This window comes from Schistocerca americana, chromosome 4, assembly GCF_021461395.2.
Source record: "Schistocerca americana isolate TAMUIC-IGC-003095 chromosome 4, iqSchAmer2.1, whole genome shotgun sequence".
NCBI lineage: Eukaryota > Metazoa > Arthropoda > Insecta > Orthoptera > Acrididae > Schistocerca > Schistocerca americana.
Window position 1 is genome coordinate 203,461,796 of NC_060122.1, and position 121,896 is coordinate 203,583,691.

Here is a 121,896-nt window from a genome sequence, read left to right on the forward strand (position 1 = left end):
GATTAATTAATTATAGATGATGTTGTATGATATGACAATGATACGTAGTACCACTTGTATCTTCGTTCCTTTCATGGAATTTATTAAAGAAATCGTTTTTGTTGATGTTATGCAGTGATCATAAAATACAAATACTCTTTTAATGAAAAAATAGTGCTGTTGAGTCTGTTGTGGGTATTCAGTAGTTAAATTAGGTGCGGTGTTAGTAACTATGAAAGGCTGACAGAGAATTTAATCAGTAGTCATTATACGACTGCTGTGCCTTAAGGAGCTTTATGGGGACCTGGCAGTGAACAAAACCTTGGTGAGTCTTTGGGTCAGGCGTCTGTCATCGTCTCAACACGGTCGCTCAGATCTGTTCGATTTACCATGTGCCAACCGGCTTCACACAACTGTGACTCCTGCAATGTTGAAACGTGTAGACTGTCTCCTTCGAGGTGCTTGACGGATCACAATCCAACACCTCGCAGCGCATTTGGACGTCTCTGATGCTAGGGCTGCCACACTCGTGTCAAAGCCGCGTGGCCACTGGGTTTCTCGCTGCTTAGTGGATGTCCATAAAGAGTAACGAAGGATCATCTATGCGGAATTGCTTGCGTGTTACGAGGCTGACCGTGACAATATTTTGATGAACGTCGTCACAGGCGATGAAACATGGGTTGATCACATCGAACTGAAAACAAAGCGACAACCCATGGAGTGGTGTCACACCACCAGTCGTCCGAAGAAAAAGTTCAAAGTCGCACCTTCAACCGGTAAAGTTATGGTGACGGTCTTCTGAGACAATGAGTGGGCTATTTTGTTTGATGTCATCCGTCGTGGTGCAACGATCAGCTCGGAAGCGAATTGTGCTACCCTCAGGAAATAGAAGAAACGACTTCAGCGTGTTCGTCATCATAATGCTGCAACAGTCCTTCTCCTTCTCCCGGACAACGCAAAGCCTCATCCAAATCTGTGCAACCGAGAGGAGCTTACAAAACTTCACTGGACTATTCTTCCTCACCCACTCAACAGCCCATATCTCGCACCTTCTGATTTCCACTTGTCAGGCCCAATGAAGGATGCACTGCGCCAGAAACAGTATGTGGATCCTGGAGAGGTTATTGACGCAGTAAGACGTTGGCTCCGACGTCGATTATTAGAGTGGTAATGGTACCATGTGGACATACTGGCTCTCCTAGTAAGATAGCATAAAGCGTCGCATTGACTCTACTGAAAAATGGGATTATGAAGCCAGAAGAGTGGGGAATCGTAAGGTATATTGGAATCCTGAATAAAACCAACCTACTTTCCGAAAAGAAATGTTCCATCATTTACTAAATGCCCTTCGTACCTAATACATAATATTCGGATCGAGAGCGCAAAGCTTGCAGCCAGAAACAATCATTGTAGTCGATCAGCATTGGCTTGGTAGAAAGTCGAGTGCATCACCCTTCAGTCAAATTTTCAGAATTGGCTGACATATTTATTTATAAGCTCATGTTGTAGGATGCAGACGAAAACGCATTCAGTGTTAAGCCAGGGCCAGGTTCTACCATTTACTCTTTACTTTTCCGCCGTGTAGCAGGTACACCATTGTCTTCCTCTCCTCATCGAGTTACGTTTACCGGGCCTTTACCTTCCGCCTAAAGGTGTATCCGATTTGTCTCTTCTCGTATCCGTTCTTTTTGAATATGTCCACGAGGTAAGAGCTCTGTTGCAATTTCTTCGTCAAATACTGCTCGGGCCTTATAGGACAGTGTACATAGCAAACCGTCAGCCTGTGAGGAATTATGGCAGCCAGAAGTATGCAGACATAAATCAGTGAGGCTGAATTTCCTGTACATACGTGTCCCATACGAACGTGCTCTTTGTGTTTGGGCTGAACGTCCAAAAAAGAGTGAGCCGTTCTCTCCTTCTGCCTGGTAAATTTCATGCTAGGATGCAAGAGAGTTCAGATGTTGCAGAAACTACTGAACGGTGTTATACCTACCTGGGTGGCCACGAAACAAAAGTGAACTTAACTGACGCATACGGGATTCAGTGCACCTTTTTCCAGACCTTTCTCTTCAAAAGCCTTCCAGAATAAGTCAGCAGACGTATCACAGTGTACCTCATTGCGACGCCTTTCGTTTACCATAGGAGACGGTAGAATCGAAGAGAGATTCAAAGAGGTTCGTAATTATGGCGGTGAACTTCTCCCTGATAGCTTGAGGAAATCTGAAAGTAGCGCCATGTTAAAGTACACAATAAAGCCCCAGTCGTTGCTGAGGTGCGTATTTATCTCTTGCCAACTCATCTGTAAGGTATATACATTTCTGACGTTATACAAATATTCCAAAAGTGACACTAGATCTTTATGTCTTTCCTTCAGTCGCCAATTGTAAAATTTACTGTTTTCCGTTGCTTAAGACTCGTATGCTGCTTGCAGTAACGGAGCTGGTAAATGATAGATTTAAATGCTGTTACAGACATTACAACTTGCCTTCTACGTTTGTTTATTTTACAATATCCCTTACTTTCTTTAAGATATTCGGTACTTATAAACTAACGGCGCACTGTAGAAGCAAAAAAGGTCAAATACAGAAATCCGATGAGCATAATTATACAGTCGTATTAGAGAACAGCATCAAGCTACAAAATTCCATCACAGTTTTCAAATTGTTTTTCTATATTTTTATGTAATGCTGCATACTAGTATAGTTTTTCTTTTGTTTCCGACGTTCTAGAACTGCGAAACATATCCTACTTTTCGGGAAGGCTTCGCGGTACAGCGCATTTCGCGGAATTTTGGAACTAGAAGGCATTAAAGGTGCAACACCCTGTCAACTGTAAAATCTGAAAGGACGAAACTAGACTGCTAGACTCCCAGTATTTCAGAATATTTCCACTTTCGGTGGTAAGAGAACGTTGAATAGCAGAAGTAACAATGGTCTGAAAATAAGCTTTCAACCGTCGTCGGCTTACAGGCACAGTAAACGAAACGTGAGATAACGGCCTAATGCTATCTCGGTATCAGTAATTTATGGTCCCCTGGCTTGCTTATGTGCGGGATTCTTTAAACGTACCAGCTAGTTTCTGTTTACCGAAACTGAAAAGTGCTCGTAAAGCACGCGGTGAAACAATAGAAGCGGTGCTGATGGCGACGACGTACATTAGTTACGAAAACGCCTTCTCCGCCTAAATGAAGGGCAAACCTGACTTCATTTTTCATTGCACGGACACAGCATCTCATTTGAAAGTTTCTGTACAGTCGAGCATAGTATACAGGTTTAGACCTTTTATACACACATCAAGAAAAGTTTTGCATCATCTCGGTTCCGGAACCTGTACAGAAAATCGGAATTGAGATCAACATAAACATCTTTTCCACCCATTTTATTGCTCATGAAAACCACACATTACATGATGTACCAACATACAGCAAGACCTTCAGAGGTGGTGGTCTAGACTGCTGTACACATCGGTACCTCTAAAACTCAGTAGCACGTCCTCTTGCATTGATGCATGCCTGGCCGGCCGGAGTGACCGAGCGGTTAAAGGCGCTACAGTCTGGAACCGCACGACCGCTACGATCGCTGGTTCGAATCCTGCCTCGGGCATGGATGTGTGTGATGTCCTTAGGTTAGTTAGGTTTAAGTAGTTCTAAGTTCTAGGGGACTTATGACCACAGCAGTTGAGTCCCATAGTGCTCAGAGCCATTTGAACCATTTTTTGATGCATGCCTGTATTTGTCGTGGCATACCGTTCACAAGTTCATCATGGCACTGTTGGTCCACATTGTCCCACTCCGCAACGGCGATTCGGCGTAGATCACTCAGAGTAGTTGGTTTGTCACGTCGTCCATAAACAGCCCTTTTCGATCTATTCCAGGCTTGTTCGATAGGGTTCATGTCTGCAGAACATTCTAGCCACTCTAGTCGAGCGATGTCGTTATCCTGAAGGAAGTCATTCACAAGATGTGCGCGATGTGGGCGCGAATTGGCGTCCATGAAGACGAATGCCTCGCCAATACGCTGCCGATATGGTTGCACTATCGGTCGGAGGATGGCATTCACGTATCGTACAGCCCTTTACGGTGCCTTCCATGACCACCAGCGGCGTACGTCAGCCCCACATAATGCCACCCCAAAACAGCTGGGAACCTCCACCTTGCTGCACTCGCTGACAGTGTGTCTAAGGCGTTCAGCCTGCAGGGTTGCCTCCAAACACGTCTCCGACGGTGTTCTGGTTGAAGCATTTGCGACACTCATCGGTGAAGAGAAGGTGATGCCAATCCTGAGCGGTCCATTCGGCATATTGTTGAGCCCATCTGTACCTCGCTGCGTGGTGTCGTGGTTGCAAAGATGGACCTCGCTATGGACGTCGGGAGTGAAGTTACTCATTATGCAGCGTATTTCGCACAGTTTGAGTCGTAGCACGACGTCCTGTTGTTGAACGAAAAGCATTATTCAAAATGGTGGCGTTGCTGTCAGGGTTCCTCCTAGCAATAATCCGTACGTAGCGGTCATCCACTGCAGTAGTTGCCCTTGGGCGGCCTGAGGCATGTCATCGACACCTCCTGTCTCTCTGTATCTCCTCCATGTCCGAACAACATCGCTTTGGTTCACTCCGAGACGCCTGGACACTTCCCTTATTGGGAAACCTTCCTGACACAAAGTAACAATGCCGACGCGATTGAACCGCGGTATTGACCGTCTAGACATGATTGAACTACAGACAACACGAGCCTTGTACCTCCTTCCTGGTGGAATGACTGGAACTGATCGGCTGTCGAACCCCCTCCGTTAATAGGCGCTGCTCATGCATGGTTGTTTACATCTTTGGGCGGGTTTAGTAACGTCTCTGAACAGTCAAATGGACACAATATCGACGGTCAACGTCTGTCCTCGGGAGTTCTGAAACCGGGCTGACGCTAAACTTTTTTTGATGTGTGTATTATAGTTAGTAGCAAAAAAGTAGGCCAGTTTGGTACTGTTCCGAGGGTGATAGATCGATTGCGATCCTCTCTGCACATCACTGGCCCAACAGGCGCTACAGTGCCCGCCTAGAAGCCGTGGCGGTAGCGCAGCGAAGACGTCATGATTCCGTGCCGCCGCCGGCTACGCGGCTCTTCGCAGTCTCCGCCGGCAGTCAGTGACTTAAGACTGATATTCTGAGTGTCAACGTCTGCTTAATGGTGGTGTGTTAAAATGTCATGTCTGAGAGTTGCGCAGTGACGATTTTGACTTGTGTCGGTCCAAACCTGTGAGATGTGATGGTCAACTTCTGTAGACCTCTACTCTCAGAGCATTAATCTGTTGTAACTGCAGATTATTTGACGATTTACGTAATGCGACTGAAGTCTAGCGGAGGGAATCGAGTTCCAGTCGGCGCAGGGTGTATCCGGCTCTCTATGCAGCGATTTGAGGGAAGTTGCAATATGCAGTACACTGGCCGTTGATGACTTGGCCAGAGTTTGGAACTAATTTAAGCCTGTTGGAAAACTGACTCGGATGCACTCAGAAAGTTGAGTATCACATGCGTTAAATGCACCGTTGCATTAACCGTATAACTAACAATTAATTTCTTAGGTGAACCGGATTCTACAAGATACAATTGTCTTATGTTTTTTTAATGTTTTTTTTTTCTTTTTTTCCTTGTCATCAGTAACATAATCATGATTTCTGTTGCAAGTGGTAATAAGCAATTAGGATTTAATATATACACTGTATTTCAGATTCACATTTCATATTCCTTCTACAGAATTATAATAGTTTTAACGGTTAAATGTTTTAAGTTATTGGGTTTAAAAGGCTTACAGTTAGTCACATACTGATTGCAGCAGATATATTACAATGAAATCAATGTTCTGCTTAGATAATTATATCGTTTTCAACTGACTATAGAGTATAAGATTTTCCTTGTTGTAGTTGTTTTAGTGAACTGTATCTAATCATTTGAACATTTACGCCCATGAGAGTAGTTGAAGACTAAACTTGTAACCGATCCGCTATGGTGAAAGTACAATTTTTAAGTTCAAATTTGTGCGAGAATTTAAATTAACGTGTACCTGTAGTGCTTATAGAGTTCACGTTTTCTAGAGAACTTAGTCAGTATGGTTATACGTGAGTTTGATGAAAGATAACAATTTTTACTATTACGATTGAAGTTTGTTAAATTAAGAATTGAAATATAAGTTTGTGATTTTTTAAAATTAGTTTTCTGTTACCTGGTATCTTCCGGTCACCGAAATTCTGGCTAGCATATTCAAAAACTTAGAGGTGAAAGTAATCGTTAGTAGAAACATTTGGAGTAGGTGTTGTTGTACAGCTTTAATGCAGGTTAAAAACTGAATACAGAAATACACAGCTGTAACAGCATTTTTTAAATTAAAGACGATCGATTTCAGTCTAGGCTCGGACCATCATCGAGTCTGCTGCACCAAAGGAGAAAAAGTTCAAAAATAAGAAGTGGTTCTTTACAATACTTAACTATGATGTCAATAGACATCATATGTATCTAAGCACATGTTAAAATAAAGCAGCAATTAATTACACAACTGGAACAACAGTAATAAGTTGTAGACTCCTCCATTACAAAAATTAACTGTATGTACCTCACATATATTTTATGACAACAACAGAGACAATTGTGTGTGCTTGCTTATCATACATTGAACTGAACAGGTTGAAGACATTCAACGCCATTTGAACCCAGATCTTAAGTCCGAATACTGAAATGGTTCAAAAGGCTCTGAGCACTATGGGACTTAATATCTGAGGTCATCAGCCCCCTACTACGTATAAATACTTAAATCTAACTAACCTAAGGACATCACACACATCCAAGCCCGAGGCAGGCTGTTCCAACCACTACAAGTCTCTTTATCTGCCTCAGTACTGCTGCCAACATTCTCTTGAATCAGTGTAATGTATTTTTTCGTGTCCCTGTGTAATTATTACCCTCCACAGTTCCTTCTAGTACCAAACTAACGATCAGTCAATACCTCTGGATATTGTACTGTCAAACGTTTACTTAGTCGGTAACTCAAGTTGTGCGATAAATTGCTAATTTTACCGAGTGAGATTCAGCACCTCCAAATTCATTATTTCAGTTTTAATCGGTAGTTCACAAACAAGAAATCAGAATCAACGTCTGCCACTGGGAATGTTTTGCAGTTTAAAATCTTATTTCAAAAACTCTGTCTTACTATTATGCAATGTATTTAAAACAAGTCGGTGTTTCCAGGCCTCTTCCGCGTATACAGCGTCCCTTCATGGCTCTAGAAGTGACTGAGTTATGCTATGTGCAAAATTCTACCAGGCATCTTTCCTCTTCATTGCTGTGCCTGATTTCATGTTTTCACACAATTTTTTCCCTTTTCTGTTCTTCCATCCGTAGAATTCTAATCCCTCACATTAAACATTCGTCTCCGTTGTCCTTCTGAATAGTTTATTTTATCTGACCTCACATTCTTTCTGTATTTTCATCATATACGCGCTAGTGAGTATATAGGGTGTATAGAAACAGTGTGAAAAGCTCGTAATGGTGTTGCAGTGCAGGATGCGCTGAGAAATAATTGTGAGGAAAAATATTCGGTACGTTGCGCCGATTCCAAGTTAGCATTGACGTTAGCCAATCAGGCCGTTTCAGGCGAAGATTCTAGCTACCGGCCACAGCCAGTATTGCCAAACGTGTTTTTCGGTTGGTTTCCTAAAACAGAACAACAGAGCGATGCAAAAGTGGACATGGGACAGTAGTAAATATCTAACCCGAGCCAAAGGCTGAGCTGTCTCGTACGCTGTCATCTACGTCATGAGCACAATTGACACTATTTGTAGCTGGAGGGCCGCACGAACTTAGGAGTGCAACATCCGGATTAGCTAACTTCAATGCTAGTTAGTCCAAATACTGCGAAGTGTACTACTGTCCTACTGTGGTGGGTGGCCGTTTTGTATCCGTCTTGCCTAAGGTAATGTTTTAACTATGCTCTTTATTTTATCTCACCCGCATACCTACTTTCTTACGCATTGCTCTCGCTACTCCTGCATTACCCCTACTTGAATTTGTATGTATAACTCTCTACTCAGCTGATCAGACGTGCTATTTCTCCTACATCGCACTACTGTAATTTCCCCTCTATCCAACTACAACGTGTTCATTTCTCTACTGATTAAGGGGCTTAATTTTCCTTGTTCCGATCCGCAACACGTCGATTTCGATTTACCTAATGAGGACATCATCCAGAGTAGTCTACTCCCAGAGACCCGAATGGTGGACTATTTTACTTCTGTAATACCTTACCTAAGATGTTGCCATCGTCGTTTCACCATATGGTGGAGCTGCGCGCCCTGAGAAAAATAACTATTGCAGTTTCCTCTTGCTTTCAGCCATTGGCAGTACCAACATAGCAACACCATGTTGGCTGCATGTTGCCCTTCTTCAGGAAACACAAGTTAATCTGGCCTCTCCACAGATGCCCCTTCGTTGAGGTTGCACCTTCGGTAGGACTACATGTATAGTTGAGGAACGCACTAACACTATCTCGGCAATATTCAGGGATACGAGGCAGAGAAGGACTAAGGTCACGAACATTCTTTTCAAAAAGTATTTGATAAGAAAGCGTTTATTGTCTTAGTTTGTATAATATTCGTTGGCACCTCTAATTAATGAGGCTTGGCACCAACTTGTAAGTAAACAAATGAAACCGCATAGGAGACCACAGACACGTTCCTGATCAAGTGACACATGTATTTACAGACGAGCATTAAAAACAATTACGATCATTTTCCGGTACTATTTAGTTTAGACTGCACTCCCACAAGCCAACGGCCTTGCCTAAGTTGTAACACCGGTTCCTGTCAGATCACCGAAGTTAAGCGGTGTCGGGCTTCAATAGAACTTGGATGGGTCACCGTCCAGGTCTGTCGAGTACTGTTGGCAAGCGGTGTGCACTCAGCCTTGTGAAGCCAATTTTGGAGCTATTTCATTGAGAAGCGGCGACACCAGTCACAAAAGCTGACAACGACCGGGAGAGCGGTGTGCTGACCACATGCCCCTCCGTATCCGCATCCGGTGACGTCCAGTGACAGGATGACACGGCGGCCGGTCGGTACCATTGGGCCTTCAAGGCCAGTTGGGAAGGCGTTTGTTAGCACTCCCTCGAGGCAAAAACTTAGCCTGCAAAATGCTCGTTCTATTGTATTTCCTCTACATATTCGCAGTGAGAAGTCATCGATACTGTTCAACGGTGATACCTTACAGTATTCTTGGAATGGACAGTTTCCACATTCCGACCTTACTTCACACTACATCTGTCCTACGAGCCTACTTCAAGTGCACATCGATTCAAAGATTTTTGCAAGGAACACGTGAAGTGTCGGATCATTGCATCACTAGCAAGAGGACGCTTTTCTATTAGTGGCGGCTCTAAATCTTCACTGCGGGGAATTGATGAAAGACTTAAAAAATAGAAAAGAGAGAGAGAAGACAGATGTTTAATATGTCCAGTACGTTATTGCTGCTACTGTCATTTCTTCAAAAATGAATACACCATAAATTTTAAGTGGGAATATGGCGGTAACAAATGAATCTTTAGAAACATGGTCGAAAGCTTTGAGTCATAGGAGATACACTGTTGTACTCCCTATACAAATCACGACACACAGTTGAACTATGCTTGTTGAAAAGGAGAGGGTAAAACTTCTTTGTCGTTCTCTTCTCACCATCTCGACACGACGCCCATCGCACAACAGACGAGCCAGAGAGTTAAGAAAACCAATTCGACTCCTACGGCACTGATAGCAACTAGCAATTTACAACTGGTGCAAAGGTAAATTCTGCAAAGTTTTAGTTTCGATGCGTAAGTCTTCTGTCAGCACCATTACTCCAACCCAAAAATAGTTTGTCAGTTTCCCTCTGTTAAACGCTGAGGCAAATGCTCCACTTTGTTCCCAATGACACTTTTAATTTCTCAGTGAATCGCACCAATTTCTTTTCTTCGTCTCTGTTACGTACGTTTTTTTTCGCATTCCTCTTGCAGTGTTCATGTCATATTACTTTATAAATGTTGTATTCTACACAGAGGAGACAGACGTCATGGTGATGATGATTATGATGATGATGTTTGGTTTGTGGGGCGCTCAGCTGCGCGGTCATCAGCGCCTGTACAAAGTCCCAGGTTTTTTTTCCCACACAGTCCACTTTTTTGCACAGTCCAATCTAGCCACTGTCACGATTGATGATGATGAAACGATGAGGACAACACAAACACCCAGTCCCCGGGCAGATAAAATCCCCAACCCGACAGGGAATCGAACCTGGGACCCCATTATTATCCAGAGGCAGCAACGCTGTGGATCAGATGTCATGAAAAAGATATATGCACATATACACATGGCGGTAGTATAACGTACACAAGGTACAAACGGGCAGTGTATTAGTGGAGCTGTCATTTCAACTTAGATGATTCACGCGGAAATGTTTCCGACTTTATTATGGCCGTACGACAAGAATCAATAGACTCTGAACGCGGAATGGTAGTTGGTGCTATATGAATGCGACGTTCCATTTCCAAATCATTGCGGAATTTAATACGTCTGCAATGACAGTCTCAAGAGTGTGCAGAGAATACCAAATTTCAGGCATGACTTCTCACTACGGACAATGCAGTGTCCGACAGCCTTCACTTAACGACCGGGAGCAGCGTCATTTGCGTAGAGCTGCCAGAGATAATAGACTAGCGACACTGCATGAAATAACCACAGAAATCGATGTAGGATGTCGACGAAGTGTCCGTTAGAACTGTGCGGCGAAATTTGACGTTAATGGGCTGTGGCAGCAGACGGCAGACGCGAGTGCCTTTGCGCCATATCGCCTGCAATGCTTCTCCTGGGCTCGTGAACATATCGGTTGGACGCAACATAACTGGAAAATCGTGGCCTGGTCTGATGACTTCTGATTTCAGTTGACAAAAGCTGTCGGTTGCGTTCTAGCCACAAAGCCCTGGACACAAGTTGTCAACAAAGCGCTGTGCAAGCTGGTCGTGGCTCAATAATGGTGAGTATTGTTTTTAAGTGGAATTTACTGGGTCCTCTAGTCCAGCTGAACCGATTATTGACGGAAATGGTTGTGTTCGGCTACTTGCTCCCAAACAACGATGGAATTTTTATGGATGACAGTGCGCCTTGTCACTGAACCAGAATTGTCCAGAATTAGGTTGAAAAACATGCCGGACAATCTGAGCGAATGATTTGGCCACCCGCATCTCCCGACATGAATCACATCGAACACACTTGGTGCATAATCGAGAGGTCAGTTTCTGCACAAAAACCAAAACCGGCAAAACTTTCGCAGCTATGGACGGCAAAAGAGGCAGCAAGCCTCTGTGTTTCTGAGGAGAACTTGTGTCCATGCCAGGTCGAGTAGTTACACCACCGGGCAAAAGGATGTCCGACGGGGTATTAAGAGGAGTCCCATCACTGTTGTCATCTCAGTGTAATTTCTAAACGTTGTACCCTACATTGCGTGTGATTTACAATACCCCTGTCCTAATGAATGCCAGGTTAATTTTGAGTGAGTGCCTGACGTCTCACATGTGGCAAGATTCTACTGATCTCATGTTTCTATCTTCACTGATGTAGAAGTTGCAGTATTGTAAAATCAGATGAATTGTTATGCAGCATCCTGTAGAGTTATTCCTAGTAAACTCACTTCAGCACTACCACCTTATAGCTCTCAAAGGAAACTGGAAACGTAAGACAATAACAGCACATGAAAAAGGATTTATTTCTGAGTATTTAGTCTGTACCGTTCAGTAAGTACATAATACATTTCAAAGACATTCCAAATACGGAATTTAGTTTAAGGCTCATCGGTGGAGTGCAGTCCGTGGTTCAGGTACGGTACGGCTCCGCAGAGCACGTTTCGTGAAAGTGGCTGCCGCAGCGCGGGCAGGAACTCCGGCCCACAGGGTCAGCCGGCGCCGGAGCCGCGGCGGCCGCCGCTGTGCTTTTTGCCTGCTGCGGGGGCGGTGGGCGGCGCCAGCAGCTCCACAGCCGCCGCGGCGTCGCCGCCGGTGTAGTGCCGGGGCGGCCGGCAGAGGAAGCGCACGGGCGGCGACAGCAGCGCCGGGTCCACGTCTGAGGGGCGGCGCGCGCCCGTGCAGAAGCTGACCGCCAGACCCACCGCGATGGCGGCGATCGCGCCCAACAGCGTGTAGTACATGTACGAGATCTGGAACAGCAGCGGCGCCTCCGCCGGCGCCGCCTCTGGCCTGCAACAGGTGTGTGGCTGTCAGCGGCGCAGTTACGGGAGGATATCGTGGGGCAATACGGGAATATGCACAACTAAGTTGGCCCCCAACTGCGCTGACGGCGCGGTGGGGGAGGGGACAATGGCAGTACGGGCAGAGGTCCTTTGTGAGCAGCCACCGCGTCCTACGGGGTGCAGTTCGAAGCCTCTGCACAAATGTATATCTCGCTTACATCTCCATGACTTCTCCGCAAGTGTTTGACAGAGGGTTGACCTCATTCAGACTATCTATTGAATATCTTGAATTCTGATTTTACTTATTATATTACGATCGTCTGTTCTCCCTATGTAGATGGGAGTCAACGAAATGTCTGAGCATTTGGAGGAGTAATTTGGTGACCAAAAAACCTCTTGCCACAACGATAAACGCCGTTTTTTCAATGGTTGCCACCCTAACTCGCTAACACATTCATGATCTCTCTCATTAGGCACTAGGCTGGCCTTCTTCGAACGTTTTCGATATCCTAAATCAATCCTGTGTGGTAAGGATCCTGTACAGCATCCTGCACAGTTATACCTAATAATCTCACTTCAGTACTACCTCTTTATAGCTGTCAATGGGAAAAGTAGACGTAAGAAAATAACAGCACATGAAAAAGGATATGTTTCTGAGTATTCACGGGGACAGTGAGCGCAGTCTCTTTAGTAGACTTGTAGCACCTTTAAGAGATCAGTCAATTAACTGCTCACATTAGACACATACACTGCATACGTATCCTCCTGTACCCCCATGCCTCGTGATGACTGGGTGTTGTGTGATGTCCATAGGTTAGTTAGGTTTAAGTAGTTCTAAGTTCTAGGGGACTGATGACCATAGATGTTAAGTCCCATAGTGCTCAGAGCCATTTGAACCATTTTGAACTGTACCCCCATCTCTGACTGCCAATCTCCTTCTCCCACCCTCTCTCTGTCCAGCCTCTCCTCCGTAGCCTCTGTCACTGCCCCCCCCCCCTACCTTACCTCTCTGTCCATCCCCTTCTCAACTCTCTCTGTCAATCACCTCTCCTCTTTCTTTCTGTCTACTCCAGCCTCGACCCATTTTGTTCACTTCTTCCCTCTTTCTCTGTCAATATATTTCTGCCACCTTCTCTCCATCCATCTCCTCCTGACACCCCCCCCCCCTATCTGTCCATTTCCTCTTGCTCCCTGTCATCTACTCCTCCCTAATTTTCACGATTCATTCCCTGCCCCTTTTCCCTGTCCATCTTCTCCTGACCCCTCTCAGCAACCACCTCTACATCTCCATCCTTTCTGCTCATCTACTTCTCATTCCACCTCTTTCTTCTTCTCTACCTCTCAGCCTATCTACTCCTCCACCTCAATCTATCTGCTCCTCCCCCTCTCTGTCCATCTCCTGTTCCCCATATCGATTTCGCCCTGCCAATCTTTTTGCCTACCTCCTCCTTCCCCTTTCGCTGTTCATCTCCTGCTCCCCACCTCTCTGTGCCAAACTGATCCGGCATCCTCTGTCCAAATTCATTCCATCCTACCCCTCTCTCTGTTTATCCTCTCCTATGGTCATGTCAACCTACCCCAGCCATGAAAAAATGGTTCAAATGGCTCTGAGCACTATGGGACTCAACTGCTGTGGTCATAAGTCCCCTAGAACTTAGAACTACTTAAACTTAACTAACCTAAGGACATCACACACATCCATGCCCGAGGCAGGATTCGAACCTGCGACCGTAGCGGTCGTGCGGTTCCAGACTGAAGCGCCTTTAACCGCGCGGCCACTCCGGCCGGCCCCAGCCATGACCATCCACATTTGTGGCCCCTGAAAAACAAGTTGATAAACCAGGCCAATATTATTTCCACAACACACTTGTTGCACAGGGCATCGTACACACTGTTCTTTGTGCATATCTCAACTTGTAGGACAGGAAGGACTTTCAAATTTATTCCGTGCTGCTACTCGGGATGCGTGCAGTTTCGGTGAAAAATTTGTTTGAATTCGATCCATAAGTTTGGGAGGAGATGCTGGACTCACATGCGCGAGCGCGCGCACACACAAACATACAGAGTGTTCAAAAAAGCATCGAATACTTTGATAGGTGGTAGTACCTATTGAAACAAGAAAAATAAGTTCGCCGGCCGTTTGACCGTGCGATTAAAGGCGCTGCAGTCTGGAACCGCAAGACCGCTACGGTCGCAGGTTCGAATCCAGCCTCGGGCATGGATGTTTGTGATGTCCTCACGTTAGTTAGGTTTAACTAGTTCTAAGTTCTAGGGGACTAATGACCTCAGCAGTTGAGTCCCATAGTGCTCAGAGCCATTTGAACCATAGCCAAAAATAAGTTCGGTAAACATGGGTCCAGAAAGGCATACCCTCCGTGACAAACACGTGTTTAGAGGAGGTGTTCAACGTGGCGTCCATTCATGACAGTCCACCCCTCAGCCCTTCGGCGTACGGAATGACGCTCCCTTTGAAGTATACCCGGTTGTTGTACCTCCTGGCATCCATTGAAGACACGACACTGTAGTGTCCGTACATCGTTGATTGGCGTGTGTAGACCAGTTATTTCAAATGTCTAGGTGACTGAGGTCTGGAGAACGAGCAGGGCAAGGTGTGGGCCCCCTCTGATCAACCCAGCGGTCCTCAAATGTCTGCATGAGATGTCCGTGTACACTTGCACGAAAGTGTGCTGGTGTGCCATCATGCGTGAACAACATTTGTATTCGTTGTTGCAATGGCACAGCCTACAACAAGGTAGGCAATACATTAATGAAGAAGACCAAATAATGCGCCCCAGTTAATCTTTGTAGGAGCACATATCGCTATATTAATATATCGCCAAGTACGTGTTGATTCCTTCTTTCCCGAACTGCTAGAGGATTTACATCGGCCCATACATGCTGATTATGGAAATTCACGACACCATCTCGTGTGGACCCTGCCTCAACGGTAAATCAAGTCTTGGATGTGAACAGTGGACCTGCGGTACACTTCTGCAACAGCCACAGAACGGGTGCCTACCATGATGATCCTGCTGCCATAGGGCCTGAAAGCGCTGTAGATGATAAGGGTACAGGAATTTTTTATGAAGTATCCCCCAGATAACAGTGTGAGACGCGCCTTCTCCTGCTGCTAATCGCTTCAAGGGTCTCAAGGGTTTCTTCCACTGACGTAGCACGCGCTCCTCTATGGCAGGCGTGTGGCCTGCGTGGGGCCTTTCAGTGTCAATCTTCCGATGTGCAAAGGTACCTGTGTCCCTCACACGTTGGAAAAACCCACCGAACAGCTTATCAGAGGGCACTCTGCACTGTCGACATTTTTTCAGCGTAGGAGTCTCGGGCTCACAACGTACGTCAATTTTCTAAACCATAGCAGAATATCATATCCGGCGTGCCATTTCTAACAAACGGTGATAGAGAAAATGCAAATTACTGCACCATTTGTACGTACAAATAGTGCACTAACAGTAAACACTTAACTGAATCCGCGTTTGGAAGAAGGTAGAACACCATCATACATGCCAAGGGTGGACGGCCTGTACAATAGAGCACACAAATACAATGAAAACTAGCGTAGAAAATGGTTCAAATGGCTTTGAGCACTATGGGGCTTAACATCTGAGCTCATCAGTCCCCTAGAACTTAGAACTACTTAAACGTAACCAACCTAAGGGCATCACACACATCCACGCCCGAGGCAGGATTCGAACCTGCGACCGTAGCGGTCGTGCTGTTCCAGACTGAAGCTCCTCTGCCGAAAACTAACGTAGACTGAAACACGACTTGAACTGCACAACTGACTGCAGACCTTCTAATGGCAGATAGTGTGCTGTGAAAAAGACCCTGCCGACACATTTGTCAGAGCACCAATGCAATGACTGTGCTAATGTACTAATGTCCGCAACCAAATGTCGCGCAACCCTTCCTATAAACACTTGCTTATCTCGATAAGCGTCTCCGGATCCATATTGGACTTATTTTTCTGGTTTTCCTCAGTACTACCACCTTTCAAAGCACTCGACGATTATTTTTGAACGCCTGGGACAGCTGATTATTGCTAAAATGAACCTCAATAAATTGAATTACTCGATAGAGAGAAATAGTGGCCAGATCTCTTCAAGGAACCTAAATGAAGTGAAGAAGAGACGAGTCTCCTACTTTTCTTCAAAACACAAATGGGGTTCACATTTGTTTGGCGGCTAGGTGTAGGCCAAAACCTTCATGTTGTGAAAAACTGAATGGAAAGACAATACCTAAATATCTCCTCCCATCAGGACATGAGACCAGACCATAGTCACCAAAACACGTAATTCATGTTACTGTATCAAAAGTCTCTGTGCAGACCACTCATCTTATGACTTGGTTATAAAGCGAAGTATATAGCAGCACTGAACGCTGTAATGTGGGATGTTTACCTTGGGGTTGTGCTGGTGAACACACCAGCTGTGACGTTGGCCGCACAGCCGTCTGTAGTGGTGGGCAGCCATGGGTAGACTATGGTGCCAGTGGCCATAGCGTTCTGCGCTCCCACCAGGATCACCGACACCAGCACCATGCTAGCCAGGCCTCCGGCGATAGCGCCCTGTACACCCATGTCGTACTTAGAATGTGAAAGGCACGTTTGGTGCGTAGTAGAGTAACAGTGTAACACGTAGACGGCTTAACATAGTACTAACATTATTTTGTCGATTGAAACACTTTTCAATTTCAATAGTTGTTCCTAACTACCTACATGACCATGTTGTAGCATGAAACATGTTTCCACATTTGGAAAAACTGTAATTTGCGGGATCGGTTTCTGTAAATTCAAAAAAAAGACAGCAACAAATGGAGAGTGAATGTCATCTCTTAAAAATAAAATTAAATGATTTGTTAAACTCTTATTACAGAACTGCATAGAGGTGAAAGTTTGGATACAATAATCTCTCCTACTCCACTAGAACTGTCAAGTTACAGATATTTGGAGGGACGTATAAATCTATACATAACAAAAAGAAATAACGTTTGGTTCGGTTTACGAAAAACGCTTCGCTGTTTGCCCTGTTCGTATAATTAGTCTCAATTGTTATGAAGAATAATGACTACAGCCATAAAACTTTGGATCTAATGGTAGCACATGCATTCTTTCTGGTGACAACGAAAACACTACGTCAAGTATCAGAACAATCCGCAAAAGTGCGTTGTCTCGGGTACTGCAATGGCCACTCAAGGAGTTTCTATCCAAAATGCATGACCGGCAGCTATAAAATACACTCCTGGAAATTGAAATAAGAACACCGTGAATTCATTGTCCCAGGAAGGGGAAACTTTATTGACACATTCCTGGGGTCAGATACATCACATGATCACACTGACCGAACCACAGGCACATAGACACAGGCAACAGAGCATGCACAATGTCGGAACTAGTACAGTGTATATCCACCTTTCGCAGCAATGCAGGCTGCTATTCTCCCATGGAGACGATCGTAGAGATGCTGGATGTAGTCCTGTGGAACGGCTTGCCATGCCATCTCCACCTGGCGCCTCAGTTGGACCAGCGTTCGTGCTGGACGTGCAGACCGCGTGAGACGACGCTTCATCCAGTCCCAAACATGCTCAATGGGGGACAGATCCGGAGATCTTGCTGGCCAGGGTAGTTGACTTACACCTTCTAGAGCACGTTGGGTGGCACGGGATACATGCGGACGTGCATTGTCCTGTTGGAACAGCAAGTTCCCTTGCCGGTCTAGGAATGGTAGAACGATGGGTTCGATGACGGTTTGGATGTACCGTGCACTATTCAGTGTCCCCTCGACGATCGCCAGTGGTGTACGGCCAGTGTAGGAGATCGCTCCCCACACCATGATGCCGGGTGTTGGCCCTGTGTGCCTCGGTTGTATGCAGTCCTGATTGTGGCGCTCACCTGCACGGCGCCAAACACGCATACGACCATCATTGGCACCAAGGCAGAAACGACTCTCATCGCTGAAGACGACACGTCTCCATTCGTCCCTCCATTCACGCCTGTCGCGACACCACTGGAGGCGGGCTGCACGATGTTGGGGCGTGAGCGGAAGACGGCCTAACGGTGTGCGGGACCGTAGCCCAGCTTCATGGAGACGGTTGCGAATGGTCCTCGCCGATACCCCAGGAGCAACAGTGTCCCTAATTTGCTGGGAAGTGGCGGTGCGGTCCCCTACGGCACTGCGTAGGATCCTACGGTCTTGGCGTGCATCCGTGCGTCGCTGCGGTCCGGTCCCAGGTCGACGGGCACATGCACCTTCCGCCGACCACTGGCGACAACATCGATGTACTGTGGAGACCTCACGCCCCACGTGTTGAGCAATTCGGCGGTACGTCCACCCGGCCTCCCGCATGCCCACTATACGCCCTCGCTCAAAGTCCGTCAACTGCACATACGGTTCACGTCCACGCTGTCGCAGCATGCTACCAGTGTTAAAGACTGCGATGGAGCTCCGTATGCCACGGCAAACTGGCTGACACTGACGGCGGCGGTGCACAAATGCTGCGCAGCTAGCGCCATTCGACGGCCAACACCGCGGTTCCTGGTGTGTCCGCTGTGCCGTGCGTGTGATCATTGCTTGTGCAGCCCTCTCGCAGTGTCCGGAGCAAGTATGGTGGGTCTGACACACCGGTGTCAATGTGTTCTTTTTTCCATTTCCAGGAGTGTATAAATGAGGCTAGTGTGTTCTAGTATTAATGACCGGAGTGAAACATAACCAGCAAATCACTTATTTGAAACGTATCTTCAGCTATTATGTCCGCCCCGATAGCTGAGTGGTCAGCGTGACTGATTGCCGTCCTACTGGCCCGGGTTCCATTCCCAGTTGGGTAGGGTATTTTCTCCGCTGAGGACTGGGTGTTGTGTTTTCTTGTCTTCATCATCATTTCATCCCCATCGGGCGCGCAGGTCGCCCAATGTGGCGTCGAATGTAATGAGACCTGCACCGAGGCAGCCGCACCTGCCCCGCAAGGGGCCTCCCGGCCATTGACGCCAAAACCTCGTTTCCATTTCCGTCAGCTATTACCAATTACTACATTTATAATAATTATAGAATATATTTAATACGAAAAATTCGTGACCTCAGTAGGTGTATGACAGTGAACGTTTTTCTTACGTCAAAATATATGCGCCACTGGTTTGCGTTCTTCTGTCGACACAGGAATATTGCAGAAGTTAAACATAGTCTGAAAGACCCTGTAAAACATCAACGTACAGCAGCTACACGTTAGGCCCTCAAGGTACTGTGGAACAGAGTGCTAATAAGAGATCATGGATAAAAATATGTAAATGTATTATGCTGTAACAAGTCAAGACAAAAGCTCGGTAGTGCAGGTTCTTAGTCTAGGTTATGAAGGCATGCCAACGAATAAATTAGAGCTAGCTTGTCTTGTTTAACACGAAACTTGGAAAGAACAGAGCAGCAGTAGAAACAGAAGACTTCTCCTGTCTAGGGAAGAACATTGTACAGATGGTGCCGAAGGAATGGAGGTATCAACTGTAGACTGACGCTAGCGAAGACGTCTTTCCTCAATAAAATCGCTCTACTGCTACCAGATTAAAAGTTATGTGTGGAGCATCATAAATGGAGATTCAATGAAAGTTCAAATGGTTCAAATGGCTCTGAGCACTATGCGACTTAACTTCTGAGGTCATCAGTCGCCTAGAACTTAGAACTAATTAAACCTAACTAACCTAAGGACATCACACACATCCATGCCCGAGGCAGGATTCGAACCTGCGACCGCAGCGGTCACGCGGTTCCAGATTGAAGCGCCTTTAACCGCACGGTCACACCGGCCGGCTTCAATGAAAGCATCTGAAATTTAGTGCTATCGTACATTCTCTAAAACAGATCTATTGGTGTATAGTAGCAAGCACCACGCTAGCTTACGAGACAGGGATGTGGGCTACACCTGGACCATTGAATCCGTACAGCGTATTATTGACCGTGGGATAGTGCACTGGCTAGCTTGAGTGTGGTTTTTAGACGATTTACAACGCTCGTTTAGCCACACGCCGTGTTAGTCCCAAAGTTCTACCTTTAGGGAATACGATACACAGACGGTTAAAATACGATAACACAAGACAATTTTTCCACGGTTCACGCGGCTTAACTGTCTTAGATACACTATGTGATCAAAAGTATCCGGACACCACCCAAAACATACGTTCTTCATATCAGGTGCATTGTGCTGCCACCTGCAGTCAGGTACTCTATATCAGCGACCTCAGTAGTCATTAGACATCATGAGAGAGCAGAATGGGGCGCTCCGCCGAACTCACGGGTCGGGTGATTGGGTGTCACTGTTGTCATACGCCTGTACGCGAGATTTCCACGCTCCTAAAGATCCCTAGGTCCTCTGTTTTCGATATGATAGTGAAGTGGAAACGCGAAGGGACACGTACAGCATAAAAGCGTACAGGCCGACCTCGTCTGTTGACTGACAGAGACCGCCGGCACTTGAAGAGGGTCATAATGTGTAATAGGCAGACATCTATCCAGACCATCACACAGGAATTCCAAACTGCATCAGGATCCACTGCAAGTACTATGACAGTTAGGTGGGAGGTGAGAAAACTTGGATTTCATGGTCGAGCAGCTGCTCATAAGCCACAAATCTCTCCGGTAAATGCCACACGACGCCTCGCTTGGTATAAGGAGTGTAAACATGGGACGATGGAAGGTGAACGTCATCTGCTAGCGTGTGTAGTGTCAACAGTAAAATTCTGAGGCGGTGGTGTTATGATGTGGTCATGTTTTTCATGGATGAGGCTTGCGTCCCTTGTTGTTTTGCGTGGCACTATCACAGCACAGGCTCACATTGATGTTTTAAGCACCTTCTTGCTTCCCACTGTTGAAGAGAAAATCGGGGATGGCGATTGCATCTTTCAACACGATCGAGCACCGGTTCATAATGCAAGGTCTTTGGCGAAGTGGTTACACGACAATAACATCCCTGTATTAGACTGGTCTTTGCAGAATCATGACCTGAATCGTATAGAACACTGTTGAGATATTTTGGAACGCCGATTTCGTGCCAGGCCTCAGCGACCGACATCGGACCTCTCCTCAGTGAACCACTTCGTGAAGAATGGGCTGCCATTCCCCAGGAAACCTTCCAGCACCTGATTGAACGTATGCTTGCGAGAGTAGAAGCAGTCATCGATGTTAAGTGTGAACCATCACCACATTGAACTCCAGCTTTACCGATGGAGGGCGACACGAAATTGTAAGTCATTTTCAGCCAGGCGTCCATATACTTTTGATCACATTATATATTTGGACGACAGTGACATGAGAAAAGGGACGGGGCAAAATGTTAATAAAACAAAATTTGTCAAATTCAGAAAGTAGATTGCACATTAGCCGGAATAGACTGTGGGGTAAAGGAAAATCAACGAAAGAAGATTGTTAAAAATTAAGAGAAGAGGTAAGGTGCAAACTGAGGAACTAGAAAGAGTAAGTGGAGGATGAATTCAATGAGAGACCCCTACAGCCAAAAGTGACAGTTAGGTAGGACATCTGCTGTCTGCTACGACACCCAGGAGCAAATAACTTTGTGGCATAAGACGTAGGACATCGGCAGCGTCAAAGGGCAAGTCAGAGTGTTGAACACGCAAAATATATTATAGAGAATTTCGTGCATATTCGTGGTAATTAAGAAGAGATGAAAATATGAACCCAAGGTAGGAAAAAAATGGTGGCTTAGGGTTGAGTTAGAAGTAGTAAAGAGCCACCGAGAATTATTATTCCGTCCTCCAGCTACGAACACTGCAGCTATCGGTAGCATTTTCATAGAGCTCTCGCACCTACGAAACCATTCTGTGACCAAACATATCGCTCGTATTTGAATTTCCTCTATCTCTTAACTCTACTGAGGATCCCGAGCTAAAGTGCAATACTGAACAATCGTTCGAATAGGGGAAAAAAAACTTCTTTCGGGGATGAACTACATTTCCTTAAGATTCTCACAGTGGACCTTGTTGTGGTGTCAGCATTCGCTAATATTTGTTTTAAGTGGTCGTTCTACCTTAGGTAGCTCCTGATGATTATTTTAAACTATTTAAGGTAGCTACTGTTAGTTTCGTGCTCCAAGGATCACTTGGACGATAAATCCTAGCGATGTTAAACGAGTCACTTTGTATTTATATCAAAATTTACTTTGTGAATAAGATCACACATGTTACAGTGATAGAAATACTTCTACGGAACAGAATCGGTCTTTGAGGAGAAGGTTTTTCATTGTTCTCAGATTTTACATTTTACGTTATGTAACACTGGTTAAGTGATCAAAATTTTGGTGGCAGCATTGTGGATCCCATTTTGTGCTTAAGAGAACGATATGTGTCATGATAAATGTCATTTATTCATCTGGTATTGTAACTATGTATATCATATTCATTTTGAACTGTATTGAATTATTTACAACCAACGTCGTGAGGGAATAACTATACTGTGGAGTAGTAGTCAAAACCCCTAACTCCTTAAACACATGTCTGCTATGTCGTTGTGGGTGAGTACCAAATATTAATCTCACAGAACGTTTCTGGATAATGAATACTTTCTTTCATCATCGTGAGCTACCCCAAAATATTATTCGATATGACACTGTTGAACATTAAAAATATGTTACCTTACTGATTCGTCTCTTTCCAAGATTTGCTGTGACTTTAAGTGCAAATGTGGCTGAACTAAATTTTCTTTAGGCGTTTCAAAATGTACTTTTTCCAGTTTAATTTCTCATCAACATGGATACTAAAAATTTTTAAAGTTTCCAACCGATTTATTAAATTTTAAAATTAAGGTTGAGACCGTTATTCTTTATCATTTCTTCTGTTGCAGTGTGTATGCGTGGATTGATTCCAATACTAAGGAAAGATACTATGCTTGCTGTATTAAATGGAAGATTGTAACATATATGAGGAACAATAGTTCACCTATGACTGAGCCTTGGGGAACCCCATATGTGATTTCTCCCCAGACATAATAATGTCCTCTAAACACATTAGTTCAGCTACTAAGTATATCTTCCTCTGTTCTTTTGGTTAGACATACCGTTATCCATTGGTTAGCTTTACCGTCAATCCCACAAACCATCTATTTCTCTAGTAGAATACTGTGATTCACACAGTCAAAAGCCTTAGATAATGCGCAGAAAATACCAACCGTCTCTATTTTTATTATTTAGTGCTTGTAATATTTGGTAAATGAGCATGTAAGTGACATTCTCACTAGATAAGATACTTTACTAGAATATGTCCTCTCAAAAAATTTTAAAAACATCAGTAGTGAAACATGTTAGTAGTTACAGACATCTGTCCTATCCCCTTTCTTACTATGTAGCTTAACAACGGCACATAGTCATCTCTCTAAATAAAATAATAATGCCTAATGTTGCAGGTTTTCAAACAATATGAAATGAGGTGATGGGGTGGCCCCAACTACGAACTCACAAACTCAGAGTTGAAATATTGAATGCTTTGTCTAGGGGCTGGAATGCGTAGTTGCCGCATTACAAGTCAAATTCTGCTCAGTCTCCAGTAAGCAATATTAATATACTCATGAATCAAATGTTCGAAGGTTTCTATCACTCGGAAATTCCGAATTATGAATGTAACATATAAATTTATAAATGAAAGATAGAAATTAAGTAAAATCTGCAGGTACTATCTTAACGACTTTAAATGATGAGTACGATAGTAGAAGTACTTTTGAGAAAGCAGTATATTTTTCCAAAACACTTATTGGTGTCGATGGTCCAGCCATTACATAAAATATAAGTTGAATAACAGCGAAACAACAGATTCCTACTGCACGTAATTAGTTATGAACGACAACATAGCTCGCGAGATGTTCACTTCTAAACGCATACTACGTGTTCACTGTAGAAACCACGGAAATCTCACAAGTTCGCACTCCGAAGTATTTCTATCTCTCGCGACCACGCGCAAACCGCTCCACACTCCAAGTCTCTCTCGCGACCGTGCGTCCCTCGCACCGTACTGTTCCCCGACTCTCCCGTGTCCTCTCCCGAACTCCCTTGTCCTCTCTCGAAACAATGCTCTTTTCCCATTTCCAATCCAGTCTCCCCGTTCACGAGCGCTGTGATTGGCTGGAATACCCCCTCCATGTCTCAAAGCCGACGCGTACTCACAAACGTATTCAAACACATTCGAAATACTGGATTTACATTAAATGAGTTGAAATTAAATAAATATTCCTACGGATGTACCATAAACAAGCTCTAACACACATTATTAAATACATAAACAAATTAAATAAAATTATTTCAAGGGAATAGCAACAAAAGGTAGGCCAGTAGCTTAATGTCTCTGTGCTTCCTAAAAAACAATAAATATTTAACCAATTTCTTCATGAACAGTATAGACTACTGAATCACAATACAGAATCACAAAAATATGGTAGTGAAAGTAATTAATTTGTCTTTTGCGTAAAAATTTTGGAAGCAGCAATAGTATTATGTCAAGGATGTTCGAGCTGTTTGTTGTGTTGTGGATTTCGTATTGTTTAGATGTTATCAGGTAATAAACTTACAAACAGTACGTAGAAAACTGTAAAAGTGCCTTTTCTTAAATGTGCAGAGATGTATAGCCAACCCTGAAATCGAATTTGCCCGAAACGAGACAATATTAACTTGAGGACAAACAGAATAACGTAAAACAACATTTACAAGACGTTTAACTTAAATTCATGACCAATGTAGCCTTTTTCTTTTATTTATTATCAAGGAAATGATAAAATATGACACAAACTAAATAACAGAATGTTGCTGTGGGGATTGTGAACCGAAAATAACAATCCTAATTTTTATCAAAGTAAAATAGGAGAAAAGTAAGAATCGTTTCGGTGATGCTCAAACTGCACCCGTTGAAACGCTGCAAGAGAAACGTTTTGCATCAGAGATAGGTTTACTGTTTTAATTCAGATCACAGATTATCCAAAAGCAGTCGCGCAATATTATACTTACCCCAACACGTATCCTGCTATATCAGATAAGCAGGAAGTCATTCGTTGGTTACTTGACAGGCCAGACCAGTAATAAACATCTGAGTTACTGTACGTCTCCTAAAAGTGACATTTTTTATAAGTTTTTCATTCTGCAACTCGATTTGTTCCTTATATAAAGTTATGAAATATTTTGGGAACATGGTGCATCAAAGTTGCAGTATTTTTTGTGGAAGACATAGCTACCATCATTTGCTCTCAAAGACTTCATAATCTTGCTACTAGTGCGGTCTATACATAAACCATCTTCTGTTACTGGTCAGAAAATCCGTTATTGCAGTTTACTTTCTGGCGCATTACGTATAGTTGCCTTAATACTAAATAGCCGAACAGCAATGTCGTTATTACACGTCTCTTTTGCGAGCGTTAAATGGGCAAGTCACAAAAAATCACAGGTTAATAAATAAATATACTGCAGCTATTCGCAATTGTTTCACGTTCCTTCAAAATGCTATACTTACCACTATTGCGAATTTAAATACGTGAATAAGTTCGTAACGTAGACACTGCTAAGTATTTTCGTTACTTGTGTCCTTGCGTCCGATACCATTACAATAGTAAATAAAGATATCACCTTGTGGAATGGCATGTTATCTAGAGCAGCAGCAACTAGGTTGCGATTCAACGACAGGGAGCATGTAGTTACACTGGGGAAAGCAGGAGGGAGTGTTCTAAACGATGTGTGCCAGAGACTCACCTTTCCGTTGGCCCAGGGGAACAGCATACCCAGCGTGAAGACCCCGAGGAGTGCACCGGAAGTCACGCCTGCGATGCTATAGCCCAGCTGCAACACAGAGTAGAGTCGTGAAGTACCCGTATCGGACAAGTAGACTGGCTGGTGGCCATGGAAGCTTACTGTAATTCTGGGTGGATAATAAATTATATAGCTGGTTCTACACTGGCTATATAGCAGATGAAATGTCGTGTGGCTAAGGCCTCCCGTCGGGTAGACCGTTCGCCTGGTGCAGGTCTTTCGATTTGACGCCACTTCGGCGACCTGCGCGTCGATGGGGATGAAATGATGATGATGATTAGGACAACACAACACCCAGTCCCTGAGCGGAGAAAATCTCCGACCCAGCCAGGAATCGAACCCGGGACCTTAGGATTGACATTCCGTCACGCTGACCACTCAGTTACCGGGGCCGGACTGTATAGCAGATGAGCTTAGAGGATCAAAAATAATGGTCTATAGTATCAAGTGCGGCTGTTCACAGCAGGCCGTCCTCATCTTGAGTCAGCCGTTAGTGTACTTACAGATCATTTTGCTAAATTAGTTTCCGTCGTATGTAGAGTGAGGCAGCTATGACAGGTCATCCAAAATATATGTGCAACGATTAAATATATCGTAGTATGTATTGTTAAGTTACTGCAGACAATGCGGCGACTTTTCTGTCGTATGTAAGAAATTTTTATCGTTTATAGCTGACGAATTACTGCAATAGCTATATATTTATTTGTGTAGTTTTAAAATGAGTTTTCTAACAACGTAACTTGTGTGGAAGTTCAATAGTAGCAGATTAACAGTGACACTCTGTCACTATTACGGAAAGAGTTTCCAGAACCATCTTTCCTACAATACGAAATGTAAGAACAGGAACTACGGTAGTACTGTTTTCCCCTATTACCGTGACTTCTCGAAAACTGTTTACGTTTCATGGAATTCTGTAACCCGGTAATGGTTTCCTTTTCCGTGTATATATGTTTAAATATTTGGACAAAAACTGTAAAATATTTTGAAAAATTATTTTTCCTAAAGTAAGAAATTAAATAGATTAGAAAACATTAATGCCCGTTTAAATGATACTCGAAATTATTTACAGCAGCTCAGACGCTACTGCGTGATATTCCACCAGACAACTATGCTCTAGTACTCTTGAAAAGATTCTAAGTCAAGTACAGAAGTTTAAATTTTCAGTCGACGCCTCATTTGTTGTGCATGATACAGTTCGTTTTTATTTCCAAGATTTGTTCACAAAGCATCAAATACAACATATAGAGTGATTAACCTGCCCCTGCAACCCCCAACGCTTATAAATACAAGGTTTTCACATATTTCCCCACAAAGTATTAGTCGTACAGAAGAAATAAAAGGATATTTAACATTGTTAAATGTTTTGTTGGCATGCGTTTTAGCTAGATGCTGTTGTTTTCGAATTATTAAAGCAAAAGATACAGAAGTGACCTTCAAACGCGTTTTTTTTTTTCACTTTGGCTGTATATGACTGCTGTTCGCCACTAAGAAAGCATCCCGTCTGAAGTCTATTTCTTGCCACACTTAATTCGGAATATCTAGCGTCACTTCTGGAATTTCATATTGTATGGCTTCAAGTGTAATCATTTCCGTAATGCTCTCCAAACAGTTGACTGAAGAACTCCAAGCTCTTGCGAGACACAATATGTTGATTTCCTGGAGACTGTGAATAAAACTCTCTCGATGACTGGTGAGCGACCTGCAGATTTGATACTACGCATTCTACAACTAGTTTGAAAGAAATTCTGGTGCCCGAAGTAAATTGTAGGCCACTGGGTGTTTCCTTAAGGAACCCTGTACGAAACTGTTACTAACTTGTTTCAAAAACAGACGCAGCCAGCACTTCCAGGTCTTGTGAAGTCTACCATTTTGATTTACAACTTTCTGTCGCTTGTAGTGGCGTCTGAGAGCTCTAATGTAAGGAACGTTTACTTGCCTTATGATAGACGGATGTTGTTGATGTAAAATAAAAATGTAAATGTCGTGTGACTAGGTCCTCCCGTCGGGAAGACCGTTCGCCGTGTGCGTGTCCTTCGATTTGACGCCACTTGGGCGATTTGCGCGTCGATGGGAACGAAATGATGATGATTAGGACAACACAACACCCAGTCCCTGAGCGGAGAAAATCTCCAACCCAGCCGGGAATCGAACGTGGGCCATTAGGATTGACATTCTGTCGCGCTGACCATTTTTTTTTCTTTTTTTTCTTTTTTTTTTTTTTTTTTGATCATTGTGTTTGGTCGATGCAGACGTCACATGACATCCGTTAAAGTTCGTTTCTTGATCCTTCCACTCAGTTTTATATTACAGAGGCCTACCAGCTCTCTGACTGAACACGCTGAGGTACCGTGCGGCAATACTCAGCTACCGGGGGCGGACGATTGTTGATGTATTAGGCATGGCTATTGTTCGTTTTGTTGTATACTACGTTTCGTAACACGGAATAGATAACTATTACAGAACTGTTAACTATCACGCAAAAAATGCGTTGCTAAAGAAACAACCTTAGCACAACACTAACACTCAATACAGGAACTGGCTTGTTGTATCTACCGCTGTAAAATCCTATACACAGTTACACAATACTATCCCTTCCAAAGGGATACGAAATATGCTACACTGCCTACTGGTAACGAAGATGGATACAACAGAGCATCTTCCCTGATACTCGGTTCGAGGAGTTTTCAGCTAAAACTGTACTAGCATTGTGTGTGCTTCAAAGAATTGGACTAGGTCGCTAATTTTGTCAGTGATTCATCAGTAGAACTATTAGAATATTTGCACAGCAGTCAATAGGAATGTACATACGGGAAAGAAATGATGAACACTTATTTTGTCCATCCACCGTAACTCTATTTATGTGGTAAATTTGTGGTAAGGTCTTATGGGACCAAACTGCTGAGGTCATCGGTCCCTAAGCTTACACACTACTAAATCTAGCTTAAACTAACGTAAGCTAAGGACGGCACACATACCCATGCCCGAGGGAGGATTCGAACCTCCGACTGGGGATCTATTTATGTGTACGGTAGTCCAAGGCAGTCGTTCCAAACTAAAGAATCGAATGGACACTATCAGCTTACAACACTAGATGAAAAAGTTTGAATCCTGTCACATCGTTTATCTGCCCGCATCCACAGTCCACTCACATTAATGGGACCAGCGCCTATGTTCGACGTCACCATGCACTTATCAGTCACAGAAAGCAGGTGGCAGGACTAGCAGTGAAGGAATACAAAGTGTGTCGATGGGAGGGGTATGCGGAAAACAGTGCAGTCTTTGTCACATTGCGGAAACGGATCAATTTATCTGACTTCCAAAAGGCTACGATCATTGGCTTCCAGGCCAAGGGTGGTAGCATCTACGTAATGGCTAAGTATGTAAGGTCTTCGTGTGCCGCCGTGGTTCAAGTATACCGTGCATGGCAGAAGGGCGCTATCCAAAAGCAAGTCAACTGTGGTGCACCACAGGCCACGGATGACAAGGCTGAATGGCGGCTGCGGAGATATGCACGGGCGAGTACAAGTGCAACAGCTGAGTGACTGACAGCTCAGATGAACCTAGGAGCTATCAGCGGCGTCTCCTCAACGACTGTTCAGTGAACGCTGGTGCATATGGACCTCTGCAGCAGGCTTCTGGTTCATGCACCCATGTTGACTGCAGTTCGTCGGCGACGAAGCCTGGAATTTGCACGACACCAGAGGAATTATACGTTCACTGGGTGCCTACAAGATCATTTTCGGGCGATCACATGTACGACATGAAACGTTTGAAATCAAACATCCTGCATCAATCGAGAGATAGTTTTGGTTTGAGGAATGTTTTCGTGGCATTCGCTGTGTGATCTCGTTGTTATGAAAGGCACAATGGATCAACACAAGTATGTATCTATTCTTGGGGGCCACGTCCATTCCTGTATGCAGTTGGTCTCCTCGGCACAACGGCATCTAACAGCAGAAAAATGCAACCCGTAACACAGCTCGGAGTGTACGTGCGTGGTTCTAAAAACACTAGCATGAGTTTAAAGTACTCATCTGCCCACAAGACTCCCCTATTTAACCCCAATCGAGAATGTAGGACCATCGGGCTGTTCGCTCCGTGGATCCTCAACCGAGAAACCTAGGGCAGACAGTCACAGCACTGGAATCGACGTGGCCTGTTGGTATCTTGCAGAATCTCATTCGCTCTCTTTTTGAACCTCTTGCATCGATCTGCGCTGCAGAAGTTGGTTATCCTGGATTTTTGCAGGTGGGCACATTAATGTGACTGGACAGTCTATAATACTGAAGTAAAGTGAAACGTAACGCACGTGTGAAATCAGTAATTCTATCAGAGAATTGAAAACATATTTGTTGGGAGACTCTTGAGGAAATCGAATGTCATACTCCACTGGTCGTTATACAATCAGCATGATGGATAAGATTGGATCGTAACAGATCGGTGTGTAAGAGAGGTGTTAAGGGCACTGAAACAGAAATCTTCAGAAGACTAACAAAACAGTTCTCACTGCTTAGTAAATTAGAAACGTGATATTTGAGACAAGGTACGCAACAAACATTGCCACCCACCACAGTGTAATACTCGCAACGATCAAGGGAATAAACTCGTGTTGCGTAAGGAGAAATACTGACAGACACTTCATCTTCGATTTCTATTTTAATGTGTTAGCTAGGGGCTCATACTCGTGAGAACTACCCTTAACCATGCACTTAAGAGTGGTCCGCGAAGTACATCGTGTGATTTTACTACGAGCCGTTAGCGGCATATTCTCTAATGTTTTTGCTGATCTTTGCCATTACCAGTTTTAAATATTCATATGTAGTAGTCAGACCAAGCAAGATCAGCCCATCAAGTGTTGCATTAACGCTTACTCGTAAACGTGAAAAGTATTTTGACTGGAATTATGTACTCTCATTTGGTAGGAACGTCCCGTAATAGTCTCGAATGATATTCCGCGTAACAATAGGTAATAAGTAAGGCAGCTAAATGTGTAGAATAACTAGTAAACCAGCAGCTTCTGAGGAGGGCTGCTGTGATGCGGCAGTTTGCAGACCACGCGCGCGGGCCAGAAAGACCAAGTCAGGCCCTTAACGATGCATTAGAGACTGATCAATAGTGAGGCATGTAGGAAGAGTTCTAATACAGCGCGCGACACACTGACTTTCCAGACATTTTCGCGTAACAGTGGCGTGTTTCAGTTTCTTATCACTAACACGATAATACGCGTTGCATTTTACTATCTTTTCCAATTTTTAGTGATTTCTAGTAAATATACAAGTACCATTTCGCTTCATGTGCTGGTGTCTTCGTTTTGTTTACTACCCCCATGCAGCAGTGATACAAAGCAAGTGTTCACCCAATGAGTCACCAGATTTGCTCATCTCGAACGATTATAGTACATATTTAACTGTAACGAATACTATTCAAGTACGAGAGTAACAATAACAACAGCGATAATAAAATAAACATTAATGGTACAAGACGTGGTTGTATAATGCAACACGCAACACGCTCGCTTGAAAGGCAGTGAATTGAACCAGGCCGGTATCGAACGCTCGTGACGGTTTACCGACCATGGGCTGGTACACCAGCTTGCCTGAATGTGGTTTCTAGATGGTTTACCAAGCCCATTTGGACAAATGCTGGGCTGATCCCCAAATACTGCCTCAGAGATGTCTCTACCCTATGCAACATCTCGTCATCATAATCGCGCCGCATCCTGTGTAAACAGATAGCGGAGCATTTTGACCCGTGACCATCTGTTTACAATGGCACAAATGCTTGGTCAGTGAGCAACACCATTGCTGAAACTCGGCTTGCTTCGGCAAAATCATGGCAAATGGAATATGCGGCATCTGGGATGTCTGCTCATCAACAAGCTCACCATGACGCGTATAAATGCTGACTGTCCATCCGACGAGTGACGAAGTGGCATCGAATCAGTAACTAATGCGGAGCCGGTTACATGAGGCATGACGCTCATCCTATCCCCTACACCAATTTGCTGGAGCAATTACATCAGCTCGTCCGTCACCCTACTGGAGAGGTTACCCGAGAATCAAGGTGCTGCGCCAATGGGCAGACTGTCGAACTGAGGCCCTACCAACGCCGATTCACTCAGCATCCACCGACGCCAGACGAAACCAGTCAGATGAGAGATCCGTTCATAATGGGCTACTCCCAATCTCAACGCATGTCACGGAGACTGCCAGTACTGCTTTCTAGCGGGCCGCTACGCCAGAAGTTTCAGCAGGGAGGAGGAGTATGCGAAATGGAATGACATCTGGATCCCGACGCTGAAGAAGTCTTCCACATGGGGTGACAGGAAGAGCGGACAATGTCAATCGACAACGGCCAATTGCGCTAGGGTATTCGAAGCATGAGACGTCACTGCACAGGAGCACGCTGAAGCGTAATTTTGCTGCCGCAGACAGTGGCAGGCTAGGGTGTGAATCGAATACTCGAAGAAGCTACGATCCCCCTTGAAGATGTGCACCGCAGATGGGAACGAAACGTTGGGCTTCCATTCGACACAGGGTAATAGGCTGGAACTTTTGATTGATTGCGACATTTCTGGCTATGAAAGTTTATATTTTACGAGTATTGACTGGATTTGCCTACAGTGAATACAATACACGTACAGTTACAATAGGATAAAACACAGAAACTTTACACGATTCTTAGGCAGATAGCGCATACGAAGTTTTTCCCTCAAGTTACCTCGACGACTGTACCTTTACGACGAACATCCGGCCATGAATACACCCACCACGAGTAACATAAAATCTGCCACATCCTAAAAACGGAACCCTATACTATAACGGATAAACGCTAGGGAAAGACAGATTAAGAGCATATTCGTGGCTAGGTGTAACAGACAAAATTAAGAAATCGTAATCAAGTGAACAAATCTTAATTTCACGGAAAGAACATCTGTCTTCTATGCCGTTACTTCGTCACGAATGTTCTTACATGTTTACCATTATAATTATCTTTTTCTGAAGAGAAGTTTTTCTAAGTAACGATAAGAATTCTCTGAGCCCTAAAAATAAGTGACAATGTCGTCTGCCGCGTTAACAGTTTCGCTAACACTGCTGCTGGACGATTGTCACTCGAAAGTGGTATTCAGCAAAACCGTAAAAACTTAGAATCTCTGTACATCGAAAACGCTGCCCAAGTAGTATTTGCTACATCTAACTATGGATTAGAGCCGTGGGAAGAATGAGCAAAAGCACTGACGTGTCAGGAATATACTCGTACTTCCTTGCCAGTCGCCACTGGAGTAGTTTTTACTCTTCCTTCTTTTTTGACCCTGTTAACACATGTCGTCAGATCAAATTCTGCCCGAGATTACATCAGTATCGTTCTATAGAATGATCACTTGAAACTTCACTTTATTAATCACTTCGTTCCCAGCGAGGAAAAGATACCATGGTTTCCGTTGACACGAGGCACCACATGAAATACGTAATAAGCAGTATTTGTCCGACCTAACCCATTATTCACAGTGTAAAAAGGAAATTGCAGATGTCAGCGGAAATATCAGTGGAACCGCACCTGGCGACCCGTAGCAGACACACCCCATGTGTATGGGATACTCCATACTTTCAAATAGTTTGGCTCTCATCTTCAATGCCAACGAACTACACTCCTGGAAATGGAAAAAAGAACACATTGACACCGGTGTGTCAGACCCACCATACTTGCTCCGGACACTGCGAGAGGGCTGTACAAGCAATGATCACACGCACGGCACAGCGGACACACCAGGAACTGCGGTGTTGGCCGTCGAATGGCGCTAGCTGCGCAGCATTTGTGCAACGCCGCCGTCAGTGTCAGACAGTTTGCCGTGGCATACGGAGCTCCATCGCAGTCTTTAACACTGGTAGCATGCCGCGACAGCGTGGACGTGAACCGTATGTGCAGTTGACGGACTTTGAGCGAGGGCGTATAGTGGGCATGCGGGAGGCCGGGTGGACGTACCGCCGAATTGCTCAACACGTGGGGCGTGAGGTCTCCACAGTACATCGATGTTGTCGCCAGTGGTCGGCGGAAGGTGCACGTGCCCGTCGACCTGGGACCGGACCGCAGCGACGCACGGATGCACGCCAAGACCGTAGGATCCTACGCAGTGCCGTAGGAGACCGCACCGCCACTTCCCAGCAAATTAGGGACACTGTTGCTCCTGGGGTATCGGCGAGGACCATTCGCAACCGTCTCCATGAAGCTGGGCTACGGTCCCGCACACCGTTAGGCCGTCTTCCGCTCACGCCCCAACATCGTGCAGCCCGCCTCCAGTGGTGTCGCGACAGGCGTGAATGGAGGGACGAATGGAGACGTGTCGTCTTCAGCGATGAGAGTCGCTTCTGCCTTGGTGGCAATGATGATCGTATGCGTGTTTGGCGCCGTGCAGGTGAGCGCCACAATCAGGACTGCATACGACCGAGGCACACAGGGCCAACACCCGGCATCATAGTGTGGGGAGCGATCTCCTACACTGGCCGTACACCACTGGTGATCGTCGAGGGGACACTGAATAGTGCACGGTACATCCAAACCGTCATCGAACCCATCGTTCCACCATTCCTAGACCGGCAAGGGAACTTGCTGTTCCAACAGGACAATGCACGTCCGCATGTATCCCGTGCCACCCAACGTGCTCTAGAAGGTGTAAGTCAACTACCCTGGCCAGCACGGTCTCCGGATCTGTCCCCCATTGAGCATGTTTGGGACTGGATGAAGCGTCGTCTCACGCGGTCTGCACGTCCAGCACGAAAGCTAGTCCAACTGAGGCGCCAGGTGGAAATGGCATGGCAAGCCGTTCCACAGGACTACATCCAACATCTCTACGATCGTCTCCATGGGAGAATAGCAGCCTGCATTGCTGCGAAAGGTGGATATACACTGTACTAGTGGCGACATTGTGCATGCTCTGTTGCCTGTGTCTATGTGCCTGTGGTTCTGTCAGTGTGATCATGTGATGTATCTGACCCCAGGAATGTGTCAATAAAGTTTCCCCTTCCTGGGACAATGAATTCACGGTGTTCTTATTTCAATTTCCAGGAGTGTATAAGACAGTCATGGCTATGTAACAGTCAAAAGCCTCCAACTATTAGAATTTCTTTATTTAGTATCAGCGAAAAGTATGTTAATATTACACACGTTTTTAGAATCGTAAATTTACTACAAGTAACCTCGCCATTGCCCATCTAATGGACTCCTCTCTTAAGCGGTGTAGTAAACAGCGGCTGGCATTGAGAAGGTCATTTAAAATGATAGTTAAATTCGCTACACCCGTATAGTTTCGTTTCAAAATAGGATAAGATTATGGAAATTCGGATCTTAAGTGCCTTCAGTTCTTTTTACACAGCACATGAATTAGTGACTGGTAAGGTTAGACAGCATGTGAACCGCTTACATGGAGCTGAAACATTCGAATCAGAATATACTGATAAGACTTTGCAGATCTACAGGGCGAACCACAACTCCACAGACACGAAGTGGGGCCGTTGGGGTCTACTTATGATTTTGTCATAGGGTACCCGCAGCCATCGTTGGTTCATTACAGAGTATGCTGTAGATATGATTCACTCTGATTATTACCAAAAACACTGTTGTTTCTTTGAAAATACCTTAGTAATAGTCAAATAAACTATAATATGCAATCACCAGAACATACGACTAAAAACCCAGTGTTATGCAACAATTAATCGATACAAAAATACTGTGATGTGCTTGCCGTCCCTGCAATTTAACCTAGCGGCTTAGTGCCGCACTTGCAGTACATTTAATGAATCCATGTACGAAATGCATATTGGCCAACTCTTCATCGGTAAACAAACTCCTGCCGCCTTCTATCAGTGCAAGCGTTCTACTAACACTGCTGGAAAAACAAACACGACACAGAACCGTGCACTACGTAAAGCCAGTTTGTGAGTGAAATGGCACTATGGTGATCTATTCCATTGTTTGGTCACTACTTCAAGCCTCGGATGTGTAGCGGAGTGTGCTCTGATATGAAACTACCTGGGAGATTAAAATTGTGTGCCGGACGGAGATTCGAACTCTGGAAGTTTCATTGGAGATGTTTCTACACTTTGATAAAGAAAGTCACACAGGAGACGAAAAACACGCAGGAGAAAAATATCAGAATTTTTTTTTATTACATTTGCGTATAGAGCGAGAGAAAACCGACTGTCTCTACGCCACGCTACGCGCCATTAAAATTGCTACACCGAGAAGAAATGCAGATGATAATCGGGTATGCGTTGGACAAATATATTATAATAGAACTGATATGTGAATACATTTTCACGCAATTTGGGTGCATAGATCCTGAGAAATCAGTACCCAGGACAACAACCTCTGGCCGTAGTAACAGCCTTGATACGCCTAGGCATTGAGTCAAACAGAGATTGGATGGCGTGTACAGGTACAGCTGCCCGTGCAGCTTCAACATGATACCACAGTTCATCAAGAGTAGTGACACGTATTGTGACGAGCCAGTTGGTCGGCCACCATTGACCAGACGTTTTCAGTTGGTGAGAGATCTAGAGAATGTGCCGACCAGGGCAGCAGTCGAACATTTTCTGTATCCAGAAAGGCCTGTACAGGACCTGCAACATGCGCTCGTGCATTATCCTGCTGAAATGTAGGGTTTCGCAGGAACCGAATAAAGGGTTCAAATGGCTCTGAGCACTATGGGACTCAACTTCTGAGGTCATTAGTCTCCTAGAACTTAGAACTAGTTAAACCTAACTAACCTAAGGACATGTCACACATCCATGCCCGAGGCTGGATTCGAACCTGCGACCGTAGCGGTCTCGCGGTTCCATTTTGCGCCTATAACCGCACGGCCACTACGGCCGGCCGAATGAAGGGTAAAGCCCCGGGTCGTAACATATATGAAATGTAACGTCCACTGGTCAAAGTGCCGTCAATGCGAAGAAGAGGTGACCGAGACGTGTAACCAATGGAACCCCATACCATCACGCCGGGTGGTACGCCAATATGGCGATGACGAATACACGCTTCCAATGTGCGTTCACCGCGATGTCACCAAAAACTGATGCGACCATCATGCTGCTGTAAACAGAACCTGGATTCATCCGAAAAAATGACGTTTTGCCATTCGTGCACCCAGGTTCGTCGTAGAGTATACCATCACAGGCGCTCCTGTTTGTGAAGCAGCGTCAAGGGTAACCGCAGCCATGGTCTCCGAGCTGATAGCCCATGATGCGGCAAACGTCGTCGAGACGTGGCTGCACGATCCGTTACTGCTACGCAGACAAGATGCCTATCGTCTCGACTGCTAGTGATACGAGACCGTTGGGATCCAGCACGGCGTTCCGTATTACCCTCCTGGACCCAACGACTCCATATTCTGCTAACAGTCATTGGATCTCGGCCAACGCGAGCAGCAATGTCTCCATACGATAAACCACAATGGCGATAGGCTACAATCCGACCTTTATCAAAGTCGGAAACGTGATGGTACGCATTTCTCCTACTTACACGAGGCATAACAACAACGTTTCACCAGGCAACACCGGTCAACTGCTGTTTGTGTATGAGAAATCGATTGGAAACTTCCCTCATGTCAGCACGTTGTAGGTGTCGCCACCGGCGCCAACCTTGTGTGAATGCTCTGAAAATCTAATCATTTGCATATCACAGCATCTTCTTTCTGTCGAGATTTTAAACATGGCTGCAGCAGTCGGTTAAATTTCGCGTCTGTAGCACGTCATCTTCATGGTGTAGCAATTTTAATGGCCAGTAGTGTATATAATCTTTCTCAAATACTGGTTCTATATACACTCCTGGAAACTGAAATAAGAACACCGTGAATTCATTGTCCCAGGAAGGGGAAACTTTATTGACACATTCCTGGGGTCAGATACATCACATGATCACACTGACAGAACCACAGGCACATAGACACAGGCAACAGAGCATGCACAATGTCGGCACTAGTACAGTGTATATCCACCTTTCGCAGCAATGCAGGCTGCTATTCTCCCATGGAGACGATCGTAGAGATGCTGGATGTAGTCCTGTGGAACGGCTTGCCATGCCATTTCCACCTGGCGCCTCAGTTGGACCAGCGTTCGTGCTGGACGTGCAGACCGCGTGAGACGACGCTTCATCCAGTCCCAAACATGCTCAATGGGGAACAAATCCGGAGATCTTGCTGGCCAGGGTAGTTGACTTACACCTTCTAGAGCACGTTGGGTGGCACGGGATACATGCGGACGTGCATTGTCCTGTTGGAACAGCAAGTTCCCTTGCCGGTCTAGGAATGGTGGAACGATGGGTTCGATGACGGTTTGGATGTACCGTGCACTATTCAGTGTCCCCTCGACGATCACCAGTGGTGTACGGCCAGTGTAGGAGATCGCTCCCCACACCATGATGCCGGGTGTTGGCCCTGTGTGCCTCGGTCGTATGCAGTCCTGATTGTGGCGCTCACCTGCACGGCGCCAAACACGCATGCGACCATCATTGGCACCAAGGCAGAAGCGACTCTCATCGCTGAAGACGACACGTCTCCATTCGTCCCTCCATTCACGCCTGTCGCGACACCACTGGAGGCGGGCTGCACGATGTTGGGGCGTGAGCGGAAGACGGCCTAACGGTGTGCGGAACCGTAGCCCAGCTTCATGGAGACGGTTGCGAATGGTCCTCGCCGATACCCCAGGAGCAACAGTGTCCCTAATTTGCTGGGAAGTGGCGGTGCGGTCCCCTACGGCACTGCGTAGGATCCTACGGTCTTGGCGTGCATCCGTGCGTCGCTGCGGTCCGGTCCCAGGTCGACGGGCACGTGCACCTTCCGCCGACCACTGGCGACAACATCGATGTACTGTGGAGACTTCACGCCCCAGGTGTTGAGCAATTCGGCAGTACGTCCACCCGGCCTCCCGCATGCCCACTATACGCCCTCGCTCAAAGTCCGTCAACTGCACATACGGTTCACGTCCACGCTGTCGCGGCATGCTACCAGTGTTAAAGACTGCGATGGAGCTCCGTATGCCACGGCAAACTGGCTGACACTGACGGCGGCGGTGCACAAATGCTGCGCAGCTAGCGCCATTCGACGGCCAACACCGCGGTTCCTGGTGTGTCCGCTGTGCCGTGCGTGTGATCATTGCTTGTACAGCCCTCTCGCAGTGTCCGGAGCAAGTATGGTGGGTCTGACACACCGGTGTCAATGTGTTCTTTTTTCCATTTCCAGGAGTGTATTTACATTATAGTCTTTCGCCCCAACAATGTCGCCTTTTTCCCAGGTACTCTCATCAGATTTCCAAAAGCATTTCTGTTTCGCTTTCTCAAGGTCATTTCTTACCTATTATGATTATAAGAGTACATACTGATGTGTCGATGTCTGTTACTGTGCGTACTTAACAAGGATGTAAACTGTGTCCCGCTTCTCAACAATTAGCATTACTACCATCTTGTATAGGGTTTCCGCTGTCCACATGCCTTCCATATGCGCATCCAGTTACGACTGTGGGCTGAGGATGACACGGCGACCGATCGGTACCGTTAGGCCTTCATGGTCTTTTCTGGAGGAGTTTAGTTTTAGTCTGAGACACGCTTTCCTTCAGTCCGATCCATAAACGTAACTGTAAGTCTTCCGACCGCGCAGACCTCTACCTACACTTTATGGTCAAACAGTTTATATCATTTTGTAAAAATTAATTTTAATGTTTACTGGTGTGACGGGTTCTGTAACTGCATGTGTCTAGTAGAAAGCAAAACTAAGATGAACCCTACCTGCCTCAGTGAGCTATTACGCTAATTGTGTGATAGAAAGGAAAATAATGGCCATTAGTTGTACCCGCGAAATTTTGCTTCGTGTCCTACCAATGATATTTTATACTGTGTACCAGCCGGCAAAGATTGCTACCACTATGATTTTGAAAATATAATGGTCGAATTTAAGAAATAAGTACAACTTCCATTATTCAAACATATTGATATGTTTACTAATGCAAAGTTTCTGAATTTTAGTAGGTTTAGCCGGTCGGAATGGCCGAGCGGTTCTACGCGCTTCAGTCTTGGGACCGCGCGACCGCTGCGGTCGCAGGTTCGAATCCTGCCTCGGCCATGGATGTGTGTGATGTCCTTAGGTTAGTTAGGTTTAAGTAGTTCTATGTTCTAGGGGACTGATGACCTCAGCAGTTAAGTCCCATAGTGCTCAGAGCCTTTAACTAGGTTTGTAATTGGTGGAATATAGAAAGATTTACCTCGAGCACTGTTCCAAGCTTCTCGACGACGAACACGAGTGCCACGCATATGACGCCCACTGCCAGCACTATGCCCTGCATGATGAAGTTCACCTTCTCGTCTGATATTTTGTCAGACACGCGCGGCAGCACGAAGTCTTCGTAAATGGTACCGGACAGGGAGTTGAGAGACCCAGACATGGAGCTGGAACAGATAAAGAACTGAAACAGTCAACCCAGTCAAGCTTATTAGAACTTACACTTGTCAGAGACAGTGCCAAATAAAGTATGGCCTTACCTACAAGCAGTCAGAAAAATGTCGAATAGTTAAAAAAAAAAAACATGTTCTGCCTTTTCTACATCTTGTGTCAGTGCATAAACAGAACCATTGAAACATTATAATAATAAAAATATTATAGTTTTTGAAGGACTTGTACCGCATCATTTACTATATTAACGAAGGAAGGCGTTTATTGTATGTAATAAGCTTTAGAACCCAAACCATTAATTTGCTATCATTTTGATCTATAGAGGCTAATTCGTATTTGGCAAAAGCATATAACGCTATGACTACACAAAGGCGCCAAAAATGAATAGGAATTACGAACCGAATATTTTACAGAAGGAAAAGTATTGTCTGTGGTCTATTAAATAAAAAAAGGAATCCATTATCAAAGAGGTTTGTACTGTATGTTGCTCTGTATGGTGCCGAAATGTGGACACTGTGCTGGAGAGAAGAGAAAAGTGTACAATCTTTCGAGATTTGGAGAAGAATGGAAGATATGAAATGAACATAAAAAACAGGGAAAGACATTCTGTTACGCGGGATGAGAGAGAAAAAAACACATATTGTATCAGTTAATAGAAATATCCGGCCGGAGTGGCCATGCGGTTCTAGGCGCTGCAGTCTGGAGCCGAGCGACCGCTACTGTCGCAGGTTCGAATCCTGCCTCGTGCATGGATGTGGGTGATGTCCTTAGGTTAGTTAGGTTTAATTAGTTCTAAGTTCTAGGCGACTGATGACCTCAGAAGTTAAGTCCCACAGTGCTCAGAGCCAGAGCCAATAGAAACAAAAAAAAACTGTCCAGCAATGGGTGAGAGGAGGACACATAATAAAGGATGTTCGAAATGGAACGATGGCTGGGAAGTGGACCAGCGGAAGAAGAAGATCCAGCAGCAAGAACGGATTACCATACTTAGTTACGGAAAGAATGGCGGATAACTGGACAATACTGAACTTTCATTGATGCACCTGAGTATGGACAGAACAAATCACTATCACCAACAGTAATATTCCTTCTTATAGTAACTCAGAAAACTAAATATATTAGTTGCGTAATCTGTTACAGTAATCAGGAAATTTAACCCATTTCTTCGTAGTTTGACCGCTATACAGTACCAAGTTTAACTTCAAAAACAGAAACAAAATTAGCTAATACAAACTCATCATGCATTTCTTAATGAACATTCACAAGTTCTCTTTCAATGTTTTTTATTGTTTTTTTCTTTTTTTACAAATAGTCTGACACTTCCTGAAAAAAGTAAATTACTGAAGTCTTTGTGTTGCGAGTACGCACCACTGAGAAGAAATAGCTAAATCCAATCCTTTTCACGGAAGAAATTATACTTTTGAACCAGAAGTGACGGTATCATTTTCGGAGCTCTGTGATGAGATAGTTGAAACCAATTTTCCTTGTGAAACATCTCGTTTGGTTTCAGGAAACAGAAACATTCCCTAGCATAAGTTGACGTTAGATTTCGTAAATCAACCTCGAAGAATTTATGTATTTGTTACAGATGTCTGTCGTATCTGCACTCATTTCTGCAGCTGTGTGCATATTATTGATTTTAAATCACTGTTCCTCATTACAGATAGTGAATCCTAATAATCTGTGTGCGGAATGTCACATTTAGGAAAAACCGATAGACTGAATGAAGTTTCATCTTTGATGTAGGTATCTCAAATTCTGTTGGAGATCTAATCTATTTCTGAACTTGTCTCTCGGTTTCTTGTAGCTACTGATCAAATATGAGACTCGAGTCACGTTTGTGTTTTAGCTCGACTGCCACAAAAAAAAAAAAAAAAATGAACTGTTAAATGACAATGCAAAAAATATGTTCTGAACGATAATATTTCGATAAAAAATTAATTGGCACTGATCCTGTTCTTCCCGCAGTAATCATTTACCGTGTATGTCTCTAATGACATACGTAAATCGCTGTAATTTTTTGCCATAATTTTCGTCAGGGACTTTAATCTTTCACAAGTTGTGTTTACGTTGAAACGTTAGGATGATGAAAGGACCGGAGAAATATGTGAGGAATTCTTTTAGTGCAGATAATTTTTTGTGTAAATGTTGACGTAATTCTGTCAGAAAATGTTCTCGATGTTCAGACTGCATCGGCTCCAGCTTTTGAAGACGTGCAGCAATTTCTTCGTCAGAAGATGGCTGTGTGTTGGGAGAAATGTCTGCCTTCTATATACAGGCGTTTAGATTTTTCGTTAGTCGTGTCACGTCGCATGAGTTCAGACTTCTATTGACATGCTGACATCACCTGCTGGGCATGTCAATTGCATTTCCTGCAATTAGTTAATCTGGTAAAATACGACTAACATCTCAAAGAACGAACTGAGTGCTCAACCCCTAAGAATCCGAAATTTTAGTGGAAAGTGGAAACTGACAGAGACCAAATCCAGATTTTAAAACGGGAATATGGAAAAAAGCAAGGGTTGATGATTGGTTTTCCCGAAGGTGATCTTGCTTTTGTCGAAAAGCTGACTCAATGATATAGCCGTTAAAAATAACTTTATTGTATTCGGGAGAAAGGTATTCTGACGAATCGAATTTTCAAATATGTTTTGGTGTTTCTGATCGGACATTAGAAAAATTTATGATATTTAAAACAAAACTAATCATCCAGTTTATTAACTATTGTTAAGTACACTATTTCAGAACTGATAGATGCTTAAAATGCTTTCCGGCCATTTCTAAGCACAGCGCCAATTTTCGTACCCCGTAACTCCAATAATTATCGAGACTGGGTTAGCAAAAAATAGAGAAACGTTAATATTTTGGTTTTAACAATGGAGTTGTCTACGTAGTTTCCTCCCCACATAAACATATAAAACAGAACGTTCATACAATTGTGCGAAACTGTTATAAAAGCCCTCCTTTGGGATAACAAGTGTGTTTGCGTGGTCATCCTCTGCAGCAAGCGCAGAAATACCTGCTTTTTAAATAAAACTGTCGTTTTTTGCTGCAACTGAATTTATTTTTCCCTGGCACGTGTCTCCTTTTTCGTGCTCTAAGGCATCTTAAGTGAGACAGTTTGCTGTGATCTTCATTTCCTGCCATCTGGAGCCGGCCGGAGTGGACGAGCGGTTTTAAGCGCTTCAGTCTGGAACCGCGCGACCGCTACGGTCGCAGGTTCGAATCCAGCCTCGGGCATGGATGGTGTGATGTCCTTAGGTTAGTTAGGTTTAAGTAGTTTTAAGAGATAGGGGGCTGATGACCTCAGATGTTAAGTCCCATAGTGCTCAGAGCCATTTTAACCATTTGAACCCATCTGGTTCGGAGCTCCCACTACTACTTTACAGGTATTTCCGAAACATAAGCACAATTTTGTATTGCGAACTTTTTCACACTGTTCACCATGTTTCTCCTTCTTTTTTGTGTGGTGTACTATCACTCTTTTGCCACTCGATATAGCTATTTGTTCGAACACTGTGCTCTTAACAACGTAAATATTGTAACTTCATTATGTGTTACAATATTTACGTTGTTAAAACCACAGTGTTCAAACAAATAGCTATATCTAGTGGCAAAAGAATAACAGTACACCACACAAAAAAGAGAAACATGGTGAACAGTGTGAAAAAGTTCGCAGTACAAAGTTGTGATTATGTTTCGAAGATAAAGTAGTAGTGCGACCTTCGGACCAGATTGGAGGAAACGCAGATCACAGTAAACTGTCCCACTGAAGATGCCTTAGAGCAAGAAAAAGGAGAAACGCAATGGGGAAAAATAAATTCAGTTGCAGCAAGAAAAGGCGGTTTTATTTACAAAACAAGTAATTCTTTGGGATTTTTCTCAAGTTGAGTATCTGTTATGTCATCAAGACTTTTCACCCGAATTTATGCCGTTTGACGTTTGTGGTAGGTTCGTACTGATAACGCCATGTCTCGCCACCCCTCATGCTTTTTTCCAGAAATAATTGTCTAAGTTTTGCATTTCAATGAAATTGCAGTAGACGTCCACGCATCCTTGTTTTTGTTCGGGCATCAAGGTGTGCGGGACAAACTTTGCACACACTTCTCTCTTCTTCGAAATATTGATTTAGAGATGTCGCTAAATTGCGGATTTGACATAGTGAATGCAAAATACAGCCGTCGCACGTCCACTACCTGACACTTCATGCTCACAGCTGACAGGTCACATGCGCACCTGTTACTTGCAGTTGTTGATTCGAATTAGTTAAGGTCACTTATGTCCCAGGAATAAAATCAGTCGTGGCACTTATTGGATGGATGGCGTAAACTTGAGTACTCCAGAAACTCCTCTCTTGCTTACATCCAGCGGCTCAGTTATTAGATCCAGCGGCGTCCGGTGTGGCCGAGCGGTTCTAGGCGCTTCAGTCCTGAACCGCGCTGCTGCTACGATCGCAGGTTCGAATCCTGCCTCGGGTATGAATGTGTGTGATGTCCTTAGGTTAGTTAGGTTTAAGTAGTTCTAAGTTCTAGGGGACTGATGACCTCAGAAGTTAAGTCCCATAATGCTCAGAGCCATTTGAACCATTTTTAGATCCAGCATTCCACATCAGATCAAGCAGTAAAATAATTTTTGTGCGTATCTTCTTTAAAGAATTTCCCGCTGCATGCCCCTAGGATTAAGAAAGCAAATCAGGAGTAGGAAAGTCAGTCATGGTGACCGTCTTTTCTAATCCACGAAAGAGGAAAATTTTGATTTCAAGCCTCTGATCATTACGCGCCACTGATGCTGGACACCCTGATTGAGACATAATGATAGCAGTTGTATCACTGCAATATGTATTATCTTGGTCAGTACATGTTGCTGAATAACCTAAAATTAATTGGAATAAAACTGCAATAAAAAATTCTCCCTCTGCCCACAATATTAAACAGTTGTATTAAAAAACCTCCATTAAGCTTACAAAATGCAATGTCTCTTCTTAATTGTTGTTCAGTCCATTAATTCAAGGACTTTTTTTAAATCGTCATATCGAGGAATACGAGACCAAAAACTTGCAGACAGAAGTGTTTTGCGTAATTCTATTTTCAAATCTGAAAAATTTCGATTTTGCCTCGTCCAGTTTTCGTTAAATTACAGAAAACTAAGAGTTTACTGTTGAGTTCGCCCTTAGAGGTTTGGGTGCAACAGACTATACTTGAAAAATATCGGGCGCACTGTTTTCGAACATAAGTGTACTAAACGCACACCATCGCGATGTTTGAATTAGTTTCGCAATTACTATAGTAGCCTACGTGCTTTGAGATTATATAAATTTACCTTTTAAAGTAGAATAATCTCCTCTAAACGAACGTATATTTATCCATTCACAGTTCTAAAAGTTATGCTTCCTAAAAGCTTCGTCATTTGAGTAACAAAATTTACTCACCTTGCACAAAAGCACGTTTACTCAGCTAGTAGAACAAAGTTATTGTGAGTCCTCAGTAGATGACAGTACTCAGCCTCCGCTCTAGCAAGAATGGTTTCCGAGAAACGTGCTCTGCGGAAACGTGGGCCGTGCTTCAACGTGACCTGGTGTCCCCTACTGATCATTGAATTTTATTGGAAGCGTTTATTGCCAGACTCGTCTTCCATTGCCGGATCGATGCAGATAAGAGTCGACAGCCTCTCTTTATCCTGTGAGACCGCGTTAAACTTCACAGTTGAAAAATGAGTAATGAATAGCTTCGTAGGTATCCATCCACACTGCACAACAGTATTATATGGTCACTTTTCTGAAACCCCGTCACTTTCACCCAAACAATGTTTAACTTCTAAATCTGACTGGAAGGTGCCGACGCTCTGAAAATGCTCATGAAAGTGGCGCCCTGCGACGTCATCTGCTGGTTGGGTCACACTTCAGGCTGTCGACATGTGCCAAAAAGAGGCCGGACCTCAGAAGTCCAAGTGAGGTTAACTTTATCACACTGGCACCACATTTCACCATAACTCTGCCAAACGCCATCATGGTCTTGTCATACGATGAGAAGGTCGTTACAACTCCCCTTATCCACATCTCACTCCTCCTCTTGATGCCCAGTCGACGGAGGTCTAAACCGTGATGGCCAGCGTTGCAAATCACTCGCCTTTTTATGGGTGGGAAACGTTACAGACACATTTTCGCTCGGAATCAACACGAAAAGGCCTGACCAATTGCATGAAGTGCGCCAATGGAACCACCCCTTCCATTGGGCTTTCATTTTCATACGTTTCGCTGACGAAAACATTTTTTATCCGAATCCGATTAGGGCGTTTATGCTTTTACATCCCTTCCTTTTACAGCTCTCCTCTTGTTTGTGCACGAGTGGGTACGACACCGACACATGCATAAATCAAACAGCGAAAGGCCCGTCTAATACCTCTAGTTCATCACTATACTCAGCGCTAATTGCGCATCTTTCTTGGAGACTTCAAAAATAACTCTCTGCAGAGACATCCATCACCGATCACTATCCACCAGCAGGAGGCACCCTTTGGACATTTCTCACATCTCTCTTCCGGTTAGCAGGCGCTGTTGTTGAAAGGGTGCCCGTCGCGCCAACGAGCAGGAATGGCGTATGGGTGATGTTATTAAAGTGCCCAACAAACATCCTCAGATGGTATCGAGGATTTCGCCGAATTTGGGCACGTTAGACGTACCCTTTGTCGCGTTATTCACGTGGGGGAGGGGGGCAGAAGAGGGATGAAAATCGTCAACACCCTTTTCGGTTTCGGATCCGTTCATATTTCGTCAATGGGCTTTAATGGATCCATCCGGTACACCATTGCATAAATTGTGGCCACGCTAAAATCTCAAAGGGTGAGATTAAGTTTAATAGGCTTGCAGTCACACGATGTATTTACGGAAGGGCTGATTTCTCCAGGAGGTGTCGGTAGTGTCAAAAGTTGTCAAGAACATCGTCCTGTTGTATATCAGACAGCAAACTGTCTTTTAGATCGAGAAATTTGGAAATCAACGCCTGAAGGGAAGGCGTGGTTTCATTCGTGCCCTTTGTGACATCTTCTAATGTCTGATTCTGAACAGCGATATGTCCGAAATATTTTCCTAAGCCACTCGTTGGAATACCTCATGATTACAATGCTGGACATGTGTAGCAGAGGTATCAGGAGGGCTGGTGGTGCGACGACGTTTCCATGATGTGACACGTCTGCGATGGCGCAGGGCAAACCTATGGTGAAACATAGTCCCAAATTTATGTCGTTATCTCTCCTTACTCCTCAGGTGAACTGGGCGCCGACCTTATCTTGGCACATATCGACACGTAGATGTTCGAAGCATCGCCGAGCCCGGGAGTGATGTCACAATGTGCCACGCTCTTGCCCCTCTACTGACGATTTTTGAGCCAAATTTCGAACTTTTGCTTCGAAGTGGGACTAAACGACAGGTTTTCAAAAAAGTGACCTTTCTGGCGCAGGTTAATTTTCAGGAAAATGCTATTGTCCGACCACTATAATTGGATATGGACATCGCTAACAGTGCAACTGACCACATTCAACTGACTTTTAGCAAGTACCTCCGATTGTTGCACAAACAAAACAGGAATACAGTTACAAGCCAATATGAAAGGGAAGCACATGAAATATAAGTCTTCAGTTTGCATGGACACAAATGAAGTTTATTGAAACGAAATAAGCCTAGCCAAGTCCGTCATTTCTATTTAACACCACCGCAGGCTAGTCAGGGCGTCCAGCACTAGGTCTCTCTCTTTCCGTGACAAGTCGACGCTCACGAATCCGTCACACATGCCGAGAAGAACAGGAAAAATGCTAGATAGCGCTACACATCCACACCAAGGAACTCACTTCGGATTCTCTCTGTCTTTCGCACTACACTACGTCTTTGGGATGATCACGAAGGGTCAGCTATTCCGGGCTTCTGATGCACTCAATGAAGACATCGCCTCAGCTCCAGAAGGCATACAATTCCTCCATCACTGCTAGTCAACCTCTCCCTTCGGAGGCCCCAAACTGGTCTATAAAATTACTCGCTATATGAGCATCAGAAATGCCACCTATTAGTGAGATATGGAAATATCTGCCACAGCGGGACTCGAGGCCGTACTTTCTGCATATCTTGATCGGTCACCTTAGCATTTCGGTTATGCATGCGTGCCTCATGGACCTACTTAAACTTCCATATATCACGCTGTTTACATCCCCGTCCCTTATTGTGACATACGGAAGTGTACATACCGATATCGAAGCGAAAGTTGGTGTCGAACCAGAAGACATGCAGGGATAGCCGAAATGCTTAAGGCGACGATTCGTGATAAGCTAAAGCAGCTAAAAGCAGCTGATGCAAAGATTTTCCCATTCAGCGAATTAATTTCCAACTGCTGTCAATCGTCATTAATGTCGGTGCATCGAAACATTTAACTAACTATACTTATAAGCCTATCAACCAATCAGAATTGGGTGCAGAATGTAGGCACTCTCATTGGCCACGTTAGTTTGCCTCGCGGCAGGACATTAAGCTTTTTTTCTGTAGCGGATACCGGAAACAGCGACCGTCACTGGGGAAATAATCACCCTTAACATCCACCTTGTAGACCAGTCACATTAGTGAAAAACCAGTCGTAATTTGCAGGCATGGACTGAAAATGAGATGTTACAATAGTTGGCGACTGTCCTCATCGGTCTGACATGTCACATGTCTGCTGGGAAAGTTATGGTTGTCTCATACTTAAATATTCATGGAATGATTTTATTAGCATGTTGTACCTGCACACACATCTGTAACTGGACAATACTGCAGGGATGCCCTGAAAACATTGCAAGTGCATATCAGGAGCAAAAGACCACATTTCCGTGTAGCAGGCTGGATGCTGCACCATGAAAATTACGCGGCCGCATATTGCCAATGTTGTTGCTAAATAACGCCGGCCGGGGTGCCCGAGCGGTTCTAGGCGCTATAGTCAGGAACCGCACGACTGCTACGGTCGCAGGTTCGAATCCTTCCTCGGGTATTAATGTGTGTGATATCCTTACGTTAGTTAGGTTTAAGTAGTTCTAAGTTCTATGGGACTGATGACCTCAGCAGTTAAGTCCCATAGTGCTCAGAGCCATTTGATTTTGTAAATTCAACTGAATATTCAGGGACTGCAGTTACGAACAATATAAACCGTAATGATCACACAGATAAGGTTGTGGGGAAACCAAACCAAAGACTGCAATTTAATATACACTCCTGGAAATTGAAATAAGAACACCGTGAATTCATTGTCCCAGGAAGGGGAAACTTTATTGACACATTCCTGGGGTCAGATACATCACATGATCACACTGACAGAACCACAGGCACATAGACACAGGCAACAGAGCATGCACAATGTCGCCACTAGTACAGTGTATATCCACCTTTCGCAGCAATGCAGGCTGCTATTCTCCCATGGAGACGATCGTAGAGATGCTGGATGTAGTCCTGTGGAACGGCTTGCCATGCCATTTCCACCTGGCGCCTCAGTTGGACCAGCGTTCGTGCTGGACGTGCAGACCACGTGAGACGACGCTTCATCCAGTCCCAAACATGATCAATGGGGGACAGATCCGGAGATCTTGCTGGCCAGGGTAGTTGACTTATACCTTCTAGAGCACGTTGGGTGGCACGGGATACATGCGGACGTGCATTGTCCTGTTGGAACAGCAAGTTCCCTTGCCGGTCTAGGAATGGTAGAACGATGGGTTCGATGATGGTTTGGATGTACCGTGCACTATTCAGTGTCTCCTCGACGATCACCAGTGGTGTACGGCCAGTGTAGGAGATCGCTCCCCACACCATGATGCCGGGTGTTGGCCCTGTGTGCCTCGGTCGTATGCAGTCCTGATTGTGGCGCTCACCTGCACGGCGCCAAACACGCATACGACCATCATTGGCACCAAGGCAGAAGCGACTCTCATCGCTGAAGACGACACGTCTCCATTCGTCCCTCCATTCACGCCTGTCGCGACACCACTGGAGGCGGGCTGCACGATGTTGGGGCGTGAGCAGAAGACGGCCTAACGGTGTGCGGGACTGTAGCCCAGCTTCATGGAGACGGTTGCGAATGGTCCTCGCCGATACCCCAGGAGCAACAGTGTCCCTAATTTGCTGGGAAGTGGCGGTGCAGTCCCCTACGGCACTGCGTAGGATCCTACGGTCTTGGCGTGCATCCGTGCGTCGCTGCAGTCCGGTCCCAGGTCGACGGGCACGTGCACCTTCCGCCGACCACTGGCGACAACATCGATGTACTGTGGAGACCTCACGCCCCACGTGTTGAGCAATTCGGCGGTACGTCCACCCGGCCTCCCGCATGCCCACTATACGCCCTCGCTCAAAGTCCGTCAACTGCACATACGGTTCACGTCCACGCTGTCGCGGCATGCTACCAGTGTTAAAGACTGCGATGGAGCTCCGTATGCCACGGCAAACTGGCTGACACTAACGGCGGCGGTGCACAAATGCTGCGCAGCTAGCGCCATTCGACGACCAACACCGCGGTTCCTGGTGCCGTGCGTGTGATCATTGCTTGTACAGCCCTCTCGCAGTGTCCGGAGCATGTATGGTGGGTCTGACACACCGGTGTCAATGTGTTCTTTTTTCCATTTCCAGGAGTGTACATATAAGCCTTTCAACCAATCAGAATCGGGTGCAGAATGTAGGCATTCCCATTGGCCATGTTCTTTTGCCTCGCAGCAGGAAATCAAGCTCTTTTTCTGTAACGGGTATGAGAAACGACGACCGTCACTGGGGAAATACTCACCCTTAACATCAACCTTGTAGACGAGTCACATTAGTGAATAACCAGGCCCAGCAACTCCAGGCTGAAGCAAGCCTCCTTCCCCCAGAAACACGACCCAGTCGTAATTTGCAGGCATGGTTAGAAAATGAGACGTTGCAATAGTTGGCGACTTTCCTCATCGGTCTGTCAGTTGAGGTTTTTCAGCATCTCCGTCACGCTCTCCAATGGATGAAGCAATCCCGTGACCGTTAATGCTGTCATTCTTTGTGTACGTTCAAGATACCGTACTGGCAATATTCGGTATGAGACCCACACACTTGAGCTCTATTCTAGTGTTGGTAGAATGCTACATACTACAGTGACTGTGTTAGAGCCAAGACGGATATTAGAATTGCCCTTCAATATATTTTCCCCGTTACCTATTAAGAGCCAGTTTTCCACTTGCCTTACCTACGACAAAGCCTAGGTCACCATATCATTTCACACCCTCACTAATTATTACACTCACGTATTTGTATGAGTTGACTCTATTTGGGACTCACCGAGATACTGATCATAAGGTACTACTAATACGTTTGTTTGTGTGGCCATCTTCCGCAGCAGCTGTTAAACTCTGTTACTGTAGGTTTGAGCTGACTGCAGTCTACTTAAAAAGAATTACCCCAGACGCGTTTTGCTTTTATTTATAATGCATCTCACGTGGTTATTGGTGTTTCCTTATATATTCCGCTCCTTGCCTCCTTTACAGCAGCGGTTAATGACGAATGGCTTCATTTCACATTTGCACTTGGCAGTTTCTGGCATTCTGCAGTTTTTTCTGCGCTATATTATTTACACTTAACTTTCTTAAACTGCTTATGATTCTCCGCTGCCACAAACCACTGGAACTAGCAGTTACTTATATATATGGTAGTACTTTTATTTTTATATCTTTTTTTTAGTTCCAGTGCGAATGAGACTCTCTCATACGTTAAAGCATCTAAAATCCTAAGTTTCTTTGTTGATCACTCTGCTAAATGTTCCATACATCTTTCGAATCCAATCTCAGTAGGCAGACAATCGTTTTGTATGGGGCTGCTGGTCGTGCACGCGTGCGTGTCATTCGTATGCACATATCCGAGTGTGGGATAAATTACAGAAAGGTAGCACTCAGCAGCTTTGGCAGTTCCACACTGGGAAGGGTCTGGGCTGTGACTACTATTACTACTGTCTGCCATGTCATTAATAAACAACATTATCAGCAACCATTTCAACACAGTTCGATGACTGTCCCTCCAAGATAACTTTCTGCGTACTCACTACTAAGAAAACCGCAATTTGTTTGCTACCTTATGTGATGAAATGGTACATAACTGATTCTTACCTTAGGGCTGCGCTGAAAATACCAGCGACAAAGAGACCGGGCAGTCCAGGCACAGCCGTGGAGACCTGCATCACGTAGTAGGGCAGCAGCTGGTCCGGCCTCGATATCGCCTGCAGCACCAAGGCACACACTCCAGTCTAGGCTGATGTTTTCAGAAATACATGATATTACTGAGGCCTAATCAACAAATCAACTAAGTCACTACTGCCACTCCCAATAGCGTATGCGTCAGTGAAACCTTAGGTACAACTAAGGCAACAGTTTTGTAATCGTGGTTACACCGTATAAGCTCAAGACCGAACGGGCTCTCGATACATATTTTGGTAGTTACCTGTTGGTCTGTATGTCATAGAAGCAGTACAAGGGTAGCTCTCATTTCTTTCTAAACATTTGACATTGAATGCTTCTGTAGATCACGATAATCTTATCATAAAAATAGGTTATAAACAGTATCCACTGCAGACACGTTTATTTCGATGCTAACCGGTTTCGATCATTATTTGACCAATCTCAGATCCTCCAGCCATGATGCTAGACTGTGGCGGTGAATGGAGTTGGTGCTGTTAACTCCACAAATGCCAAGCGATATGAGTTTTTTGTATCCCGCCTGGAAGGCGACACGTGGGTCTTCTCCTGTGATCTGCAAAACAGGCCGAATGAAGGATGCGAGTAGGAGCAGGTGAGACAACGCACTTCGGTACTGGTTGTAGATTTTACAAGTTTACTATGGGCAAAAATAGAAGTACGTAACTGAATACATAACTTTGGCTGAGTTTAGAGCGTAGGTGTGCAGCCGAATTCCCGTCGTAAGTAAAACAAAGTCTCAATATCCAGCTAACACACTCAAGTCGAAGCGATGTATCCAGGCCGTCTGCTCTTGATGAAATGGGGAAAAGGAACTGAGCGTTTGGCGTCACTGGCAGGGAGGCCCCTCGACAGGCAAACTTAAAAAATAACAGATAAATAGCGAATGCAATAGTAGAACTTGATTGTCAAATCTGTGAGAGCTACATTCTGAAGATAATTGGAGCTGTAACCTCTTACACATACATAATGGCGTTACCGTCTTCTTTCTGAAACAAAGATTTGAAAAACTTGTAACTGTTTTAGGAACTGAAGAAGTCGTGCAACAATATGAAAGGGAGCAGTACTCTATAACTCGCAGTGAGAAATACTACTCTGGAACTTTCCAGACGCTCGTATTCTGTTTATATTTGTGTAACTGTCGGAAATATAAAAGGTCGCATTCCATTAAGTCTTCCCTATGTACACGTCCCGCTCACGTAATGCATTTCACAATCAGACTCGCTTACGTACAAACCGATAAATATTGGTGCTACACTGGAACACCAAGATAAAAAGAACGCCAGAAGTACATAGCAGACGAGCATAGGCTAGAAGCGTGGCGCAAGATACGGTACTGAGCGGACTGAGAAAGGACTAAAGATATTTCAGCATTACGAGAAGTAATAAACAACAAATTGTAGGAGTATGTGGCAAGAACTGACAGCACAAGAATGATGTAGACACTGTTTAACTGCAAACCGAAACACCGTGAAGCGATGCATAGATGATTGATGAAGTATGGCTGGAACGAGATATTTGGGACTGAATAAGCCGGAAGTGATTTAATCGTTAGATTAGAAACGTATAATGGAACTGTCATCACTGAATTCTCTGTTTCGTAACCAAGCAATGAGTCTTCAACGGATGAAATTCATTTTCTGCGTCTTTCGTTCTCAGTCTCCTAGTGGACACCATATTTTGAACTAACTGTTCTCACTGCAGCACTCCGTATTTTCCGTTGAAGACGTCAGTACTACAGTGCGAGACGAAAATTCTTTACTTTCAGATGTCGTCACATCGCCTGAAAATCCACCTAATGGGGCGTCTGGTGCAGGTTGTAATACAAAATTTTAAAAAAGAACGTAGTGAGCCCTAGTAATTGTCTTCACATTATTTTTTGCGAATTTTTGTTACGCTTCGTTTTATGTAACATTTCTGTAATTTGCTTTTGTAGGTATTACCGGAAGATGGAAAATCCCATATTTTTTGGCACGTATCTCCATGCATGGTTACCATATCATAACGACCGAAGGGTTATGATTAAAAACATAAAGAGAAATTCCTAACTAGCTACTTACCTTTGCCGATATAGGGTCACAGTTGTGGTACGTTGCATATATTAGCAGGCCAGTGAACACGCTGATCGCTTTCATTGTGATTATGCCTCCACCGAAACCAAACAAGCAGCTGCAAAATAAGGCATTAAATAACGGAGCTGATCGGAAATCAACACTGGAAATAAAACATATCATAGCAGGGAAAATGCCTTTCTCTACGCGATCATCCTACAAATAAATTACTGTTGATGTAAGCTCTTATTCAATAAACCTCGTTGCAATCATTTCCAGCGATCTGCTGGAAACAAAAAAAACATTATTTGGTATGTTTATGATTCCTTACGATTACACACTCAAGAGCCACAGAAACTGGTACCCTGCCTAATAACGTATAGCGCCACCATGAACATGCAGAAGTACCGCAACACGACGTGGCATGGACGCGACTAATGTCTGAAGCAGTGTTGGTGGGAACCGACACCATGAATCCTGCAGGTTAGACCATAAATTCGTAAGAGTAAGAGGGGGTGGAGAACACTTCTTAACAGTACGTTGCAAGGCATCCCAAACAAGTTCAGCAATGTTAATGTCTGGCGAGTTTGGTGGCCAGCGGAAAAGTTTAATCTCAGAAGAGTGTTCCTGGAGCCACTCTGTAGCAATTCTGGACGTATGGGGTGTCGCATTGTACTGCTGGAATTGTCCAAGTCCGTCGGAATGCACAATGGACATGAATGGTTGCAGGTGATCAGATAGGACGCTTGCTTGCGTGTCACCTGTCGGAGTCGTATCTAGACGTATCATGGGTCCCATATCACTCCAATTGCACACGGCCCATACCATTACAGACCCTCCACCAGCTTGAACAGTCCACAGCTGACATGCCGCGTCCACCGAACCATGAGGTTGTCTCTATAGATGTATATGTCCATCCGCTAGATACAATTTGAGACGAGACTCGTCCGACTAGGCAACATATTTCCAGTCATCAACAGTCCAATATCGGGTGTTGATCAGCCCCGGCGAGGCGTAAAGATCTGTGTTGTGCAGTCATCAAGGGCACACGAGTATGAATGTGTTTTCGTCGAATGGTTCGCACTCAGACACTTGTTGATGGCCCAGCATTGAAATCTGCAGCAGTTTGCGGACGTTTTGCACTTATTTCACGTTCAACAATTCTCTTCAGTCGTAGTTACTTGGTCGCGTTATTGCAGGATCTTTTTCCAGCCGCAGCGTTGTCGGAGATTTGATGTTTTATATGCTGCGTGATATTCACGGTACACTCGCGAAATCTATTAAAAAAACCGAGCACCTCAAGAGTATTCCACAATCCTCACGACAGCTCTCTAATTCATTCTTCACGGATATGTTACCTTCAATATTAACTCAACATGTTCAAAAACATTTTGCAGATTTGTGGTTATCAGTCCCTAGGCTTACCACTACTGATTCCAACTTAAACTAACTTACACTAATGCAATACACACACCCATGCCCGAGAGAGGACTCGAAGGTTCGACGGGGTGGTGCCGTGCGGACCATGACATGGCGCCCTAGACTGCACAGTTACCCCGCGCGGCTAAAAAATATGAGTGAGCTCATGAAGACAAAGGAGATGCAGTTAGTCGAAGTGTATAGCTGATTATTAGATGTCGGTTGACAATGTCGTTCAATGGTTGGCATTTTTTAATCTGTGAAACGAAACTAGTGTTCATCATCCTTAAATGATTTAGGTTGTTGTAACCGTTTTCCTACAAATCAGTCATTACCTACAGTGAAATCATAAAAAATAGTGTGATGTGTGGCTACAGAGAATCGTTTATTCCTTATGGACAGGCACTACAGGTTCTAAACCTGTGATTAACTGAATTGCTGAGTCATTAATTTAGAGGGCAGTACTTACATCCTGGCGCTACGCAGATTGGGCACCGACAGGAACTTCTGCATGGAGCCCTGGTTGATGGCGCAGACTGTCAACCAGTTTGCTGTCGTCCCGAGGACAATGGTCCAGAAGGAGTTCCGTACGAATGGGCTTGGATTCATTCTGTAAGGAGATAAGAACGATTAAGTTTCCATATACGTGTTTTTGTGAAGTGTTAACCATCCTTCAATACATATATATAGTAAGCTTTATCGTTCTTAATTTAAATTTACGATGACATAAGGATGATACCAATTGGCGGAAGACTGATTCATGCAATACGTATACATCAATAAACGATAAGCTTGACAGGACAAAAAGTGTGCGTGGTTTTATTGTGAACGACAACGGTTGCGTGTTGCATCGTTTCATAATACCATAGTTTATAGAGAGCGCGATTCAAAACTTTGAGTAAGTTAGGAGACAACATGCACATTATGCTGTGAGTAAGAAGGTTATCAAGAAGCAGAGCTATGTTAATAACAATATTTACTTTCATAACTATAAAAAAATTGTTAACAAGTGAGCATCTATTATGGCTGCAAAATACATTTGTATTTTCTTAAATTTTATGTTTGACTGTGGATACAGACAGTTCTTAAAAAACTTTCTAATTCGTGAAGCAGCCCGTACAGAGTTTCATTGGAGCTTCATCAACCTCTCTGAATAGAAATTCTTGTATTTTGAGAGTAATGAAAAAAATTAAACACTGTATGAGATTCCTAGTAGAAACACTTGTATCGTGCAGAAACACACAAGCAGTTTCTAACACTCCATGATTATCGACATAGTACAAAAATAACGACAAAGCCATTTAGTTTATAACCTCATTACTGTCAAAAACGTCTGCAGCATTTTGTGCATTTTCTAGCTTTCCACAAGTGTCAGAGGCGAAATGGAAGGCTTCCCACGGGAAAAAAATCTTCTCGTCTCCGCTGTGGATACTTTGGGTCCACGTTATTTTGTTATGGACTGTAATTCACTAAGATGACTTGTAGTCAATACCGTTCCTACACACGAGATCAGGTTAATCATATTATTAGAATTCAAAAGGAAAAAATGTTTTAATATCAAATTAAGCGGACTGAACGTGTTTACCATTATTTTTGAAGTCATTCTAGATGATAGGGCATTTCACGATGTTTTAAAGATTTAAAATTTTAATAACGCGCTCTAGAAACAGGCAACGGCCTTGCCGAAGTGGATACAACGGTTCCCGTGAGATCACCGAAATTAAGCGCTGTTGGGCGTGGCCGGCACTTGGATGGGTGAGTCTCCAGCCACCATGCGGTGTTGCCATTTTTCGAGGTGCACCCAGCCTCGTGATGCCAATAGAGGAGCTACTCGACCGAATAGTAGCGGCTTCGGTCAAGACTACCATCATAACGACCGGTATAGCGGTGTGCTGGCCCCACGCCCCTCCTAAACGCATCCTCCGCTGAGGATGACACGGCAGTCGGATGGTCCCTGTAGGCCACTCGTGGCCTGAAGACGGAGTGCTGTAGAAACAAGCTATAGCTACGGTGGCGCCGTCTATTAGTGGTGAGGAGTGTCAAGTTTCGTACCATATACAGGTCAGTAATCGTGTCACACTGGTTGAAGCGACATCGTGCTTACGTTGTGGAGCGCTCCGGCGAATGTGCCGAGCGCGTACGACGTGCCTTTCGTAAGCATTTCAAGATTCAGCCGCGATATCCCATTCTTGCTCGTGGAGCAATAGTGAGCTAGGTGAGAAACTTCCGTGCAACTGCTAGTGCATCGAATAGAAAGTCAACCGGCCCTTGGAAAGCCATACAAACTACCGAAAACATCGAATGTATGCTTAGCAGTATGAAGACACAGTCGGCTTTCAGCCGTGTTACCGTGCGGACGGGCTCGGCGCGCCGGGCAGTGCTCCGCAGGTGTTGTTGTTTACCCGCTAGCGCGCGGTCGCGTCGTTGTCTTGCCGTATAGTACCTGTACCGACCCGACATGGCGTTCTCATATCGAAAAGCTACAATCAAACTAACGTTCAACGCATCGTACACGAGACCGAAGGCCCATGAAATTGAACGGTTTCTACGAGACATCATGGACATCGAACCACAAGAACTGATAGGAATTCATCTGTCTATTGTAACCAGCACAGTGTACCTCAAACTGATTGACGAAGCGACCTGCGACAGATTACTCCAACGATCTGCAAACGGCTTTCGCTTCTGTCACGCAGACGGTAACGTGAGCGTGGTAGGAGTTGACCATGCTGGTCTGGGGGTGCGTACCGTGCGCATCTTTGAACTACCGTTCGAAGTTCCTGCCAACCTAGTCGTTGATGCGCTGCGGCCATACGGCACAGTTCTGAGCCACACAGAGGAGAAATGGAACACATTCGAAACGTACCCTGTCCTTAACGGGGTACGACAAGTGCGCATAGAACTTAAGAAGCACGTTCCATCGTATGTTTTCGTTGGTGGCTGCCGCGCAATTGTTATATATGATGGACAACCGAGGACCTGCTCGGGCTGCGGCCAGGAGGGCCATGTTAGAACTGAGTGTCTGCAGCGCCGCCTCGTTCAGGTACCCCGCAATGAACTTCCCCAACGATCCACTATGACCTCTCTCCCGCTAACATATGTGGAGGCGGCACGACATGATGTGATGGATGATCAAAACCTGCAACCTCCTCAAGCCGCTGCCAGCTCCGTTGGAGAGTCAGCGCCGTCGACGACGCCGCAGCCCAACGGTGCAGAGGTTCCTATAGCCTCCGCCCACCACAGCGTCGTGGGCACCCAACCACCGTCACTGTCGGGATCAGACACAGGGGTTCCTAGCGACCGAGACTGTGTCGAGCCCCGCCCTCCAGTGGATGTCGAATCTCGGACCCGAAAGCAAAAATCACCCAAGCGACACAAGAAGAGGCGATTGTCAGCTGACGAACAGGACAGGAATGTGAAGCCGGCGGAAGACATCGACTTCGTTGACTCGCCCACAATTGCAACGGACTCCAGTGGCATCATTCACCAGAAGGTGCCTGAAGACAAGGAACAGTCTCCTAAATCTGGTGGCCCAGAAAACGAGGCGCACTGCGTCGACTCCCAAAATGTGGGCTCCTGTGAAAGCATCCAGCCCCCAATGACATCACAATCGTCTCTTGGTGATTGGGCAGACGATATGGAGGCAGATGATGCACAGCAAACATCGATATCTCCACCAGAGCCCATGGCTGACAATGAGCCCGGAGGGCTCTTCCAGTCAGGGACTCCTACGGCACAGTAATGCACAGCATGCAGGTGGATGGCTGTGTGGTGTGTGGTGTGTGAAATCGCTGTGGGATTGCACCGGTACACTGCCTCCGCCACTTGATATGTCTCAGTCGTACCGTGTGGGAACAGTCAACGTAAATGGTGTCCACTCCACTGTCAAGACCCGCATGTTACACGACATGATCAGAGCGGCAGACTTGGACATTGCCCTTCTCCAGGAGGTCCGTCCCGAGCTGTGTTTAGACCTATATGGCTACACCACGTACAGCCTACCCGTAGGTGATGGCGCAGGAGGAACGGCCATCCTTCTTCGAGATGGCATAGACGCGACGGACGCGACGTACTTGCCGAACGGGCGAGGCATCGCACTCACACTTGGCGCAGTGCGCCTCATTAACGTCTACGCTCCCTCCGGTAATTCGCACCGTGGTGACAGGCATGTCTTCTATTCGGAGGAGGTAGCCCCACTTTTGCAAAGAAATATGGACCATTACATAGTGGGCGGCGATTTTAACAGTGTTCTGCGGCCCGAGGACCAGATACCGCATTACGTCCCATGCCCCGCTCTACAAGCATTGATACGTGACCTCGCGCTCCACGACACATGGCTCTTACATCATGGGACCCAGAGTGGACATACGCACTTTACCAGCCATTCTGCCAGTCGTCTGGACCGGATATACGTCTCGCGTGCCCTCCGCACAGCAACCCGTGATGCAGAACTCTGGCCGACGGCCTTCACGGACCATCTCGCGTACATCTGCACTGTCACCTTGCCCCGACAACTCACAAGACGCAGCAGGGGCCCGTGGACGCTGAACGTCTCCCTCCTTCGCGAGGAAGAGTGTCGGCGAGCAGTCACTGACACGTGGCGTCGATGTATCAGGCGCCTGCCTATGTATGCTTCCACGTTGCTGTGGTGGCTGGGATGTGTCAAACCTGCCCTCCGAAAGACCTTGATGGCCTACGGGCGTGACAGATCGAACTGGCAAAGGGCAACATCGGAATTTTACTACACAGCGTTACGTGAGCTGGCGACGCAACCGCCGTCTCCTGAACGTCAGATGTCCGTACAACGCATCAAAGCTCGTCTACTTCGCATCAGGACAGAGCAGCTAGACGGTGTCCGCATCCGTGCGCGAGTGCAAGACTGTATCCCCCACGAAACAGCGTCAGTGTATCACATTGTGCGCGAGAGGCGCCACCGCAAACGTCAGCTCATTACGGCGGTAAACACGGAGGACGGCGGGCGCGCAGTGACACAAGCGGACATCGCGTACACGTTCGCCAGACACTATGGGACCTTGTACATGGAAGATCCGCGAAATGTACGTGACTATGACGGGCTGTTGCACGATTTTCCCGCCCCTCGGGACGTGGCACCCGATGATAGTCTGCTGTTGCCCATTACACCCGACGAGCTGACATCGGCCTTGGCACGTGGAGCACCGAACAAGTCGCCTGGACCGGACGGTTTACCCCTGGAATTCTACCGCACTTTTTACCACCTTATGGGTGACAAGTGGCTCCAAATGTTTCAAGACCTGATCCGCCCTGATTTCACTGTCCCCACAGAATTCACAGAAGGCATCTTGATTCCAGTTCCGAAACCGAATGGTGGTTGTAGGTGGCAGGATTTTCGCCCACTCACACTCCTCAACAACGACTACAAGATCTTCGCCCGTATCCTCCGCGCCTGTCTCCACACCGCTATCGGGAAAGCCATCCACACCGATCAGACATGTTTAGGTGGTGTCAGCAACATTCATACGGCGTTAGGAGCATACCGCGACGTAATTGCTTTGACGGCGGCCTGCAAAATACGAGGCGCCCTTGTTGCCGTAGATTTTGACCACGCATTCGACCGCGTCGATCACGGCTTCTTACGCGCAGTTTTGCATCGCATGGGCCTCTCCCCGGAGTCTGCACAGGTGGTCCTTCGACTGGTCCACGGAGCGCGCTCCCGCATGATGGTCAACGGTTATCAGTCTGGTCACATTGTTGTTGGACGGTCAGTGCGACAAGGGTGCCCCCTGTCGGGCATATTATTTGCTGCAGCACTTGAACCAGCTTTACATGGTCTACGGCAGCGATTAACTGGTATCTCCTTGCGGGACGTGACCTTTTGTTGTGGTGCATTCGCCGATGACGTGGTGTTCCTGGCCAGATCAGAGGATGAAATGCATATGGCGCTACAGTGGCTACGCCAGTATGGGGCGGTCGCCGGGAGCGTCATCAACGTGAAGAAGACAAAATACATGGATGTCGGAGGGGGGATTTCCCACACAACGGCGGTGCCCTTTGACAAGGTGCCCGTACTCAAGTGTTTAGGAGTGCAATTCTATAGCAATGTCCGCCGCACGGCGGCGGCTACGTACCGCCGGCTCCTACACCAGACACGTGCTCTGCTGCAGGACAACAAACTGCGTCGCTTGGATATGCTCCTCAGAACACGTTATGTCAACACCTATCTTGTCTCAAAACTGAACTATATTGCGCATATCCTTCCCTTGACAACTACGATGGCCGACAGATTTCAAGCAGCATATGGACATTTCGTAAGCACCGGTCTGGTTTTTAAAGTCCGATACGCCACCCTGACACTGCCGCAGCGGGCGGGCGGTATCGGTTTAATTCACGTATATAACCGTGCGCGATCGCTTTATCTCAACACTATGCGTCGCACGTGGACCTCTGCCCACGCCACTCTGACGGGCATCCTGATAGCGGAAGTGGCACCACACTCTCTGCATCCCCCGGTTTCTGTAGGACACATTTCACCGGCACTCACCCACATCAGAGACTTCTTTGTTGACTTCAGCTACTTACGTTCAGAACTTCCGACGACACGGAAGCCCAGCACAAAAGACTATTATCGCCTCTATCAGCAGCGGCAACCTGTAAATACGGTCACCCACAGACACCCTGAAGTTGCCTGGAACACGGTGTGGCGAGCGGTACACACGCCATTTCTACCTACGACGGTGCGTTCATTGTGGTACGTAGTTGTGAATGGGAAGTTCGCTACTCGTCAGAGGTTACATTCCATACATCTGACGGACGACCCCTTGTGTCCGACATGCTCAGTCGCTGACTCGGATGCACACCGTCTGACGTGTGCCGCGACCAGCGAGTGCTGGCTACTGACGCAGCGCATGCTGGCATTACTCTTGCGGCGATTGCCGGAGTCTATCTCCCCTGATGACGTATTGCGCCCCGACGTCGTATACTTTCCATCAACCAGAACGAACGCCGTTAACTGGCTAAAAGGCATGGCCGTTTACTACATATTTTGCGATGCTCCCAAAGGCACACTCGACTTTTGGTCCCTATTGATGACGACACATGCAGCTTTCAGCCGCCACCCGAAGTACAGAACTCGTTTCGCAAATTATTTAGGTTCATTATTTGCGGATCCTCCTGCTCACTGGGGCGTTCCGGGTATGAGACGCTGAAAATGAAGAAGAATCCTGGAGCATATTGATCCTCTACGGACGGAATAGGGGGGAACCCCTCCCAACAGACGAGAAGACGACTCGGATGCACGGCTACGGCAGTTGTAGGATCTTTCTTTGTAATGAACCAAAAATAAATCAATAATACACAAAAAATGTTATAAAAATTAAATAAATAAATAAATAAAAAGAACAGCATCGACAAACCCACTCCATCCTCTTCCTGATCCTTCGATCCTCGAACTCGAACACGTTGCTTGGGCGTGGCGGCGGGATGGCCAGGCTTCGGGTGTCGACCCCTGCCCTACCCGTCGTCCTGCTCCTGCAGCGGTTCATTAGAAAAAAAGTGGATACACCGGTTCCCGTGAGATCACCGAAGTTAAGCGCTGTTGGGCGTGGCCGGCACTTGGATGGGTGAGTCTCCAGCCACCATGCGGTGTTGCCATTTTTCGAGGTGCACCCAGCCTCGTGATGCCAATAGAGGAGCTACTCGACCGAATAGTAGCGGCTTCGGTCAAGAATACCATCATAACGACCGGTATAGCGGTGTGCTGGCCCCACGCCCCTCCTAAACGCATCCTCCGCTGAGGATGACACGGCAGTCGGATGGTCCCTGTAGGCCACTCGTGGCCTGAAGACGGGGTGCTGTAGAAACAAGATATAGCTACGGTGGCGCCGTCTATTAGTGGTGAGGAGTGTCAAGTTTCGTACCATATACAGGTCAGTAATCGTGTCCTACTGGTTGAAGCGACATCGTGCTTACGTTGTGGAGCGCTCCAGCGAATGTGCCAAGCGCGTACGACGTGCCTTTCGTAAGCATTTCAAGATTCAGCCGCGATATCCCATTCTTGCTCGTGGAGCAATAGTGAGCTAGGTGAGAAACTTCCGTGCAACTGCTAGTGCATCGAATCGAAAGTCAACCGGCCCTTGGAAAGCCATACAAACTACCGAAAACATCGAATGTATGCTTAGCAGTATGAAGACACGCCCTTGTCGTTCGTTACGAAAACCTGGTTGAAACAAGAAGGCGCAACATGCCGAATATCCAATAAGACCTTCCAAGTGGTCCGGTTGTCGAATGGTCGCCTCACTCGCCTTATTTAAAGGAACCAGACTTTTACCTATATCAATGTTTGAATGCAAGAATGTACTCCTATCGGCCGAGGAGTTTGAAACAGTTAAAAGATCAATTCACTGTTAAATTTCCAATTTGCTCAAGCAGCTAAAAAGATGTGTTCAAAAACTGGATGGAACGCATAGAGTATTGTGTAGCCGAGAACGTTCTTCTTTTAACCGATGTACAGGGTGTGATTCAAAAGTTTCTATACTTAACTCAGAACTAGAAATTTATTGGACATTTATGTACAGCGCACTAAAATTCTTCAAAATATGATCCTTCAGCATGAACACAGCGCTGCCAGCGCCTCTTCCACTGTTCGTAGCCCTTCTGTAAAGCCGCGGGCGTCATGCTGTCAAGGGCTCTCGTCGAAGCCTGCTGGATGGCATCGATAGAGTCGAATCGCTTCCATTTTAGGCCTGTCTTCATTCGGAGGAAGAGGAAAAAGTCACTTGGAGCCAAGTCGGGGCTGTAGGGTGGCTGCGGGAGTATTGTCTCGTTGAACTGGGCCAAAACTTTGGCGGCGGCACGCGACGTGTGAGCGGGCGCGTTGTCGTGGTGGAGAATCCAATAGCCCTTGATCGCCGGGCGGACACGGCTGATTTGATCCCTCAAGCGGCGGAGCACTCATACAAAGATGAAGGTCATTGTCTAAAAGTTCCGTCACTCTCTCCACATTTTGATCCGTTCGGCTTGATGATGGCCTCCCAGAGCGGTCATTGTCTTCAACATTCCCATGGCCATATCTGAAACATTTGTGCCACATAAAAAACCATTGCATGGGACATGGATTCTTCCTTAAAGGCCTCTTGAATCACACCGAGAGTCTCCGTGGCGGTTTTGTTCAGTCGCACACAAAACTTAATGGCATTAAGCAGCTCCGAGTGCTGCTCCATTTCCACCTCTCCCACTATTCGACCGAAGTCAATGACACGCACTCACGCTGCAAGCGATGCGCCCTCTCCAGGGTTCCGGAGGCAACTACCGTAGCGTCAGTTCGTTCCCTGAGACCCCCCATTAACTCCCTCACCCGGCGAAACTAGTCCGCGCGCGTTGCCCTACTCAGAAATTAATCAGTATTGAAACTTCTGAATCACACCTTGTAATTGTTGTACCTTGTCTAAAATGTCCAACATAGCTTCACGAGTAGTTTGTGTGTTATGTAAATATGAAATCGTCAAAACATTGTGAAAGAACCTGTAGTATGGTATTCGCAACTAGCGTGGCATGGCTGTCTCACTCCCTTTTCTTTTATCGTTGTTCCAACAATTAGCAGTTTCCCACTCTGCCCAGCAGTTGCGCCATCATTGCCCATGTTTTCTTGATGCTCCATAGGGCACGCATGTAGGCTACTCTCCGATTGCTTTACACGGCGAGGCAAGGAGTCTCGTGTTGTCAGAGCGAAGTACAGTCTGGCGTACAGAGCTGAAGCGGTCATAACTTGGTGGCAGCACTGGACCACTGTGGGCAGTAACTGACAAGGCTTCAGTGCATCACCAGCGCCATGGAAGGCACGACGGCCAGGCCTCTTTCAGTATCGGCAAGGCTCGCACAAAAAGTGCTTCCGTGTAGGTGGAGGATAGGTGACAGCCGTCGCCAAGGGGTAGCGACCGAGGCTCAAGAGAAAGACAAGTCGCGGTGCGGTTACAGTGTGGCTATGAAAAGTATGTCATGGATTATGTTCACAAAATCATTTTATTTATTCAGAACAACCTCCCCCTGAATCAAAACAGCTGAAATTGTTTTAGAAGATTTTTCAAACAGTCACTGCAATCCTCTTTTGGAACTGCATTTTGTACTGCTGTACCATTTTCTTCAATCCCCTTAACAGCATCGTAACGGTGTCTTTCATTACCATTATCAATTTGGGGAACGTCCAGAAATCAGCTGGAGCAAAATCCAGCGAATATAGCGGCTAATCCACGACTATGATTCGTTTGCTGGCCAAAAGCTCGTGCGCAATCATTACCTTGCAGGCTGGGCGTTGTCGTGGAGAACCGGCTAGGAATCTGCCTGCCGATGCAGGGGTCGAATTCTGAGGGTTCTCTCCTGTAAACACAAATGTTAACACAACATTTGATGTTGCGTCGCTGCTACACTGTCAATTTTCGACGAGTGTCAGACACGTACTTACATTCGCGGCAGCCATACTAGCTCTTTGATCTGCTACGCAACTATTATTGAAACTTAAGTGATAGTAACGCCGCAGTTCGGCACGAGATTGCATTCCAGATTGGAATTTCAGACAAGCAGTCTTAACGGAACTGACACACTGTGTACGCCACTGCGCGTGACAACACCGGTATTACGCGCTGTAGCGACTGCCTCCATCAGAAAACGAGTTAATATTTGAGACCGCTTCAATATTTCGTAGCTGCGCGTTTAGATATTCTCACGCTCTCGATAACATATGACGAAGTTAAAGGCTTTATTGGGTGCCTTTTCATTGACATACTTACCCCCCCCCCCCCCCCCCAAATTCTATAAGTCCCTCCAGATCCTTGAGCGTCATGCACTCCGCCTCACCTTCCGTATACGCCTCCCGTCCCCCACGCGGATCCTCTATGATCTCATTCCTTTCTCCCATCTGCTCCTATTCCTCGAACATATCCGCATCCTCTACACCTCCCGCCGTCTTGAACCCCCTCACCCCCTGGTTGCTCCTCTCCTCTCCGATCCCCGCCCCCTGCCACGTCTTCACCGTTGTGTCCGCCCCTACCCTCCATCTCTACACCCTACATCTCCTTTCCCAAGGTGGCTTCCATCAGCTCCCCCTCCCGGATGATGCCCTCTCTCCCTCCATTTACCCCTCCTATCAACTCTGATCCTCACTCCCCCTCCTTTCCTCTATCCTTTTCCCGGGCTCCCTCTCCCCCCCCCCCTTCCATCCTCTTTCTTCCTCACCTCCCCTCTCTTTGCCCCCTTCTCTCCCCCACATCCTTTTCCATTTCCCTCCTCTGCCTCCTCTCATTCCCTCTCGTGTCTGCCCTTCTCCCCCTTTATTAGTCCTCTCCCTCCTTGGTTCCCCCCTTTTCGTATTTTCCTCTCCTCCCTCCTTGTTTTTCCCCCTCCTGCAGGTCCCCCCCCCCCCCCCATCTGCCTTTGGCTCGGGAGTGTCGTCTTTGTGCTGCCACGTTAGTGCAGTGTTCTACAGTGAGTGTTCTACAGTGTGTGTTTTACAGAGAGTGTTCCGTGTTGTATTTTTTGGGACTTGTTGCAAACGGCCATCATACTGTCGCTGGGTGTGCCTTTTATCTCTTGCGAACAGAAACCAGACTGTCGCCATGTTTTTTAATTGTGTGTCTACTATGTTACTTGTCTGATTCCTGTGTCTTTTATCTACATTGCCAACCCCTTTTGCTTTCTGTTTTAACTTTCCGCATTTTACGCCATTTTACACTTTAAATCACCATTTTATCGCCTGTTTTTCCTCGTTTCTTTCTTCTTCCTTTATTTAGAAAAAGTCTGTAGGCTGTAGAGCAGCGTAGTAAGCTGCTACCAGCTCGCCCCCTTCGGGGGGAATTGAAACTCAATAAAGGAAAAAAAATTGACATACTTATTTCTTGCCTGGTCCCAGACGTAGCCGAGCGTTCGCTATGTATGTCGGACAAGGCGACTAGTGTGAAGTCACAAGTCCGTTGCGGTATTTCCCGTGGGCTTAGGCTGCGAGGCAGTTGGAATCGACAGTGTAAATAGAAACAGCCAGTTAGTTGGAGCTCGACAGCTACCGCTGGAGGAGGAGCTGTAAGTATGAGAAAGCAGCAAGGCAACTGGCCCGATTGATGGCCATGGTTTCTTGTGAACACGAGGCATCGTTCCAGCTGGAGTAGCGGATGATGTTTGCCTTCGTACATCACGGGACGTGAAGTACTAGCTGAAACCTGGTTTCCATTGTAAGTGGGAGGAATTTCGTAGTAGTGACCTGTGTTTTCTTGGCTCGTAAGCCGTTGATCCTGTACTACCATACTCAAGTAACCAAAGACTTATGTTGTTCAAACACGCCGAGGTCACTGTTAGACCCGGAAATTATAGCGTAGTGCCTTAACTGATTGAATATTAGGTTCAAATGGTTCAAATGGCTCTGAGCACTATGGGACTTAACATCTATGGTCATCAGTCCCCTAGAACTTAGAACTACTTAAACCTAACTAACCTAAGGACAGCACACAACACCCACCCATCACGAGGCAGAGAAAATCCCTGACCCCGCCGGGAATCGAACCCGGAAACCCGGGCGTGGGAAGCGAGAATGAATATTAGGAAACTGTTCCCCTGTAACTGACGTTGCTTTTGTTTGTACATTTTTTTCTACATTTGGCCAAAGTGTTAACCTACACTGTGTCTGTGTTGTCTGTAGCTTGCTTGCTTAAACTGTCGGTCTCAATTCGGTGCATTTTATGATTAGGTTGTGGAACAAAATCCTTGGTTGGCTCTCATGGTGTTCTCCTGTGGTGTCACGTGATAATTCTTGTTCCCTTTTTACTACAAAACGTTTGCTCTCATTGCGGCGAGATATTGAATTATTAATATTTGATACTGTCTGTATAGATAAGAACTTCTTATTCTGCATGTTTGCTTGTGCCCCTTTGGTGAAGATGATTATTCCCGTTGGGAAAGGTTTTATGGAGTGTTACTTTCTCGTATAATGTATGAAGGTCATTTGATAAACTGAGCGCTATTTCTTGGTTTGTTCTCTGTTATGCATGCACTCTGATTTATTATATGGTTCACATTCTTTAATAAAATCGATTTTCTTTTGGATAAGACCTACACAACCTCCGGGCACTTTGTCATTCAGCGTCTCACCATCATCAGGAATCCTCAAATGAGAGTGATTCGTACGGCTTTTCATTTCATTATTACTGTTACTTCTGTTTTAGTTTAGTCATTAGCAACTCCTTCATTTATTAATCTGATTTAAGAAAAAAGCTATGTTATGACACATTGATAGCATACTCTACAGCCCAGTGACACATACGTCACCAATCGAATAACAATGAAACTAAATTAGAGTCGGCTACAGTGCTCTTTCAGCAGCAGTGTGACTCTGATTCGAACGTGATATGTAGGTCATACTAAAAATAAAATGTCATATAAGCTGATACCCGTGTTGTCACTCACTCGAAGATACGTATGCGGCCGCCCTCGTCGGAAATGTTCCACACTTGCACCGGGGAACCCACCAGCTGGCAACCTAGGATGATAACTGCAAAGCAGGCCGCGATCATCACCAGGCCTTGCAGGAAGTCCGTCCAGACGACCGCTTTCAGCCCACCCTGCAATAGACGGTATCAGCTCCCAAACCGGGATCCACCAAGGAACAAGACACTGAAGTGTTACAAGGCATGAGGCAACAGCATTACCTAATACGGTAAACACAAATCCAGTCAATGTACACACACGAAGGTGAGATGGGGAACTCCTGTTGGTGGCTCACAGAGATGCGTAGTCGTCATACTAGTGGTGGCTGTCCATCACGCTGGTAGCACACGGCCCAGATTTTGAGCAAGTTGCTGCATAAACTCCATAGTTATGACTTACGTCGCAGAACGTGCTTTATGATACCATTTCCATTAGTAGTTACGGTGCTTTATTCTGTCTCGATTTTAAATTTTTAAAAAAATAATATGTTATATTTTGGTAATTCACTGAGACCATTTCCATTACTGACGGCCATTCTCCTTTTGTATTCGTACACCTAGGAGATTGTTAAACAACTTATACCAGTTATCTGTTTCTTTTATATTGCTAGCGAGAGAAATAAATTGATAGTGAAATGCACTAATTATCAGCATGCTGCGTCATTTTCTCCGTACGTCATATACTACACATTGAGATAGCTAACCTCATTTTATATTCCAAATCCCTTCAGTCCGGACAATCAATCTTACACACTTTCCAAGGCCCCACGACCACTTCGTTGTAGTAGATCTGCAGTTCGTATATTCGAAAACTATGATGCATGAAGATTTTTAACGCAGACAATACCAACACCAAAATAATTATATAATACTTAAAGCAATCAAAAGGATAAAATTATCACCAAGAATGAAATATAAGAAGAGAAACGTGACATAAAAATAGCATTGATACAGTTTCAGTACGATGGATTCAATTTAACGAAGTATTTGTAACCTTTTCCTCACCACCATCAGTAATGGAAACAAATTTCAGCGATAGCCCGAACTCCTTCAGCTAAGTAGGCAATTTCTGAACTCTGGTATTCACTTCTTTATTAGTACATTCACTCATACACCACAATGCGATACAGTATTCTCTATTCAGTCACACACATCTAGTTATTTTGAAATAGCACAACGTCCTACAGTTTCGTCGGACAGACGGTTGCTTCCCATGTCTGAGCTCGTTCACAGACGCCTCCAAGCCATCTGTCACCACCCACACCCATACAGGGTCACTGTCACTTTCAGCTTCTCGAGTCCAAACATGTGAGTTGCCATCCCCGTCTCCCCCCTCCCAATTGTTTTTTTCCCTTTGTGAACAATAAAAAGAGACCCTGCCGACTGGTGTTGTGTAACTGTTGATAAGAATCTTCTGGGACTGAAGGTAAAGGGAACACCAGCTCTGGGCTATGCCTTTGCTTGGGTATTCTCAACTATCAATGTTTCATTGGGGAGAACAAATCACTTGGAGGCGCTGATATATTGGCCTAGCTACCTGATGTAACATCTCGTTAAACCACAGAACTATGACGTCGGCAGTATCAACAAACACTCGAGCCCAGATAATGTGCAAGTTTCTTGGGATGCTCTAATAACAGGAGCGACCCACAGAAAATATCCTTTCTAACTCGTTTTCATTTGTCTTTAACGTTATCTTGTGAATTCCGCAGCGACAATAATACCTCTTCCCTTCAAGAACATTAGGTATTACGTTATTTTGAAATTTGGTGATACATGGATGAGTGCAGTAAAATACCACGGACATGCTAATCGGGTGTTGTGCATTCTTTCAGTGTTCTTATGTCACCACCGTCTCGACAGTGACAAAAAAGGACTGTATTAGATGAAGAGACCGTGTCAGATGGATGAAATCAGATAGATTATATAACATTAAAAGAGAAATTTAAAACTCACTACAACAAAACACTATACAGAGCCTAATCGTCTATTGCGAACTCATTCTGCATACCTAAGTCATCACTGCCTTTAAAATAGTGAAGGAGGTTCGTATACGTTGCGAAGTCCGGGACATGCGGGACATACCGGACGAAATCAGAGCGGTTCTAGGCGCTTCAGTCTGGAACCGCGCGACTACTACGGTCGCAGGTTCGAATCCTGCCTCGGGCATGGATGTGTGTGATGTCCTTAGGTTAGTTAGGTTTAAGTAGCTCTAAGTTCTAGGGGACTGATGACCTCAGATGTTAAGTCCCATAGTGCTCAGAGCCATTTGAACCATTTGAAATCAGAGAAATTATATAATCTTAGGAGAGAAATTTAGAAACCACTATAACAAAACACTTCAGGCGCTCTAATAGTGTGATTTTCACTCTTTCAGTATTCCTCAGCGACCACTCTATTGAGAATGATGAAAGACGATCGTATACGGTGACAAAACTTGGTCAGGCTGGACGATTTATGTACTATATAGTATTGACACATCTATATAGTATTGACTCATTAATTTGGAAATCACAACAGCAAAACACAAACTAACAGTGTGTTCGCCATTATTTCGGTTTTCCTAGTAACCCCTGCCTGTAGAGTGCCGAACGAGCGCCGTTTGCGTTATCGTGACCTAGACACAACTGATGATACCAGATATACTGCGTAATATTGAGAGAGAAACTTATAAATCATGATTGTAACTGTAAACCATCTCCAGGATCAAATGTGGATTCTGGCTATAATTTGTTCGTTACTAAATTCTGATTTTAGTGAATAAATCACAAAAATGGAGGAAGACGTGACAAGTAGAGTTTGTTGATGGTTTCAGACGAATCATTGGGTAACGACTGAATTAGTTAAAGGAGTTATAAAATGCAGCATAGCTACAACAAAATGTACCTTACTGCACAGATCATATATTTTATTTGGTGGAATATAAATTTGATAGAAATTCTTAACTGAAAATAATTCTTGATGGATAGTGTGTGAAAATAAAGTGTGGATGATGAACATTACAGGCAAGAAGAGAGTAGGATCTATTGGACTTTGATGATATGGAATATTGCTGAAGATATTACGAGTAACTCGGTCATGTAATAAAAGGTGCAAAATCTTTTTTTTTTTTTTTTTTTTTTTTTTTTTTTGGTCATGTCTACTGACTGGTTTGATGCGGCCCACCACGAATTCCTTTCCTGTGCTAACCTCTTCATCTCAGAGTAGCACTTGTAACCTACGTCCTCAATTATTTGCTTAACGTATTCCAATCTCTGTCTTCCTGTACAGTTTTTGCCCTCTACAGCTCCCTCTAGTACCATGGAAGTCATTCCCTCATGTCTTAGCAGATGTCCTATCATCCTGTCCCTTCTCCTTATCAGTGTTTTCCACATATTCCTTACCTCTCCGATTCTGCGTAGAACCTCCTCATTCCTTACCTTATCAGTCCACCTAATTTTCAACATTCGTCTATAGCACCACATCTCAAATGCTTCGATTCTCTTCTGTTCCGGTTTTCCCACAGTCCATGTTTCACTACCATACAATGCTGTACTCCAGACGTACATCCTCAGAAATTTCTTCCTCAAATTAAGGCCGGTATTTGATATTAGTAGACTTCTCTTGGCCAGAAATGCCTTTTTTGCCATAGCGAGTCTGCTTTTGAGGTCCTCCTTGCTCCGTCCGTCATTGGTTATTTTACTGCCTAGGTAGCAGAATTCCTTAACTTCATTGACTTCGTGACCATCAATCCTGAAGTTAAGTTTCTCGCTGTTCTCATTTCTACTACTTCTCATTACCTCCGGCTTTCTCCGATTTACTCTCAAACCATACTGTGTACTCATTAGACTGTTCATTCCATTCAGTAGATCATTTAATTCTTCTTCACTTTCACTCAGGATAGCAATGTCATCAGCGAATCGTATCATTGATATCCTTTCACCTTGTATTTTAATTCCACTCCTGAACCTTTCTTTTATTTCCATCATTGCTTCCTCGATGTACAGATTGAAGAGTAGGGGCGAAAGGCTATAGCTTTGTCTTACATCCTTCTTCATACGAGCACTTCGTTCTTCATCGTCCACTCTCATTATTCCCTCTTGGTTGTTGTACATGTTGTATATGACCCGTCTCTCCCTATAGCTTACCCCTACTTTTTTCAGAATCTCGAACAGCTTGCACCATTTTATATTGTAGAACGCTTTTTCCAGGTCGACAAATCCTATGAATGTGTCTTGATTTTTCTTTAGCCTTGCTTCCATTATTAGCCGTAACGTCAGAATTACCTCTCTCGTCCCTTTACTTTTCCTAAAGCCAAACTGATCGTCACCTAGAGCATTCTCAATTTTCTTTTCCATTCTTCTGTATATTATTCTTGTAAGCAGCTTCGATGCATGAGCTGTTAAGCTGATTGTGCGATAATTCTCGCACTTTTCAACTCTTGCCGTCTTCGGAATTGTGTGGATGATGCTTTCCGAAAGTCAGATGGTATGCCGCCAGACTCATATATTCTACACACCAACGTGAATAGTCGTTTTGCTGCCACTTCCACCAATGATTTTAGAAATTCGGATGGAATGTTATCTATCCCTTCTGCCTTATTTGACCGTAAGTCCTCCAAAGCTCTTTTAAATTCCGATTCTAATACTGGATCCCCTATCTCTTCTAAATCGACTCCTGTTTCTTCTTCTATCACATCAGACAAATCTTCACCCTCATAGAGGCTTTCAATGTATTCTTTCCACCTATCTGCTCTCTCCTCTGCATTTAACAGTGGAATTCCCGTTGCACTCTTAATGTTACCACCGTTGCTTTTAATGTCACCAAAGGTTGTTTTGACTTTCCTGTATGCTGAGACTGTCCTTCCGACAATCATATCTTTTTCGATGTCTTCACATTTTTCCTGCAGCCATTTCGTCTTAGCTTCCCTGCACTTCCTATTTATTTCATTCCTCAGCGACTTGTATTTCTGTATTCCTGATTTTCCCGGAACATGTTTGTACTTCCTCCTTTCATCAATCAACTGAAGTATTTCTTCTGTTACCCAAGGTTTCTTCGCAGCTACCTTCTTTGTACCTATGTTTTCCTTCCCAACTTCTGTGATGGCCCTTTTTAGAGATGTCCATTCCTCTTCAACTGTACTGCCTACTGCGCTATTCATTATTGCTGTATCTATAGCGTTAGAGAACTTCAAACGTATCCCGTCATTCCTTAGTACTTCCGTATCCCACTTCTTTGCGTATTGATTCTTCCTGACTAATGTCTTGAACTTTAGCCTACTCTTCATCACTACTATATTGTGATCTGAGTCTATATCTGCTCCTGGGTACGCCTTACAATCCAGTATCTGATTTCGGAATCTCTGTCTGACCACGATGTAATCTAATTGAAATCTTCCCGTATCTCCCGGCCTTTTCCAAGTATACCTCCTCTCCTCTTGTGATTCTTGAACAGGGTATTCGCTATTACTAGCTGAAACTTGTTACAGAACTCAATTAGTCTTTCTGCTCTTTCATTCCTTGTCCCAAGCCCATATTCTCCTGTAACCTTTTCTTCTATTCCTTCCCCTACAACTGCATTCCAGTCGCCCATGACTATTAGATTTTCGTCCCCCTTTACGTACTGCATTACCCTTTCAATATCCTCATACACTTTCTTTATCTGTTCATCTTCAGCTTGCGACGTCGGCATGTATACCTGAACTATCGTTGTCGGTGTTGGTCTGCTGTCGATTCTGATTAGAACAACCCGGTCACTGAACTGTTCACAGTAACACACCCTCTGCCCTACCTTCCTATTCATAACGAATCCTACACCTGTTATACCATTTTCTGCTGCTGTTGATATTACCCCATACTCATCTGACCAGAAATCCTTGTCTTCCTTCCACTTCACTTCACTGACCCCTACTACATGTAGATTGAGCCTTTGCATTTCCCTTTTCAGATTTTCTAATTTCCCTACTACCTTCAAGCTTCTGACATTCCACGCCCCTACTCGTAGAACGTTATCCTTTCGTTGATTATGCAATCTTTTTCTCATGGTAACCTCCCCCTTGGCAGTCCCCTCCCGGAGATCCGAATGGGGGACTATTCCGGAATCTTTTGCCAATGGAGAGATCATCATGACACTTCTTCAATTACAGGCCACATGTCCTGTGGATACACGTTACGTGTCTTTAATGCAGTGGTTTCCATTGCCTTCTGCATCCTCATGTCGTTGATCATTGCTGATTCTTCCGCCTTTAGGGGCAATTTCCCACCCCTAGGACAAGAGGGTGCCCTGAACCTCTATCCGCTCCTCCGCCCTGTTTGACAAGGCCGTTGGCAGATTGAGGCTGACTTCTTATGCCGGAAGTCTTCGGCCGCCAATGCTGATTATTATTAAAATTTAGGCAGTGGCAGGGATCGAACCCAGGACCGAAAACGTTTTTGATTATGAATCAAAGGCGCTACCCCTAGACCACGGGAATCTAACCGGAGAGAATGGAGATTCTGCGCACAATTTGACTAAGGCGACAAGCTGCAAGGACATACGCTGAGGTATCAAGGAACAGCTAATGTGTTAGTGATGCGAAGGTTGGAAATTAAAATTTTACAGGCAGGCCAAGGTCATAAGCACGTTCAAACGGATGCAGGCTGAAGTAACCTGAGCTATCAATAAACAGATAATCTGTTCCCGATGCAAAGTGTGGTGAAATTATAGAAGGAGACAAAAGTAATAAGCACGTTCAAATGGATGTAGGTTGACGAAATCTGAGATATTAAGGAATAGATAATCTGTTCCTATCGCGAAGCGTGGAGGGTGAAATTGTAGAGGAAGACAAAATAAATAAGCACGTTCAAATGGATGTAGGTTGGAGGAATTATGTAGACACGAAAAGACTTTCGGAGGATACAATAGCATGGATAGCTACATCAAGCAAGCCTTCACACAGGAGACTTCCGTGAGATCAATACAGAGATATTGTTTATTACTTCACTGGGGGCAGCAGACAGTCGCCGAATGCTTTCTCCAGAACACGAGAAAATCTTAAATACGTCTATAATGCAGACGACGAAAATCTAGCTTAATCTGATGCTTCACGATTTCATATTTAGAGACAAATAAGAAATTCTCGAGCGAGTTGCCACATATTTGTGAAAATTGTAAGCACCATTCTTACACACTTCAGATATGCTGGTGCCTGTAAATAACGTCAGGAAAATGGGTCATCCAGTACCATTCTCCACCCCGGCTTGTTTTCAAATGATCATTCTTTAATAGGATTTATATCGACGACATTTTAGGCTACACAATTCCGTTGGTAAACATTTATTTCCTGTGCAATGTAGTAACAAAATAGTTCGAAAATATGGTCGCTTTCAACAAGTAACAGAAAACAATGTATACGAAATACTATGTATACATTTTTACATGCTGCGCTACACACGCTTTTTTCCGTATGCAGTTCTTACACAGTAATGAGTTGTTAACAGATATTGAGTTGACTGTCGGAAAGTAACAGACAATCTTGTTTTTGTCGGCTTAATGTTCTTCGTGGAAGAATTTTGTTAAAGTGCAGAATGGAAGGTAGTCAAGGAGGAACATTGTTACTGCATGTAAAACATGGTCTGTGATACGCTTTTTTCATATTATTTGATAATAAAACGATAATCCAAGATATGACAGCTCTAGCTCTAATTTCACTAATGGGAAGTTTCTCAGGGTGTGTGCATGTAAACAGTGGAAGAGCTAAAATTTGGGCTGCCAGTGCTGGTAACCTGTGCAGTGTGCATACCAGGAAAATGCTTTTGAGGGACTATTTGCACACACACGAAGATGATATGGATAACTTCTAATCTGATGAAGAACCTGAATAAGTTCCTGAACCCAAATAATCTTCGAAAGTTGTTGCTAATCAGATAAACGTGAATGATTATTTAAGGAAGCAAACAACGTAAACTGTTTCCCTCACAACAGCTTACGGGAAGTTAAGATGCAGTGTGATGACAGACATCTTAATGGTCATCCTTAATATTGTTTACGGGCTGCAGTAAGGTAACAATAAATTTAATCTTGTATTGTGCTATGCAAATTTTAGTGTCATAATTTTGGCGATGCAGAACTCTGAAACGTTTTAGCGAAATGTTTCGATAACTCGCCCAGCCAGTAAACAGTGGCTGACCCATGTTAGGTGAACTCAGTTCGGAAGTAAACAACGAATTATCCGTTGACGCAGTTTTAAGAATAAAGTTATGAATATAATTTTGGATTTTAAAAATATTTGTAAACAATGATTTATTTTAATAGAAAAATCACGATCGATGTGGTTTAAACACTTATAAGATTCCACCAAAACCTTAGTGTGATGTGCCTCAAACCAGTAAACTTGTACCTTAACATTGTTTACAGCTGTGGTCTTCAGTTCAACCACGGCGTGTCATCGAAGCAGCCTTTTTAAACGACTGATGCAGACTATATTACTTCGAACATTTTCATCGTATATTTTTGGTTAAAAAGCTATAAATGGTTGAACGGGATGAATAGCTGATCTTCCCGTAACCTAATTTTGTGTAATGGCATACACCTGCACCGCATTTGAAGACTATACGCTTAACATATTTCCAGTGAGGACAAACGGTTATCGCCGCCAGCCCATATAAGGTGCGTATTGTAGAGTGACATTATCATCCTTCATAAGCGGTTAACGAGGTTTTAGCCTCGGAATTTGAAGAAATATTACTTTGGGTGGGAAAAGAATTTCGTAAATAAGATGTAATGAGCTTTTTTCACAAAAACTGTAGAAAATTCACTCTTCTCATGCTCTGCACGATTTGTTGGCTGTGGGACTGATGACCTCAGAAGTTAAGTCCCATAGTGCTCAGAGCCATTTGTTGGCTTTGGAAAGCACTAACTCACGAAAAATTATTTTTCAATGTTAAAATGCTAAATGATGCAGTCTTAAGCCTTTTTGAGCTCTCCGTAAGATAAAACATCGCGATTGGGAACGATCCAAAACAAAATCTCCAGTATTCTCTTAATTCCTTGAATGACGATGAAGACTACGGTTTGTAGCCAAGATAAAACGATCACCGGTGATGACAGGTCAAAGACGAAACAGTATAGTCGGAATAACTATTCATTTACCCGTTCGTACATATTCAAGCATACATACCCAGGTTTCGTTTCGTTGATCAAGAATAACACATATCATTTACTTAACCATTCTATTACATATTCTAGAAAAAAAGGTCGTCTGTATTAAGATGTGAACATATAAAGGTTACTTCCATCAGCTTAAAAAAGACTGTATATCTATTGAGATCATAGTTTAAAAGCCTTTTAAAGGCGCTTATATAATGCAGAGTGGGCAGAAATCGTACATACCAGCATGGTGTAGAAAATGCAAACTATGCACACTACGGGCGTTATAAGATGTACGCTGACGCCAGACACTGAAACAGATAGACAAGAAGGATTACAAAGATAATTAGAAATGATTCTAATGGAGGTGGAGTTGTATGGCGTTAATGAATGAACAGAGCTGCGGTATGAAATACACAGTTGTATCTCTATATTTTATGAGACAATCGATGTCGGTTTAACATCAGACAATCATCGGGTCCAAACAGCACCTCAGCATCACGGAAGCGCATAGTTGCGATGTTTCCGGACCCGATGATGGTCTGATCACAGACCATTATCGATTGTCTCTAATAATACAATGATATATCTGTGTATTGTTTAATGCAGTTCTTAACACAAAATAATTACGTTATTTATTAAAATTGCGATCGAAGTTTCGCTGAAGTTCTTCATAAAGAGACACGAAACGCATAAAAAATTTCTAGGTAGACGAATATTTGGTTAAGCACTAGTGTAAATATATGGAATGTCCTATTTCAGGAATTATATTCTCTTTTCGGAGATTAATTCTTCCTTGTCACAGATGTTTGGAATTATTTAGTCTCTGAATATATTTACGTACCTGCGAGCGAATGTAGTCTAAAAATCACCAGAGAATATATTGCTTACGATAGATGTGGGCTGCCGCAGGAGAAAGTACGTATTGTAGATCGGGAATGGAAGTTCACTGAATTTTACCTCACGAAAAATACTTTTGGATCGTTAGGTCTAATTGCAACATTTTATCACGGTAACAGTACTATGCTAGTTTTATCTACTTTAAAGACGGGAGTCATCACAGTGCACTAAAATAATGTCGTGTGACTAGGGCCTCCCGTCGGGTAGACCGTTCGCCGGCTGCAAGTTTCTCGATTTAACGCCACTTCGGCGACTTGCGTGTCAATGGGTATGAAATGATGATGATTAGGACAACACAACACTCAGTCCCTGAGCGGAGAAAATCTCCGGTCCAGCCGGGAATCGAACCTGAGCCCTTAGGATTGACATTCTGACGCGCTTTTTTTTTTTTTTAATCTCATTTTGTTCTGTTTTGTTCGTTGCATCTGCTCGAGGTGGACGTCGTAAGAGATCCGTTTAAGTTCGTTGTTGATCCATTAACTCAGTTTTTTTTTATTACAGAAGGCAGCTAACCCTCTGACCGAACACGCTGAGCTACCGTGCCGGCTAACGCGCTGATCACTCAGCTACCGGGGCCGGACATCACAGTGCACTCAACATGGAATTGTAGAAGAATGGGCAGTAGTTGGTGGCAGATAAGCTTGAAATAAACATCATTGTTCATGTTCATGGTAACCTGAAGTCATGCTGTAGAAGATCAGTAGCTTCGCAGAACCACTTCCAACGTGATCAACACACTCTATATTGCTGGTTACAGGCCTCACTGGACCGTAGGCACACTCGACACGTCACATAATTTGAAAAGAGCCACGATTGTGACTCGTTCGACCACTTTAGCCTACACTGTAATTTGCACTGATCAGCCAGGACATTATGACCACTTACCTAATAGCCAGTACGTCCTCCTTCGGCGTGGATAAAAGCGGCGACGCATTGTGGCATGGGAGCAATGGGGCCTTGGTAAGCCGGTGTAGGGAGTTGCCACCACATCTGCCCACACACTCCACCGTCCCGTAAATTCCGGGGGGGGGGGGCGAAGGGGGCGATGAGCTCTGATGCAACATTCAATCACATTTATTCAATCACATGCCAGATATATTCGATCGGATTCAGATCTTTCAAGTTGGGAAGTGGGGTGGCCAGTACATGAATTATATCTCGCCAATGTGTTCCTCGAACCACTCCAGCACGCTCCTGCCCCTGTGACGTACCGTATTATTTTGTTGAAAAATGCCACTATCGTCGGGAAACATGCTCGTCATGAAGACGTGTTCGTGGTTTGCAACCTGTGTACGATACTCCCTGGCAATCATGGTGCCTTGCACGAGCTTCACTGGAGCCGTAGATATCCATGTGAATGTTCTCCAGAGGATAATGGACCCGCCGCCATTTTGTCTCCGACCCGCAGTACGGGTTTCAAGAAGCTGCTCCATTGGGAGACGAAAGATTAGATCCACCCCACCAGCAAGATGCAGAAGATATCGGGTTTCATCAGACCATGCTTCACTCTGCCACTGCGTTAACTTTCATTATCGATGGTCACGTGCCAGTTTCAGTCGTGGTCTTAACGTTGGTACAAGCATGGATCGTCGGGTGCGGGGGCCCATTGTAGGGAGTGTTCGGAGCACAAACATACTTGTACTCTGATACACTTGTACTCTGTACTCTTGTACTCTGCCCCGGATTAAAGTGTGATGTTAGTTCCACCACAGTTCGCTGCTTGTCCTGTTTTACGAGCCTGCCCAGCTTACGACGTCCCACATCTGTAATGAGGGTGCCCCCCTTACCTGACGACGTCTGAACGTGGTTTGACCTCGATTTCGCTGTGTTGAAGACACTCATCACAGAACTCGTCGAACACCCGACAAGTCGAGCAGTTTCCGAAATGCTCGTACCGAGCCTCCGGGTAATCAAAATCTGCCCTGGGTCAAACTCAGAAAGATCGTGGGCCTTCCCCATTCTACACGTGGACAGCACGCCTGATGTTATAACATGCAACGTAAGTGTGTCTGACCAGCAGTCTTTGCTCGTCAGTTGATGTTGCTATCGTCTGGACGGGTTTATATCGATAGTAGGTCGGTGGTCATAGTGTTCTAGCTGATCAGTGTGATCAGTGTCACTGTAAGTGCCTTTTGCATGTTACCCGATTCCCAAAGTCCACTGCGGACAGTTCCCTCCACAATGTTCGTTTGGAAAATGGTTGAGAAAATGGAGGTTATAGTACATTTCTTGAAACATTGTAATCGAGAAAAGAAGAGAGTAATTCTGAAGTTTGTTGACAAAATAGTATTTCGTAAATAGCAGGTAACAGCTTCAGTATTCTTTACTTACACGTTGTCGTTTTCATGAACAAATATGTTTCTATTATTATTCACAAGAAGATGCTCTTCAGTAGATAGGTGGGACTCAAAATTAGAAAAAATCGTTAACAGTTTTTTTTCACCAGCATTCTAGCACTTTTCGGATATAAGACTTAAATCAGCGGAAGCATATAGATTATAAGATACCGAGCATGAAAGAGCAATAAATAGGCCTGTTTTCAGGAAAGAGACAGACAGAGGATGAGAAATTTTTTTGATGGCAATTTCCACCAGTCGATTGTTACCTATTCATGTATTTTACCCAGTCACGATTTTGACTTTATAGTCACTCTGAAGCTCGTGTTTAAATTTAAAAAAATTTCTGACCTGTCTGTGACATGTCATCGTCGAAATAACGTATTTCTGGTACTCGTAGCCCGTAATACAAAAAAACTGGTCTATAAGACTATAAACATGTGTTTTCAACGATGACCTATCACAGTTTAACGTATTTAAACATGGAGTTTGGAATGACTATATAGCCGAAATAATGATTGTGTAAAGTAAATGAACAATTGACAGGCAAATGGCAGAAATTTCTATCAAGATATTCTCTGTGACTGTGGTCCTCACAAAGGAAAGAAGAAGAATTTGGGTTTTCAAGCGTACGACACATTTCCGTCACGCAGTTAAAATAATACGTTCATTTCGAAACATGATACGGATTATTTTTATATTTTTATTAGTCGTATGATGACATAGAAGTGTAGATAACTATTTACGACGAATATGAGCAGTCCTATACGGCTACACACAATCTCACGTTCGTAATTGCTTCATAGCTCTAAGCCCACGGTCGGGAGCCAGTCAGAACCTTCTGCAGAAAAATTTTGAAGGTCTTCCAGTGTCCCTTTGCATACTCTGAGGGAAGATTCAGATGTTATGTGGATTTACAGCTTACTGTTGTTTACCGCAGTCACATTCAGGAAAGGACTTCAGTCCCCATTGGTGCGGCAGGGCTCTGCATCTACCCTGGTCAATTCTGATTCGATTCTTTATGCATAGTGTCGTCAGGGGCAGATAAAACCTGCTGGTCTCTGCCAGGGAATTTTGGTTTGTTGACCACATTTCATGGAAGATTGCTCCTCCCATGTTGAAGTTACTGTCCTGACGGCTCACAGCAGAGAGCCACGATGGCTTTCTAGAACTCAGTCGCTGAGGCCTTAATATTGCAGTTCCTAAGTGAATTGGTAATTCTGTTTCTTTTATTCTTGACCACACCTTCATCAATGACTAAGATCTTCTTGTGGCTGCTAATGAAATATTGCTAAGTACCGGCAGACAAGGCGTGTTTGTGGCATAAAGACACCCTGTGATTGGGCGTAGTGCTTCATTGAGCTGTGTAACAATTATTTTGCTGTGAGCGCTGTTTAGCCACGTTTAATAGCGGTATTCTGCGACTGAGCGTCAAAGAGTTAGACCGGATGGGATGATCTGAGGACTGTTTCATTGATACCCAGACGGTCCCTGCTATCTTCCTGAGTATCCGTTTCCTACTTTTCGTTTATAAAAGACATCCTCTTCATAGTTTTAGCCATAAATTTATTAAATGTATGTGGCATTTTTCACGTTGGCTGTATTTATTTAGGCCTCTTCTTCGTTTCACATTTAGTTTCGTCTTTTTAAATCTTTACCGAGTGTTTAGCTGTACAAAAGGAAACTTTATCAGGAATATGAAACTGGAACACAATATTGCAAAAGCAACATAACGGAAAGAACAAGTTTCCACACGCGTGGAGACAGCAGCGTTCCAGCACGATGTGCTACCGCTTATGTTGGCTAATAAGCTGTACTGTTTTTGATGGTTTGACAGATGTTCTGTGTACTTACGGAAAGAAAATTGTGTAATGATGAGAAGTTGAGTAAAGAATAAAGCTGAGGAAAGATTAACTACTTCAGAGATTTATGCACGAACATTTATTCTTGTGCCTAAATAGTAATAAAAACTAAAAACAGAATATTAAAGTCAGATGAAGTCACTGGCATTGAATTTCCAGTGTCAGTTTTCGTCTACCACATATTCATGAGCAAAGCAGCGGTTAGCCAATATAGCAAGCCTCTCTAGTTATGTATAACGTGATGATGTAACATGTGTGTTACTTACATTCACAGCGTTTCAGCATCTTCAAAGCTGTCCTAAATGAGGAGTCTCTTAGCATAGCTACTCCAGGCAACTACTTGGGAGGAACGCAAAAAAAAAAAGAAACTGTAGTGTAAGCAAGCACAGTAAGTTCACAAAATTCTTTTTATTCGGATAAAAATTCGATAGTAGCTTGAAAGAAGAAATTCCTTTGTAACGAAAAAGAGGTTAAATAAATAGAACTGAAGTGAAGAGATGCCGAACTTACGTGCCAAAAATCTATTAATCTTCAGTAACATTTATGGATATTGCCTGAAACAGTTCAGTGTCGTAGCAGCGTAGCTAACCTTGGTTGAAGGCGAGAGCCGGCACGTAGACGAAGAGCGGAATGGTGAGCACCTGCTGCAGGGTGAACAGGAAGGACGCGAGCAGACGCGTCTCTCTGTTGAAGCGCCGCTCCAGGTACTGCAACAAAGTAAACACCTCCGTCTATCCGGCGCCTGGGATACAATCGATCAGCATCACTAGCACTGATTTTCCAGTGCCAGTTTTCTTCTACCCGCTGTTCATGACAAGACAACTAGTATCTTAAATCAGAATACTTTCTCTTCTATGCTTAAAGTTAGGGTATTACATGTGCTAAGCAACAAATAGCAAGGGAACAATGCCTGATAGGATAATGAACAAAACTGGTCATATGGCATTATGGCCAGAAATGCATGGCGTCTATGTAAAAGAGTACTTATTAATTCATCATGTCTTTACGGTACAATAGAAGTTGCGACGAGACCACGTTAGATGAAGTGTTCAATGTGACCCCCACGGGCCTCTGAGAGTATGCGAATACGACGCAACGGTGACTGGTGCACGTATATGCTCATAGCTATCAGCTGACAACCGAATGCGGTCACTGGCATTATGCGCGTGTAGTCCCAGTGCCTGCACGTCCGTGATGTGCTCCACATACACAACTTTTCCTAGGTCCTCCCGTAGGTTGAGGTCCGACAACTGAGTGGGCCATATGACTGGACCACCTCATCCGATTCACCGGCTGGGCTACTGTACAGAAATGTGGAAGTGAGCTGGAGCACCGTCATGTACTAGCTGTGTCACCCATCGCAACATCAAGGCATTTCTTCCTGCAGGGGAGGTAGTGTCACCCACTGAAGTGCAGATATGCCTCACCTGTCAGGCATTGTGGAAGGATGACTGAACACAAAAAGCTGTAGTCGATAACCTCACACGTTGAAACTGAACCGGTGATGATGGTTCCCATTCATCCTGCTGTGGGGACTCACGGTGACCAAGACGTGAGTGCTGCTGTATTCAGACACTGTAGTGAACTGTGAATTCTTCTCTCTCTGCTGTCGAACATGAAATGACGAGCAGATGACTGATATGATTGCCCGATATTAGGAGCCAACAATTAATTGACATCAATAATTAAATGACAACAGAAAGGTTACAAAACTAAAGTATTCATGTATGAACGTAAAAGATTGCTTATATGATCAAACCAAGAAAGAAAAGTATTTATTTTCGTGTGTTTACACAAAACAAAACAAAATTATAAATCTCAGGGTCGATTTGACTGAGCGTAGACACGACTCAGTTATTAAGGGGAAGAAAGAGGGAAAGAACCGTTCCACGATTCTTCGTTATCATTTGTCGTGTAATGCTGTCGGAGGCAGGTGCTGCGTCAGTACGGCGCGGTCGCCTCAGATCCGTGCTGCGAACGTCGGCTGCCCTCATCAGCAATCGCGGCTTTGCGGCGGGTCCCAGGTACGATCTCTGCGTTGTCTGCCAGTTGTCGGCTGCGTGGCCGAAGCTGTGCTATCACGGTGTCGGAAGGCGGATGTTCTCGATGGGTGGAGGAGTGCCCATGTTCTCGCGCTTCCGCGGTGTCTCCACGACTCCCCTTCCTCGCTTCTCATCCATCTCTCAGCTCAACTCCTCTTCGAAATACATTTCCTTTCGATGTTGTCTTTGGCGGACGAAATTTTTATTGCAGCCCCATGACAGATCGCCGCTTCATCGCCACGCCTCTCCGTGCGGGGTGGAAATTTCTTGTCTGGCGTGAGCTGGCGTATGCCTCGTGAATTGGTATCTTTCTCACGATTTCACTTTCTTAACATGTTTACCTACATTTCGAGGCTGTTGGGAGAGCAGCTGCACAGCACTACTTTATGACCGCTCTCTCTGATTTAGCCCTGGACTGACTCATGTTTGGCCTCCGCCTCAAAATCTGCAGGCGTCCGTGATTTATAAGGAATGTCCTCACTGTCGAGGAAAACATCTTCTTAAGACTGCTGGCTTCTTCCACACCCCTTCCTGCGCCAATTGCCCGCGATTTTTGCATGCTCCTCCCTGTGCCCGTGGGGTGCTGGAATTGTCGGCACATCCCCGCTTTCTAAGGCAGGTATAATGACTGCCGCACGGCCAGAAGAAACTCAGATACTTTCGCGCGTACATTCTTGGCGTTCCGTGGTAATGGGTGCAGATGTCAATCAGTTCTCGGCACGCTTCTCGTTGTCAGACAGGCCCTTTGCATTGTGTCCCTCCTTGAGTGAGGCAAGGAGGTCAGCTCAGCTTCCCGCTGTGTGCTTCTTGCAGAATGACTGCAGTCTCCCTCTTCTTGGGACTCGCCCCAAGGAGTCCGGCCCTTTTCTCCTCCATGGCCGCTCGCGGCGACTTGGCGAAAGTGGCTGTGGTCCTATGTATTACAACACGAAGTCCACAAACATAACTGGCCAGCCAGTTGGTTATAACCAAAGTGTGGGGCAGCTGGTTACGCGTCTTTGAGAATCAAGCACAAACAGTCCCAAATGACAACAGCAACACCAGCATGTTTTCGGGGCAACTCTAGTAGATGGCGCTGCGATCAGCGGTGTTTTTCCATTGCCAACAGATGGCGTCAAGATCATGAGTAAGAGGGACAGCACTAACAGCACTACTTGCGTCTGCGATGTCACGTTCCCACAAGTAGGCCATCTCGTATTCCTCCACCTACATAGTATTTAGCCCGCCATATGGCCACAGCAATGAAATTCGGCCGAAATCTTCAATCAACTGTCTCTGTCAAGGGACCTACCCTTCCGCTTGGAAACATGCGAACTAGCAGCCATTCTGAACACAAAAATCCTTAGCTGGTACAAACTACTGGGCCATCAGCTTCTTCCCGCCCCTCTAGAAGGTTTTCGAGAGACTATACGTGAAGTGACTGTTGCTGCGCATCCTCCAAGAACACCTAATAGCAACCGAGCAGGTTGTCCTTAGGTGTCGCCGCGCCACCGCTCGTCAGCAGTTGAAGATATAAGAGCTCTCCATTAGGCCTCTGGAGACGAGGAGTACTTTGGGGCAGTTGTAGACGTTTCTAGGGCCTTTGACTCATACATAAACTCTTCGTGCACAGGATCCAGACGTCACATGGAGTCGTCCTGCGGCAATACTTTTCATGTGATGGCGGACCAAGGGATGTCGACCGAAAGACAGAAATAATACGTCGTAGGTTAAGCGCCGTTTGTTTACTAACTGTTTCGCCTTAATCATCTTTCTATATTAGTGTTACTTCGTCTAATGAACCGCATTCAGCTGGATCGTGTTAATCTTTCATTTCGCTCCTAGCATCGCTATGCCTACATTTTAGAATTTTTATGATTGTTTCTATACTGATAGGCCTACATTTTAGGTACATCACTTGAGCCCATGATGTATCCTAAATCTATGATGACTCACTTGATATAGTTTACTTTACCCTTACTTTTTATCATGGCTTTCACTGTATAATCCCCTCTTCGTTCATTTGGCCTATCTACCATCGCCTTGTTGCCTATTACAGCACTTATTTTTACAAGTCTGTGATGGTGAGGCTTATTTTTCTCCCATTCGTTTAGTTGTTTCGCCTCAGTCATTTTTCCATTTCATTATTGCTTTGTATAATGTACGGCACCCAGACTGACCATTTATTTTTCTTATATTGTTGTTTACATTACTACACTCATATTAGAGATTTGTGATGGTTGTGTATATTTTACTTATTTTTCGCCACTCGAGGCCATAATGTATCACACATCTGACTCTTCACTTAGTATGGTCTGTGTTGACAATAATTTTTATCTCTGTTGTTATTGTTTTTGTCCCTTTTTCTTTCATTTTACCCATGTACCGGTACCATTGCCTTGTGGCCTGAAAATGCCGCATATTGTCTCATCGTTGTTAGTTATTTAGTCTACCGGCATATCAAAGCCCGTTCATATTCTATTGTGTACTTAAATGAAGTACTGTAAGCGATCTGGGCTGTCAGTCCTGATTTTCTATACCTTCACTAATAACTTACTTGTACACGTCAGCGCTTACGCCGCAGTGCGCCTCCAGACCTCCAGCGTCGACCTCCACACAGTCTATTTTGGCGTTGATACCGTGCAGCTACCCGGCTCGGGAAGTGTGAATACAGCTCTCGGTTTCTGTTTCCTTCATACCACTGACCAGGACGTTATATTTTTATGTCAGATTAGATGTCAGGTCCTCGCCTTTTTTTCTACTTCCGTAATTTTTGGAGCTCTTGCACTGACTGGCCCGACTGCACGTTATGTCTTACCAACTACAATAAGTAACTCGCCTTGTTCCGATATACTGCTTATTTGGCTTTTTCAGGTATGTTGCATTCTCCTCTCCTTTGTATGTTACAGTCTCATACATCTCCAAGTCGGGCCTTAAAAGTCCCGAAACCGGTCGTGATTTGAATAAATGATTATACTGAAACGGAGCTTCCTAAATAAATTATCTTGGTGTGGGGTCCGCCGCTGACTCACAAGTTGGTGCCCTGCAGAGGATGCAAAATCTGGCGCCTGAACTAGCGCTGCACCTTACCAGGCTGTATTGTACCCGCCAACACCATGAGGATATGGGCAATGCGCTGTTGCAGGATCGATTTCGCCAGTCGGCCTATGTGTTTTATGAAAAGGCGGGACACTCCCACAGCCTGCTAGTTAGTGGTTTGGCCAACAACAACAACAACGGCCGAGAAAGCGTTGGCCGGACCTGTCGCGGGAGTAATAATCCTCGCATTGGCATGGGAAAATTACACCTCACGAAACCAGAGGCCAATTCACTAAGAAAGGGCACAACACCCAAACCCGTTAGAAAAAAAAAAAAAAAAAACAAGAACAGCGCTGAGGCTTTTACCCAGAAACAGGCCGAGTTACCTTTCTTCATCCATAAACGCGAGGAAGACGAGAGCGAGTTAGTTGAAATCAACGCACCACCCTGGACGTGCTCTACTTCGAAGCCGTCTACGAACTGCCAGCAACATGCTACGAGCTACACCCACCGAACTCGGCCTCCCAGGACTCTGGCGCCAGGACTTGGCATCTACCGGTCCCCAGACTTTTAGTGAGGGTCATTTTTGGACAGTCGTTTTGTTATTCAGGTAAAATTTACAGTCATAGTAATCCATTAGGAACCCTCCTTCGGTCAACGGGCAGCGCGAAGAAGTGGACAGAAATTCGAGGCGCAGTCTTACCCTTGGGGTGGGAAACTGCCACTGAAAGCAGGGAGAATCAGCAATGATTAATGGCTTGAGGAAGCAGAAGGCAATGGTAACCACTGCGGCAAAGACACAAAATCTATATGCCTATATGATATGCAGCCTGTAATGTTGGAAAAGGGTCATTACGCTTCTCTCCATTAGCAAAAAGAGTACGGAATAGCTCCCCAATCTGATCTGCGGGAGGGGACTCCTAATGGAGAGCTGACCATAACTAAAAGATAAAATATTCAATGAACGGATAATATTCTACGAGTTGAAGCCTGGCATGTCAAAAATTTGAGCGTAGTAGAAAAAGTAAATATCTGGAAAAAGGAATGAGAAAGCTCAATCTAGATATACTGCGAGTTAGTGAATTGAAATGGAAAGAGAATGAGGATTTCGGGTCAGACGAATATAGGGCAATTTCAATAATAGCATAAAATTATATGATGGGAAAAGGATTTTTTATGACTAGGAAAGCAGGGTAGAAAGTTACTGTGAACAGTTCATTGATATTCTCAACAGATTCGACAGCACATCAATGCTGACAACTATAGCTGAGGTTCACATGCCTACATCACAAGCTGAAGAAGAACATATACAGGACGTTTGCAAGGATAATGAACGAGGAGCTCGATCTCTAAATGGAAATGAAAATATGAAACTCATGCGGGTTGGAATGCTGTTATGGTGCAAGGAAGAGAAGAAACGATTGCAGAGGAAAATGAGATTGGTCATAGGAGGAGGAAGAGGATGAGATTAGTGTTTAACTTACCCGTCAACATCGTTGGCAGTAGGAATGATAGAAAAAGACAAGCAGAGTTCTGCAGTAATTTTCGGGTGGTAATGGCGAAGACGCTCTTCCAGAATAAGAAGAGCAGGTGGTACACTCGGGAAAGACCCAGAGACTCGAAAAGATTTCTGCGGCATTACGTCGTGGTCAGACAGAGATATCGAAATCAGATATTAGATTGTACGGCGTAAAGAGGAGCAGATTTAGATTCTGATCATACTTAAGTAATGGTGGAAAGAAGGCTGTAGTTTAACAGAACCGTCCGGAAGAATCAGTATGGGATGAAGTGGAACACTGAACTACCGAGCAAAAGTGAGACGCGCTTGAACCTGGCTAAGGATGTCATATTGCGATAAGGAATGCCAGAGTAGGCAGTTAAGGTTAAAGACGAGTGGATGTCTCTAAAACAGGCATCCACAGATGTTGGACAGACAAACACAGGCACAGTGAGAGATATCGTCGAGGCCAAGATTTTAGTTGCTAAATCTCTTTTGGAGATACAATGCTCAGCTATGGCTGACATACTGGGCTGCCAAAGGCGGGTGCGGCGATAATGCTCAACGGACCTTTCCCGTACTGTGCGCCTTGTCTGTAGGCTTTGCAACACTGGCAAAGTGTTCTGTAGATTGCAGCACTCCGCAGTCCCAGATCGCCATTTGCCGAACTGAGAAGAGCACAAGTCTTCGTCGGTCGGTGGAAGATAACTTTGACACAATGTTTCCCTAAGTTTCTACCTAATTTTGACGAAATATTACGTATGTATGGGAGGAGCACGCTGGACTTGAAGTGCAATCGCTCCTTCTCCTCTTAATCTTGTGGCTGGTCACGTTTCTTCTTACTTAAAATTATGATGATCTGATGTTGAGCACAGATTTTAGGTGTTCCAGCTCTTTGCTAGGCTGCGTCCATTAGACGCAACATGCGCTCAGTGGACCAATGTCCAAAGGACGCCCAGGTTTGTGATAAGTGGTGGCAACTAGACGTCTGAAAATTCTGGTCTGTATGTGTGGACATACTGTAAACGCAATGCCCCAATGATCAGAACGTCGGAAATATTTCGTCGGAATTAGGCAAAATCTTAAGGAAGCCTGATGTCGAAGTGCTACTCCCCCAGTTACAAAGACTTGTGCTCTTCTCAGTTCGGCAAAGGACGATCCGGTATTGCGGAGGGCTGCAATCTAAAGAATACCTTGCGAATGTATTGGCCAGAGAACACGCACAGTACATGAAAGATGCGTTGAACACGGTCGCCCCACTCAGCTTTCGCAGCTCAACAAGTGAGCCACAGTCGAGCACTGCATCTCCACAGGACATTTCTTAGATTATTTGGCTACACTCCCGAACTTCATGGAATACTCTGTAAGGTAGTAAAATTTCAGGAACTACATTAGTAACGGTTCTGTCACACTCCCTGGGTGTACTCCGGAAATTCTTTGTATCTGTCGATTTTGTTCCATTAAGAGCGATGTGTTGAATTCTGTCTGCAAAATCAGCCGGGTACTCGATACGCTCGTTATTTTTTTTTTCACTAAACGGCAGTGCGATATGGTGTCAAAATGCCTTCCTGAAGTCAAAGAACAATGCATCAACTTGAGCGGCTTTATCTGCATCGCTATGAATCTCATGGAGGGAAAGAGCGAGCTGAGCTTCGCAGGTTCTCTGTTGCTGAATCCATGTTGATTTTTATAGAGGTTATTATCCTTCCCAAAACTCATTATAATTCTTGAGTGTAAAACATGTTCCACAATTCTTCAACAGATGGACATATTATAACTATGAGTACCTGCCATACGACCATTCTGGGAAGACCTGCGCTTTCTCTTCAGCCGCTCGGTAACTTTCGTTGCCTCAATGAACTACGACAGACTGCTGCTAGAAGCGGAGCAAGTTCTTTCGCATAATCCTTTCACAGTCTTACAGTACCTCGTCTGGGCCCTGTTGGATTTTCGCTACTAAGCGCTTCAAGTTGCTTTTCTATTCTGCGATCTGTTATCCCAAAATTGGCGTTTCGCCGTTCGTACTATGACTGAAAGGAGGGGTCGTACTATGATCTTGTGCGATAAAACAATTTCGTAAACCCGAATTCAGTACTTTGGCCTTCTCTCTGTTTTTATCAATTGCAGTGCCGATATGGTCACTGAGTGACTCGATCGATGGTTTCGAACTGCTTACTAGTTTTATACAAGATAAGAAGTTATAGTCAGATAAGTTGACAAAATTTTACTTCCAGAGCCATTGAACCCTTCTGGCATTTTTCTTATGTCATCTTCGCTTCGTTCAGCTTTCGTTTGTCAGCTAGATTTTGAATTCCCTAGAATCTGTGACGAAGCCCCTCTTTGTTTATGTAACAGTTTTCTAACAGGGTTATTAAACTGTGGTGGATCTTTCCCATCCATTAAGTCGTTGCTCGGAATAACTGGTCTAGGGCTTATTGAACGACGCTTTCGAATTTCAAATATTCGTGCTCCGCATCTTAGTTTTCAACGCCGTATGTTTGATGCTGATTAGTTTGTAGCCTGTCACTCCTACCAAGCAAATATAATGTCCCATCTGTCTTAACAATGCTTGTAACCCATGTATTTACGGATGCCATCACAGCCTTATGATAGCAGCCTTTTTTTGACTGAAAGCTTCCTCTGTGTTGACTGATTCGATAAGTTCAGGTCTTCTGTTTCCTACTAGAAAATCTAAGACGTCACCTTCACGAATTGGTTCTCTAATTTTCTGCTCTGAGTAATTTTCGGACAAGACATCCAGAATAAAGTCTTATGAATCCCTGTCTCTGGTACAGGTCTAAACCTGACAGGTTGAAGTCACCCCCAGATGTAATCGTATGATCACGAAAGCATTAACGATATTCTGCAAGTTAAGTTTTGAGCGCCCTATCCCTGCAGCTCCTGACTCAGGCGGTCAATAAAAGCTTCTGATTACCCTTGTGACAGACGTACGATGCTTAACTTCACCGAGATTGACTGACATTCGGAATCCATTATACCTCCCTAGATATTAGCGACTTCTCGACAGCAATAAATACGCCGCTGGAAGTGGCGACAAACTTATCCTTTCGTAACCGTTCGCTTCTGGTTTTTCAACCAACCTGATGTTCCTAAAACAATATCGACATTATATCATCCACGCAATTCCGGAGACAGCGATGGCACATAAGTGCGAGAACTACTGCACAATCAGAATAACAGCTCATACATACTAGCTACAGAAAAAAATTGCATACAGAAGAATGGAAAAGAAAATTGAAAGTCATTTCGATGGCGGTAAATTCTGAAAGGTAAAATCAACAGAAAGGCAGTTCTGAAACAGCAGTTGATAATGGCTGGAGTACTGAAGAAAAATCAAGACACACTCACTGGATTTACAACATAAAATGGTGCACAATATACACTTACCAAAAACAGTTTTGCATCACCCCAGTTCCCAGATCTCCTGGAGATAGACATTGACTGTGGATACTGTAACACAGATACAGTTCCTTTGACTGTCCAGACGTCTCGGAGTGAAGCAAAGCGAAGTTGTTCGGCCATGTAGCAGATACAGAGAGACAGGAACTGTTGACGACATGCCACGCTCAGGCCTCCCAAGGGCTACTTCTGTAGTGGATGACCGCTACCTACGGATTATGGCTTGGAGGAACACTGACAGCAACGCCAGCATGTTGAATAATGCTTTTCGTGCAGCCACAGAACGTCGTGTTACGACTCAAACTGTGAACAATAGGCTGCAAATGCGCAACTTCACTCCCGATGTCCCTGACGAGGTCCATCTTTGCAACCACGACACCACGCAGTGCAGTACAGATGGGTCCAACAACATACCGAATGGACCGCTTAGGATTGGCATCACGTTCTGTTCACCGATGAGTGTCGTATATGCCTTCAACCAGACAATCGTCGTAGACGTGTTTGGAAGCAACCCGGCCAGGCTGAACGCCTTAGACACACTGCCCAGCGAGAGCAGCAAGGTGGAGGTTCCCGGCTGTTTTGGGGCGGCATTATGTAGGGCCGACGTACGCCGCTGGTGGTCTTGGAGGGCACCGCAACGGCTGTACGATACGCGAATGTCATCCTCTGACCAATAGTGCACCCATATCCGCAGAATATTGGCGAGGTATTCGTCTTCATGGACGACAAATCGCGCCCCACAATGCACATCTTGTTATGACTTCCTTTAGGATAACGAAATCGCCAGGATAACGACACAGCCAGAATGTTCTCCAGACATGAACAGTATCAAACATGCCTAGAATAGATTGAAAAGGGCTATTTATGGACGACGTGACCCACCGACCCCTCTGAGGGACCTACACCGAATTGCCGTTGAAGAGTGGGACGATCTGGACCAACAGTGCCTTGATGAACTTGTGGATATATGCCACGACGAATACAGGCAAGCATCAATGCAAGAGGACGTGCTACTGGTTATAGAGGTACCGGTGTGTACAGCAATCTGGACAACCACCTCTGAATGTCTAACTTATGGTGGTACCATATGCAATGTGTGGCTTTCGTGAGAAATTAAAAGGGCGGAAATGATGTTTATGTTGATCTCTGTTCCTATTTTCTGTACAGGTTCCGGAACTCTCGGTACCGAGGTGATGCAAAACTCTTTTTGATGTGTGTAAAATGGTGCAAGATGTTAAAATTTCAGAGAAAAACAGAAGATAAAGGCAAAGACGGATGATGTATAATACATATATAAGAACAAAGAGGACACAATAACACTGGGAGACCAAGAAAGAAGTAGTCGATTAAAAGGGATGTAAGGTGGGCATGCATCCTTTTGCCTCTACTATTGAACCTGTGCATCGAAGGTGCAATGAGGGAAATAAAAGGGAATGGGATTAAAATTCACGATCAAAGGATATGAGTGATAAGATTGGCTTATGAATTTGCTAGCCTCAGTGAAAGTGAAGAACAGTTACGGATCTGTTGAATGGAATGAATAGGCTAAGCGTACAGAATACGGTTTGAGAATAAACTGAAAATATGGACGAAGCGAAGAGGATATAAAAAGCATGCTATTACTGCCAAACAATGCATTCCTGACCCAAAGAAGTGCACTGGTATGAAACATAGGCCTTAATATGGGGTAGAAATATCTGAGAATGTACTTTGGAGCACAGTGTTGCATGATTCCAGTGATCATCTACAATGGGAAAACCTGAACAGAAAAGAATCAAAGCATTTGATATGTGGTCTTACAGAATAATTTTGAATGTCGAGTGGCATGATAAGAGGAATAGTGAGCGGATTCTTCGGGGAACAGGAGAAGTAAAGAACACATGGAAAACACTGACAAGCACCGGTTCAAATGGTTCTAAGCACTATGGGACTTAACATCTGAGGTCATCAGTCCCCTAGACTTAGAACTACTTAAACCTTACTAACCTAAGGGTGCTGTGTGCTGTCCTTAGGTTAGTTAGGTTTAAGTAGTTCTCAGTTCTAGGGGACTGATGACCATAGATGTTAAGTCACATAGTGCTCAGAGCCGTTTTTTTGAATAATTCAGTCGACAAACAATAGAGGACGTAGGGTGCAGTTGCTACTCTGAAAAAAATGGTTCAAATGGCACTGAGCACTATGGGACTTAACATCTGTGGTCATCAGTCCCCTAGAACTTAGAACTACTTAAACCTAACTAACCTAAGGACATCACACACATCCATGCCCGAGGCAGGATTCGAACCTGCGACCGTAGCGGTCACGCGGTTCCAGACTGAAGCGCCTAGAACCGCACGGCCACACCGGCCGGCTGCTATTCTGAGATGGAAGGTCGGCTACATGAGATGAATTCGTGGTGGGAGCCATCAAACCAGTTACAAGACCGGTTTTTGTAGTGAATTTATAACGAAGGCATTATGAACTGATGAGAAAGTTTGTTATACCAAATAAAGTGTTTCCTGTTTTATATCTGCCTGGGAGCTTCGTCTTGCATAGAGAGACCTTTTCAGGCCACTTCATGTGTTGTGGAAGTTGATGATACCGGCGTCGTAAATGTAGTCCCATATGTGACTAGGATGGATGACAGAATTATCAGCACCATGATGAGCTGTAAGGCGGACCACGACAAAACCGTCGCCGCTGTGGCAAATCCGTAGTTGATAAAGTCTCCACGTGTTGTAAGCGAAACTCACAAAGTCAGATGTGGAGAGCGTTCCAAACGATCGTCTGATTTTCTGGGTTACCCCTTGGAGGCGGGTCACCTGCCTGGTGCTGACACCGGCGAGGTGTTCATGTTCTACATTTGTTCTTACAACATCTGTGTACATGGCTAACCATCCCATTCTGTCAAGATTAGAGCACAATTCATTGCAGATTGAAAATTCATTCCGATTACTATGCGGCCTGGCCAGTTGTCTACAGTTGGTCCCACAAGGTATGCAGGAGAGCTGCTGCTAATTTATAATGTACGAGGGAATTACTGGCAGGAGTCAGATGGTGAGGGTGGATAGTCAGTAGAGCACTCGGCCGTGAAGGCGAAGGTTTGAATCCTGGTGTGGCACGCAATTTTAATCTACCAGGAAGATTTAACGATTCATGTTTGGAACCACTGTGTGTCTGATCTACTGCCAGGCCTTTTGAAATATTTTACTGGAGTGGAACCACTGCGCAGATAAGTGATGTGACGATTCCAAAGCGGTCTTACCCCGGTTCTGAACTGCCGACACTTCCCATGAAGAGCCCTACTAGGGACAGGAGGTATATAAAGAAAATAAAATACGTCTCGACGCCGACTCATTGTTATTACGAGGGACTCCAATAAGTAATTCAACACTTTTTTCAAAAATGGTTCAAATGGCTCTGAGCACTATGGGACTTAACATCTATGGTCATCAGTCCCCTAGAACTTAGAACTACTTAAACCTAACTAACCTGAGGACAGCACACAACACCCAGCCATCACGAGGCAGAGAAAATCCCTGACCCCGCCGGGAATCGAACCCGGGCGTGGGATGCGAGAACGCTACCGCACGACCACGAGATGCGGGCAACACTTTTTTGTTTTATTTTTTCAGAAAGCAGGTTCGTTTTATTCTGGACTCCAGTCTCCAATACAATATACTGTTCCCCATTCTTTCGGCTAAAATATCCTATTTTTCCAAATAATCTCTTTCCCATGCGACGGCCTTACCTTACTGACCGAACCAGTATGCCCGCGTGGTACCACTGGCCGACGTCGGAGCCAACATCTTGCTGCATCAGTAACCTCCCCATCATCCACGTACTGGTTCCCGCGGAGTGCATCCTTCATTCGGCCTAAAAGATGGAGGTTGGAAGGTGTGAGACCTGGGCTTCATGGTACATGAGGAACAACAGTCCAAAGAAGTTTTGCGAGCGCCTCTCAGGTGTCCAGGCTCGTGTGATGTCCAGCTGAGCAGCGGTGTGTTTGATTCTGATCCGCCGTTCACCTCGGATGAGAGTGTCCGCACATTCCATCACTGCAGGAGTAATAATTGTGTGCGGCCTGCCGGCACCCGGGAGATCGAACAGGTTCCCGCAGCCATGTTGTGATGACGACAGACGCCTCACCAACTACTCACCGTGTTTTTATTTACTTCCAAATGTCTGAAAACATTGTGCAAGTGCCTATGAAGATCTGCGACAAACTGGATTTTCATCGAGAGAAAATGACTGCTCTCTTCTTAGAATGCAACTCCATTACAGACGCTATTCTTAGGCCAAAATTTAGCGTCACCACTATGTTTTCAACTGAAACTGGCCACCAAAAAAGTGTTGCATTTCTTATTAAATGCCCTACGCATATCACGCAATGAATGAGGGAGCCTGTAACGTAAGCATACAGCTTGAACTATTGTAAAATTCTAGAGGAGATTTTACTGTATTAATCACCTGAAATTTGAAGCAGGCACGTTGGCACTACATTAGATACCATTTTTACAGTATAAGGGGGTATAAAATCTGTCATATGTCAAGAAAACCGAAACGCAAAGGAAAATTATTACTTTATTCATATGTTTGTACTCCACTCCCATCTATCACACAAACGTGCGCACACACACACACACACACACACACACACACACACACACACACACACGCACATAGGTTCATAGCATACCTCATATGTAGACGTGAGCTGCAAGCCGAAAAAGACAGGCAGGTACAACCAGTTGACAATAAGGCAGGTGAGTACGGTAGAAATAACCACCAGGCCGTATAGTGTCCCGTACAGGTAGATCTCAGAAGGTACTCCCATCAGAGTTATTCCAGATATGTGACTGGAACATTAGCATACAGAGATACGTGTGAGTCACTACATTTCACTATATGCTCGATTACAGCAAAGATTGTTTGACCGTAAGTTGAACAAGTAACTGAACGTCACTTGCAAGATTTTGTTTCGTGAGTAGCAGTAGATAGCTGGTTCTGGAAGCTACGTGCTTACTCTATTCACACACAACTGTTGCAGATCTTACAGTAGTTTAATAGATTAACTAATTCTTCCTACAAGGAAGAAGCATTGTGCTAACATCTAAAAGCATATGAAAATGATTTTAAAATACACATCTACGAGTACGTCTGTTCTACGGTAGATAAAGTACTGTGAGGTGAAGGGACAAACATTTATTTTCTACGATGTATGTTATCATATGAGCACATATGTCAATGAAGCGAAGTGAAACAGCTCATGGCAGACATCTGCAGCAAGTTTTTGAAATTAATCTACTGTAGAGTAGATATGCTGAAACTGAGGTGTGATGTCCATATGTTACTTGCACCAAAATGTATACTGTTCTACACTGCGGTGTTTTAACAACAAATTCAGTAGTTAAAGTTCAGGCAAAGGAAAGAATGTATAACAACACAGAAACTTCTATTTTTAGAGCTATGGCTCTGTGAGTACTGCACGTGTTAACACGTATTTTATCTAGGTGATGTTTAGCATCTAGCCACATAATATCTCATTTACGATTCAACCAATGTAGGAAATACTGCAACAGTACACGAGTTCTGCACACACAATACACGAGTTCTTTAGAAACGACTTATTCTACCGCTACCAGACTCAGGTCTGAGCCCAACATAAGACTCTAGTGTTTATTACTTGGCAAGTATTACATTTTTGTCTTAATATATAACGAAGTTTTTGTGATTGCATAGTTTAAAATATGTTTTAAGAGCGTTGCCCAGAAAGTAATGCATTGCATTTCCTTTTCTCAGCCGAAAACAATACTACGAATGCGAAACGTTACTTGCGTGCCACTTGAAGTCTCATGAGTGAAATTTCCGTCACTTCCGACAGAGACCGTAGCTGCAAGACAATTTCAAAATGACGTCTGTAGGTGATGTACGTTACAAGCAGCGTGCAGTCATTGCATTTCTCACTGTAGAGAAAGAAATTATGAGGAATATTCACAAACGCTTGTGCAAAGTGTATGGAGTATCTGCTGTCGACAGAAGTACAGTTAGCCGCTGGGTTTCGATGATGAGGTCATCAGATGGCGGTTCGGCGAAGTTCCACGATTTTCAGCGGTTGGGGAGACCACCCTCTGCTGTCACACCTGTCATGTTGCAGCGAGCTGATGTCATTCGCGAGGACAGACGCATTACAACTCGGCAGTAGTTGCTACATCTGTCAATCAGCAAAGGAAATGTTGATGCAATTATCCACATTCTTGGATATTCAAAAGCGTGCGTACCGACAGGGTATACACGCCCTTGTTTCGCGCTGGAGGAAGGCCACAGAACGGTATGGAGGTTACCTGGAAAAATAGGGTGTGTAGATAAAACACCTTTCTTTCGTGCTTGTAATTCTCATTATGTTCAATAAGGAATCGTTGAAGAAACAATGCGATGCACTACTTTATGGCCAACCCTCGTACATTATATGTAAACTCTATACAATGTACATGCTTCATGAAAATCTCTTCCTTGCATATTAAAAAAGAGCAGTTTGAATATCTTTTCCGATCCATGCTGATCCATGAACTGAACTAAGTACAAGATGATGGATAGATTTGTATACATCGGCTGCTGATTTGACGTCCCACAAAACATGATAGGTGCGCAGATATGGACACTTCTGAAGCCACTGCAGAGATACTTCTTCATAATGTTGATCATTTTAAAGCTATACTTTAAATTATTTAGGTTTAATAGCTGGTGGTACTGACGAATGAAGAATATTCTGTCAGATGTTATTTCCATCATTTCAAATTAAAAGCACTGTATGAAATTTTTGGAGGTTGATGATTCTATTAAGTGACTGAATCAGGCTAATGGAGTTACGATACTGGACTCCAATAGGAAATTAGCTTCCCATGATTTATTGTAACTATAAGACTACTGTTAGATGTTTTATGGATCTGGAGTGTTAAAATATATTTTGTAGTTCGATGCCTCACGGTCTTCAACAAGGACCATTGTTTAACAGTTGCTGTATTTACAGAAGTTAATTGTGCTGGCTTACGACACACAGGCAAGCAAATAACAGCTATGTAACAAAATAAGTTAGTTCATATCAAGAGACATTAGCCCTGTAATATCCTTGTAAGAAACTGTAGAAAGAGAAATTACCAATACCAACGTTTGAAATTTTTTACCAGTTCCTACTGTGTTTTAGCTGTAGAATTTGTAGAATCTGTGAGACTGGGTGCATGCCAACAGACTTTGGGAGAAATATCATCCACACAAACCCCAATTAGATGCGCAAATAAGAACTGAAACTGATGTACAATCTGTGTAACGGCTCACCCATAAAAGTTTCTAACAAGTATAGAAGAATGGAAAAGACAGCCGAGAACCTGTTACATGACGATCAGTTTATCTTTTTAAGGGTGAAAACACCAGTTCTCCAGCGAAACTTGCGGTACTAGCACTCCTGGAAAAAAGGTATTGCGGAAATATGGCCTAGACACATTCTGCGGAACGATTTCAGAATGAATTTCTCACTGTGCAGCGAAGTGTGCGCTGATGTGAAACTTCCTGGCAGATTAAAACTGTGTGCCCTACCGAGACTCGAGCTCAGGAACTTTACCTTTCGTGGACAAGCATTCTACTAACCCAGCTACCCAAGCTCTTCTATGATATTTGGAAGATAGGAGTTGACGTATTGGCGGAAGTGAAGCTGTGAGGATGCGTCGTATTTAGTGCTTGGGTATTTCAGTTGGTACAGAACTTACCAAATGTTCAAATGTGTGTGAAATCTTATGGGACTTAACTGCTAAGGCCATCAGTCCCTAAGCTTACACACTACTTAACCTAAATTATCCTAAGGACAAACACACACCTACCCATGCCCGAGGGAGGACTCGAACCTCCGCCGGGACCAGCCGCACAGTCCGTGACTGCTGCGCCTCAGACCGCTCGGCTAATCCCGCGCGGCGAGAACTTACCGGCAGAAGGCAAAGGTCCCGATTTCGAATCTAGATCCGGCACACAGTTTTAATCTGCCAGTAAATTACAACTTTCATGGTATTAGAGGGAGGCGCAGGGGGTAAAAACGGTAGGGAAAGACAGAGATTGGAACACATGCAGGAAATAACTTCCGTGGCAGCAGAGGGCAAAAGCTGAAGAGGAATACCTCTGCGTGGACAATGTGTAATATATAATTGAAGAAGCTGTCTGCAAGTGCTTCACCGAGATGCAAAGATTATTACGGGAGAGATATTCTTGGTGGTGATCCGCATCAAACCTGCGCAATGTCGCCTGATAAACAAAGTAAGAGCCTACGGAATATCAGACCAGCTGTGTGGCTGGATTGAAGAGTTTTTAGCAAACAGAACACAGCATGTTGTTATCAATGGAGAGACGCCTGCAGACGTTAAGGTAACCTCTGGCATGCCACAGGGGAGTGTTATGGGACCATTGTTTTTCACAATATATATAAATGATCGAGTAGATAGTGTCGGAAGCCCCATGCGGATTTTCGCGGATGATGCTGTAGTATACAGAGAAGTTGCAGCATTAGAAAATTGCAGCGAAATGCAGGAAGATCTGCAACGGATAGGCACTTGGTGCAGGGAGTGGCAACTGACCCTCAACATAGACAAATGTAATGTATTGCGAATACATAGAAAGAAAGATCCTTTATTGTATGATTGTATGATAGCGGAACAAACACTGGTAGCAGTTACTTCTGTAAAATATCTGGGAGTATGCGTACGGAACGATTTGAAGTGGAATGATCATATAAAATTAATTGTTGGTAAGGCGGGTGCCAGGTTGAGATTCATTGCGAGAGTCCTTAGAAAATGTAGTCCATCAACAAAGGAGGTGGCTTACAAAACACTCGTTCGACCTATACTTGAGTATTGCTCATCGGTGTGGGATCCGTACCAGGTCGGGTTGACAGAGGAGATAGAGAAGATCCAAAGAAGAGCGGCCCGTTTCGTCACAGGGTTGTCTGGTAAGTGTGATAGCGTTACGGAGATGTTTAGCAAACTCAAGTGGCAAACTCTGCAAGAGAGGCGCTCTGCATCGCGGTGTAGCTTGCTGTCCAGGTTTCGAGAGGGTGCGTTTCTGGATGAGGTATCGAATAATTTGCTTCCCCCTACTTATACTTCCCGGGGAGATCATGAATGTAAAATTAGAGAGATTCGAGAGCGCACGGAGGCTTTCCGGCAGTCGTTCTTCCCGCGAATCACACGCGAGTGGAACAAGAAAGTGAGGTAATGACAGTGGCACGTAAAGAGCCCTCCGCCACACACCGTTGGGTGGCTTGCGGAGTATAAATGTAGATGTATATGTAGATGAGACTGATGATAATAAAATAAAAAATAAAGAAAGAGTGTATCGTGGTCGAATGAACATACTGAGAAGGATGTTCAAGAATTCCATTCGGCTATATGTCAATGGCTCTAGGAAATTTTAGTAGTTTGTTGAGTCAGTTAACGTTTCGCTAACGTCCGTACTGCTTCGCTGGCTCATTTCCCAGTCGTAATGCGACGTTACAGCCCACGTACCTAGCCACCAGCGACACGGCCACCGGCAGGACGCTCATGCTCTTGCCGCCGTGCAGGTAATCCACTTTGGCGGTGTTCTTGGCCCGGCCGCACACGCCGAAGTAGACGCCAACGACCAGGGAGACTGCCAGCATGAGTCCGAACACCATGTGGTCCAGCCAGCCGAAGCGCAGTCCGGGCAGCATGAGTCCCGCAGCGGCGTCCTCAGCCATGGCAGCGACTCTTTAAGACAGGACTGTGCGTGCTCAGGCGGCGAGCAGCGGCGGCCGACTGAACTGTCTCCTCACGTGGCGGAGGGGCAGGGCAGGTCGTGAAGCCGACCGCGCGCTGCCAACAGCGCTCCGCGCTGACCTCGTGCAACTGCGACCTCTGCGAACATCCAGCGGCAAATCACACTCCGACGTCTCCCTGTGTAGTGTCGAGTCTGTCATCGCCTATAGCAAGACGAAACAGCTACCTGAAAAGTAAAATGTAAATGTCGTGTGACTAGGGCCTCCCGTCGGGTAGACCGTTCGCCGGGAGCAAGTCTTTCCATCTGACGCCACTTCGGCGACTTGCGCGTCGATGACGATGAAATGATGATAATTAGGCCAATACAACACCCAGTCCGTGAGCGGAGAAAATCTCCGACCCTGCTGGGAATCGATCCCGGGCCCTTAGGATTGACATTTTGTCGCGCTGACCACTCAGCTACCGGGGGCCTACACCAGAAATTCAATATGGCGTACGATGGGCGTTCTATAATTAATGCATCATATCTTGTAGATTAAAACTGAAGAAACTGCAAAAAGGTGGGAATTTAAGGAGATGGGACCTGGATAAACTGAAAGAACCAGAGGTTGTACAGAGTTTCAGGCAGAGCATAAGGGAACAATTAGCAGGAATGGGGGAAAGAAATACAGTAGAAGAAGGATGAGTAGCTTTGCGAGATGAAGTAGTGAAGGCATCAGAGGGCCTAGTAGGTAAAAATACGAGGGCTAGTAGAAATCCTTGGCTAACAGAAGAAATACTGAATTTCATCGATGAAAGGAGAAAATATAAAAATGCAGTAAATGAAGCAGGCAAAAAGAAATACAAACGTCTCAAAAACGAGATCGACAGACAGTGCAAAATGGCTAAGCAGGGATGGCTAGAGGACAAATGTAAGGATGTAGAGGGTTATCTCACTAGGGGTAAGATAGATACTGCCTACAGGAAAATTAAAGAGAACTATGGAGATAAGAGCACCACTTGTATGAATATCAAGAGCTCAGACAGAAACCCAGTTCTAAGCAAAGAAGGAAAGCAGGAAGGTGGAGGGAGTATATAGAGGGTCTATACAAGGGAAATGTACTTAAGGACAATATTATGGAAATGGAAGAAGATGTAGATGAAGATGAAACGGGAGATACGATACTGCGTGAAGAGTTTGACAGAGCACTGAAAGCCCTGAGTCGAAACAAGGCCCCGGGATTAAACAACATTCCATTAGAACTATTGACGGCCTTGGGAGAGCCAGTCCTGACAAAACTCTACCATCTGGCGAGCAAGATGTATGAGACAGGAGAAATACCCCCAGACTTCAAGAAGAATATAATAATTCCAATCCCAAAGAAAGCAGGTGTTGACAGATGTGAAAATTACCAAACTATCAGTTTAATAAGTCACAGCTTTAAAAAACTAACGCGAATTCTTTACAGACGAATGTAAAAACTGGTAGAAGCCGACCTCGGCGAAGATCAGTTTGGATTCCGTAGAAATATTGGAACACGTGACGAATACTGACCCTACGACTTATCTTAGAAGCTAGATTAAGGAAAGGCAAACCTACGTTTCTACCATTTGTAGACTTAGAGAAAGCTTTTGACAGTGTCGACTGGAATACTCTCTTTCAAATTCTGGAGGTGGCAGGGGTAAAATACAGGGAGCGAAAGGCTATTTACAATTTGTACAGAAAGCAGATGGCAGTTACAAGAGTCGAGGGGCATAAAAAGGAAGCAGTGGTGGGGAAGGGAGTGAGACAGGGTTGTAGCCTGTCCCCGATGTTGTTCATTCTGTATATTCAGCAAGCAGTAAAGGAAACAAAAGAAAAATTCGGAGTAGGTATTAAAACGTTGAGGTTCGCCGATGACATTGTAATTCTGTCAGAGACAGCAAAGGACTTGGAAGAGCAGTTGAACGGAATGGACAGTGTCTTGAAAGGAGGATATAAGACGAACATCAACAAAAGCAAAACGAGGATAATGGAATGTAGTCGAATTAAGGCGGGTGATGCTGAAGGAATTATATTAGGAAATGAGACACTTAAAGTAGTAAAGGAGTTTTGCTATTTGGGGAGCAAAATAACTGATGATGGTCGAAGTAGAGAGGATATAAAATGTAGACTGGCAATGGCAAGGAAAGCCTTTCTGAAGATGAGAAATTTGTTCACATCGAGTATAGATTTAAGTGTCAGGAACATGTTTCTGAAAGTATTTGTATGGAGTGTAGCCATGTATGGAAGTGAAACATGAAATAGTTTAGACAAGAAGAGAACAGAAGCTTTCGAAATGTGTTGCTACGGAAGAATGCTGAAGATTAGATGGGTAGATCACATAACTAATAAGGAGGTATTGAATATAATTGGGGAGCAGAGGAGTTTGTGGCACAACTTGACAAGAAGACGGGACCGTTTGGTATGACATGTTCTGAGGCATCAAGGGATCACCAAATTAGCATTGGAGGGCACCGTGGGGGGTAAAAATTGTAGAGGGAGACCAAGAGATGAATACACTAAGCAGATTCAGAAAGCTGTAGGTTGCAGTAAGTACTGGGAGATGAAGAAGCTTGCACAGGATAGAGTAGCGTGGAGAGCTGCATCAAACCAGTCTCAGGACTGAAGACAACAACTGCAACAGGGCCTCCCGTCGGGTAGACCGTTCGCGGGAGCAAGTCATTCGATCTGACGCCAGTTCGCCAACTTGCGCGTCGATGGGGATGAAATGATAATAACAACACCCAGTCCCTGAGCGGAGAAAATCTCCGAGCCTGCTGAGAATGGATCCCGGGGCCTTAGGAATGACATTTTGTCGCGCTGACCACTCAGCTACCGGGGGCCTACACCTGAAGTTCAATATGGCGTACGATGTGCGTTCTATAAATAATGCATCATATCTTATCCCTCTCAGTCTTAGTTGAAAGAATGCGAAATTTGTTTTGGAACATCGTGGAATATGCCCGCTTCATTCGCTGTAGTTTCATAAAGTTCCGCTTGGTGCCTGTAACGGACCTGCGTTCCAATAGGAAAGAAAAAAGGTGGTGTTTAACGTACCTTCGACATCGAGGTCACTAGAGACGAAACACAAACTTGAATTGTGTCGAGGATAGGGAAGGAAATTGGCCCTGGCCTTTCAAAGGAACAGTCTCGGCATTTGCCTGGAGTAATTTAGATAAATCAAAGGAAACCAAAATGTGCGTGGCCGGACGCGGGTTTGAACAATCGTCCACCCGAATGCTAGTCCAGTGTGCCAACCAATGCGCCACCACGCTCTGTTCAGGTGCGCTCCGGGCGGAGAGCTGCCACTGAGTTTCTGTTAGGGGAAAACCAGGCCATCGAAGATATTCATATGCACTCACAGAATGTCGACGGAGACATGGAAACATGGCACCAAAGTTACAAAGGAAAATGGAGAAACTTGTAACATCTCGGTTCAGTTTACAGTGATAAAAGCTATAGAAAGAATAATTTAAAATTAAGAATAGAATTTTGAGAGGGGAAAATAGCGTAGAATCAGAGTTCGGTAATTGCAGATCGAAATTATAGTGTATCAGCAAGTAGTTTAACGTCTAAGTACAGCAAAGCCACGGAAGTTCCGTCATGGAGAAGGCAGTGACTTTAAACTCTTGCGATGAAAAACTTATAAAAAGGCCTGATCGTCATTATTGCCGCCTTTTTTCCTTGATAGTTTCGTTAAAGGGCGGGGAACCCGTGTCAGTCAGCGAGACAATAATTAGATTGGACTTTATCGTGTTAAGATTCACGATAAACTGTTAGAATATTACGGAGATTAAAAGTGATGTAGTGTACGATCTCTGACTGTTGGTAGCAACGATGTATTAAGGGGATTTTAGGACTTTTGTGCTAGATTGGAACTTTACAGACATAAAAACGACAGAAACTCAAATTATCTGCTGATACGAGTGAATTCAGAGGTACCGGTATTCAGATATTAACGTGTGGACTTTTGAAAGTGTCGTGTGCCGTCAATTGCGAATCTGGACGTATTGCGCGTGCATATCGGCATTTGCGGACTATTTAGATTCCTCCAGGCTAGGAACCTTTTAAACAGACCATCATCCATCACCATCTTAATTCTTGAATATAGAGTGAAAGTGAAATACAAGAGTGTTGTACTTATTTCATTTACCTAGTACTAATCAGTGAAGGTTTTACGGAGCCAAAGCTATTCAGCAGTAAGTCAGCACCATCTAGCGGAAAGCGTAGGCATTAACTAACACGCTAACTGAAGCGAACGTTTACGTGTTTTACGGACTGCTTAATATGAACTTTTGTGACACTTTGACGTCCCCACTTCCTCAGAAAGGTCCAGCAGGCTGTCTTAATCACAAAAGGGGAGAGTTTTAGCCGGGCAAATTACTAAATAAAAGCGATATTTACAAGACTCGCAGTAACAGCAAAACACAAGGCCCGCATCTCATCGGAGAATCGTCGCTGTCACGTCGGGAATTAAAGCCGGAAAACCTATCGACGATACGTATCTACGAGCAGACGCCGACGTGGAGTACCTAAAAAGGGAACCACAAGAGAGTTGAGGGTGCTCCAAACTGGATAGGTTGAGTAGGGTGAAGGGTGGTGGAGAATGGGTACTGAGAGTTGGCAAGAAGGCAGCTAGGAAGAGGAGGTATTCAGACAGTTATACTTGGTGTACATGCAATATATTTGACCAACTGTCAGAGTTGAGCGGAGAGGAGCCTATTGTAGCTGTAGATGTAGGAAACATGCAGCAATCCTCAGCAGTTAGGAGGCCTAGGTCAGTTGCAAAGTCTAACAGAAAAAACAAGGTTCTGCTGCTAGATAGTTCGCATGGTAGACATGTGCGTCAGCAGTTACAGTAAGTGATGGAGAGTGAGTACCAGGTCACAAGCATTGTGAAGCCAAGTGCAGGATTGGCTCAGGTGTCTGACATCATAGGGGAGTTATGTAGGAATTTTACGAGGGAGGATCAGGTAGTGATAGTGGGTGGAGCAGCGAACAGTCTTGATAGGGATAGGGAATATCATGTAGGTGGTGACCTGGTAAAGATATCTGCTCAAAGTGGTGGGACTAATGTGCATTTAGTGCAACTGTTTCAACGTCATGATCGGCCTCATCTTAATGCGGCTGTTAGGCGCGTTAACATGTGCCTGGATAGGGCGCTGATAGCAGAGGGCATGGGTCGTATTTCAGTGGTGCCAGTTGGGTCCATCAGTACATCAGGTTTCACTAGGCATGGCCTGCACCTCAGTAGGTATGTGTAGGGGAGGCTGTCAACTTACAGTGTAGTGGGTGGAGGTGGCACCACTCATGGAAAAATTTCACAGCATCCTCACAAAATCGGTTACGAACAAAAAGTGGCAGCTGGCAATGAACAACAAAAAGTATGAGATCCCCTTGTGAGTTGGAGAGAATATTGTATACAGAGAAAAGTATACCCCGAAACTGTAGTCTAATGTAATTTCTTAGACTAATTTTAAGGATCACAGGAAGAAATGCTCACTAGAGACTGCGTTATTGAGTTGTCACCTACATTTTCCAGTCTTTGTAATAGTTGGGCTTGAGATTTTGGTTTGCGCAGCATTTGTAAATACTTCACGTTCCACTCATTTAAACACTCTATAATACATTCAAGTTATGTGTAATATAGTGTTAATTCTTCAGGTAGAGAATTTTATGTTGAGTAAAATGCTGTATATTTTTAGAACTTTTTATGTAACACTTGGACAACTGAACCATACTTCGTCGGTCGTCTACAATTTTAGACCTTTAAAGAGTAGAACGTCTTTTACCGTGGAATATATGATATTTGCAAAGTAACTGAATTTCTTGAACGGCTGAAAAATTTTACCTGTATTGGAAATGAAAATTTATATTATCTGATGTAGGTTCCGCCTTTTATGCAAAAACACTGTCGTTTTATCGTTATCCAAATGTGTTCAGGCACCTCTGTGCCATAATAGTGGGTTTTGTTAATTGTAAACGTGATTTTACATTATATGGCTTTGCAGGTCCTTCTGTATGATGTCCTGCACTACCAGCTTGTCGTGTTTTGCTCCGAATGATCCTTTTTCTTTCGCGTTCTGAGGGCATTTCGCTCGCGCACACACACACACACACACACACACACACACACACACATATATATATATATATATATATATATATATATATATATATATATATATATATATATATATTAATGTACTTCGTGTAATTTCGTTTTTACAAATGCCTTTTCACTTCGCAAAACGGGGTAAACACTTTGTTCGGGTAGCAAGAAACAACAGTGTTTTTGCATAAAAGTGGAACCTATATCCAAAATTTAATTGAGAACATGGACAGAAAGACAGGAGCTCCAGACCCAAAACATGAATATAGGAAATTAATATGTTTCTAATAGCTTTTGTTTCAAAATGTATTAAACTTCTTAATGGTTTTTGATAATATTGTTGCTTAATTTGATTGCACTTACTGATTGTCACAGAGCAATAATGCAACAGATGGACAAAAGTACAGTATTGAGAAGATTCTTTCGATTTGCAGTCCTCTTAAATTTCAGTCGAATATTTGTTCATAGGTACATCATCACGTCTTACCTATGAACAGCTTTTCACATTCGGAAAAAACCTGAATTTTTCAGGAGTATATTCTAATTTCAGAAGAGACTGCAGCATTTAAGAAGTGAATGCCGTCTTTTAAAAAAGGAATATGGAAGTGTATTAAATAGCCATTACAGCGCGAAAGCCTGAAAATTCTAACAATGTACGATAAACTTCCCTACTAAAAAATAAAATAAATCCTTTAAATTTCGGTTACAGGATACATAACATTAATAATACTCTAGGTTCAACTAAGTATCTAGCGATTTCAATCAGATGAACCATTTGCATAGAAAATAATACGGGGAAGGCGAACCAAAGAATGCGTTTTATTGGTGCAACACTTATAAGAGGCAACAAAGCTGCTAAAGACACAGCTTACACTACGCTTTTCGTTCCCCTTCTGGATCGTAGCTAAGCAGTATGGGGTCCATACAATATAGGATTGCACATCGAAATACTTCAAGAAAGGGTACTTCGCTTTGTATTACTGCGAAACAAAGCGAGATGAGGGAGACATTTACTGTTCTGGTGAGATCTTTTCACGAAATTTAAATCACTAGCTTTCTCCTCCGAATTCGAAAATATTTTGTTACCTCTCGCCCACATGGTGAAAAATAACATATGTAATAAAACAAGACAAATCAGAGCTAGCACATAAAGATTTAGGTGTTCACTTTTTCCACGTACTCTTGGTACGAGGGAGATATACTCTTAAGGTGGTTCCTTGAACGCCCTGCCAGAATAATTATAGTAAATTGCAGCGTTGTCAGGTAGATACTGTCATGAGTGCCCTCACCGTTACTGGGTAGTCACTACTATTGATGCACTCTGGTGTAAAGATGAAGCAGCATCAGGGCCGACGAGAAATACGGGCTCCTCAACGTACTTGTGACGTCACACTAGTCGTCTGCCACACTTAACGAACGCTGGGCTCCATACAGGACTCACATGAAATTAGTATGTAATTGGAAAGCTACCCACTGAAGGTCTTCACTTTGTCGTATGCTGTCGAGATCTTGCATGCATTTCAATGTGCGAATAAGGATTATTAAAATAGTCCAAAACATTACTCGTTATGCACCGCAGGTGGCTGCCGGTACTCGTAAGATTTGCAGCGTCACGTGCTGTGATGTACGTCCTGAGCCCTGTCTTTCTCGTGGGCCTCGAGCATTATTTAATAATGTCACATAGGATGAGTTCGACTAGACGACAAGCAAGTCAGAGCCACAGCCACTGCGAGACATGGCAGCCCTTTGTATTCCTGTATACCCTCAAATCACCGGCCAGTAAAATAATGTATTCTGCCACATACTATGTAAAATTTCATAATTAGTCATCGATCCATCTTGGTGATACAATTTTCATGGAGAGCGATGTACTTACTGCATCCAACATTCCCAACAACCTTCTTCTCTATTTCCCCTCTGTCTTTAAAATTCTTATCTTTTACTGTTATGTCCAGTTATTAAGTATTTTGCAAACGTTAGCTTTTTTTATTATCTTTCCTTAGATAGCATTCACAATCTCCTTTTCTTAAGAAATTTATTGCAGCCGTCGACTGTTAAAATTATTTTTTTATTCAGGGATATGACAGCAACGATCATTCACAGCAAAATAGTCTAGGAACTATGAGCTTTAAAATGGATGCCTTAAGAGCTACAAGCACTTCTGCGTATTCGATACCGTGAAACACATCTCTTCTTCTTCATAAGTGCTCATAGCATAGCATAGGTATGCATTTTGGAGCACATATTTACTAGGGTTTATTCCTTTTTTTCGTGTCATTTCTTCCCAAAATGTGGAAAACAAAGAGCTTGCAATAGAAGAGATTTCTTCCACAATATCGAAGACGATAGGGAGTGTTCATAGATTTTAAGGTACGCACTTTAGAGTCCGTGTTTACTAGATCATTCTGTTTCGAATCAACGTTGCTGTCATATTTCCGAATACTGAGTCTTCCGTCTGGGAGACCCTGTATAGGCAGTGTTCGGAACTTCCGCCTTTCGCTCTTTTTCAAGTGGAGAAACACATCGCAGTTTTGAATATGTCCGACAGTTTTAAGCGACGTATTTCAAAATTAACATGTAATTACTGCCTCACTTTTAAAATAAATATAATAAAGTAAACATGCGTTTAAATTTTGGTAGGAAATGCTCCAGACCTTCAATCCTGTGAGCTGTCTGTTACACCGGGGGAGGCAGCGAAGTTTTTCACCTGAAACAACTTCCGACTCGTTAAGGAAACTTGTAATCTCTTCTCAGCGAGAAGAACAGTAACGAGGGCCCATGAAACAAAGACCGAAGCGTTTCGATAACTTCTTTAATTACCGAAATACAGGCATCATTCTTTTTAGAGTACAACTGCAGTTTATTTCTTGTGTCCGAATAGCAGATCTGTATGAGATAAATTCACTCAAGAACCTCTTTTGCAGAGCTCAAATTATGGAGTAAAAATGCATTGGGGATGGAGATGTATCTGCTGTTGTTGCCGCCGTCTGAATGGTGTGCTGTGCGAAGTGTAGGCTGCTCTCTGCGGAACTAACAGCGCAAAAGCGAGCTACAGGTGACGTTATGTAATTTTTCACGAATAATAAACATGCTACAGCGCCGCTATAGTTTGTTAGTCAACCACGATATTATTGCACCTGGGTGTGAGGGCACTTCGGTCGGCTTATCGCCAGTTTTTACGATGATGTTTCACGAGGACACGCTGACCCACGTATACTATAAGCACAACTGTCTCAAAATCATGCACAATGCCATGCGATTCCCATAGTCACCATTGTACGTTGAAAATAATTATGACAGTCTAAATCGCTAGGCACTACTATTAAAAGGTGACCAGTTTCGATTATCACTTGATCATCTTCAGACCTACAACCATACTGAATGACAGTGGCTGTGCTTGGAACAGGAACCACTGAATAATGATAGTCATAACCACTTGGCTATCGTCGTTCAGCGGTTCCTACTCCATGCATAGCCTTTGTCCATCAATGTGGCTGTAGGTATGAAGATGATCATGTGAAGATCGGTCACCTTTTAATAAATGTGTCTTCCGATCTACACTGCCATAATTATTTTCAAAGATTATGTTTTGATCGCTGATATCTTCACTAACATTTTCAAGAACCACTGTACGGTCGCGCGGGGTAGACGCGCGTTCTGAAACGTCTTGTCACGGTCCGTGCGTCTCGCGGCTCCCCCCGTCTGAGGTTCGAGTCCTCCCTCGGGCATTGGCGTGTATGCCGTCCATAGCGTAAGTTAGTTTAGATTAGATTAAGTAGTCTGTAGGCTTAGGGACCGATGACCTCAGAAGTTTGTTCCCATAAGACCTTACCACAAATTTCCAAATTATTCCATTGTACGTGTTTAATCTAAAGTGACCGCGTGTTTCCGATAACGACCACGGGAAGCCAAGTGGGGTAGTAGTTCTAAGATGCAAGCATTCAGGGTTGTGTATGGTACTACTGAAAAAGGGGTCGCAGCCGTCAAATAATGAACTGTCATTCGGTAAAGCGGTAGTTCAAATCCCCGTCAGGCCTTCCATTTTAACGTTTCCTATGGTTTCCGTTAAACCAAATGCTGGGATACTTTCTTTGCCAGACATCTACGTTCTCTTCAGTCTGGAGGTATCATTATCCTTGACAGTTAAAATTTTTTGTGTATGTCGCAAATATCCTGAAAAGCCAATAAAGTTTTATAAATCACGTGCAGCAATAACTTATCGTGAACGAAATTACACTAAGTGAGATCGCTAACGGATGCTGGAAAGGAGGTTCAAAAATGGTTCAAATGCCTCTGAGCACTATGGGACTTAACACCGGAGGTCATCAGTCCCCTAGAACTTAGAACTACTTAAACTTAACTAACCTAAGGACATCACACACATCCATGCCCGAGGCATGATTCGAACCTGCGACCGTAGCAACAGCGCGGTTCCAAACTGAAGCGCCTAGAACCGCGACTTCTATGTATTAAGATGTTCGATTTGAATCTGTGATTGAGAAATAAGACGTAATTTATTAGAGTACAATTAGTCTCGTTTAACATAATCACGATTTATAGTGCAAATGATCCATTGAACGTGACATTAAGCAATTAATTTAACTGGGTGTTTTACCTCTTATAAAATAGTTTTCTATATTTTAATCTTACACGGTTCAAAAAAAAATATTTTTGTGGTTAGTATCCTACAGTTATCACTACCACCACACTACTATATTTGCTCTTCGTCTCATTTCAATGTATAAGCCGGCCGAAGTGGCCGTGCGGTTAAAGGCGCTGCAGTCTGGAACCGCAAGACCGCTACGGTCGCAGGTTCGAATCCTGCCTCGGGCATGGATGTTTGTGATGTCCTTGGGTTAGTTAGGTTTAACTAGTTCTAAGTTCTAGGGGACTAATGACCTCAGCAGTTGAGTCCCATAGTGCTCAGAGCCATTTGAACCATCATTTCAATGTATAATCCCTAATAGAAGCATTCATTTCTCCAAAATTCTGTTTACCGACTCTAAGCCATGTTGCACCACATTCTCTCCAAATGTGAGAGACTTCAACCCGCTCTAACAGTATCACGAGGGTAACAGCGAGCATCGAACAGTTTCTTACGCTCCAGATTGCTTCAGAAAATTTTTTACTTCTTCAGTTTTATGTCCTATCCAGATTAGAAAAAATATTATCCGATGAAAGTGAAGTTGATGTTCGTTCACCAACAGCAAATTTGAGGAGATTGTAAGATGTATCTGTCACATTTAAATTAGTTTTCTATACTGCGAAAATATTTTTTTGACACCGACCCACTAAGGGAGAACTGATGAACACAGTAAAATACGGGAAATCAGAGCTCGTACGGTAAGATATAGGTGTTCGTTCTTTCCGCGTACTATACGAGATTGGAATAATAGAGAATTGTGAAGGTGGTTCGATGTGAACCCTCTGCCAGGCACTTAAATGTGATTTGCAGAATATCAATGTAGACGTAGTTGTAGCTGTCGCCTGACTATAAGAATCAAAAAGTGTGGCGGTGTTTCAACAAGTATGTCTGCATAAAAGCGCAACCTGCTCAACGGCGACAGAAAACCTCTCTAGTCTCCATCTCCTATAAAAAAGTCGTAAAATCCCCTTCATTGATGTTTGGTGTAAATCTCTAGAGCATCCATAAAATTGTCGAAAATCTGCTCTTAATTTTAAATATGGCTGGAGAATGTTAATCTTTTTTATTTTCCATTTTTTTAATTTATTTTTTTAATGATGAAACTTTCCCGTCTGTGAAACAGCTGAAACTTATCAAGCAATATCTTCAAAAATCTTACTTATTAAAATGTCCACTCTACAACTAGGCTTCCACCGTTTTGCAATGGATGGCTAGTGGTGGTGCTGGTGATAGGTCGTAAGTATCATACAGTAAGCTTAGGAATTTGTAAAAATGGAGGCATCAGAATACTTGTGGATATGCGATTGCATCAGTAAGTTATTGCCGACTGAATATTATCAATTATTTTCTGGAAGTTTTAATTTTATGCTTTAAGATGAAGAAATCTGAGGCCGAGGCTCATAAAATACTGGGTAAGTCCTGTGTTAAGGCAACTATTAGTAAAAGGAAGTGCAGATAATGGTTTCAACGCTTGCAAAACGGTAGTTTTGATGTGGAAGACAGGCATAGCGGTGGAAAGAGAACGTTTTGGAAGCTACTGAAATCGGCGGAAATGATCACATGTAATCGTTATCGAAAGCAACTGATGCGTTTGAGCCGGACACTGAAGGACAAACGGCCACAATGGAACGGCAGACATGGAAAGGCGATTTTGCAACATGACAATGCTCTACCACATGTTGCAAAATGCATCAAAACCTACCTGGAAACGTTAAAACGGGAAGTCCTATTCTATCCGCCGTATTCTCCCGACATTGCTCCCTTTGAGTAGCTCTCGTTTCTGATACGTGGCACACCACCGGGCCAACCAGCGCTGCCAGTCATATGAACAAGCGCAAAACTAGATCGATTCATGTGTATCCTCAGAAGACGCCCAGTTCATCCGCCACGGGATTCGTGTGCTGTCCGGTAGATGGGAGAAAGCAGTGGCCAGCGATGACCAATTACTTTGAATCGTAAACATTTTGCAAGCTTTCCGAAAAGTCGGACTTCGAGAAAAAACATCTCATTATGAATGCGATATATACACTTCGAAAACTGCTTTTGGGAAATTTTGTCACATTTTTAATCGTAAGAAGTATAAAAATTCAAATATTTATCTCGTGCAAAAATGTATAACTCAAGTATGGCGTATAAAATCTACAACCATGTCAAATACCTGTTTCATTTTAATTAGGGCGGGAATTATGTTTTCGTTTTTGCTTGAAGTAGGCGACAATTTAGTCTGTGGAAAAATTTCTTACTTGAGAACTGACAGTCGAAATGTTTGTACAGCGGAGGTGGTAGTCGACAATATCAGATTCCTATTGGTGCATTGTTGGCGGCTGTGCACCTACCTTGTCGCTTTCAAATGCCAACTAGTTTAAATATTCCTGAACTCCCTGTGCTGGTGACTACTTACGTTTCACTGGGTTGATGTTTGAGATCTCGGTACAACACCTGTATCGTAGCAGAAGCTTCTGTGTAGGGATTGCTGCGCCGGTGTCGCATCCCTTATGAATACGGTGTGGAGGTGAGAAGACATACGTAAAATGTGCGGAAATGCCAGACAGCTCTTGACAACAGGAGTGGTTAAAGAAGAAAGTACAGAGTCGCGCCTTCTGCCTCTGATCACGTGAGGCACACTCGTGCTGTCTGGAAGAGGTCGTAAATCGCGTGAACGCGCTGCGGCGCTTTATTGTAGTCGTAAATAAAAACTCCAGAGCGTGAGTTAGCGCCACGTCGGAGGCGACGGGTCGGTAACCGGATGAAATCGGTTATCTCTTCTTGTGGACAGCAAACGGCTGCCGTGGTAATTTCCATCTGCGAAGGTCGGGGTCTGGCCATTACGCCACAATGAGGAAATGGCCGTGGCGGTTGGTCGTCTGGGTAAGTGGACAAAACGTCGAGGCGTGCCTGTCAACTGCCACGAGGTCCTTCATTGCTTTAGGAGCGCCCGCAGCTTTTGGCACGTGCGAGTAGACGTAGCTTCAAGACGGTTACACGCTTCAGATTCTAATATTGTTCGACGGTTATTTTGCTTAGTTATAAATAATAAATAGAGTTGTAAACGAAATGTGATCAAAAACTGTTATTATGCTGATGTATTTAAATAACTGTTTGTCTTAACCTTAGATTACTAAATCCTCGCAAGATTTACAATTGCAGTAGTGTATAAAACAGGACACTTTGTACTTAATTTCGTGGGTAACGTACCATTGGAGATCTAATAATTAAATATGTTGTGGTCTTCAGTCCAAAGACTGATTTGATGCAGCTCTCCATGCTACTCTGTCCTGTGCAAGCCTCTTCGTCTCTGAGTAACTACTGCAACCTACATCCTTCTAAATCTGCTTAGTGTATTCATCTCTTGGCCTCCCTCTACGATTTTCACCGTCCAGGCTTACGTGCAATATTAAATTGGTGATCCCTTGATGCCTCAGAAAGTGTCCTACCTACCAATCCCTTCTTCTAGTCAAGTTGTACCACAAATTCCTCTTCTCCCCAATTCTTTTCAGTAGCTCATCATTAGTTACGTGATCTAGCCATCTAATCTTCAGTATTCTTCTGTAGCACCACATTTCAAAAGCTTCTATTCTCTTCTTGTTTAACCTGCTTATCGTCCATGTTTCACTATCATACATGGCCACATTCCATACAATTTCTGTCAGAAAGGACTTCCTGGTACCTAAATCTAAACTGGATGTTAATAAATTTCTCTTCTTCAGAAACGCTTTCCTTGTTATCGCCAATATACCTTTTATATCATCTCTGCTATTAACTGTAACTAATGCATAACCTGTAAATTATGACTTTCTTTGAATAAAATGTGGAGCAGAAAGCTTTGCAAATGTTTAGTTCAAAATGGTTCAAATGGCTCTGAGCACTATGGGACTTAACATCTTAGGTCACCAGTCCCCTAGAACTTAGAACTACTTAAACCTAACTAACCTAAGGAAATCACACACATCCATGCCCGAGGCAGGATTCGAACCTGCGACCGTAGCAGTCGCGCGGTTCCGGACTGAAAATGGTTTAGTAGCGTTGTAACATTTCCTCCGTTTAGTGTTCAAGGGCCGATTGAAACTTTTATTTCAATTGTTGTATTTTCGAAATAATTATGGTTTTATATGCATTTACTAACGGCCTAGTGTTTTAAAAATAAAAAAAATGTGACAATACTATTGCTTAACAATCAAAATAATTTTCATCCGACTGCACCATTCTACAAAAGTTATTGAAGGCAATATTACGCAACATAGTTTATTATGTTCGTTACAATCTGCAGGCACCCACCCTTTATGCCTCAAACCACATTCGATTTTCGGTAAAGGAAATTGCACTCATATGGCTTAAATACGAGGAATATGACACAGTATCAAGCCCACTCCAACTGTTTAATGAAAGATAGTGGCTGGTTATAGTATCTCATTCTACTTTTCAGTGCGTAAAATGACAGCTACACTGAAAAGATGTGATCTCTCACACTTCTTGCTCCCGTAACGCTGGAAGAGATGTAGACGTCAGCTTCTCTACTCATACTTTGGAGAGTGAAAGTTGTTTATACTCTTTTATTTCTTTTTACGACCGAACAACTGTATGTATTGATTTTTACTATTTGCGATGGATTTCAGAGCAACGAAAACAATTTATTAATCACATAGAGCCGGCCGCTGTGACCGAGCGGTTTTAGGCGCTTCAGTCCGGAACCGCACTGCTGCTACGGTTGCAGGTTCGAATCCGGCCTCGGGCATTGATGTGTGTGATGTGCTTAGATTAGTTAGGTTTAAGTAGTCTAGGGGACTGATGACCTCAGATGTAAGTCCCATAGTGCTTAGAGCCATTTGAACCCTTTGAATCACCTAGAACGGTAATCGATACATTTGACGTATGAAACTGTGCAGCTCTGCTTCAGTAGAACCATCTGTCAAGGCCACGCCATAACTGAGAAGTTAAGCTTTTGACTTGGAGTGTAGCTACGCTGTTCACCAGACTTCCACAGGGCTACTTCCAAACATTCGTGTGTCACACCATATACCTGACTCATCACTTTTGTTTCACAGACCCAGAAGTTATTCTAATTAGAATAACGTAGAATTATTGTTGATGCTGCCTATTCTTCCTTCAGATCATTTGGTTTTCTTCTGCAGTCGAGAACAAAAGTCGAGGCTTACTGTCTGACGAAGAATCACTCTGTTACTAATTTCTGAACGAGAAATCTATCTGACGATTGCTTTGTTCAAAGCAACTTAATATACGGTCGTATTAACTGTTGGTTTTTGGCTGTTTTAGTGAAAATGCCATATTTTTTGTTCACCTTCGATTCTGTAAGATATTTGTAGAGGCTCTTATTCCCAGCAAAATTGTTCTTGATGGGTTTTTCTGGAAATTTTCCGTGGTCAAGCGGTAGCGTCTTTGAGTAGCAATCAAAGCATTATGGATCACGAGGCCAGTGAATGATTTAATTTTGAATACAAGATGTGTATAGTGAGAAGTTCGGAGAATGAGCACCTGGATGGACTTAAAAGTGTAATGTTGTTCACGACGTCGTTGCAGTCAACAAATGCATAGATTTACAGTTACCATGAAGAACGTGGCCAGAGATGTGCAGCACTATCGAAGACTAAAAGCTTCCTAGTTGTTACTGTCATAGGTTCGTATATTGTTTTACCACGACAGTCTTATCCAAAAACAATTTTGAAATGTCTGTAATGGTTCTTTTTGTGAAATTCTTGTATGTCACATGTAAACCTAGTTCCCAGTAAATATTCGAGTGCGGGTTTCTGAATTGCTTATATTAAGAAGGGTTATTTGGTATACCTATTAGCAACACTTTTACGGCTGTGTAACAGATATAAATATGAAATGTGTAAGTGAAAATGATCCAAACATTACGTTCTTTATTGTAAAGTAATGTTAGATTATTACCTGCCTCAAACTTAATCTCACAGATAGCGCTTCATGCGTAGTAACTGTTTTATGTTCTATTTTATCACTGCAGTGTTTTCAGCTTTTATTCACAATGTCTGTTTAAAATGTTAAACACATATTCATTTAATCCATTAGTCTTATTACAAAGTTCAACATGGTTTGGTAGCAGTGTAAACCTGCAGGGGACAGCTTATGTCTTTTATAATTTTATTTGAATTCAAATTCTGTTCTTTGCCTTTTCTGCATTTATATACATTCATTGTGTAGTTTTCATATCCCATATATATTATATTTTAAGGTCCATTTAACGGTTCTGGTCTTCAACAAAATTAACCTTCAACTTCTTGTACGTATACTCCAGTAGACGGCTCCGCAGCTCAAGTGGCGCATATTCTTGCTGTCTGCACTGGTTGCAAGGTAGGGCTTGAATTTTGTTTCTGCCCTGTATATGCTAGCATCAACTGTCACAGGATTGTACTCTGACATCATTGTAGCTATATGACCGTTCTGATAGTTGTATGTTATCGCTGTGTTCCCATTTCTGTGGATTCGTTTAACTGCAGTATACACAGATTTTGAATCTGTTTTTGTTCTTACTGTTTTTGCTTTTAGCACCGATGACGACTATTCAATATGCTATTCGTCTTTACTTTTCAATTTTTCACATTTGTCTAACATGAATAAAACGTTCTCAGAATTTTATTTCACCCTACGTTCAGTGTAATTTTGTGCTGCTCAATTGAAGGTAATATTGAGCGATTTTATGGCCGATGTGTCTTACTCTGACAGCCGGCAGGGACGTTTGATTAGCATTCTATGTCCACCTGAGTTAGTAATGGGGTTGTCTTTGGAGCTTGCAAGACGTAAGGTATGTTCTTGCTGCTACAATCACTTCAACTCTTGGGGAATCTCTGTTTCCTGTATTTCAAAGTTGAATTGTTTCCCATTTTATTCTTTGAGTAACAACCACATCAGTTCCTACCTCGATTTGGGGGTAATACTTTCTCGTGAATCGGTCGACCTGAATAATATTTTAATGCTGGATATGACAACTTATTTCTAATATGACGGCTTCCCTTCTGTGATGTAATAGTTTCGTCTGCCCTAAAGAAAGATCGTAGAACCTACAGTCTTGCTTTTCAAAAAGCAACAGTCAGGTGTAGCGCTTCAGTTGGTTCCAGACCAGAGGTACCCAATCAGTCCTTCCAATAATGTAGTGAATCGACATTGTGCTCACACCCGAGGAGTGAGGGTGGATTTCGTCACAACCTGCGCCATTCTCTGGAAGGAACCAAGAACGGTGATAGATCATAACAACAGCTGAAGTTGATGCCAACGTTAATCCTTTCTCACAACTGTAGATATATTTTTTTAAAGTTATAGAACTTCTTAGAAGGAAAAGAAGGAAGCTTAGTGATAAGTATTCCGTGGCACTTAGTGTTGGTCTACTATGAGGTCATCATGGAGTGCAGGCCCTGGGTGTGGAAGGATAGTATGTAAAAGTCGGAGCCATCTCATCAGTATTTGCCTTGTTTAGAGAAACCTCTCTCTCTCTCTTTCTTCATTATTTCCATATAATGATCAAAACTGTACGTTAGTAGGAGAGAAAACGTAGAAGAAACATGGAACATGGGTCCACGAAAAACCCGTTTTTGAGATTACTGCAAATATATGTGATTAGGAGCCACTATGAACTTCAGCATGAAATACGTTGCTAGTTGGTACAACT

General features: G+C 44.2%; 1 protein-coding gene across 1 annotated transcript; it reads right to left on the minus strand.

Annotated features, from left to right (window-relative positions):
• Positions 1 to 11,729: 11,729 nt before the first annotated feature.
• LOC124612844 (sodium-coupled monocarboxylate transporter 2-like) lies at positions 11,730 to 116,722 on the minus strand. The gene is made up of 13 exons (XM_047141273.1): positions 116,659 to 116,722; positions 103,269 to 103,637; positions 98,423 to 98,582; positions 84,356 to 84,473; positions 78,912 to 78,979; positions 69,544 to 69,698; positions 56,591 to 56,731; positions 54,712 to 54,820; positions 52,568 to 52,677; positions 40,260 to 40,443; positions 25,957 to 26,043; positions 16,641 to 16,807; positions 11,730 to 12,235 (listed from the first exon to the last, which is right to left on the minus strand). Exons 2-13 carry the CDS (start codon positions 103,478 to 103,480, stop codon positions 11,935 to 11,937), a joined length of 1,812 nt encoding a protein of 603 aa, XP_046997229.1. The 5' UTR covers positions 103,481 to 103,637; positions 116,659 to 116,722; the 3' UTR covers positions 11,730 to 11,934.
• Positions 116,723 to 121,896: the final 5,174 nt, after the last annotated feature.

Bases quoted from the DNA above. Each gene is read 5' to 3' on its own strand.
- LOC124612844 (XM_047141273.1), bottom strand. From the start codon at position 103,480: ATGGCTGAGGACGCCGCTGCGGGACTCATGCTGCCCGGACTGCGCTTC. The intron at 78,980-84,355 runs GTTAGCTACGCT...TATCTGTTTCAG, and splicing joins GGCTCTCGCCTTCAACCAAG to TGTCTGGCGTCAGCGTACAT. The intron at 40,444-52,567 runs GTAAGAATCAGT...TATCTGTTCCAG, and splicing joins ATTTTCAGCGCAGCCCTAAG to CTCCATGTCTGGGTCTCTCA.